At 44.9% G+C, this 144,179-nt stretch overlaps 1 protein-coding gene and 2 long non-coding RNA genes across 8 annotated transcripts; 1 reads left to right on the top strand and 2 right to left on the bottom strand.

Moving 5' to 3' along the window:
• Nucleotides 1–23,305: 23,305 nt before the first annotated feature.
• On the bottom strand, nt 23,306–45,510 carry LOC309342390. The gene is made up of 3 exons (XR_014156765.1): nt 45,392–45,510; nt 29,647–29,786; nt 23,306–24,197 (listed from the first exon to the last, which is right to left on the bottom strand). It is a non-coding gene; the product is annotated as an uncharacterized lncRNA (long non-coding RNA).
• A 15,723-nt stretch (nt 45,511–61,233) lies between these two features.
• On the bottom strand, nt 61,234–83,438 carry LOC309342394. 2 transcript variants are annotated; one of them, XR_014156769.1, is made up of 3 exons: nt 83,320–83,438; nt 67,575–67,714; nt 61,234–62,125 (listed from the first exon to the last, which is right to left on the bottom strand). It is a non-coding gene; the product is annotated as an uncharacterized lncRNA (long non-coding RNA). The 2 variants fall into 2 exon arrangements; XR_014156770.1 differs by lacking the exon at nt 61,234–62,125 and adding an exon at nt 62,890–63,797.
• Nucleotides 83,439–83,799: 361 nt separating this feature from the next.
• On the top strand, nt 83,800–123,595 carry SLITRK3 (SLIT and NTRK like family member 3). Of its 5 annotated transcripts, none has more exons than XM_081862277.1 (4): nt 83,801–84,030; nt 88,799–91,618; nt 121,672–121,785; nt 122,614–123,595. In XM_081862277.1, the coding sequence occupies exons 2-4, from the start codon at nt 88,819–88,821 to the stop codon at nt 122,667–122,669; spliced, it is 2,970 nt and encodes a 989-aa protein (XP_081718403.1). In that variant the 5' UTR covers nt 83,801–84,030; nt 88,799–88,818; the 3' UTR covers nt 122,670–123,595. The 5 variants fall into 5 exon arrangements, 3 of the variants coding, with proteins under 3 accessions (XP_081718405.1, XP_081718403.1, XP_081718404.1); XM_081862278.1 differs by lacking the exon at nt 83,801–84,030 and adding an exon at nt 84,670–86,877; XR_014156700.1 differs by lacking the exon at nt 122,614–123,595 and having other exon boundaries at nt 83,800–84,030; nt 88,799–92,046; nt 121,672–121,777.
• Nucleotides 123,596–144,179: the final 20,584 nt, after the last annotated feature.

Raw genomic sequence — 144,179 nt, 5'->3', positions numbered from 1 at the left:
TTCCGTGCACTGCTCTGGTTTCACCAGAAGCGGCTTAGTCATGCTGGCCACATGACCCGGAAGCTGTATGACGGCTGCCTTGGCCAATAAAGTGAGATGAGCGCTACAACCCCAGAGTCGGTCACGACTGGACCTAATGGTCAGGGGTCCTTTACCTTTATGGGACCCAACATGTTGGAGGGTATGCCATGATACACTATTCCATTTCTCCCCACATCCCTCAGTTTTACCTGCCAACTAGTCAGCCAGCATTCTGTGCCCACCTAGCGTTATTTAGTTTTCAGGGTTCTCCCACCCTGGTTATTTAAAAATACAGTTGTACCTCATGTTACAGACGCTTCAGGTTACAGACGCTTCAGGTTTACAGACTCCGCTAACCCAGAAATAATACCTCAGGTTAAGAACTTTGCTTCAGGGTGAGAACAGAAATCGCGCGGTGGCGGCAGGGCAGCAGCAGGAAGCCCCATTAGCTAAAGTGGTGTCTCAGGTTAAGAACAGTTTCAGGTTAAGAACCTCCAGAACGGATTAAGTTCTTAACCCAAGGTACCACTGTATGTATATTTTTTGGACTTCCTGAGGCTCCCCACAAACCTGCTGACATTCCCCTTTTGTGTGCCCTTTTGCTACATAAGTATAGGAACTTTGAAAAATTAGTTTTCTAACATATAGGATATAGGTTACAATATACCATTCAATTCAAGGGAGAAGTTGTGGAAAGAAGATTTAAAATTTACGGCTTGTAGTGCTTTAAAAGAAAATTACGGTATATGAAAATTATGTATCAATGGTATTTATCTCCGATAAAGTTAGCTAAAATGTATAATAATTCATCTAATGTGTGCTGGAAGTGCAAAGATAAAGTAGGTACATTCTATCATATGTGGTGGTCGTGTAATGAGGCAGTAGGCTTCTGGGAAATGATTTATAACTAATTGGGGGGGAAATGTTTAAGATACGGTAACTTTTGTTAAAAAACCAGAGGCCTTTTTATTAGGAATAACAGGTGAAGACGTACCAAGAAATGTTAAAAGACTATTTATGTATGCAACCACAGCAGCAAGGATGCTAATTGCCCAAAGATGGAAGGAAAAGAAAGTTCCAACGAAGGAAGAATGGATAACAAAGATGATAGACTATGCTAAAATGGCAAAGATGAGAGGGAAGATCCGCGACCAAGGTGAAAAGTTTGTACAAGACTGGAATATTTATTTTTTTATATATAGAATACCTTAAAGTTCATTGTAAAGAGTTAAAAACATTAGCAGGATTGATATAGCATCTATGAAGTCCCATGTCTTAAGGTTATTAATGGATTTGAGGTTGAATGGAAAAGATTAGATGTGTAAGGAAACAAAGGGGCGATATTGGAAACCAGGGTGGGGGGAAGTTCAGAAGGCATAAATAATTACTTAGTTTTAATTTGTGTTGAAAATTTAGAAAGAAAAAAATATTTAAAAAGAAAAAAAAAACAAAAATTAGTTTTCTATTAGTAAGTGTAGCAATATTCTTCAGCAATTGAAATGTTCGGCATCCCCCCCCCCCCCGAAATCCGAGGGTTTTTACTATAGAAATGACAGGATTCAGAAATAAAAGAGTAACTGAATGGATTATACACTGAGGCAGAGAAGCCATATTAAGGGGCAATAGCCTCTGTGTGGTTCAGACAAATCCTAGTGCAGTATAAGCCTCATCAAGGCCTGCCACATTCGGGAAAGGGTCTATTTTTGTCTGTTTCTCTGGGTCTAAATTGGCTCTGTGCACACCCCTACCTGTCAGTAATGAGCAGCTATTTCCAGGTGTCACAAACTCCCATCTCTGGAGGCCAAGCCCTGAATGGATCGCTGTAATTATCTCCACAACCAACACAGAATATAACAATTGTAACTTATCAGCGACAATGGGAAGCAATTGTAGGTAGGCGAAGGGATTTCCAGCTGGTGCATATACACAAATGACCATTTTCATATTGAAAATGGCAGGTTCCAGACAGGCACAAACAGACACACACACACACACACACATGGTTATTACAGGGATGGGAACGAGAATCTTTTTGAAACTCCATTTCCAAGCGTCTCTGAAAATGCAGCACGGTGGAATTCTAGGCTTGTTTCATATAAATCGTCTGCAGTTGAACCTGGAATTTAAGGGCAGAGCCACAGGTCATGGATTGTAGCTACTCAGGAGTGTTAGTCCTACTCAGACTACACCCATTGGAATTAACAGACATGGCTAACTAAGGCCTATTGATTTTGATGCATTGATTTTAATGAAAACAGTATCCTTGATCAATCTGTAACTGCGCACTGCTGTACATCCTGACAGCACTACACTGCATCATCATCATCAACAACATCATCATCATACAGTTGTACCTTGATTCTCAAACTTAATTCATTCCGGAAGTCTGTTCCAAAACCAAAGCGTTCCAAGACCAAGGCACACTTTCCCATAGAAAGTAATGCAAAACGAATTAATCCATTCCAGACTTTTAAAAACAAACCCCAAAACTAGGGTTACCAGATGTCCCTGGTTCCCGGGTGACAGTCCCCGGATTTGCAAATCTGTCCCTGGACAAATTCCAATCCCGGAATGTCCCCGGATTTGCAAATCTGTTCCCAGGAAACGTGGCAGTGGCAGCCTCAGCAGCCTGGAGCCAGCCTGGTAGTGCAATTGGCTCTGGCTGGCTCCAGGAGCTGCTCGCTGCCGTGGCGCCTGCCATTTTTCCTTGCCAGAACTTCCAGCGCTACAGCAGCGAGCAGCTCCTGAAGCCAGCCAGACCCAACTGTGCTACCAGGTTGGCTCCAGGCTGCTGACTGCCATTGCCACTGCCAAAGGGGAACTGGGGACGTCCGGCAGTACAGATCTCCTGCCCCCTTCCCCGTTTGTTTTGACTGAGGGGGCTTTTGGATGGGGGGCTTTTATCCATTTCCACAGTCACACAACCAACCAATCAGTAGCTGACTGAGTTCCACACAGTCACAAAAACAAATTAACCAAAAAAACCTCAAAAACAAAAATGCAAAATAGCAAAAACAAAAGTTCCAAACTTTGGTGCAGGGGCCCCGGAACCAATAGCTGACAGCCTCATTGGATGTTCGGCTTCCAAAAAACGTTCAAAAACTGGAACACTTACTTCTAGGTTTTTGGCATTTGGGAACCAAGGCGTTTGAATACCAAGGTACCACAATAATAATAATAATAATAATAATAATAATAATAATAATAATACCTCAGCAATTCTGGGTGGCTTCCAACATATATAAAAACATAATTAAGCACTAAAAAACTTCCCTATACAGGGCTGACTTCAGATGGTTCGGGGATTGGATAACTCCATACTGTCCAACATTTCTCCGATGAAAACAGGAGCATCCTAAGGAAAAGCAGGACATTCCAGGATCAAATCAGAAACCAGGGCGGCTTCTGTAAATCCAGGACTGTTGCTGGAAAATAGGGACACTTGGAGGGTCTGAATTAGATACAGTATATTTATCTATGATTAAGAGTAAGGATCATGCTTGCTTGCCTGCTTTTATTAACAACTATTAAAGAGGGTGCTTACATAAAGTATTAATGCCATGCTACGGATAGAAGTATTCCTGCATAAAACTAACATGGTATCGCAGTTCCTATAGCAACTAAATGTTTCAGAGTGGACACCACAGTAAATGCCAGTCTGTGAATATCTGGAATATGTTGCAGTACATTTGTGGCCTCATTATTATTATTTTTAATCTTTTGTCATCAGGTTGACTTTAAAGTCCTGTTGTTGAATTATTCAAATTATTCCATTTGAATCATATTTGGGAAAAGATGAAATTATGTCCATTTGAAATCTAAACAGGACTTAAATAATAATTTGCCTTTCTGTGGGAGTAAAATCTCTAGAATAGCTTGCCATCTGCTCCCACTATTTCTGTTTATCCAAAATTTTCCCAGCATCTATCTCTGGTGCATATCTGTCCCTGTTTTGCCTTTGAGAGATGCCTTCTTCAAATTACGTTAATGTGATCTGCTAGCATTTTCATTGCTATGCTTCCCTGGGCCTTAGGGGTGAGAGCCTTTACAGGTAAACCTCTGTTGTTGTTGATGATGATGATGATGTTACTTCTGCTGCTGCTACTTCTACCCATCCTTCACCGATAAGTCCCAGGGAGAGTTTCAAAAGTTTCAAAATCCGGAATTAAAAACAGATAAACCAGTTATAATCAGAGGGACAGGGTAGGCCCTGAAAACACACATCTCAGGTGTCAAAGACTAAGATAAAGAGGTACATCTTCAGCATTTGTGGAAAGTTGCGTAATGAAGGTGCCAAACACATTTCTGTAGGTAGGGAGTTGCACAATTCAGAGGCTACCACAGATAATTTCCTCTCCAGGGCACCACCACTTGGACTTCTGAGGGAGATGGAACAACCAAGAGGGCTGCCTCTGTTGATCTTAATACCTGGGCCTAAGCCCTTTAGGGCTTTAAATTGTGGCATGAATGCCTTAGATTTGGCCCAGAAACTAATTGGAAACCAATGCAGCTGTTTCTGTGACTGAGTGTTGGTAATATACTTTGGGAAAGATCTGACATTACTTTACCCAGATGCAGTTTGTATCAGTTCATGGGTGTAAAAACATGATGTCCTTACCAAATGTCACATGCATGTACAAAATCTAATGTGTGTCTGCAGTGTGGGTCCTCTCTTAAAGAGGGCACATATTGCAGTGAGACCTGGACAACCGACACCCTGTGTTGTGGGTGGGTATGATTGGTCAGCCACAACCCCCGATTGGGAGGTCTCTCAAAGCTGGGTGCAATCTGGGCAATGGGACTCAGTCCAAACGGTTCGCGGGACATATTTATGCCCACGCACGTGACCCAGAGCTTCCTCTTTCGGTGTGTGCATTCGGAACACCCACCCACCTCTCCCTACTTTTAGGACTTGCGCTTGACCTTGCTATGCTGTCATGTGTCGTCTGTTGTTGGGACAGGGGCATGGCAGGAATTTTCCCCACTTGGCTGACTGGCTGTTGCCATTTGGGTTTCGCTTGCCGCATAGCAAATCGTCACAACTTGTAAGGTTGCGGATAGGCCCTGGTTCAGGTGATAGGGATGGGAGAACGCTCTCACCATCCCTATGTGAAGGGTATTCCATTAAAGGAACCCAGGGACTCAATGGTTTGGTCAACCCCTGAGAGGGGGTTGTGCCTGTGCCTGAGTACAGGGGGACATTTGGGTGGCGGACATAGCCCGTTCCCAACTTTCCACTTATCCAGGTGTTCACCCTTGGCTGACCTATGCTGGAACCCTGGGTCAGCGCTACCTGCATGACAGGGAGCTAGTCGAACCAGAGCCTATGCAACTAGTCACTTTCTGTAATCAATAAAGTTGTGGCCTAAATTCTGCCAAATACCAAACTAAAATTTGAGTCATGTGTGAATTTATTTAGGGGGGAGGTTTCTGAGTCTGAACACACAAAAATCACACAGTCAATTTCGACTATAAAAGTTAGAAATCAAACATGCTCCATTTTACACTTATTAGATTCCATATTCCTCTTCAAACCTAATAGTTCCAAGTTGATGCCCAGGAATTTCTGAGGCAGGTCTGGTGCACTCCTTGGGCAGGGAGGGCGAGGGTATATATACAACCTTTCATGCACCTGGAACATATCAGATGTTGCACTGACACATCTATCTCAAAGATTTGCCAATGGGGTTTCTTACAGATTATCAAATTTCTTCCATTTTCAAAGACTAGTGAGAGTTACGTTGCAAGAGAGGGACTGATTCAATGGGCTTCTAATACAAATTGTACAAAACAGTTGGGGAGGGGGAGGAATAAACATGATAGTATTCTTAACTACCTGACTTAGATTCCTTCTCTACCTCATTCATAGACTAAGGCTGCAATACTAACCCCAGTTACCTGGGTGTCAGCCCCACTGAATGCACTATGACTTATTTCTGAACAGACATGGTTAGGATTGCAGTGTAACTTCTGTTCCTGACTTGAAGTGGTTCTTTTGCTGTTCACATAGCAGATCAGCATTAAATGCTACCATTAAAGCATTATGAATGTTACCTTAATTAGAGGCTTCACAACAAATCAATGACTCTTTAAGCACTCAAAACAAGCTACACTTACATCATTATCATATCATTGTTGTTTCCAGGAATTGTAATGTGCATCTACAAGGCAAGTAGATGCAGAGACAGAAAAGCATGCTGGAAACTATTTGCATATGATACTGATATGGAAAGTGATTTGCCCCTTCACTCTCCCTTCATGTTACAGGGGGCAAAGAGGGCATCCTCAGTGATACCAGAGGTGCAATTTAGCTCACCCATAATGGTTGCTGATTAATATCTTTTTGTTTTTTTCTGGTACAGAGAGCATCTGTTTAGGGGAACTTGTGTACACTGCCATTTCAGACGTGTGCCATGAAAGTTTATCTTGCTGTCAGTACCCAGATTACAAATGTCATCTACAAAACAGATGACTTTGGGGGGTGGGTATCCTTTCTTTCCTTTTTCCTTTTTGCTCTCTGCACATAACGCCATACCTTTCCCTTCTTAACTCAGACTGCAACAGGAACTGCAAGGTTTTGATCTGGCAACTTATAGCTCTGTGCATAGTTTGATGGGCCACCAGGACTTCATGCTGAAGCATCTCTCTAGCCAGGTCAGTAAAGCAGTAGTAGCCAGCAGGGACACGGGTGGTGCTGTGGTCTAAACCACTGAGCCTCTTGGGCTTGCCGATCAGAAGGTCGACAGTTCGAATCCCTGCAACAGCATGAGCTCCCATTGCCCTGTCCCAGCTCCTGCCAACCTAGCAGTTCAAAAGCACACCAGTGCAAGTAGATAAATAAGTACCCCTGCGGTGGGAAGGTAAATGGCATTTCCATGTGCTCTGGTTACCGTCACCATGTTCCATTGCACCAGAAGAGGTTTAGCCATGCTGGCCACGTGACCCAGAAAGCTGTCTGTGGACAAATGCAGGCTCCCTCAGCCTGAAGCAAAATGAGTGATGCACCCCACAGTCACCTTTGACAGGACCTAACCATCCAGGAGTAACCGTCCAGGCTACCTTTTTACCTTAGTAGCCAACAATGTGATCTACAGATGATTTGGATTTCAACTCTAACCCCGCTCCTGCCAAACTCAAACCAATATATTTTTCATCCCTACTCCAGAGATTCTACGTATCTGAATAACTCTTGAGTTCTCATTCATTTGCATTGCTCCTTCCTCTCTCTCCCTTCTTTTCTCTTTGCAACATTTCTTCATTTGCATGCTCTCCTCCACCTGCCCCAATTTTCCACATGACCAGAATGGCTGTCTTCCCCACACCGTGCCCCCATCCTATTACTTTCCCCATCTTCTTCTCTGTTTCTCATGCGCACACACACAAACATAAAAATGACTTCATTTGTATTCTGGCGATTGGCAACCCAATTTATCCTGCCTTGCCAGTTTGTTTAAAGTCTCTACATATGAAGTCATATAAGACAGCTGACTCCCTTAAAAGAGCATATTTAAATGCAGCCTGGCAAACACATTCCTGCAGACCGGCAGCATCTACAAGTTCCTAAGTGACCTTTCCCTGTGTTTCCTATGCAACCGTACCAGTAGCAAAATCTTTGTTTTCCCCCACCAGATGTCTTAATTAAAAGGACACCATAACAGCTATCTCCCAGAAATGAATGGAAGGCATCATTTAAATGCTGCACATTCATTTTTCAACTGCTTGGCCAGCAAGAAAATATATAACAAGCAAGCAGCAATTGTGGAAGTTGCTACAACAGTTTCACTGTCTACCAGATAATTTCCAGACACAATTCAAAGTGTTGGTTTGTTGCCTATAAAGCCCTATTCAGCTTAGGTACAAGATATCTGAAATACCATATTCCCTTATATGGACTTGCCCAGGTTCTGAGATCTTTGAAGAAGGCCCTTCTCTCAGTCCAACAACCCATCTCACAGGCACACTTGGTAGGGATGCAGCGAAGGGCCTTCTTGGTGGTTACTCCTCCAAGGACCAATCTACACTAACGGTTTTTAACGTTAAGGAAGGGTTAAGGAATGGTTTTGATAACACAGGGTTCAGCAAACGTTTTCAGCAGGGGGCCGGTCCACTGTCCCGCAGACCTTGTGGGGCCTGGACTATATTTTTTTGGGGGGGGGAAATGAATGAATTACTATGCCCCACAAATAACCCAGAGATGCATTTTAAATACACATTCTACTCATGTAAAAACATGCTGATTCACGGACCGTCCGCGGACCAGATTGAGAAGGTGATTGGGCCAGATCAGGCCCCCTGGCCTCAGTTTGCCTACCCATGACATAGATGGACACATGACGCCCTACTTTTTACATTCACAATGCGTTATTACCTTGTCTTTTTATCACTTTTAAAAATCGTTCTATGCTGCTATATCAGTGAAACACGGCTCATATGTCCCTATGTAGAGTTCCCCTTCCCCCTTTTTTTACCGCATTCAAACTCTGCCCCCCCCCTTCCAGTGGTATTGGAGGGACAATGTTCAGTTCAAATAACAAAGGACACAGAGGGAGGGAGAAAGGACAAATTAAAATGTGACATCAGAGGATGGAGCAGAGAGACCAGCAGCAGCAGGGGAAAAAACAGCGTTTTGGGAAATGGTGTGGCCAGATATTACTTACATTTGACCCCCCAAAAACAAGGTAAAAAACTTTTTGATTAACAAGTATGCCCTGTGATGTTTTGGAATGACATATCTAATATCGTTCTAATAGGGGAAAATAACATTAAACAGTTCAGTGTAGATCCAGCCTCTGACATCTTTGGATTTTCCTGCCAAGAGAAATTAGACTTGGCTTCCTCCTTGCTATCCTTCTGACAGCAGGTGAAAACTTTCTTATTCCAGCAGGCCTCTAGGAAAAGGATGATGCTACGACGTTTTTTATTGTTGCTATTATTTGTATTTTAAATATATCTTTATTATACATTGTTTTAATTCTGTTAGTGTTTAGTTACTTTTTAATGTTTATCTAATGTTTATCTATGCAGCCCTCAAGCTGAAAAATGCCCGAGTTTCCCCTAATATAAAAGTTTCTAGGAATGTGAAATGGATAGATATTTAGGTTATTTCATCTGCTTCTCGATAAGTGCTTGGAAGACCATTGGCAACAAAGTGTAGCCTTGTAAAAAGAAGCTCTCAGGTGAGATCTGGGCAAATTCACTCTTCTGTGTGTGAAATAAATATATATAGAGCTTGGCATTATGACAGTGTGTTATGGAATTAAAATTTGGCCACAACTTTATTAAACTTTCAAATGTAGGAGAACCTTGGCTTAGGCATTGGACATGTATCCCTCCCGGAGCCGGGGGAACTGGGGCTCCTCATGGTAAATGGGATATGGGGGTGCTCTGCAAGACATATGTATACGCAGGCAGCCCATCCCATATTCCCACACGCAGGATAGTTCACTGACAACCTTTCAGTGTATGGCCCTTTAAGAGGGGACCCTGAAATCGCCGCCTTAGGGAGGGGGGTGAGTCACTGCCTGGCTACTGCTGGCTCCTCCCCCTATTTATGCGACTGGCCGCACCTCCCAGCAGTGTAAATTGACTAACTGAGGCTGGGCGTGAGACTCCAAAGAATAAACTGAGAGGCAGGCCAGCCCATACAAACTGGTAAGTTCCCTGAGGTCCGAAGCACCGTTCGCAATCCCGCAAAGGGCTCCCAGAGTGTAAAGTGTGAGTGCTCATTCTAAATCTGTTTTAAAGGAGAGCTTCTTCCGTAGAGACCAATATATTTGAGCTCTGTAGTTTGCTGGCTATAGCCTCTTTTCTATCTTGTTTCCCATGGTGTCATCTTATCTAATCACAGCTTAGTAAATGCTAACGCCATAAGAAGCCTTCAGCAGAAATGAGAGTTCATGCATCTGTCTCTTGCTGAAAATGCTTATGAATAATGGCATATGGCTGTTCTAGTCAGTTAGGAAGAGGTGAGCATCTCTTCCAGTGTCAATCGAATGGAGGGGGGTGTGCAATGGCTGTAGACTTTTACAATGGTGGTGGAAAGATTGACCTTAAAAATTACTGAGATGACACAAGAACTGGAGCTTCTATTTTCTGCCCTGGTAGATGAAGACCATTCCCAACACATGATGCAGCTACCTTGCTGAATCCAAGAATGGGCAAACCAGTCTATTTCTAGTAACATTTTCACATGCATTCAGCCATGTGTCCATTCTGTTTCATCTCTCAACCATGTTCAGCTTGTGACAGGAGCAACATCACAGTCCTAGATCATGGAGACTGAAATATACTCAAGAGTCGCAAAGTGACTTCATGCTCTTTATTCAGCTCATAGTGGTGAGGAGGAATGAATGAAAGTCCCCTCAAAGTATCTGCTTTATATACATTATTTACACAATGGGCTGCACATAATTGGCTAATTCCGGAATTCTACTGTAAGCCAATCAGGTTGTGGATTCACTTCTATCTGGAGCATGATTGGGTGGTTCCTGCCAACCAATCACATGGAGGAGAAAGTATGTAGAAAATTGTGTGTGAAATTGTGGAAATACTTCACAATTAACCTTTGCAGGAACCTTATGGTGAGAAGAGATTTTGACCTTATCAAAGGAGGAAGGGACTCACTCAATGGCATAGCATGAGGGGGGGGGGTCACAGGGTTGGTTACCCTGGGCGCAAAATTCTTAGGGGCACCAAATTTCAACACCGAGTACTGCCTCAGTGCTGTGGGCTTCCATTGCTGGGCTCCATTAAAAACAGCTTCTCCATCTGAACCAGGAAGTGACTTCCCCAGACAATGGTAACCCATGATATGCCACTGGACTCACCAAGCTGCCTCTACAAAGCGTGTTCTCCCTCATAGAGAACGTGTGTTGTGGTGGGCCGGGCCACCCCTCTGTTGCCAGGCAGGGTTACAAAGGAGGCCTGGGGCAACGATTGGATGGCTGTGTTGCTGGGGTAAATTTTATGTTGCAATTTTGGTGGGAGGGATCGGATGTTTTAAATCCTGGGCACACAGCTTGGAGCTTTCACTTTCGCTGTGTGCAACAGATTGCCCTCCCACCCTCCCTAACTTAGGGGTTTTGCATTGACCTTGTTATGCCCTGCAGTTGGGGCAGGGGCCTGGTAGGAATTTTGTCCATCTGGCTGATTGGCTGGCCCATTTGGTTTTTGCCTACTGCGTAGCAAATCATCACAACTTGTAAGGTTGCGGCTAGGCATTGGTTATCAATTGGTTGGAGGAGGGGGTAGGATTGGCTGGGCCTGCCCCTCCAATGCTGCTGCGGAAAGGGAATTCCGTTAAAGAAATCCAGGGTCTTGCCATTTTTTTATCCGAATCCCTGGAATGGGACTAGGACCGGCAAGCCCCGGGGAGCATGCGGGGAAAGGTGAGGGCCTGTGTCTCAGCTCCATTTCTCCCCAATATTGTTTTCCCTTACTGGCTTCCATTGGTATCCAGAAGTCAGTTCTGTCCCCAGGCGGGGGGGACGGGACGGACAGATAGTCTTGACCAATGCCTAAGCAACCACTCACATTTATGTATTTCAATAATGTTGTGGCCAAAATTATACCAAAAACCTTAAACAAAAATTATGTGTGTGTTGTGAGTTATTTGAGGGGTGGCTTGGGGACCTCCACATGCAAATGTGGTTAGATGTGGGAGTCTGAAGGAATACACTGCTGTATCTTTCAAGGGCCGTCTTATTCTTATATTCAGGGGTGCCAACCTGAATAAAATATGTTTGGGCAGGTAAGCTCCGTTCCATATAATCGATCACATGACACAGTGCACAAACACTTTTTGAATGGCAATGCCCATCAACTTTGGGGAAGGCAGGCTCCCTCAAATATTTTATGGGGGGCCCTAGACAAAGACACTACCACTGTAGTGCCTCGAGAGATGCATAGGTGAGACAGCCCAGGTATCAGTACCAAGGGGCCCTGTAAGAGCATTGTTCCCCCAAGGATATCTCGTGGCGTCATTGGCCCTATCTCAGTAAGATGTTAACCTTTTTGTTGTACGGGGGGGGGGGGGCTGAGCTTAAGCATGGAGATGAGACATTTGTCTTTTCGCATGTTCATTCATCTTTAATACTTTTGTCCCCAATCATGTTTCCACTGAAGACCATATCACAGATTGACTTTTGTCTAAAGCAGAATTTCTGTCGCAATTAGAAGACTCCTTCATGAGTGAAACATCCGAAGGACTATAATGGCAGGCAAGGGGGAGATGTTTATTTTTCTGGGACATTGCACGTATCCCAACTGGGGACCCACAGAAAAAAGGATAAAAGTTGTTAGCCACTCCATGCCATCAGCTTCTCTCCAGCTCTGGATTCTGCAACTGTGGAAGATGCATTTCAAGGGGTGAATAAAGGAGCTGTTAGAGGAGATTTTAGAAGAGTCACAAACATTCCTAATTAATCTGACTGCTTTAGGCTTTGGCATGGTTCATTATTTTTTTAAGAACCGGGAGAACATCTGTAATAATTTCATTGATAAGATTTCAAGTTATTAAAATATTGTGCTAGATATTTAATTCCCAGCCAACCAAGTAAAATAAAAAACCCAACCTTTTTCTCTTTTTTTCCAAAGTGAAAATTCCTAGGACAGAATCAATAATTGATCATCTTTCTAACTTTTTTTTTAAGTGTCGTTTTACCTGAAATTAAAGCCAAGCAATTTCACAAGTTCCACTGAATGATTTCTATCAATATCATATAAGAGTTAAAAATCCAACCCAGTAATTTAATACTGTACCTTGTCTACTGCCTATTTAAGCTATTTTGCCTCCCTGTGTATTTTCACCCGCTTCACAGTCCTCTTCACAACTCTGCTTTTTTTTTACAATATGGTTATACACAAACAATCTTATAAATGGAAATGTTTCTTGATGCGAAGAAGTATTTTTCCCCTTGTTTTCATAATTCATGCCCTGCTTCATTCATCATGCTCCACGCTAGGGGTGGGCGAACTACAAGCTTGCAAAATCTACTTTGTGTTTCTTTTTAATAGAACCCCAAGGTCAACCAGCTGGCGCCAAGTGCAAAATAATGGCTTCTAAAGATGGCTGGCATAATCTTAGAATTAAAGAACAGGGCACCACTGAGTGTATCTTAGCCCAGGAATTTGTTTTTCAGTCTCAGAAGTGAGCTCATAGACCTTCCACACAAAAATCCACTCTTGTTTTCTTTCAGTAAAGCAATTGCAAGTCAGATCCTTGTTGATCTACTGCAAATCACCCAGAAACCAGCAGATCCTGATCAAGCTTCTCTTGAGTCCTACTCTACACTGTTGATTGTGGGCAGCCTTCAGACATGTGGAATCTACTTCAAGATCCACCACTTGGAGCCAGGTGTAAAAGACATACACTTAAAGAATGAAAGAACTCTGACTCCAGTACTTCGTTTTCAGTACAAACTAGTCCATTTACCACCAAAGCTGTTTTCATTCTGCTATATAATTGCAGGGGCAGTGGCCTCATTTTGTTGTTGCTATTATTATGATTATTTTTTAAGAGAGTAAAAAATATTTGCTGGTATACTGAGGAAGGTCCTTGCTTCAATCCCTGGAATCTCCAAATAGGATTGGGAGATTTTGTACAGTGATTAAAACTTTATAATTAACCCTAACAGGAACCTTATGTGGAGAAGGGACAGTCTGAAATACTGGAGACCCAATGGTGGTCATTGTAACTACTAGGAACAAGGATCTGGTTCAGTATAAGGCAGTTTTCTATGTCCCTGATCCTGTTTATATATATATATATATATATATATATATATATATATATATATGTGTGTGTGTGTGTGTGTGTGTGTGTGATTCCACTAGATGGACAAGTTACAGGAGTCAGAGCACACCTGGAATACTGTGTCCAATTCTGGGCCCCACAATTTAAGAAGGATGTTGACAAGCTGGAATGTGTGCAGAGGCAGCAACCAAGAAGATCAAGGGTCTTATGAGGAACAGTTGAAGGAGCTGGGTATGTTTAGCCTGGAAAAGAGGAGACTGAGAGGAGATATCTTAAAGGGTGTTACATGGAGGAGGGAGAATGCTTGTTTTCTCCTGTTCTGGAAGGTAGGACTCAAACCAATGGCTTCAAGTTGCAAGAAAGGAGATTCCGACTAAATATTCGGAAAAACTTTCTGACAGTAAGAGCTGTTCAGCAGTGGAACAGACTCCCACTAGAGGTGGTGGACTCTCCTTCCTTGGATGTTTTTAAACAGAGGTTGGATGGCCATCTGCCAGGGATGCTTTAGCTGAGATTCCTTCACTGCAGGGTGTTGGACTAGATGACCCTTGTGGTCCATTCCAGCTCTAAGATTCTGTGATCTGAACCACACAAAGCCGGTTGAGAGAGGGGCAGAAGGGGGATGTGAAGTTGTTCTGGCACAGCAGCCGAGCACTCGAAACACCATTGCATGAAGCTCATGTCAACGGTGCAATCCTGCTTCATTGGCATGTTTCCCACAGAGAATGCATTAGTGAAGCAGCACACAGCTGGACTGAACCCCCTTGCTGGCTGCAGTTTAATCAGAAAGAAAGGATAGGAAGATGCAGATCTCCTTCCTCTGCCCCTATTTTGACTGTATATGCTAAAAAAACACCCTATAAATAAACATTAGCCCCACTCATTCTGGGCTGGCACCTGATCAGCTGATCCCTAGGTCAGGGTGGGGCCCTGGGTCAAGATGGTAGTGGCTGTGCACACTCCTAAAACTAACAAATTACACTATCCATTTAAAAATCTTAGGATTCCTTGCTTTTTTAGGAATCTTAAAATTCCTGGGCAACTTTCAGTTAGTCGTGTATAAACTGGGCATCATTTTTGCTTAGCTCGCAAAGTAAAAGCAGAAATTGACTCGTGTGTTCATGTTGCATCTCCTGTTGGTCTTTTCCCAGCTACTGGAATCACTCTAAAAGGCGGGTTGCCATGACCATAAATTTCATCTGCGTGGTTTAGAAGGCATCTCACAGAGAAGCATGAACAATGAAATGGAAACCCTAGTGATACATGTGTGTGCATAAGAAAGGGCACCTTATGTTCAGCACAAAATGAAAGCAGCAAGACCTTCTAAATACCCAGCCTGAGGCAATTCATTACTTTAACAGGTTTGCTCTTGGAATGCCACTTTGAGGCTCATTTTCTTATCAGTTTGCAAATGTCATAATTATTGAATAGGCATTTAGCGAGTTGGAAGTGTGATGGAACCGAACCTCAAGTGCCACCTCATAAATTAGTGCCTATTGTGTGAAGCCATTTCAGAGCCATTCTTTCTCCTTGATGAACTTTGGGAGCTATGGCAAATGGTACTTTGCAGACAATAATGCATTTGCTGTGACAACAAATGTTTCCCCTTCTCAGTGTTGAAGAACACAAGAAGAGCCTCGCTGGATCCGACCAAAGGCCTATGTAGACCAGTGTCCTGCTGTCACAGTGGCCAGTCAGATACCCATGGGAAGCTGCAAGCAGGGTAAGAGTGAGGTGTTGTTGTTTTTTCTCAAGTTTGCATCTATTTGTGAGCAGAGTAGGAATTTTGTTTTGTAGTGAAGCTGATAGGTGATGCAATTAATAACAATACTTTTAAAAACTAGGAGAGACAAGAAATATTATTTAGTCATCAGTCAGTGGGAGAAGACTGCAATGGGATAAAGAATTCCAGTTCTGGAAAGAAAAAAAGCATATTCAGTTTCAGCCCTTGTAATGGCTGCCTTTAGCCTACCCATACAAGTCCACACAATGTGCTTATAATGGGGAAGGGTCAAAGGAAAACAGATATTGAGCATGAGATGTGTTCACTTTTTATTTCTCTGTTGTGGTGCCTGCCTTTTTAATAGCTGCATAGAAATAGATGTTTGACAGATATCACCTTTCTTGGTATAAAGATGTTATGACAGGGACATTCTTCTAGATAAGTCCTCGCCAGTTGTTCAGTGTTTAATCCAACTATGGAAAACATGGAGTTAAGTGCCATAGCCTGGAATAATTTGTGTTTGGGATCTTAAACCGAGTATGCCCACCTAGTCATCCATCTAGGTGGGTTGGAAAGGATTCGTGGATGAGGACACAATTGTTGGGTGCTGAAAATTGCATACCTGTGCCTGCACAATTTTCAAATGTGTTTGGATAATTACTTGAGTTTGGTGCAAGCTGTATTGTACACATGGCTTACAACAAGCCATGAAACTAGATGATTACTATTTCTAAAACTCCTTGAAAATGGATACTTAGATTACGTACTTAGACGGTTAATGAGTGGGTTTGCCAGCTTCAACTGTTACAAACGCTGCATTTAACATGTGCCTGAGATGGTTTAGAAGTGGTAGGTAAATGATGTAGCATTAAGCGGGGGGAAACAGAAATAACATGAAATGGAGAATAAAAATAGGGGAAGTGGGGAAGTGGCTGAGAGAAACCATCCTGAGAGTCAAAGTTTTGTGAAATTAATAGTCTCTCTAGATCTCATTTTAATGCTGTTCTGTTGATATGATTTATGCAAATTAGCCATGGTACTTGCAAGGCCAGGCTGCATATTTCCCCATCCTCCGCTCAGATAAAATACCAGTAAAGACACAACACAGTTGAATGGGATCTACTGTAATCAAGCCAAAATTTATTGACTACAGATGAGGAGGTTTGGCATAGGCAATGGGTAACCATTTATTTCCGGCCCACCTGCCTGAAATGATGTCAGTGGCAACCCGGCAGAAGGGAATCCTATGACTTACATCAAATAGGGGTATCCCTGTCGGGATTGCCACCTCTAGTAGAGTTGAGGCCCAAGCCCTCATCTGGAAATATGGCCAGAAGCAACTCCATTGTGGATCCCTTTAATGGAATACCCTGTTTCTGAAGGAGAAAGCAAGGGTACAACCCCCCCCTCCAGCCAAGACTAAGGTTAAAAGGTAAAGGGACCCCTGACCATTAGGTCCAGTCATGACCGACTCTGGGGTTGCAGTGCTCATCTCGCTTTACTGGCCGAGGGAGCTGGCATACAGCTTCCGGGTCATGTGGCCAGCATGACTAAGCTGCTTCTGGCAAACCAGAGCAATGCACGGAAATGCCGTTTACCTTCCCGCCAGAGCGGTACCTATTTATCTGCTTGCACTTTTTGGTGTGCTTTCGAACAGGAGCAGGGCCTGAGCAATGGGAGCTCACCCCATCACGGGGATTCGAACCGCCGACCTTCTGATCGGCAAGTCCTACGCTCTGTGGTTTAACCCACAGCACCACCTGCGTCCCCAATGCCTAAACCACCAAAGTTGTGGTGATTGCTATGAGATAGGCAAAAACCCCAAGTCACAGCCAATTTTCAAATTTCTACCCGACCCCCAAAACATGGCGAACACCGCAGCCATGGCAGGGCCAATGCAAAATTAAAGGAGTGGGTGGGTTGATCTGATGAAGAAGAGCTGGGTGCTGGCACAGGCTGTTTAAATTCCCCAGGAGTGGACCTGAGGGGGGGCCTGATTGTTCTTTCAAGCACACCCCCAAAGAGTCTTGCCCTCTGCACCAGTCTGCCATTGGCCAATTCAACAGGCTGGCGTGGAGCTAGATTTCAAGCTGAGAGCACATGTTGAAGCTCATGCTTCGGCAATACAGGGCCCCCAGCATCCCAGCTCTGCATTATCAGTGTGTGTATGGGGGAGGGGAGGCACTAGCTGTCCCATAAAGCCGCCACACCCCCAAAAGGGGTAAGCGGACTCAGTGCCAGATTTACGTATAAGCTAAACAAGCTATAGCTTAGGGCCCCACTCTCTTGGGGGCCCCAAAAAAATTAAAGGGAAAAAAACTGGATGTACACTTCCAAAATATAAGATAAAAAAAACAAATAAAATAAAACCCATGATGTAAGTAATGGGCCCCGCCTGCTAGCCTGCTCCCTAAAACACCACTGGTTTGCTCGTTTCTGCCAAAGTATTGGAGCCTCAGCTTCAGGATCTGTCCTTCCAGTGAGCACTCAGGACTGATTTCCTTAATAATCAAACCTATCCATTCTTAAGGAAATCAGCCCTGAGTGCTCACTGGAAGGACAGATCCTGAAGCTGAGGCTCCAATACTTTGGCCACCTCATGAGAAGAGAAGACTCCCTGGAAAAGACCCTGATGTTGGGAAAGATTGAGGGCACAAGGAGAAGGGGACGACAGAGGATGAGATGGTTGGACAGTGTTCTCGAAGCTACGAACATGAGTTTGACCAAACTGCGGGAGGCAGTGGAAGACAGGAGTGCCTGGTGTTCTCTGGTCCAGGGGGTCACGAAGAGTTGGACACAACTAAATGACTAAACAACAACAAATATATTGGGTACTTACATTCTGCATGTGCAAATGGCTTTAGATACCTATTAGGTCCATAAATTACCATATAGCATATAGTCAATGCAAAAAAGAGTGACAATTTGTTGTTGACAAGGGACAGCTAGACATATAAAGGGCCCCACTACCTGCAGTAGCTTAGGGCCTCATCAAACCTAAATCCAGCCCTGAGAGGACTTTTCCCAGGTAATATAACCCAATAAATATAACATTTCTACCAATTCCTATTGTTAAGTTCATTGTTAAGTTCAGGGCATGGAGCACTGCTCTTTCTAGATGGGCTTTTGGTCTGATCCATCTGTTCTCTCTCTCTCTCTCTCTCTCTCTCTCTCTCTCTCTCTCTCTCTCTCTCTCACACACACACACACACACACACACACACACACACACGGCTTGAAACCTGAATAAAGGTTTTATTCAGAAGCCTTATCTGAGGAAGAAAAAGAATGCGAGGAAATCAAATGACTGACAGAGATGCCTATATTAAAATGTTGACATTTATTCTTGTCCAAAGAAAGCAGATTTTAATAGGATAAACATGTCAAACAATTGACGCTAACTATACTGGCAAGCAGTTAGTATGGCTAACTGACCGGGGAAAACAGACCCAGGTTTTTTTTACGTTTAATTGTAAAATGGCCAGGAGAGAGCAGAAGCCATTCCTCACCTCCATCTAATAAACGAAAACCTCTAAAAGGGTTTTAAAAGGGTTTTAAAAAAGAAAATATCTGTTAAAAAAAACTGATAAAAACCAACCATTAAAAACAAGTTGGCATAACATATGTCAAAATGTAAATAAAATCAGCAGTTTTAAAGCAAATGTGCACAGTACAAATGCACATAAAAAAGAGCCAAAGTTGTTTTGTGCATTGACAGGCCAACATAAAGAAAAGGTTGTTGACTCAGTGGTGCTCATCAAATCTCAGGTGCTGACTTTTCTTGGTGAATCATTGACCCCCTTTCCTCTTGTCTCTATCATCCTTCCCTCAGAGCCCTCTAGCCTTTTGCAGAATAATACACGCTACATGGAATTGAGTCTGAAGGCACTTCAACTGCAAAATGCAGTGCCTGGTATCTTCTGTTTTCAAAACCACTAGGGCCAATTAGCACAGGTCCTAAATGTTTATATTGGTGCAACCACCTCCCTAGCTGGTTTACTGCTTCTATTTTTTATTTTAATATTGCTCGTCTTAATCTTTTTGCATGCTTGCTTGCTTTGCAAGTGTGGTCTCCTCATCTGGAAATTATTTCTGAAGGAAGTCTTCTTGCCTCTAGTTTCCTTGAGTCTGCATGTTAACCATGCCAGCATCCTCTTGGCCTTGGTGGTGCCTTGCCTGATCTGCTGCATACATTCTGGCTGAGCTTCTATTATTATGATTTTGAGCAACCCACAAGCATTCTGGAGAGTTTTGACCATGTTCTCTTTCCCCCCACTTCCCCACCACCACCAAAAAACAACTCCCTCAGTAAAGTCTTGTCACAAACAATCCAGGCATCAGATCAGGAGAAGGGCTATGGCTCAGTGGCAGAGCATCTCCTTTGAATGTAGAAGGTCCCAGGTTCGATCCCAGGTCGGGCTGGGTATTTCCCCTGCCTGAAACCATAGAGAGCTTGTCAATGTAGACAATGGATCAATTATTGTGTTGGCAATAAGGCACTTTCCTATCTTCCAGCTTGTGGGGGAAGAGACAGAGATGGGTGTAGGAAAATGGTTCAACAGGCAAGCATACAAACAAAATGCAGAAAACAAGGGAGAAAGATGGGACAGATGTAGGAAGACATTAATGCCAGCTCAGGTATTGTTCACTCCTTTGTGTAACAGGAGACGATAGAGTGGAGTCGTGCCAAGTAGCTTTGCCTCCATTCTCCTGGGCAATAATGAAATATCCTAAAAGGGCAATGCAACCAGGTGTGTGCAATGTCTCCTTCCTCCCTACAGATGTTTGCACTGTACACATGGTCATCAGAGGCTGAGCTGCACCATGTGACCATGCTCCTTGCTCCTGTGTTGCTGTTTAAGGTACCCAAGAATGCCCAGAGCCTAAAGTTCAGGTTGATATATCTACAGCATGCATCGGAGGCTGCAGGGGCAATGGAGAGAAAGAGAGATTCTTCCATAAGCCACTGATTAAATAGCTACGGCCTGAGAGGGAAAGGGCGGTGTGTATGAGAATTTGCCAGCTGAAACCTTGTCTGCAGGCTCAAGTCTGTTTTTTAGCATATTAGCAATGGCCAAATAATCCTGAGGTGCTGAATGAAGTGCCTCCACAAATCAATTATTTGCACCACTAAAGACGTGGGAACAGTCTGAAAATGCTTTCCTATCAGGTGGTATTATGTTTATATTGCATATGCCACCCTGAATGTACAGGGCTGCATTGAATGTAGTGCCAAAGAGATTGTCCCTCCAGTGCGACCGTTACTGCTTGCCTGATGGAACGATCTGGCCCTGCCACCCCCACTGAGTTTTTTTGGGGGGAGGGGTTCCCCTGACCCTCAGGAACAGATTTAGGGAGGTCACAGGAGTGCACAAGGGGAGGAGAGGGGGGAAGTCCCATTGTAGTAGTGGGCATCACTGCATTGGTTTCCGCTAGTGCAACAGGCTTAATCTACTACTACTACTACTACTAATAATAATAATAATTAATAAATAATAAATAAATAAATAAATAATAAATAATAATATTTATACCCTGCCCATCTGGCTGGGTTTCCCCAGCCACTCTGGGCAGCTTCCAGCAAAATATTAAAACACAATAATTCATCAAATATTAAAAGCTTCCCTAAACAGGGCTGCCTTCAGATGTCTTCTAAAAGTCAATTAGCTGTTTATTTCCCACCTGGTGGGAGTGCATTCCACAGGGCGAGAAGGCCCTCTTCCTGGTTCCCTGTAACTTCGCTTCTTGCAGCGAGGGAACTGCCAGAAGGCCCTCGGCGCTGGACCTCAGTGTCCGGGCAGAACGATGGGGGTGGAGATGCTCCTTCAGGCATACTGGGCTGAGGCCGTTTAGGGCTTTAAAGGTCAGCGCCAACACTTTGAATTGTGCCCAGAAATGTACTGGGAGCCAATGTAGGTCTTTCAGGACCGGTGTTATGTGGTCTCGGCGGCCACCCCCAGTCACCAGTCTTGCTGCTGCATTCTGGATTAGTTGTAGTTTCCAGCTCCCCTCCAAAGGTAGCCCCATGTAGAGTGCATTTACACAGCAGTAAATATAAATTGTGTGAGAGTTTCACATGTACTGGAAGCTTGAAAACGGAGGGCAAAATATTGTCTGAGCTCATATTAACAGCTCCCAGGAACCTGGTGGGATCTGAACAGTTGAAAGAGACTCCATAGGTCACCTTGTCCAAACTTTATTGAAAGTATGATCAAACTAGCAGAGAAGGGAACCTTATCTCTGACTCTGAGATTTACACCTGGGGTAGGGAAGTTCAAGAAGTTGTTGGACCTCTACTACCATCCGGGCTCACCCACACTTTGCTTTTCCCGCACCTACAGACCCTCCAAATGTCCCTATTTTCCAGGGACAGTCCTGGATTTACAGAAGCCAACCCAGTTTCTGATTTGATCCCGGAATGTCCCATTTTTCCGTAGGACGCCCCTAGTTTCATCGAAAAAATGTTGCATGATATGGTAGGACGTCCCTATTTTCGTTGGATAAAGGTTGGAGTGTATGGAGTTATGCGACCCCTGTCAAGGAGATAAGTATCTATACAACCTTCAGAAGACATCTGAAGGCAGTCCTGTATAGCAATTTTTTAATGCTTAATGTTTTATTATGTTTTTATATAAGTTGGAAGCTGCCCAGAGTAGCTGGGGTAACCCAGTCAGATGGGCGGGGTATAAATAGTAAAATAACTACTACTACTACTACTAGATAGGAGATCTGTATTTTTATCAGAGAGTTGTTGGAGGGTATGCAGCTAGGAAGAATGGGTCTGAGCAATTTTCCACATGTCCAATCTTTCTGGGTCTGAGTGGTTTTTCCATTTTCCCAACTACTTTCCCCAGGAAAACCTGCTCTTTACTGCTGAGTCAGAGCAAACGTCAAAACCCACAGGAAACCTGATTGACGTTTGCTCTGATTCAGTAGTAAAGAGCAGGTTTACTCAGGGAGAAGCGGCGGGAGAAGCAGAAGTGTGGACAAGGTACAACAGGAGTAGCACCTCAGCAGCATCTTGAGGGTCACAGGTCCCCCCTACACTCCTGATTTATGCATTCCTTAATAGTCTGTTCTATTGAAAAACTACCGTATTTTTTGCTCTATAAGACGCACTAGACCACAAGACGCACCTAGTTTTTGAAGGAGGAAAACAAAAAAATATATATATTCTGAATCTCAGAAGCCAGAACAGCAAGAGAGATCGCTGTGCAGTGAAAGCAGCAATCCCTCTTGCTGTTCTGGCTTCTGGGATAGCTGCACAGCCTGCATTCGCTCCATAAGACGCACACACATTTCCCCATACTTTTTAGGAGGGGAAAAAGTGAGTCTTATAGAGCAAAAAATATGGTAACTAGGCAACTAGTGATGTATGGAAGTGAGAGCTAGACCATAAAGAAGGCTGATCACCGAAGAATTGATGCTTTTGAATTATGGTGCTGGAGGAGACTCTTGAGAGTCCCATGGACTGCAAGAAGATCAAACCTATCCATTCTTAAGGAAATCAGCCCTGAGTGCTCACTGGAAGGACAGATCGTGAAGCTGAGGCTCCAATACTTTGGCCACCTCATGAGAAGAGAATACTCCCTGGAAAAGACCCTGATGTTGGGAAAGATGGAGGGCACAAGGAGAAGGGGATGAGCGAGGACGAGATGGTTGAACAGTGTTCTCGAAGCTACGAACATGAGTTTGACCAAACTGCGGGAGGCAGTGGAAGAAAAGAGTGCCTGGTGTTCTCTGGTCCATGGGGTCACGAAGAGTCAGACACGACTAAATGACTAAACAACAACAACAACAACAACTAGGCACCGACAGTGCTATTTCTTAATACAGTTCCGAAAGAGGGAAGGGCATTTGGGGAGGCTCTGCCCCACTAGAAATGTTTCCTGAAACACAGTTTTTCTTCCCTCTCGCCTGTTGTATAGCTATAAAACTGCTAGCACATTTGCAAAGCTAAGCAGGATCCCATAGGGTTTCAAACTGGAAGGGGAGCCATGTGTTAAGATTCCTGCATTGCAGGGGGTTGGACTAAATGGCTCACAAGATCCCTCCCAAGTCTACAGTTCTACGATTCTATGCTTCATACTGTACAGTATATCACACAGCTCCTCTCCTGCCTGTACAGTGGTACCTCAGGTTAAGTACTTAATTCGTTCCAGAGGTCCGTTCTTAACCTGAAACTGTTCTTAACCTGAAGCACCACTTTAGCTAATGGGGCCTCCTGCTGCCGCCGCACCGCCAGAGCACGATTTCTGTTCTCATCCTGAAGCAAAGTTCTTAACCTGAAGCACTATTTCTGGGTTAGCGGAGTCTGTAACCTGAAGTGTATGTAACCCGAGGTACCACTGTACTAGCAAAATGTTCTTGCAGAGGTGGGGGGACAATATTATGTAAGGCTAGGAAAAGTTCCTGGAATCAGATGCAGATGAGCGGAAGAAAACAGCAATAACCTTCTCTCGTTGGGGTGCAGGCCAATCATCTAGCTGTTCCCTTGGCTGCAATCCTCTTTTCAAAAGTGAGAAAAAATGTGAGTCATTCTGAGCGGCTGCTGTCACTGCCGCTTTGTTGGGAACAGCCTTCTTTGATCCTCAAAAGCATGAATTCCTCTACTAGCTGTAACCTTTTCCTGGTTGCCGGCCAATCTCTGCACTGAGAGAATAGGACATGAAAGCGCCATCTGGGGGAACCTGCAGGCCTCTGCAGAAAATGAAACCAAGGCCAGTTATTATGACAGAATATGAGATTCATCAGCTTCTTCAGTGGGTGGGAAGCTTGAGTTCTCAGTTTAGATTAAAAATCAACCCATGCAAAGCAGATTCTGTAGTGTGCATGGTGTAACTGAGTGCATTCAGCAGCTCTGTACCTCATCACAGATCTCTGCTGGAGGCCCTCACAAAGATGTTTAATTGGTAAATATTTGGGAAACAAAGATTTTTTGCATCGAGGAGCAAATTTCAGCTGAGCTAAATTAGTGTGTCTTGAATGTTATGAAATCACACTTCTTTCTTCCCTATGTTCTGATCTTCTCTGTGGGGGTCTGCACACAAATGTAAGCGTTACCACTGTTACCACTGTTACCAGTCTCAGTATCTTAAAAAAAAAATCCTCGTGAAAATCGATAGATATTTTAACATGGGTTTCCCAAATATTCCTTTTTTGGTTTGGAAAGGCAACCTTCCCTAATACTATGTAATTTTCCTATGCTGGTTTCACAAAAAAAAAAAATATGCATTTTATGCATAATTACATTGTATATGCATTTTTATACACATTACTTGACTTGAGAAATGCTTTATATTTTGGAGAAGTGTGATTTTTTTAAAAGGATGTTTGTGTTGCAATTTGTGCATTGTATTGGAAAGAGTGAATTTGGTAGTTTTGCCTTTAAATCTGAAATAATAATAATAATAATAATAATAATAATAATAATAATAATAATAATAATAAGCTCTCCCATCCCCAATGGTGGCTGCCATTTTGTTTTTCCCATTTTTGATTTTTGCATGTGAAGCACAACATTGCTTTGGGACTTTATTTTGATGGAAGAACTGGTGGTCACCTCAAAGATCAGCTTACCTGTGGGGTGCAATATTTTTCTTGGGTGTCATTCCTTTCTCCAAATGCCCTGGAATGACACTACACTGGAGCATTATGGGGGGAAATAAATGTCGGCTGCCAGGAGTGACTGCCAGTGTCTGCTCTACCAGTTTCCTTTTGTATCCAATGCTTCTTTCTTAATCATAAATTAGAGGGGAATGGACCAAATGGGCCCCACTTCATTCTGCTATTCATTGCAAAATAAATGTACATCCCTATATCTCTACTTACAGGAAGCTTTACCTTAAATGCATATAACAAACACACCCTGGGACATTGTTCATCCAACTGCATGTTCATAATTGCCTGCTGAAATCATGGAAGTATTTATACCACAAATGTTCTGGAGTGGTGTAGTGCTTCACATTTCTTGTGCTATTGGGGAAAAGTGCTGCTCCAGAGAGAGTGACATTGCAGAACAACTAATGTAGCAGAATGATGAGTGCTTGGTCCAGTATGAACCAACGACTAATGCATGGTGGCGCTGTGGTCTAAACCACTGAGCCTCTTGAGCTTCCTGATCTGAAGGTTGGCAGTTTGAATCCATTCAATGGGGTGAGCTCCTGTTGCTCTGTCGCAGCTCCTGCCAACCTAGCAGTTCAAAAGCACACCAGTGCAAGTAGATAAATAGGTACCACTGCGGCGGGAAGGTAAACAGCATTTCCGTGCGCTCTGGTTTCCATCAAGGTGTTCTGTTGTGCTAGAAGCGGTTTAGTCATGCTGGCCACGTGACCCGGAAAGCTGTCTGTGGACAAACGCCAGCTCCTTTGGCCTGAAAGCAAAATGAGCACCACAATCCCATAGTCGCCTTTGACTGGACTTAACTATCCAGGGGTCCTTTACCTTTTTTACCTTTTACCTGTGCCAATGACATGTTGTAGAATACACTTGCAAAAAAACAACAACCCATCAGTCTGGAAGGATGCTCTCAAATATGAAGTAACAAAGTTTTGGCTTTGCTATATAAAGAAGCCTGAACAGTATAAACTCTATCTATATGTTCTATCTATAAGCCCTATCAGTTTAATCAGAGTTAAATTCATGAGCTGTACCTGTCTACATGGGCACGTAACTGTAGGATGAGAGGATTTCCTTGTCAAACACAACCAATCAATTTTAGAGAGAAGAACAGAACAGATATGTTCAAGGTTGCTGTGTTCTAAAGCAGCCTTCCCCCAACATAGTGCCCTTGAAAACTACATGTCCCACCAGCTTGCACAGGGTGTCAGGCAACATGGGAGTTGTAGTCCAAAATAATCGGGAGAGTACCACATTGAGGAAAGCTGTTCTAGGGCAATGGGATTCTGGTCAAGGTGATCAATCAAAGAGGATTTAAGATAAGAGCAGAAAGGTTGATGGGTCCTTTGGAGGTCATGCAGGCCTAAAAGAAGATCATTAATTTTTGCTTTCCTCCCAGTTGGCCCTTGGTATTATCTCAATCTAGAGTTTAACATGAGTTTTAAGATTGTATTAATCCATGATAAATGTTTATCTGAATGAACCCTTAGGAAAAGAAGGACTGCTGGCAATGACTCTATAGTTCTCCCCCCGCACCAATTCTTTTAGAAACCCTCAGCTTTGAGACAACAGGGAGAAGGCAAATAATTTGCCAACAGTTCTGTTTCTGTGACGGCAAATCCATCATTCCAAATCAACTTAGTATGTTTGAGATACTTGAAGTTTGCGGTTGTATTGTTACAAATCTGCTTCGATTAGGTTTACCATGATATGACTTTGTGGTTTTTTTCTGTATTTCAATGAAAAGTCTCCTGGATTAATGTGCCCTCAAAGCTCTGTAAGCTGCTTTCCCTAAATGTGCTTTATAGGGATAATTCGTAAAACTGCATGAGATAAAACATTAATTATTGCTATGAAAACGGGACTGCATTGTTTTGCACCGATCTGTTTTGATGCGCTCCTCCACTTCTTTACATGCATCCAAGCAATCTGGGTGAAACTGAAAAGAAACTCAAAACATCACAAGGCTGTTTTTAACTGCAAATGAAAACCAGGAAATAAAACAATCCTTTGTTCGTTTTATCAAGCACACCCCAGCGCGCTTCATTCTGCACTGCCTTCCAACTTGCTTAAAACATGTACAAAATGGGTGCTCCAATTTCAATCGGATAATACTTTAAACCTCCTTTGTGCGAAACTCATTGAGCAGGCTCAGAAAGAGTTTGTCAGTTCATCGCCTAATACACTTTGGGCAAGCCAGCATATGCTGATGGTTCAATGGTAAAGGTTGAATATTCGGTTTTGTGCCACAGAATGCCTCAGACCCTTTTCCGGAACGAGGGCCACATTTCCTGGCGGGCCACTTTCCAGGGGCCACTTTGCAAATGGTGGGTGGGGCCAGGCAAAAATGGGCAGAACAAGGGATGTGACTCTTACATCAAGCAATATTCCAGCCACACAGTTGGAGGTTTCAACACACACACTTCTCCATGCTAGCAAACACAAAACTACCAGGTAAAAGCATTCAAGGAGGGTGTGGGCAAAGGATATGCGGTGTCCTGTGGAGAGGTTCAAGGGCTGGACAAAGACACTTGGAGGACCAAATTCAGTCCTCAGGTGCTACACAATGTGCACATCCACATATAAAACAATTTCTCCACTCCAACTGTTTTCAAACAAACTGCACACTTTAAGTCAGGGATGGGGCAGCTGCAGGTCTCTAGAATTTGTTGGACTACAACTCCCATCATCCTTGTCTACAGGCCATGCTGGCTGGCTGTGCTGGGAGATGGGGTCCAACTGCATCTGAAGGGTCACAGGTTCTCCCATCTGTCTTTTGGGTGCATATACAATTGATGCTGCATGTTCTGCCCTGGGACAGACCAGCAGCTTGTGCCAAGGGGCACATATTATTTTATTATTTCATTCCTCATTTATGTCCCACACATTAACAATGATGCAGCGCTTGCTAAGATAATACACTTCGAAAAAAGGAACAGGACACCTTATCTTAGCTCAAGATTTATTTATTTTTTCCGTTTCAGAACCGAGCTCACCGTCCTTTCACACGAAAATACATTTGGGGTTCCCACCCAGCTTTCTTTCAGCAGAGGATAGCAATCTACTGTCTGCCCACCATGACCCAAAGCCACCCATCTCCTTCATTACATGCTGCAGTGTAGGGGTTAGGGTGTCAAACTAGGACCTGGGAGACCAGAGTTTGAATCCCCACTCAGCCATGAAGCTCTCTGGGTCATCTCAGGCAGTCACTGTCTCTCAGCCAGACCTACCTCACAGGGTTGTTGTAAAGATAAAAGTTGAGCTCGTGGGAGAAAGTGGGATATAAGTCACAAATGAATGAAAGTTGTGGTTTTCAGACTCAAAACCAGGAGGAGAGAGCACGTCAGTCACTCACGTAGTTTCTCCGTCTGCACACTGCCTTAGTTTCTGATCATAAAATCAACACTATTCTTTTAGAAGTTCTAATATTTAATACATCACAAGTGTTTGCGAAATGTGGAGATTATTAAAAATTTTATAATACAATATGCTGCTGTGTTTATATATTAATACATTGGAACTCGTTAGCAACAACTGTTGTTAAGTAAGCTGTTAAGATGTCTAATGTTGTGGTGTGAAGAGGTATGCTTGGACTGGTTCCAGTTTCTTTTATAGATCATTATTATTTGAATGACATGAGTGTGTTTACTGAAAGACTGATTAACGACTAGCTTTGACTGACCTCTGCGGAAATGCTCGCTTTGTAAAGAGAAATTAGAGGAGTGTGTTTATTTCAATCCCTAATGCAGAGAGAATAATTGTTGAGGGTGAATAAACACAGGGCCTAATTGATTACTTAGACAGCAAGAAACCCAATTAGGGGAAATGAAAAGAAGAAGGGATTGAGGACAGTTTGATTAATTTATTGGGGAGCAATCTCTCTTAAAGGCTAAATATTGCTTTGCAATGATCAACACTCTTCGGCACATGGAAATGTATACATAGGTGATCCTGACACAAAGTGGGCTGTTTTGGGTGATAGTTTCTGGGGAACAATATATTTTGCATTTGTTTGTATTTTTTATTTTTTTAAAAAAAACAAGTTACTGAAAGAAAGTTGTGAGGAAGCTACATATATTTGATAGCATGGTGTGAGTATCTCTTCCTTATCCCCTGAGGAGTTGGGGCAGGGACTAATCTAGTAGTGGACTGTGGGGTCTCCGATTTCACTGCCACCCTATGTGTTGCCAAAATTCAGCACCCCCTTGACACTCGCACTCCTTCTTAAATCATAGTTGTGGCATCTCCACAGCGTCCCCAGGCTCCACACCCAGTGTGACCAAACCAATTGCACTCCCGTAAATCTGCCTCTGACTAGTCCAAGATTCCTTGTGCATTGTTGGAGTTATAATGCTCTTTTTGTTTTCTGTCTAAAAATACATTTTGTACTTCTGGTGATATCTCCCTCTTGTGTGTGAACGGGACCTGCTATGATTGTGTAGGATTAAGTACTGGAAATGAGGGCTGCTGAATTTGTCGGGAATCCTGAGCAAACATCCAGGTTGCTCTTTGGATGAGGTTTAGAACTTACCTTATCCAAATTCCCCATCCTTTGAATTGTTCACTTTTGGTAAGTTTCTGTTTGAGGTCCGCCAGGCAATTAACTTTCACTGTTGGGTATGGGAAGATTTCCAGTAGTAACTCAAGTGAAGGGACAGCCAAGCTCTGTTCCTGGAAAAGGAAATATGAGTGTGTGTTTGTGTGTGTTTTCTAAACCAGCTCCAACAATACAGGTAGTTTCGTATGTGGTTGTATTTTTTTTTCATGATCTGTTGGTTTTTTTTAGTGACTTTTCCAGAGATCATTTTCTCTCCCAGAAAATTGTGAAATTTGTGCCTTTAGTTCTTGCGGAAAATGATGCCCACTTCACACAGAGGCCTGCACGACGGGTGTGTGGGAGCAGAGGGGTGTGTGTGTGTGTGTGTGTGTATTAGTGGTGGGCGATTCACTGCCCTTCAGCTACCTTGACGGCTGGGAGTACAACAGTATTACATCAAAATGATATGTGTGCTTCTAATCAATCATAAAATCATTAAAGGGCATTAAAAGGAATAACTCATTTGGCTGCAGAGAGCTCATGTGTGTGCCCTTGAATTCAAGAAGAGGGCACAGCCATGAGCCCACTGAGGCCAAACTCGTTACCTCTTTTAACACCCTTTAATGAAGGTAGTTAGAGCATGGATTTTAGTCACACTGAAACAACAGAAACAGTGGGGGGGGGGCAAAGGGGAAAGGGTTTAGCTAGAGGAAAAGCTCCTTTCAGTTTTTGAACTGGGCTCAAGAGCTTCCCATGCTATATGTGTGTGTGTGGGGGGGACTCCTTAAAGGCATTAAAAAGAGGTTGTATCTTTGAGGCCAATGCTGAACACTGCAAGCCAGCTTCAGTAATGTCTGTGAAGGATAACAGCAACGGGAGACTAAATTTGTGCCCTGTAACAGAGGAAGTTTCTGCAGCTCTGATGGGAAGATGCCTGATCATTCCCTGAGGGAATTATTTCTGCCTTTGATCTACACACAAAACTAATTTTCCCATCAAAAAGAGTTGCGCCTGCATAGCCATGGCAATGTATCACCCTTATAAAGGTCAATGAGATGTTCACACAAGGACCAAATGCAGGATATACTTGAACCGTATGAGTAAGGAAATGTGATTGCCCAGGGTGGACAGAAGTGTTATAATCTGGTACTTAAAAAGGTAAAGGGACCCCTGACCATTAGGTCCAGTCATGACCGACTCGCTTTGTTGGCCGAGGGAGCCGGCGTACAGCTTCCGGGTCATGTGGCCAGCATGACTAAGCCTCTTCTGAAGCACACAGAAACACCATTTACCTTCCTGCTGGAGCAGTACCTATTTATCTACATGCACTTGATGTGCTTTCAAACTGCTAGGTTGGCAGGAGCAGGGACCGAGCAACAGGAGCTCACCCCGTCGTGGGGATTCGAACCACCGACGTTCTGATCGGCAAGTCCTAGGCTCTGTGGTTTAACACACAGCGCCACCCGTGTCCCTGATCTGGTACTTAAGTTGTCCCAATAGAAAAGAATGAAAATGTAGGCTGGTTGCCTGTAGCAAGAGTACAGAGCATCTCTACATCAAACCACATTCAGTGCCCAAGGCTGGCTTGACTTTCTTTACTTATGTCTTCCTCTTCCTTATCCTTGTTGGTTTCTGCTCTCTTCACTGTGCAGCGAAATGCTTGTCACAAGACAATGTTTACATTCCACAGTCAATTGCTGTTGGGAGTTTTCCCACGGGAAAGGGAGACTGGATGTGACGTACACTGGTTTCCTGTTTTTCACTGTTCTTTGCAGTTCAGTGTGTGTTTTTTTCTCTCCGTGCTTTAGAGGAGAGAGGATGCTTTTCTCTGCTCCGGCAGAGGCAAGATGTTTTTCTGTAATCTACCAGCTTTGAAGTGTAAATAAAGCAACTTAGAGTATGTGGCACGTACTCCTCATCCTTCCGCTGTGCACGGGACACTGCATATCACCAACAATCCTAACTTCCTTTCATAAAGAAAATCATGGGATTTCCAGGCAGGCTCCAATCCACACAATGACCAGACCTAGACCTGCTTAGCTTCAACGTGGTTGTTCCAATAATTTTGGAGATGGGAGCCTGGTGACTTAAGGATGGTACTTGGCAGTTCCAGCTAGGAGCCTGCCAGGATAAGGGTAGAAGACTATCAGAAGGTTGGTGAGGACCAAGGATGGCAACAAGCAGGCCAGTGAAGAAGCTACTTTCCCTGCATTATAAACACTTATATGGGCCTATGAACTAAGCATGAATGCCAATGTCAGTTTCCTTTTCTTCCAAAAATCACAGGGGCAAGAAGAGATCCTGTGGTGATAACATTTCTATTGAAATTGTGGCATTTTAAAATAGAGCAAGGGATGCGGGTGGCACTGTGGGTTAAACCACAGAGCCTAGGACTTGCTGATCAGAAGGTTGGCGGTTCGAATCCCCGTGACGGGGTGAGCTCCCGTTGCTCAGTCCCTGCTCCTGCCAACCTAGCAGTTCGAAAGCACGTCAAAGTGCAAGTAGATAAATAGGTGCCGCTCTGGTGGGTGCTCTGGTTCGCCAGAAGCTGCTTAGTCATGCTGGCCACATGACCCGGAAGCTGTACGCCGGCTCCCTTGGCCAATAAAGCGAGATGAGCGCTGCAACCCCAGAGTCGTCCACGACTGGACATAATGGTCAAGGGGCCCTTTATCTTTACCTTTAAAATAGAGCAACCACAGTAAAAAAAATATCTAAAATATACTGTGTTTATCTTACAGTTTGGAAATCTCTTATATCAGTACTTTGAGGTTCGCTGAGTCTTGTTCCCTCCACCCCACCATCCAAAATGTGTTGTATCCACACATTTGCTTTAGCTGTTGTTTTTTATGCCCATGAAGCTTTGCTGCCTGAGGCAGAATAGCAAATGGAGGTCCCTCTCCCCCAAAACAAGGTGTTTTGTACACGAAGATACTTACTTCGCCAAAGCTTTATTAGGCATTATGAATATAGGCCATCATAAAACATCCATGTATAAAACTTTAAAATATATACAAAAACAGCCATGTAAAACATGTAATAATGAGGATTTTCATTGGAGTTTCTTCCCGCTAAATAGTGCCATTCACCACTCTAAGAGATACTATTGACAAAAACTCAGCCACCCTTGCAGTTACTTCCAGGTTAATGTCAGACAGATAGAATTTGATACTTTTCTTGTGCCATGATGCTAGATTACCCCCCAAAATGGGATAGCACGTGTTTGCATAGCTACCTTTGTACACTAAGATGTCCGAGGTGTTTTGGCACCTAAGAAAGAAAATCCCACAAGTGCCTCACTCTGGAAGTAAATAATAATACTATGGTAATAATAAATTAAACAACAACCATTTGCTACCCCTATCAGGTCACCCAAAACCAGCTCCCTCCTTCTGCCTAATGGTAGGGCCCTTCCTCCTGGTATCACCACAGGGGCCAGGTAGCTGTTCCTTGCTTTGCTTGAAAGCTCCCACCTTTTCTCCATAGGCCCAAATGTTGCCCATTTACTTTTGTGTGTGTTGAACTGGTGGCAATGAAGCCATCTTTGCTGCTTTCTGAGCTGGGTCTGTTTCAGCTGGAACACAGTGAGTCAGATTCTGAGAGAATGTTACTCGTGGGAGCATTTTGGATAAATTTAAAACCTGCTCCATGTGATAAATGAGCTAATGGAAGAAAAAGAAGTGAGGGGGGGGGACGGGACACCCAACCAACAGATTTATGTTTGTAACAGATTTTTTTCCCTCGGGACTGAGAGACAATATGTAGAACAATGGAAGTGGGTCTCCTTGAAGCAAACGGGCACAGATGTATGTATCCAAGTAAGTAATGATAGGGCTAGTGTTTCAGGGAAAATTTCAATCCATAAACATAACACGACAGAAGAGACACTCAGGGCCAAATTAATCCTTATGGCAAGTATAACATAAGGCATAAGACCAGACATAAGATACTGGTCATTGTGTTTGCCGTTGGCAAGTCAGAAATCGTTTTTTGAAGCAGGCAAATGTCAATACTGTTGCCATCTGAGAAGCCAGTTCAAACATTCCTTGAGTCAGCTGTTCAGAAATAACTGATTCATGTGAGTAGCAACTGATTCATGTGAGTAGACTCATTGGGTGACACGAGAAGGCATTATCAGAACGGAACAGCAGCTTCTTCCATGAAAATCAACACTGAGTTCCCAACACACCCTTCTCACAGAAGAATTAGCTCCTTTGAGAGTTTCTCCTTCAGCATTCTTCGTCTGCACTTACTGACTGACCCAAATAACACACCCTATGTTTTGTGTGTGTGTGTGTGTGTGGTTCTTGTGTTGAGGAAAACTCAACTTGAGTTCCCATCTGGAACTTCTGGCAGCCACATCTGGGCAGGGCCAGAGGCAAAAAGTGGGCAAAGCAATGAATGTCAATTTTGTATACAAAACTAGTTTCCACACGCACTCACACATGGCCCTCTATCCTCTGTCCAGGCAACTAAGAGGTATTACCAGAGTTCAAGAATGCATTTCAGTCTGGGGAAAAGCAGTGTGCAAAGCTGGGCTGGTGAAGGGTGTGACATGAGGGGTGTGGCTAAAGAGCACCTGGGGCCTGAGTACAGTCCAAGGGGCCAGATAGAGGGACCTGGGCGCTACATTTGGGGCCCATGCCTGAGACCCCCTCTCTTTGACTTTTTTCTTTATATATTTCCAAAATAGGCAAATCACTATCTGTGTAAGCAATTGTTTAGAACAGTGGTTCCCAATTGGTGGTCCGCAGACCCCAGGGAGTCTGTGTAACCCACCCAGCGGGTCCATGGCACCATTCACATAACAAAACTAGCAAAACCAAATTTTTGTTTACCTTAGCACAGTATGGGAGTAAAAAAGATCAGGGAGAAGGAAAGCAGCTGTGAGCTTTTCTCTTCAAAACCAGACTTTCATGCATTCCCAGTAAGATGTAGCGTGACAGGGGTAATTTAGTAATTTTAGAGGGTGAACATTACTTTTTGCAAATTTATTCAGTGAAGGGTCTTAAAAAAATGTTTTGGGGTATAAAGAATTCAAATCTGCTATCATTATTTTAGTGACTGAACAACAATTAGGTTGGTAAGTCTACGTTTGATTAAAAAGCACATAAACTGTTCCTGGAAAACCAAAGAATTTTAATTTACCTTCTGAATATGTCAGATCATTCTTAACAATAATAGTAAGTACTTGGCAATCATTTTGACACGATTTCTATGCAATTTTACACATGTTTTACTTACCAAGCAAAACGTAATTATATTAATTTAACCAATATATATTTTGAATTCCCAAGTCACATTACAACTTTTTTTAGCACCCCTCATTTTTTGAATTTGGAAGTTTTAATATTCAACATGCCCCATATGCAGTACAGAGCGGGGGAAGCCTGGTTGTCTGAATGCATCCTGAGAACAAAAGACAGAATGCAAAAGGCCTGATGAAGGGGTAGTGACTCATCATGTGCTCAGTTCTGTGCTACATCATGCCATGTGGCATCACTGTTTCCTCTGACCACTCTTGATTCTGACCAGGAGTGGAAGGAACTGGAGGAGGAGGAGGAGGAGGAGGAGGAGGAGGAGGAGGAGGAGGAGGAGGAAGGATGGATATTACGGAACCAAGCCCTTTTGGTGAAGCCCCATCCCTTCAGTTTCCCAAGCAGGAAACCCTGAGGATGCTTCTTCTCCCAGAGGAGGATCCAGACAGCAAGGAGGATCCAGTGCCGTCTTCCAGGGAGAGGTGGCACATCAAGAGATTCAATCCACTAGACATAGCATCCACCTGCAGGCCAGGAATTCCCACTGGGAAATAACTGGAAATTCTCCACCTCTGCTTAAAGGTTGGGTGGGTAAGCATGGTAACTTGTTGGAACAACATCACAGCTCCTGAGCAGTCTTGGAACTCTACTAATCTCACACCCCTGAACCTTGATCCTTACTCCTGGGCCAGACTTCTTTGTTTTGTAAGACCTCCAGGACTAGATTTTGCTCTTTGCTTGCCACTGAACTTGTACCATTAGATTGCTCCCCCCCCCCTTTTTAACTTTGAGTAAAAATGGCACATATCAGTGGTTTGGATCAGGAGACAAGATACATTGCTTCTTGGCTGACCCACAGTGTCAAGGCAACCACCACAGACCGTGACATTGCACTGTGGCCAGCCAAAATGCTTCTAGGCCTCACCGACATTGGGCTTTCTTTTGAGAATCAGATTGACATTTACAGAACCTCTGATCTTTGCATAAGCGACAGCTCACAATGGACATCACTGATGGACATAATATTGGTTATCCTATACCTGCAGTCCAAGATGCTGCGTTAACCTAGGATTCTACTAGGCTGTGTACTGTATCTTGCTTAAGACTCCTTCTCTCAGACTGGAAGCAGGAGACCCAGCCGTGCAGATTCACCCTGATGTGCCAGCATTGCAGCTTGAAGGATCAGGCCATGAGAGAATGACCTGGACAAAAAAGAAATGCCTTCAGGATAATGTCTAGGTGAGCATTTGTGGAGCATTAAGAGATGATCACCTGTCAGGCAAAGGGATTGACCCAGATCGGGGGAAGAGTGTGGAAGAGAATTTTAATGAATTCCTGCGGCGTTAAGACTATGCGGAGCAGAAAAAGAGCTTTGAGTTATGCATGGTGGCACAATAAAGCACACTGCAGGGAAGTCCAGCGCTAGGCCTCAGTGAGGTGAAGCTTGATGAAAAGATAGAGGGAAATGAGGATAAAGCTGGCAGAAACAGCCCCTCTTCAGAACCGTGACGTTCAAGGCAATGGTTTCACATGTGATGCTAAGAGCACAATTTTCAAGCAATGTGTAAGTTCGCCAACTGCATTCCCTGTGGGCACATAAGGAACTAGGCCAGTTCACACCTTACTGCTGGACCAGAGCTGCTATTGAAAAGCTGCTTCCGTTTGGCCAGGAGGTACCCTGGATCAGTATTCTTCAACTTTTATGACCTTTCCAGATGATGTTGACCTACATCTTCCATCATCCCTGGGGAGGATGAGAGCTATAGCACAACAACTTTTGAGGCCCTAAGGTTAAAAAAAAACCACTGGCCTGGATTGTTCGATTAGTTCCTACACCAGCATCCCCAATAGAGGTTCAGTACCAGTTTGAAAACTCAATGTACCACCCGGGTACTCCATGATAGGATAGATGCTCTTGGGCAGACCCAACTCCTCCTACCAAGTGCATGAAGATCCTGGCAATGGGGTAAGGTAAGGTTACCAGACATCCCTGTTTCCCTGGGACAGTCCCCGGATTTACAAATCAGTCCCCTGACAAAATCCAACCATTTAATAGGAAGTTGAAAAGTGTCCCCAGATTCATTGAAAAAAATCTGGTAACCTTAGGGTAATGGGGAGGTTGGTCCATGGCATGGAATAGGAGCAAGGCGGGAAAACATGGGAAGAGAAGGAGCATGACCTGGAATTTTATAGGTGTGCATTGTGCAATTTCTTATTAACTGTTCAAGACACTTCTCTGCTGCTCTGGCTGGTTATCCTGTAGCTCCATCCTTTTACTAGAGTTGACAGCAGGTGGTAGGCTGGATCCCAGCCTAATATTTCTGGGGTGCTGGATTCATGATCTACTATAAGTTCACATTCTGACCCTTGTGTGCATTACTCCTGTGAAATGGAAGGTGTCATTCCTGCTCTCCTTTCAGAAACAACCAGTAGCAACATATGAATTAAACTCAAGTGACAAGAAGCTGTGTTGTATGAACTTGGACCAATACCTTTTACCTTGGGAAGTCCCTGTAGGCAATTGATGGGAGACCTGCAGCTTGCCAGATCTTGTTGCACTCAGGAGTAGATGTTGTGGTGGAGCACTGATGCTCACCTGACCTTCTAACAGCTGAGCTACTGTTGCTTATTCGGAAGGAGAGAGGGGGACAGCAGGCAGGTCGGTGTGGTGCAAACACTCCAGCAGGGGCATCAGATTGGCTCTGCCAGCCTATTTGCACTGTGCCAACCATTTGCACCACCTCACCCTTCCCCTCCTTCTTCCCAGTAAGTAACAGTGACTCAGTTGTTGGGAAGAGAGTGCCAACCCCACCACTGCACCGTCTGTTACTGGTTGGACTGCAGTTCCCATTGGCCATGTTGCCTGGGGCTGATGGGAGTCGGAGTCCAACTATAACTTGAAGGACAGAGGTTCCCCGCCCCTCCTACAAACAGTTTTTCACACAAAGACTTGAAGCTGGCTAATGCTAGAACCGTTTGGGTGTTACTAGAGGGTAAAGGATGGGCAAGCAGTATTGTACCCACTGGCTCTGCCGTTGTTTTGCACATCCAGCTCGACATGGGCACCAAGGCTCTGTCTGCATGATTGCATGTATACCCTGCAATGCGGAAAGGCATGGAGCCAGTGAGCATATTCCATTTTTCTCCTGATTCACCCAGTTCAGTTTGCACTGGGGCAACGTGATCTGCAGAGTCCATGTAGCCAACTAGATCTGCAGTGGCTGTCCATAGGCAGGGCTCTTTCCTGTGTTTGTTGCCTAAAGTCCTTTCCCTTGAGTTTCATCCTGGGACCTTGGTTCTAGCTGCAAAGGGTTGCCATACATCCGGGAATTCCCAGACACATCCTCTTTTGGAGTCCTACATGCCCATCTGGGGAGAATTTTAAAGCAAGTGTCCTGGATTTTGGATATATATATATATATATATATACCGGTAAATGCACAGGTAGCTCTGGTTTGGACTCTGGCATGGGCAACCTGGGCTCTGGCGATGGTGACAGCAGCCCAAACTCTAGCATGGTTGAACTGGGCTCTGGTTCAGGCTCTGGCTGTGGTGTTGGCGTCCCAGGGTCTGGTTCAGGCATGGGCACGGGTGATCTGGACTGTGGCTGTGGTGTGGGCAGCGGGCTATCAGGCGATTGCCCTAAATTGTGTCCAGATTTTGACCTCTTGAAATATGGCAACCCTAGTAGCACCAGCTATGTTCTACAACTGAGTTATGGGGACAGAGGTTGACTGACTTCCATTGTTGGGATAGGGACAGAATTACCTTCCAGATCTGATTGGCTGTTTACCCAGATTCTATTTATGCTGTGGTTCCTTTCTGTGCTTTGTGAACCAAAGAGCTGGCAGTATGGGGACGGATGAACTTTGGGGTCCCTTGCCAATCCTTGTGATCCTCACAAAACATGGCTAATAGCATCTTTGAAACCATTGCTTCCCTAAAATAAGAATGAGAAATAGATTGAAAGACACATTACCCTGGTTTTAAACATATTTATCAAATAAAGTAGCAATAATGAAGATGGTGATGATGAGTGGTATATTCTATAGAAAATATGAATGGCTCAGTAGACTGGTAATTAGATTTGAAGCCTTTCACCTCTTACTCAGTAGTTTGAAGCTAGCTCAGGTCACTACTGACTCCAAGGCATTATCACATGATTAATGCCCTATGAAAACCACTGGAGGTTTTCATCTAGCGACTGCTTCTGTCCCCATTTAACTCCTGGAGAGCTTTGCCATTATGTGGTACTACCTCTAAGTTATGCCTTTAACTGACAATCTGCTTCCCTCTGCACAGTGAACTTTCTTCCGCCCTGCTCTCTAAGCATATATTCAACTGCCTGTGAACCTTAGAAGTGGGCCTCACTCATTCATCCTTCTCTTATTCTTCTGATTATTCAAAATGCACATTTCTGAAATACAGTGGTACCTTGGGTTACATACGTTTCAGGTTACAGACTCCACTAACCCAGAAATAGTACCTCGGGTTAAGAACTTTGCTTCAGGATGAGAACAGAAATTGTGCGGCGGCGGCGTGGCAGCAGTGGGAGGCCCCATTAACTAAAGTGGTGTCTCAGGTTAAGAACAGTTTCAGGTTAAGAACGGACCTCCGGAACGAATTAAGTACATAACCAGAGGTACCACAGTACAAAGCCCAAGAACTCTGCTATTCTGATTGTTTTGCTGCCACATGCAATTATTCAAAAGTTGGAATGTCAATGTTCCCTCAACGTTTGCATTGGTAATCCTGTATGCTGGATATTATTATTGTTATCATAATCATCATCATCATTATCATTACTGTTAGATTAGAAGCTGAGAAGAGCCCTGTTGGGTCAGAACCCGAATAGCGGTTACACACTGATACAGGATGGCTCAGCACCCCAAAATTCCCCCCAAAGCCAACTTGTGACAAGATTTTCATTTGAACAATGGATTGTTTTCAGGGGAACAAAGCCTCAGGTTGAAGATGCAGTCACTTTTTCAAACTGCTGAACGGAAATCTGGAAGAAACCCGGAATCTGCTAACCACCTTGGAAATGACGCTTTCCGCACTACATAAGGGAATTGGTGTGACCTCCATACCTGTTGGGTCAACAGAGCCCTCAAAGCCCCAGCCCTCAAAGCCCCAGTTGCCTCTGGCAGCTCCCCCAAATTCTTTGTACTTCGCCAAATGAATCAGCTTCACAATTCTCTCATCTTTCACCCTCCCACTTGGAACTGCCACATGCTCCCCTGCTCAGATGAATCTCATCTCACCACTGAACGGAACCCACTCTGTTCTCTCCACACAGAACGTGCCTGCGAAGCTACATACTCATGCTTGTGCTGTGGGTATTATTAGAAATGCAAATAGACCTTGAAATGCTGCATTGGGTGCATGAAGCTTGCTTCTTCCCAAACAGAGACTTTTCTGGCTCTTTCTGAGCTCACCTTTCGACACAATGAACTGATCTGACAACACAGTTGTACCTCACTATGTTTTCTCTTCGCTTTTGATGAGAGATAGTGCTGGAATGGGTAAGAGGGTCTGCCGTGGAATCATTTTGAATGCAAAGATCATCTGCAGTAATACGACGATGACTAGAGAGTGTCTGGCCATGTGCAGAGTACCAGTTCCTCTCTAATAAAGAACTACAAGCTGCCTCTATATATCTGGTGTCAGAGGACAGGGCATCTAGGTCAGAGGCCTACTGTGTTCTTGCAAATTAGAGAGTCAGGACCAAATTAGCTGAGTTGGTGAATGGGTGATGGCCTCTGTGGCTGTATCACGTTTTGCACTCCTATCTCTTAAACATCTAGAAGAACTTGCCTCATGTCATGCCATCACGATAGTCCACCATTTCCCAATGGTGTAGAGCCTTTCCCACTCAGCACCAGTTGTAGAGGATTAACAGTAGGAGAAGCCTATTGCTTTCATGCCCCGTGGGCTTCCTGGAGGCCTCAGGTTGGCTGGTGGGAAGAAGGATGCTAAACTCAATAAACCTTTGATCTGATCCAGCAGCATGGTGCAGTGGCTAGAGTGCTGGACAAGGACCTAAAGATCACAATTACAATCTTTACCCAGCCATGAAGCTCACCGGGTGACCTTGGTCAGCTACTGCCTCTCAGCCTCATGTACCTCACAAGAAGGGGGTTAAATGAGAACCATGGACACCACACCTTGAGAACCTTGGAGAAAGAATAAATAAGAACATTAAGAAGTGGGACATGCACCTTGTGAACTATATTGCGTTGCCACTGGGCTTCTTGTGGAGCCTGCCTGCATTAATAGCAACAGCACCAGTGAGGCAGTCTTCTGCCAGCAGATCTTTGGGTGCTTGCAAATGCCCCAACCTTGTCACTCCCTAGATTCATCCCTGGCATAGTTCCTTCCTCCCTTCAGCTGCTTTATCTTCTCCACTGCTTGGTGGTGAGCTTCCCACTCCTCTCTCCCTCTCTCCTGGCGATCTTCCCCAAAGAAGTGTCAGGGGAGGACCTGTTAGGAAAGGCAACGAGTTGCTTTTACAGAGCAGATTGAATGGAGCATTAAACGACTGCATTAAGGAGGACTGCAGTGAGGCTAATGGTGGCCTCCGGTGGAAATGCAATGCTCTAATAATGCTCTCAGAAAAGGGGCACTTCCCAGGCCAGATCCCTTATCTGGTTCGTGCAAAAGGGTGCCCAAAGGTGATCCTTTTAGAAGGCTGGGCAGGGTCACCTGAACACCATAATTAAGAGGGGAGGTTGCCAAAAGAGGGTTACTATTTCCAGCTGCAACTCAGGGAGATCTGCTGATAATTATGGTTTCCTGCTAATCTAATTTTTACCATGTCAGTATTCTTTTATTTCCTGGAAAGACAAGGCATTTATTCAGATTCATAACCTGCCCTCTCTCTGCTGAGGCTCGTGGCAACTGATAGCAATATAAAAATAGTGGCCATAAAGCAATCAATAGTTTTTAAACATCAGCAACAGATAGATGGATGAACGGGCTGGAAAGGCAGCACAGCATAGATTATTTTTAAAAAGAAGCAGCAGCAGTCATGATTCTATGTTAGCAGCACCATCATCAATAATAATAAATATATATTTCAAGGTCAGTAGGACCCTAAAGGACATACATGCTAGAGTTGTGTGTTTTGTTTCCTAATATCACAAAAAAACCCACACCATTTTATTTCATATAGTCAAGGATCAATTGTTTTATCATGAATATTTTTGATGAGATTATATAAGGAACAAAATACTCTCAGAGGGATGGGGTGACGGTTAGTAATGCAGTACACCAGGGGAAGATTCAGTTCTATGTTTACCTCTGTCAGGGATTTCCTTCTTGCGAGTGTAGCATGTAGGTTCAAGGAATAGACAGCAGCTCTATATGTTTGGGACAGTCAACTGATGGTCTCAGGATCTACCTGGCTCCCAAACTTCTTGCTGGGCTCTGAGCATAGTCCCTCAATGCAAAGACCTCCATCCTTGCTATGCATCTGAGCTGGTTTCTTCCAAATCACACAGGTCCTTCTCTTCACCATCCCTCAGGATGAGCCACAAGAGATTCACTCAGAAATCGCCCCTCATGACCTCAGGTGATAATGAAGGCAAATGGCAATCAGTGTGCCACAGTGGTCAGAGTGTCAGATCGGGACCTGGCAGACCAGGGGTCCAGTTCTCACTTGACCATGAAGCTCACTAAGTGACCTTGGGCCAATTGCTCTCTCAGCCTCGCAGGGATGTTGTGAGGATAAAACAGGGAGGGCAGTGTTTATTACCTGGAGCTCCTTACAGGTAAGGTAGGATATAAATGTCATAATAAACTGATATATAGGGAGAGAGATTTAAAATGTAATGTATATAGAAACTCTTCTCTTATATAAGAGAGTTTGCTTGCTTATTTATTTCCACATTCCTCCAAGGAGCTCAATATAGCATACATGATTCTTTCATCATCACCCACCTTGTCGTGGACAGCTCAGTTGGTTAGAGCATGGTGCTGATAATGCCAAGGTTGCAAGTTCAATCCCTATATGGGACAACTGCATATTCCTGCATTGCAGGGAGTTTGATTAGATGATCCTCAGGGTCCCTTCCAACTTTACAATTCTATCTACCTATCATCTATCTGTCATCTATCATCTCTCAATAAAATTCAAGGTAGGCCAAGCTAAGCAACAGCAACTTGTCCAAGGTTAATCCATTGAACTTCAGGGCTGAGTAGGGATTTGAACCCAAGTCTCCACAATCCTAGCCCACAACAATGACCATGGCACTACAAACAGCCCATGCTGTTCTAAGCTAGTGAGTATGACCAATATCTTCAGACCTAGCTCAATTCAAAGATGGCTCCTGTTAAAACAAAACAACAACAACAACAATCATGTTACTAATCAGGACCAAATATCTACCCTGCACTAAACATTCTGGAATAACAACCTCTGTGTTAGCTTCAGACTGTGCCATTTTGTGATTGCAATGCATAACAAATGGGAATACCATTGCCTCCAAAGGAATATGATTCAAAGGGTGGGGGGAAACACACTGTTCTGGTGCTTCCAGAGATAAACCAGTTTCTTTCTTTCAGGTATTGGGTATCAGGTGTGCTGGTTCAGCAGAACAGGGATCAGAACTGGTGGCATAGTTGCAAAAGAGGACCACACACACACACACACACACACACACACAGTCATTTCCAGCTTCGCCTCAGTACTATCTCAGCAAGCTGATATCTGGACACAGCCCAAGGTAGAATACAGCCCAAAAATGTGGATACTGTTCAGCCAAGAACTGAATGCACATAAACCTGAACTTGGATCAAGGTGAAAGATTCTGCTGAGCGTTATGTTATTGTTACTATTATCACCACCCCACCCACACCATTGATTTAGATTCATCACCCAAGCTTCATCATGAATTCCCAAGATAGGTTGCAACAATGCTAAAGCAAAAAATAGTTAAATTACAGTCAAGAGAATGGGGTGGGTTCTAAAATGATGGGCGAAGCCAAGAATTCATTCTATGCTTTTGAAGAGAGGAATCAGAGCCAGTTCATTCTGCCAACAAGGATGGGCTGCACCTCAGATGGAGAGCACATGCCTTGCATGCCAAGGATGGACAGTACATGCCTAGCATGCAGAAGGTCCCAGGCTCAATCCCTGGCATCTCCAAGTCTGACTGGGAAAGGGCCCTGTCTCAAACCCTGAGGAGCTGCACACTGTAATTTAGATGGACTGGTGAGGCATCTCCTGATGTTCGCTAAGGATGTCCTACAGCATCAGGAAAAAAAGAAGAAATGTTTCAAGTAGAGGTATTCCAGGGCTATGAAAGCCTGTGCAGTAGGGGATCTCTAGTTCACAGATGAGGAACCTAGAACTTTCTAAATTGTGTTGGACTCCCAACTCTCACTAGCCCTGGGCCACCCTCAGAGATGATTGGCGCTGGAGTCCATCAACATCCAGAGGACCTCCAGTTTCCCTGAAGTTGGGATGGGTGGCAAGGAAATCCAAGTTGCTAAACCTTGTTTAGGGAAGCTTTTAATGTTTAATAGACTATTGTATTTAATGTATTTAAATTATGTATTGTATTTAATGTTTAATAGACTATTGTAGTTTAATATTCTGTTGGAAGCCGCCTAGAGTGGCTGAGGAAACTCAGCCAGATGGGTGGGGTATAAATAATAAATTATCATCATCATCATCCTGGAGGAGGAAGTCACATCTCCCTGCCTTAAACTATCTCATTGGGTCATTGTCCCCCCCCCCCCAAAAAAATGGGCTCTTCAGAAGTTCAATCTCTGGTTTATCTCAGCAGGGGGGAGGAGGGGAAAGCTTTGCTTGGAAAAGTGGAGAGCTGCTGGTGGTCAGCGTAGACAACAGAGAGCAAGAGCAGAGTAAGTTGGTGCAAGGCACACCCTATGCAACACAGATAAATGAAGGTTCCCATTTTCTCATCGTCACCAGGGTGTGCATTTTTCATTCCTGATCATCATCAAGTGGCACTTGTGGTGTGCTGCAGGTGACTCCTTTTGGACGCCTCTGAGCTTCACCCTCCCATTCCTGGAAGCCCTCTCCGTCCTCCCATTCCCAGACCACCATAACCCTGAAGCTGTTTTACCTGAAAAACAGCCCATCTCCCCAACTCTGATTCCTGAGGAACTCTGACTTCTCCATACAACTGAACTGCAGCAGATCTCCAAAAACTGCGGGCTTCCTTTGGTTTCCCCACCCCGCCCCGGTCCCCTCTTCAAATACAGCTGTTTAAAAGAGGCATCTCTCCCTCTCCCCTTCCTCCTTAAAGCCATGTTGTTTTCTGCCTGAGGCTGGGACGAGGAGTTGACCTGCTCTATCCTGTGCGCCTCGCACAAGAGATCCACCCACTAGTACCATCTCTCTCTCTCTCTCTCTCTCTCTCTCTCTCTCTCTCTCTCTCTCTCTCGATACATCAGACAAGAAGAGAAGGATACAAGCGAGCAAAGCAAGGAGCTGAAGACTGATGTCCCACCTCCAGAGGACTCCAGGAGGCTCCGGGCAGAGTTTCCCCTCCTCGCCGACAGATGAGAGAGGTGGAGGAAGCCAGGCGCCCAGATGCGTGATCCAAAGATCCGGTACCCGGGATCCGGCTCGCCCAACCCTCCTTTCCCGCGTCTCGGAGGGAGCCACGCGATTGCTCTGGGAAGCTTAAGGCAGCGGCGGCGGCAGCAGCAGCGCCCTACTGGAGCGAGGCGGTGCGCTTTCGCCTCGGAGGCGCCATGCCCAGCTTGGGCGCCGCGCACCCGGCGCTCTTTCCTCTGATGCGCCTTCGCTTTTCCTGGCTCTCTCCTCGCCGTCGATCCCCGACGCTTCTCTCCTCCTGGGCAAAACTTGAGTGGGGGAGAGAAAACCGCCTCGACGAAAAAGGATTACACCGGCGAAGCAGACAGCCGCGTTGGGCTGGGGAGGGGCGCGTGAGGGTGTCTCCGTGCGCGCTCGAGGGCGCGCGCGCGCCTGGGTGCGCGCCTCGCCGCTGAAATGCAGGCGGCGGGTCGGCGAGGCTGACATGGACCCGGGGCATGCTCCGCGGCCTGCCATGGGGGTCAGCGAGCCGCAGCCGCTCCGGAAAGGAGAGGAAGAAGCTCGGCAAGAGTGCCTCCTCCGTCGGCCCGGAAAGCCACGCCGCCCGGGGAGACCCGGGGAGCTCCGCCTCGCAGCCAGCCCGGCGCTCGGATCTCCTTAGGTATTCGCTGTCCTTCCTGGGTTTTTTGCGCCTTCGCTTCTTGATCTGGCGGAGGGATGAGGCGCGATTGCGGGGTTTGGCCACTGTGTGTGTGTGTGTGTGTGTGTGTGAGAGAGAGAGAGAGAGAGAGAGAGAGAGAGAGAGAGATGCGATGTTTTTGTTGCCATTGTCGCTCGCTTGCATTTGCAAGACGCACTCCCCCCCCCCCCCAAGGATCTGGAAGGAAGACCCTTAAAATAATAACCAAGCCAATGTTCTTCCAATGTATACATTATCACCAGCATCTTTTCTGTTATTATTTTAGTGTCTTCCTTTCATCTCCGCCCCCGCCCGCCAACAACTCTATAAACATTTCACGGATCCTTATTCCCCACTCCTCACCCCGCAACACACACGCGTTTTAAAACGCAGGATTCTCGTGCTTTGTAATGATAATAGTAGCTATGCAGCTTTGTAATCGACAGCGATCGCCACTTCTACGTTGCAACAGGACTCGGTTCTGAAAAGGAGCAGCGCTGGCGAGGAAAGCGATTTGAAGGTGGCGGTGGGGAGCAGAGATTTGGCTGCTCCCTTGTAGGGTCCTAAGAGAACCCGCGTTGGGGCAAAGAGGCACGGAAAGGGGTGGGTGTGTGCGTGCTTGCTGTCCCATTGGATCCCAGCTTGCCAGCTCTCCACTCTTTGTAGCAGAATCCCCAAAGAGATGATGGCCTGCAAGGGCGGTGGGGACAGAGGCATCAGAATTCCTCACTGGCGCAAGCGGAGCCTCTTCTGTCTCCGAGGGATGTCTCTAGCTGCCACCTGCCAGCCCCACCTCCTCGCCTTTCCTCAAGGGGGAGATCAGGAGGCGGCCACCCAAATCCAACTCTTCCGGGCGGGGAGGAATCCTGCCCTGCCTTTCCCTGCTCTAAGCGAAATAGATTTGCAAGAGGCATTATTAAAAATAAATCTGGGGGTATTCCGTTCGCAAGTACCTAGCTTCTGACAAGCGAGGGGCGTGTGGGTCTATGAAAGCAATAGAATGATGGGCCCAACCAACCCACCACCTTCAAGGGAACTTGGGCAAATGGGTGCCAACTTAATCTAGGGGAAGCTGACTAAGCATGGGAGCTTATTGTGTTAGGGAATCTTTCCTGCACTCTAGTAACCAGGCATCTTTGTTCTCTATGTTCCCTCCAGCTCCAGATATGCTCCTTTTGGTTGCCTTCTTGCTTTCTACGGAAAGAGAGAGCTGTTCGATTTACCTTTGGAGATTGGCAGCGGGGGGGGGGCGCTCCCCTCCCTTGGATCTAGGCAGAAATCGAGGCATAGGTTCTCCTTCTGTGGGGTCAGACAGCAAGTCCAAGCCAACACAATTAGGGAAGAGGAAGAGAGAGAGAGAGAGAGAAATGAAAAGGAGGCGAAGCAGGTAAAATAAGGAGAGGGAGGCAGCAAGGGAGCGGTTAAATCCTCCGCCGCCGCCCCCCTCTTCCCTCTGGAAGGAAAAGATGCAAAATGGTCCATTGTCACCCAAGTGGCTTCAACACTTGGCTAGGAGCTTTGGAAAAGGAGGAAGGAGGGGGGGATATCTGGGAAGAAATAAGAGCCTGTTGGATGTTGTGGGGTGGACTGAAGCCTTTTCAGCTGCAGGGGGGGTGGGGAGTAGAAAGAGGAGCGGGGAGGACGAGGAAAGCAAGAAGGAAGGGGAAGGTCTCTCCTCCAAGTTTCCCCGGCGCTGCCCTTTCCTTTACCTCTGCTGGGACAGGTTTAGGTTTGATGGAGAACTGCAGGCGAGGGCGGGAGAGAGAGAGCGAGAGAACGCGCGAGCGAGCTCAACTGAGCCTACTACTTTGGAAGCCAGCGGAGAGAGTTCTTGGCTATGTGGAGAGGGGCGGGTATCTCCTCTCCCCTTAATGGCTGCAGCTCTCAAGGATTTGCTGGAATATGCACACTTGGTGGCCCAGGGGACATTCCCCTATTATGATCCTTTTTCCATCCCAGGCTTTCCTCCCCTTCCAGAGGGGGGCGGACGTAGGAGACCACCACCCAGCCACCACCGGGATTGTTCCTCTGCTCCTGGCTGCTTCTTCTTTCTCCATCATCTCGGGTTCCCCCGCTCCTGATCCCCGAATAACTCTTCCTCCTCCTCCTCCTCCTTATTCTCGAATAACTCTTCCTCCTCCTCCTCCTTATTCAGCTCATAGTGGTGAGGAGGAATGAATGAAAGTCCCCTCAAAGTATCTGCTTTATATACATTATTTACACAATGGGCTGCACATAATTGGCTAATTCCGGAATTCTACTGTAAGCCAATCAGGTTGTGGATTCACTTCTATCTGGAGCATGATTGGGTGGTTCCTGCCAACCAATCACATGGAGGAGAAAGTATGTAGAAAATTGTGTGTGAAATTGTGGAAATACTTCACAATTAACCTTTGCAGGAACCTTATGGTGAGAAGAGATTTTGACCTTATCAAAGGAGGAAGGGACTCACTCAATGGCATAGCATGAGGGGGGGGGGTCACAGGGTTGGTTACCCTGGGCGCAAAATTCTTAGGGGCACCAAATTTCAACACCGAGTACTGCCTCAGTGCTGTGGGCTTCCATTGCTGGGCTCCATTAAAAACAGCTTCTCCATCTGAACCAGGAAGTGACTTCCCCAGACAATGGTAACCCATGATATGCCACTGGACTCACCAAGCTGCCTCTACAAAGCGTGTTCTCCCTCATAGAGAACGTGTGTTGTGGTGGGCCGGGCCACCCCTCTGTTGCCAGGCAGGGTTACAAAGGAGGCCTGGGGCAACGATTGGATGGCTGTGTTGCTGGGGTAAATTTTATGTTGCAATTTTGGTGGGAGGGATCGGATGTTTTAAATCCTGGGCACACAGCTTGGAGCTTTCACTTTCGCTGTGTGCAACAGATTGCCCTCCCACCCTCCCTAACTTAGGGGTTTTGCATTGACCTTGTTATGCCCTGCAGTTGGGGCAGGGGCCTGGTAGGAATTTTGTCCATCTGGCTGATTGGCTGGCCCATTTGGTTTTTGCCTACTGCGTAGCAAATCATCACAACTTGTAAGGTTGCGGCTAGGCATTGGTTATCAATTGGTTGGAGGAGGGGGTAGGATTGGCTGGGCCTGCCCCTCCAATGCTGCTGCGGAAAGGGAATTCCGTTAAAGAAATCCAGGGTCTTGCCATTTTTTTATCCGAATCCCTGGAATGGGACTAGGACCGGCAAGCCCCGGGGAGCATGCGGGGAAAGGTGAGGGCCTGTGTCTCAGCTCCATTTCTCCCCAATATTGTTTTCCCTTACTGGCTTCCATTGGTATCCAGAAGTCAGTTCTGTCCCCAGGCGGGGGGGACGGGACGGACAGATAGTCTTGACCAATGCCTAAGCAACCACTCACATTTATGTATTTCAATAATGTTGTGGCCAAAATTATACCAAAAACCTTAAACAAAAATTATGTGTGTGTTGTGAGTTATTTGAGGGGTGGCTTGGGGACCTCCACATGCAAATGTGGTTAGATGTGGGAGTCTGAAGGAATACACTGCTGTATCTTTCAAGGGCCGTCTTATTCTTATATTCAGGGGTGCCAACCTGAATAAAATATGTTTGGGCAGGTAAGCTCCGTTCCATATAATCGATCACATGACACAGTGCACAAACACTTTTTGAATGGCAATGCCCATCAACTTTGGGGAAGGCAGGCTCCCTCAAATATTTTATGGGGGGCCCTAGACAAAGACACTACCACTGTAGTGCCTCGAGAGATGCATAGGTGAGACAGCCCAGGTATCAGTACCAAGGGGCCCTGTAAGAGCATTGTTCCCCCAAGGATATCTCGTGGCGTCATTGGCCCTATCTCAGTAAGATGTTAACCTTTTTGTTGTACGGGGGGGGGGGGGCTGAGCTTAAGCATGGAGATGAGACATTTGTCTTTTCGCATGTTCATTCATCTTTAATACTTTTGTCCCCAATCATGTTTCCACTGAAGACCATATCACAGATTGACTTTTGTCTAAAGCAGAATTTCTGTCGCAATTAGAAGACTCCTTCATGAGTGAAACATCCGAAGGACTATAATGGCAGGCAAGGGGGAGATGTTTATTTTTCTGGGACATTGCACGTATCCCAACTGGGGACCCACAGAAAAAAGGATAAAAGTTGTTAGCCACTCCATGCCATCAGCTTCTCTCCAGCTCTGGATTCTGCAACTGTGGAAGATGCATTTCAAGGGGTGAATAAAGGAGCTGTTAGAGGAGATTTTAGAAGAGTCACAAACATTCCTAATTAATCTGACTGCTTTAGGCTTTGGCATGGTTCATTATTTTTTTAAGAACCGGGAGAACATCTGTAATAATTTCATTGATAAGATTTCAAGTTATTAAAATATTGTGCTAGATATTTAATTCCCAGCCAACCAAGTAAAATAAAAAACCCAACCTTTTTCTCTTTTTTTCCAAAGTGAAAATTCCTAGGACAGAATCAATAATTGATCATCTTTCTAACTTTTTTTTTAAGTGTCGTTTTACCTGAAATTAAAGCCAAGCAATTTCACAAGTTCCACTGAATGATTTCTATCAATATCATATAAGAGTTAAAAATCCAACCCAGTAATTTAATACTGTACCTTGTCTACTGCCTATTTAAGCTATTTTGCCTCCCTGTGTATTTTCACCCGCTTCACAGTCCTCTTCACAACTCTGCTTTTTTTTTACAATATGGTTATACACAAACAATCTTATAAATGGAAATGTTTCTTGATGCGAAGAAGTATTTTTCCCCTTGTTTTCATAATTCATGCCCTGCTTCATTCATCATGCTCCACGCTAGGGGTGGGCGAACTACAAGCTTGCAAAATCTACTTTGTGTTTCTTTTTAATAGAACCCCAAGGTCAACCAGCTGGCGCCAAGTGCAAAATAATGGCTTCTAAAGATGGCTGGCATAATCTTAGAATTAAAGAACAGGGCACCACTGAGTGTATCTTAGCCCAGGAATTTGTTTTTCAGTCTCAGAAGTGAGCTCATAGACCTTCCACACAAAAATCCACTCTTGTTTTCTTTCAGTAAAGCAATTGCAAGTCAGATCCTTGTTGATCTACTGCAAATCACCCAGAAACCAGCAGATCCTGATCAAGCTTCTCTTGAGTCCTACTCTACACTGTTGATTGTGGGCAGCCTTCAGACATGTGGAATCTACTTCAAGATCCACCACTTGGAGCCAGGTGTAAAAGACATACACTTAAAGAATGAAAGAACTCTGACTCCAGTACTTCGTTTTCAGTACAAACTAGTCCATTTACCACCAAAGCTGTTTTCATTCTGCTATATAATTGCAGGGGCAGTGGCCTCATTTTGTTGTTGCTATTATTATGATTATTTTTTAAGAGAGTAAAAAATATTTGCTGGTATACTGAGGAAGGTCCTTGCTTCAATCCCTGGAATCTCCAAATAGGATTGGGAGATTTTGTACAGTGATTAAAACTTTATAATTAACCCTAACAGGAACCTTATGTGGAGAAGGGACAGTCTGAAATACTGGAGACCCAATGGTGGTCATTGTAACTACTAGGAACAAGGATCTGGTTCAGTATAAGGCAGTTTTCTATGTCCCTGATCCTGTTTATATATATATATATATATATATATATATATATATATATATATGTGTGTGTGTGTGTGTGTGTGTGTGTGATTCCACTAGATGGACAAGTTACAGGAGTCAGAGCACACCTGGAATACTGTGTCCAATTCTGGGCCCCACAATTTAAGAAGGATGTTGACAAGCTGGAATGTGTGCAGAGGCAGCAACCAAGAAGATCAAGGGTCTTATGAGGAACAGTTGAAGGAGCTGGGTATGTTTAGCCTGGAAAAGAGGAGACTGAGAGGAGATATCTTAAAGGGTGTTACATGGAGGAGGGAGAATGCTTGTTTTCTCCTGTTCTGGAAGGTAGGACTCAAACCAATGGCTTCAAGTTGCAAGAAAGGAGATTCCGACTAAATATTCGGAAAAACTTTCTGACAGTAAGAGCTGTTCAGCAGTGGAACAGACTCCCACTAGAGGTGGTGGACTCTCCTTCCTTGGATGTTTTTAAACAGAGGTTGGATGGCCATCTGCCAGGGATGCTTTAGCTGAGATTCCTTCACTGCAGGGTGTTGGACTAGATGACCCTTGTGGTCCATTCCAGCTCTAAGATTCTGTGATCTGAACCACACAAAGCCGGTTGAGAGAGGGGCAGAAGGGGGATGTGAAGTTGTTCTGGCACAGCAGCCGAGCACTCGAAACACCATTGCATGAAGCTCATGTCAACGGTGCAATCCTGCTTCATTGGCATGTTTCCCACAGAGAATGCATTAGTGAAGCAGCACACAGCTGGACTGAACCCCCTTGCTGGCTGCAGTTTAATCAGAAAGAAAGGATAGGAAGATGCAGATCTCCTTCCTCTGCCCCTATTTTGACTGTATATGCTAAAAAAACACCCTATAAATAAACATTAGCCCCACTCATTCTGGGCTGGCACCTGATCAGCTGATCCCTAGGTCAGGGTGGGGCCCTGGGTCAAGATGGTAGTGGCTGTGCACACTCCTAAAACTAACAAATTACACTATCCATTTAAAAATCTTAGGATTCCTTGCTTTTTTAGGAATCTTAAAATTCCTGGGCAACTTTCAGTTAGTCGTGTATAAACTGGGCATCATTTTTGCTTAGCTCGCAAAGTAAAAGCAGAAATTGACTCGTGTGTTCATGTTGCATCTCCTGTTGGTCTTTTCCCAGCTACTGGAATCACTCTAAAAGGCGGGTTGCCATGACCATAAATTTCATCTGCGTGGTTTAGAAGGCATCTCACAGAGAAGCATGAACAATGAAATGGAAACCCTAGTGATACATGTGTGTGCATAAGAAAGGGCACCTTATGTTCAGCACAAAATGAAAGCAGCAAGACCTTCTAAATACCCAGCCTGAGGCAATTCATTACTTTAACAGGTTTGCTCTTGGAATGCCACTTTGAGGCTCATTTTCTTATCAGTTTGCAAATGTCATAATTATTGAATAGGCATTTAGCGAGTTGGAAGTGTGATGGAACCGAACCTCAAGTGCCACCTCATAAATTAGTGCCTATTGTGTGAAGCCATTTCAGAGCCATTCTTTCTCCTTGATGAACTTTGGGAGCTATGGCAAATGGTACTTTGCAGACAATAATGCATTTGCTGTGACAACAAATGTTTCCCCTTCTCAGTGTTGAAGAACACAAGAAGAGCCTCGCTGGATCCGACCAAAGGCCTATGTAGACCAGTGTCCTGCTGTCACAGTGGCCAGTCAGATACCCATGGGAAGCTGCAAGCAGGGTAAGAGTGAGGTGTTGTTGTTTTTTCTCAAGTTTGCATCTATTTGTGAGCAGAGTAGGAATTTTGTTTTGTAGTGAAGCTGATAGGTGATGCAATTAATAACAATACTTTTAAAAACTAGGAGAGACAAGAAATATTATTTAGTCATCAGTCAGTGGGAGAAGACTGCAATGGGATAAAGAATTCCAGTTCTGGAAAGAAAAAAAGCATATTCAGTTTCAGCCCTTGTAATGGCTGCCTTTAGCCTACCCATACAAGTCCACACAATGTGCTTATAATGGGGAAGGGTCAAAGGAAAACAGATATTGAGCATGAGATGTGTTCACTTTTTATTTCTCTGTTGTGGTGCCTGCCTTTTTAATAGCTGCATAGAAATAGATGTTTGACAGATATCACCTTTCTTGGTATAAAGATGTTATGACAGGGACATTCTTCTAGATAAGTCCTCGCCAGTTGTTCAGTGTTTAATCCAACTATGGAAAACATGGAGTTAAGTGCCATAGCCTGGAATAATTTGTGTTTGGGATCTTAAACCGAGTATGCCCACCTAGTCATCCATCTAGGTGGGTTGGAAAGGATTCGTGGATGAGGACACAATTGTTGGGTGCTGAAAATTGCATACCTGTGCCTGCACAATTTTCAAATGTGTTTGGATAATTACTTGAGTTTGGTGCAAGCTGTATTGTACACATGGCTTACAACAAGCCATGAAACTAGATGATTACTATTTCTAAAACTCCTTGAAAATGGATACTTAGATTACGTACTTAGACGGTTAATGAGTGGGTTTGCCAGCTTCAACTGTTACAAACGCTGCATTTAACATGTGCCTGAGATGGTTTAGAAGTGGTAGGTAAATGATGTAGCATTAAGCGGGGGGAAACAGAAATAACATGAAATGGAGAATAAAAATAGGGGAAGTGGGGAAGTGGCTGAGAGAAACCATCCTGAGAGTCAAAGTTTTGTGAAATTAATAGTCTCTCTAGATCTCATTTTAATGCTGTTCTGTTGATATGATTTATGCAAATTAGCCATGGTACTTGCAAGGCCAGGCTGCATATTTCCCCATCCTCCGCTCAGATAAAATACCAGTAAAGACACAACACAGTTGAATGGGATCTACTGTAATCAAGCCAAAATTTATTGACTACAGATGAGGAGGTTTGGCATAGGCAATGGGTAACCATTTATTTCCGGCCCACCTGCCTGAAATGATGTCAGTGGCAACCCGGCAGAAGGGAATCCTATGACTTACATCAAATAGGGGTATCCCTGTCGGGATTGCCACCTCTAGTAGAGTTGAGGCCCAAGCCCTCATCTGGAAATATGGCCAGAAGCAACTCCATTGTGGATCCCTTTAATGGAATACCCTGTTTCTGAAGGAGAAAGCAAGGGTACAACCCCCCCCTCCAGCCAAGACTAAGGTTAAAAGGTAAAGGGACCCCTGACCATTAGGTCCAGTCATGACCGACTCTGGGGTTGCAGTGCTCATCTCGCTTTACTGGCCGAGGGAGCTGGCATACAGCTTCCGGGTCATGTGGCCAGCATGACTAAGCTGCTTCTGGCAAACCAGAGCAATGCACGGAAATGCCGTTTACCTTCCCGCCAGAGCGGTACCTATTTATCTGCTTGCACTTTTTGGTGTGCTTTCGAACAGGAGCAGGGCCTGAGCAATGGGAGCTCACCCCATCACGGGGATTCGAACCGCCGACCTTCTGATCGGCAAGTCCTACGCTCTGTGGTTTAACCCACAGCACCACCTGCGTCCCCAATGCCTAAACCACCAAAGTTGTGGTGATTGCTATGAGATAGGCAAAAACCCCAAGTCACAGCCAATTTTCAAATTTCTACCCGACCCCCAAAACATGGCGAACACCGCAGCCATGGCAGGGCCAATGCAAAATTAAAGGAGTGGGTGGGTTGATCTGATGAAGAAGAGCTGGGTGCTGGCACAGGCTGTTTAAATTCCCCAGGAGTGGACCTGAGGGGGGGCCTGATTGTTCTTTCAAGCACACCCCCAAAGAGTCTTGCCCTCTGCACCAGTCTGCCATTGGCCAATTCAACAGGCTGGCGTGGAGCTAGATTTCAAGCTGAGAGCACATGTTGAAGCTCATGCTTCGGCAATACAGGGCCCCCAGCATCCCAGCTCTGCATTATCAGTGTGTGTATGGGGGAGGGGAGGCACTAGCTGTCCCATAAAGCCGCCACACCCCCAAAAGGGGTAAGCGGACTCAGTGCCAGATTTACGTATAAGCTAAACAAGCTATAGCTTAGGGCCCCACTCTCTTGGGGGCCCCAAAAAAATTAAAGGGAAAAAAACTGGATGTACACTTCCAAAATATAAGATAAAAAAAACAAATAAAATAAAACCCATGATGTAAGTAATGGGCCCCGCCTGCTAGCCTGCTCCCTAAAACACCACTGGTTTGCTCGTTTCTGCCAAAGTATTGGAGCCTCAGCTTCAGGATCTGTCCTTCCAGTGAGCACTCAGGACTGATTTCCTTAATAATCAAACCTATCCATTCTTAAGGAAATCAGCCCTGAGTGCTCACTGGAAGGACAGATCCTGAAGCTGAGGCTCCAATACTTTGGCCACCTCATGAGAAGAGAAGACTCCCTGGAAAAGACCCTGATGTTGGGAAAGATTGAGGGCACAAGGAGAAGGGGACGACAGAGGATGAGATGGTTGGACAGTGTTCTCGAAGCTACGAACATGAGTTTGACCAAACTGCGGGAGGCAGTGGAAGACAGGAGTGCCTGGTGTTCTCTGGTCCAGGGGGTCACGAAGAGTTGGACACAACTAAATGACTAAACAACAACAAATATATTGGGTACTTACATTCTGCATGTGCAAATGGCTTTAGATACCTATTAGGTCCATAAATTACCATATAGCATATAGTCAATGCAAAAAAGAGTGACAATTTGTTGTTGACAAGGGACAGCTAGACATATAAAGGGCCCCACTACCTGCAGTAGCTTAGGGCCTCATCAAACCTAAATCCAGCCCTGAGAGGACTTTTCCCAGGTAATATAACCCAATAAATATAACATTTCTACCAATTCCTATTGTTAAGTTCATTGTTAAGTTCAGGGCATGGAGCACTGCTCTTTCTAGATGGGCTTTTGGTCTGATCCATCTGTTCTCTCTCTCTCTCTCTCTCTCTCTCTCTCTCTCTCTCTCTCTCTCTCTCTCACACACACACACACACACACACACACACACACACACGGCTTGAAACCTGAATAAAGGTTTTATTCAGAAGCCTTATCTGAGGAAGAAAAAGAATGCGAGGAAATCAAATGACTGACAGAGATGCCTATATTAAAATGTTGACATTTATTCTTGTCCAAAGAAAGCAGATTTTAATAGGATAAACATGTCAAACAATTGACGCTAACTATACTGGCAAGCAGTTAGTATGGCTAACTGACCGGGGAAAACAGACCCAGGTTTTTTTTACGTTTAATTGTAAAATGGCCAGGAGAGAGCAGAAGCCATTCCTCACCTCCATCTAATAAACGAAAACCTCTAAAAGGGTTTTAAAAGGGTTTTAAAAAAGAAAATATCTGTTAAAAAAAACTGATAAAAACCAACCATTAAAAACAAGTTGGCATAACATATGTCAAAATGTAAATAAAATCAGCAGTTTTAAAGCAAATGTGCACAGTACAAATGCACATAAAAAAGAGCCAAAGTTGTTTTGTGCATTGACAGGCCAACATAAAGAAAAGGTTGTTGACTCAGTGGTGCTCATCAAATCTCAGGTGCTGACTTTTCTTGGTGAATCATTGACCCCCTTTCCTCTTGTCTCTATCATCCTTCCCTCAGAGCCCTCTAGCCTTTTGCAGAATAATACACGCTACATGGAATTGAGTCTGAAGGCACTTCAACTGCAAAATGCAGTGCCTGGTATCTTCTGTTTTCAAAACCACTAGGGCCAATTAGCACAGGTCCTAAATGTTTATATTGGTGCAACCACCTCCCTAGCTGGTTTACTGCTTCTATTTTTTATTTTAATATTGCTCGTCTTAATCTTTTTGCATGCTTGCTTGCTTTGCAAGTGTGGTCTCCTCATCTGGAAATTATTTCTGAAGGAAGTCTTCTTGCCTCTAGTTTCCTTGAGTCTGCATGTTAACCATGCCAGCATCCTCTTGGCCTTGGTGGTGCCTTGCCTGATCTGCTGCATACATTCTGGCTGAGCTTCTATTATTATGATTTTGAGCAACCCACAAGCATTCTGGAGAGTTTTGACCATGTTCTCTTTCCCCCCACTTCCCCACCACCACCAAAAAACAACTCCCTCAGTAAAGTCTTGTCACAAACAATCCAGGCATCAGATCAGGAGAAGGGCTATGGCTCAGTGGCAGAGCATCTCCTTTGAATGTAGAAGGTCCCAGGTTCGATCCCAGGTCGGGCTGGGTATTTCCCCTGCCTGAAACCATAGAGAGCTTGTCAATGTAGACAATGGATCAATTATTGTGTTGGCAATAAGGCACTTTCCTATCTTCCAGCTTGTGGGGGAAGAGACAGAGATGGGTGTAGGAAAATGGTTCAACAGGCAAGCATACAAACAAAATGCAGAAAACAAGGGAGAAAGATGGGACAGATGTAGGAAGACATTAATGCCAGCTCAGGTATTGTTCACTCCTTTGTGTAACAGGAGACGATAGAGTGGAGTCGTGCCAAGTAGCTTTGCCTCCATTCTCCTGGGCAATAATGAAATATCCTAAAAGGGCAATGCAACCAGGTGTGTGCAATGTCTCCTTCCTCCCTACAGATGTTTGCACTGTACACATGGTCATCAGAGGCTGAGCTGCACCATGTGACCATGCTCCTTGCTCCTGTGTTGCTGTTTAAGGTACCCAAGAATGCCCAGAGCCTAAAGTTCAGGTTGATATATCTACAGCATGCATCGGAGGCTGCAGGGGCAATGGAGAGAAAGAGAGATTCTTCCATAAGCCACTGATTAAATAGCTACGGCCTGAGAGGGAAAGGGCGGTGTGTATGAGAATTTGCCAGCTGAAACCTTGTCTGCAGGCTCAAGTCTGTTTTTTAGCATATTAGCAATGGCCAAATAATCCTGAGGTGCTGAATGAAGTGCCTCCACAAATCAATTATTTGCACCACTAAAGACGTGGGAACAGTCTGAAAATGCTTTCCTATCAGGTGGTATTATGTTTATATTGCATATGCCACCCTGAATGTACAGGGCTGCATTGAATGTAGTGCCAAAGAGATTGTCCCTCCAGTGCGACCGTTACTGCTTGCCTGATGGAACGATCTGGCCCTGCCACCCCCACTGAGTTTTTTTGGGGGGAGGGGTTCCCCTGACCCTCAGGAACAGATTTAGGGAGGTCACAGGAGTGCACAAGGGGAGGAGAGGGGGGAAGTCCCATTGTAGTAGTGGGCATCACTGCATTGGTTTCCGCTAGTGCAACAGGCTTAATCTACTACTACTACTACTACTAATAATAATAATAATTAATAAATAATAAATAAATAAATAAATAATAAATAATAATATTTATACCCTGCCCATCTGGCTGGGTTTCCCCAGCCACTCTGGGCAGCTTCCAGCAAAATATTAAAACACAATAATTCATCAAATATTAAAAGCTTCCCTAAACAGGGCTGCCTTCAGATGTCTTCTAAAAGTCAATTAGCTGTTTATTTCCCACCTGGTGGGAGTGCATTCCACAGGGCGAGAAGGCCCTCTTCCTGGTTCCCTGTAACTTCGCTTCTTGCAGCGAGGGAACTGCCAGAAGGCCCTCGGCGCTGGACCTCAGTGTCCGGGCAGAACGATGGGGGTGGAGATGCTCCTTCAGGCATACTGGGCTGAGGCCGTTTAGGGCTTTAAAGGTCAGCGCCAACACTTTGAATTGTGCCCAGAAATGTACTGGGAGCCAATGTAGGTCTTTCAGGACCGGTGTTATGTGGTCTCGGCGGCCACCCCCAGTCACCAGTCTTGCTGCTGCATTCTGGATTAGTTGTAGTTTCCAGCTCCCCTCCAAAGGTAGCCCCATGTAGAGTGCATTTACACAGCAGTAAATATAAATTGTGTGAGAGTTTCACATGTACTGGAAGCTTGAAAACGGAGGGCAAAATATTGTCTGAGCTCATATTAACAGCTCCCAGGAACCTGGTGGGATCTGAACAGTTGAAAGAGACTCCATAGGTCACCTTGTCCAAACTTTATTGAAAGTATGATCAAACTAGCAGAGAAGGGAACCTTATCTCTGACTCTGAGATTTACACCTGGGGTAGGGAAGTTCAAGAAGTTGTTGGACCTCTACTACCATCCGGGCTCACCCACACTTTGCTTTTCCCGCACCTACAGACCCTCCAAATGTCCCTATTTTCCAGGGACAGTCCTGGATTTACAGAAGCCAACCCAGTTTCTGATTTGATCCCGGAATGTCCCATTTTTCCGTAGGACGCCCCTAGTTTCATCGAAAAAATGTTGCATGATATGGTAGGACGTCCCTATTTTCGTTGGATAAAGGTTGGAGTGTATGGAGTTATGCGACCCCTGTCAAGGAGATAAGTATCTATACAACCTTCAGAAGACATCTGAAGGCAGTCCTGTATAGCAATTTTTTAATGCTTAATGTTTTATTATGTTTTTATATAAGTTGGAAGCTGCCCAGAGTAGCTGGGGTAACCCAGTCAGATGGGCGGGGTATAAATAGTAAAATAACTACTACTACTACTACTAGATAGGAGATCTGTATTTTTATCAGAGAGTTGTTGGAGGGTATGCAGCTAGGAAGAATGGGTCTGAGCAATTTTCCACATGTCCAATCTTTCTGGGTCTGAGTGGTTTTTCCATTTTCCCAACTACTTTCCCCAGGAAAACCTGCTCTTTACTGCTGAGTCAGAGCAAACGTCAAAACCCACAGGAAACCTGATTGACGTTTGCTCTGATTCAGTAGTAAAGAGCAGGTTTACTCAGGGAGAAGCGGCGGGAGAAGCAGAAGTGTGGACAAGGTACAACAGGAGTAGCACCTCAGCAGCATCTTGAGGGTCACAGGTCCCCCCTACACTCCTGATTTATGCATTCCTTAATAGTCTGTTCTATTGAAAAACTACCGTATTTTTTGCTCTATAAGACGCACTAGACCACAAGACGCACCTAGTTTTTGAAGGAGGAAAACAAAAAAATATATATATTCTGAATCTCAGAAGCCAGAACAGCAAGAGAGATCGCTGTGCAGTGAAAGCAGCAATCCCTCTTGCTGTTCTGGCTTCTGGGATAGCTGCACAGCCTGCATTCGCTCCATAAGACGCACACACATTTCCCCATACTTTTTAGGAGGGGAAAAAGTGAGTCTTATAGAGCAAAAAATATGGTAACTAGGCAACTAGTGATGTATGGAAGTGAGAGCTAGACCATAAAGAAGGCTGATCACCGAAGAATTGATGCTTTTGAATTATGGTGCTGGAGGAGACTCTTGAGAGTCCCATGGACTGCAAGAAGATCAAACCTATCCATTCTTAAGGAAATCAGCCCTGAGTGCTCACTGGAAGGACAGATCGTGAAGCTGAGGCTCCAATACTTTGGCCACCTCATGAGAAGAGAATACTCCCTGGAAAAGACCCTGATGTTGGGAAAGATGGAGGGCACAAGGAGAAGGGGATGAGCGAGGACGAGATGGTTGAACAGTGTTCTCGAAGCTACGAACATGAGTTTGACCAAACTGCGGGAGGCAGTGGAAGAAAAGAGTGCCTGGTGTTCTCTGGTCCATGGGGTCACGAAGAGTCAGACACGACTAAATGACTAAACAACAACAACAACAACAACTAGGCACCGACAGTGCTATTTCTTAATACAGTTCCGAAAGAGGGAAGGGCATTTGGGGAGGCTCTGCCCCACTAGAAATGTTTCCTGAAACACAGTTTTTCTTCCCTCTCGCCTGTTGTATAGCTATAAAACTGCTAGCACATTTGCAAAGCTAAGCAGGATCCCATAGGGTTTCAAACTGGAAGGGGAGCCATGTGTTAAGATTCCTGCATTGCAGGGGGTTGGACTAAATGGCTCACAAGATCCCTCCCAAGTCTACAGTTCTACGATTCTATGCTTCATACTGTACAGTATATCACACAGCTCCTCTCCTGCCTGTACAGTGGTACCTCAGGTTAAGTACTTAATTCGTTCCAGAGGTCCGTTCTTAACCTGAAACTGTTCTTAACCTGAAGCACCACTTTAGCTAATGGGGCCTCCTGCTGCCGCCGCACCGCCAGAGCACGATTTCTGTTCTCATCCTGAAGCAAAGTTCTTAACCTGAAGCACTATTTCTGGGTTAGCGGAGTCTGTAACCTGAAGTGTATGTAACCCGAGGTACCACTGTACTAGCAAAATGTTCTTGCAGAGGTGGGGGGACAATATTATGTAAGGCTAGGAAAAGTTCCTGGAATCAGATGCAGATGAGCGGAAGAAAACAGCAATAACCTTCTCTCGTTGGGGTGCAGGCCAATCATCTAGCTGTTCCCTTGGCTGCAATCCTCTTTTCAAAAGTGAGAAAAAATGTGAGTCATTCTGAGCGGCTGCTGTCACTGCCGCTTTGTTGGGAACAGCCTTCTTTGATCCTCAAAAGCATGAATTCCTCTACTAGCTGTAACCTTTTCCTGGTTGCCGGCCAATCTCTGCACTGAGAGAATAGGACATGAAAGCGCCATCTGGGGGAACCTGCAGGCCTCTGCAGAAAATGAAACCAAGGCCAGTTATTATGACAGAATATGAGATTCATCAGCTTCTTCAGTGGGTGGGAAGCTTGAGTTCTCAGTTTAGATTAAAAATCAACCCATGCAAAGCAGATTCTGTAGTGTGCATGGTGTAACTGAGTGCATTCAGCAGCTCTGTACCTCATCACAGATCTCTGCTGGAGGCCCTCACAAAGATGTTTAATTGGTAAATATTTGGGAAACAAAGATTTTTTGCATCGAGGAGCAAATTTCAGCTGAGCTAAATTAGTGTGTCTTGAATGTTATGAAATCACACTTCTTTCTTCCCTATGTTCTGATCTTCTCTGTGGGGGTCTGCACACAAATGTAAGCGTTACCACTGTTACCACTGTTACCAGTCTCAGTATCTTAAAAAAAAAATCCTCGTGAAAATCGATAGATATTTTAACATGGGTTTCCCAAATATTCCTTTTTTGGTTTGGAAAGGCAACCTTCCCTAATACTATGTAATTTTCCTATGCTGGTTTCACAAAAAAAAAAAATATGCATTTTATGCATAATTACATTGTATATGCATTTTTATACACATTACTTGACTTGAGAAATGCTTTATATTTTGGAGAAGTGTGATTTTTTTAAAAGGATGTTTGTGTTGCAATTTGTGCATTGTATTGGAAAGAGTGAATTTGGTAGTTTTGCCTTTAAATCTGAAATAATAATAATAATAATAATAATAATAATAATAATAATAATAATAATAATAAGCTCTCCCATCCCCAATGGTGGCTGCCATTTTGTTTTTCCCATTTTTGATTTTTGCATGTGAAGCACAACATTGCTTTGGGACTTTATTTTGATGGAAGAACTGGTGGTCACCTCAAAGATCAGCTTACCTGTGGGGTGCAATATTTTTCTTGGGTGTCATTCCTTTCTCCAAATGCCCTGGAATGACACTACACTGGAGCATTATGGGGGGAAATAAATGTCGGCTGCCAGGAGTGACTGCCAGTGTCTGCTCTACCAGTTTCCTTTTGTATCCAATGCTTCTTTCTTAATCATAAATTAGAGGGGAATGGACCAAATGGGCCCCACTTCATTCTGCTATTCATTGCAAAATAAATGTACATCCCTATATCTCTACTTACAGGAAGCTTTACCTTAAATGCATATAACAAACACACCCTGGGACATTGTTCATCCAACTGCATGTTCATAATTGCCTGCTGAAATCATGGAAGTATTTATACCACAAATGTTCTGGAGTGGTGTAGTGCTTCACATTTCTTGTGCTATTGGGGAAAAGTGCTGCTCCAGAGAGAGTGACATTGCAGAACAACTAATGTAGCAGAATGATGAGTGCTTGGTCCAGTATGAACCAACGACTAATGCATGGTGGCGCTGTGGTCTAAACCACTGAGCCTCTTGAGCTTCCTGATCTGAAGGTTGGCAGTTTGAATCCATTCAATGGGGTGAGCTCCTGTTGCTCTGTCGCAGCTCCTGCCAACCTAGCAGTTCAAAAGCACACCAGTGCAAGTAGATAAATAGGTACCACTGCGGCGGGAAGGTAAACAGCATTTCCGTGCGCTCTGGTTTCCATCAAGGTGTTCTGTTGTGCTAGAAGCGGTTTAGTCATGCTGGCCACGTGACCCGGAAAGCTGTCTGTGGACAAACGCCAGCTCCTTTGGCCTGAAAGCAAAATGAGCACCACAATCCCATAGTCGCCTTTGACTGGACTTAACTATCCAGGGGTCCTTTACCTTTTTTACCTTTTACCTGTGCCAATGACATGTTGTAGAATACACTTGCAAAAAAACAACAACCCATCAGTCTGGAAGGATGCTCTCAAATATGAAGTAACAAAGTTTTGGCTTTGCTATATAAAGAAGCCTGAACAGTATAAACTCTATCTATATGTTCTATCTATAAGCCCTATCAGTTTAATCAGAGTTAAATTCATGAGCTGTACCTGTCTACATGGGCACGTAACTGTAGGATGAGAGGATTTCCTTGTCAAACACAACCAATCAATTTTAGAGAGAAGAACAGAACAGATATGTTCAAGGTTGCTGTGTTCTAAAGCAGCCTTCCCCCAACATAGTGCCCTTGAAAACTACATGTCCCACCAGCTTGCACAGGGTGTCAGGCAACATGGGAGTTGTAGTCCAAAATAATCGGGAGAGTACCACATTGAGGAAAGCTGTTCTAGGGCAATGGGATTCTGGTCAAGGTGATCAATCAAAGAGGATTTAAGATAAGAGCAGAAAGGTTGATGGGTCCTTTGGAGGTCATGCAGGCCTAAAAGAAGATCATTAATTTTTGCTTTCCTCCCAGTTGGCCCTTGGTATTATCTCAATCTAGAGTTTAACATGAGTTTTAAGATTGTATTAATCCATGATAAATGTTTATCTGAATGAACCCTTAGGAAAAGAAGGACTGCTGGCAATGACTCTATAGTTCTCCCCCCGCACCAATTCTTTTAGAAACCCTCAGCTTTGAGACAACAGGGAGAAGGCAAATAATTTGCCAACAGTTCTGTTTCTGTGACGGCAAATCCATCATTCCAAATCAACTTAGTATGTTTGAGATACTTGAAGTTTGCGGTTGTATTGTTACAAATCTGCTTCGATTAGGTTTACCATGATATGACTTTGTGGTTTTTTTCTGTATTTCAATGAAAAGTCTCCTGGATTAATGTGCCCTCAAAGCTCTGTAAGCTGCTTTCCCTAAATGTGCTTTATAGGGATAATTCGTAAAACTGCATGAGATAAAACATTAATTATTGCTATGAAAACGGGACTGCATTGTTTTGCACCGATCTGTTTTGATGCGCTCCTCCACTTCTTTACATGCATCCAAGCAATCTGGGTGAAACTGAAAAGAAACTCAAAACATCACAAGGCTGTTTTTAACTGCAAATGAAAACCAGGAAATAAAACAATCCTTTGTTCGTTTTATCAAGCACACCCCAGCGCGCTTCATTCTGCACTGCCTTCCAACTTGCTTAAAACATGTACAAAATGGGTGCTCCAATTTCAATCGGATAATACTTTAAACCTCCTTTGTGCGAAACTCATTGAGCAGGCTCAGAAAGAGTTTGTCAGTTCATCGCCTAATACACTTTGGGCAAGCCAGCATATGCTGATGGTTCAATGGTAAAGGTTGAATATTCGGTTTTGTGCCACAGAATGCCTCAGACCCTTTTCCGGAACGAGGGCCACATTTCCTGGCGGGCCACTTTCCAGGGGCCACTTTGCAAATGGTGGGTGGGGCCAGGCAAAAATGGGCAGAACAAGGGATGTGACTCTTACATCAAGCAATATTCCAGCCACACAGTTGGAGGTTTCAACACACACACTTCTCCATGCTAGCAAACACAAAACTACCAGGTAAAAGCATTCAAGGAGGGTGTGGGCAAAGGATATGCGGTGTCCTGTGGAGAGGTTCAAGGGCTGGACAAAGACACTTGGAGGACCAAATTCAGTCCTCAGGTGCTACACAATGTGCACATCCACATATAAAACAATTTCTCCACTCCAACTGTTTTCAAACAAACTGCACACTTTAAGTCAGGGATGGGGCAGCTGCAGGTCTCTAGAATTTGTTGGACTACAACTCCCATCATCCTTGTCTACAGGCCATGCTGGCTGGCTGTGCTGGGAGATGGGGTCCAACTGCATCTGAAGGGTCACAGGTTCTCCCATCTGTCTTTTGGGTGCATATACAATTGATGCTGCATGTTCTGCCCTGGGACAGACCAGCAGCTTGTGCCAAGGGGCACATATTATTTTATTATTTCATTCCTCATTTATGTCCCACACATTAACAATGATGCAGCGCTTGCTAAGATAATACACTTCGAAAAAAGGAACAGGACACCTTATCTTAGCTCAAGATTTATTTATTTTTTCCGTTTCAGAACCGAGCTCACCGTCCTTTCACACGAAAATACATTTGGGGTTCCCACCCAGCTTTCTTTCAGCAGAGGATAGCAATCTACTGTCTGCCCACCATGACCCAAAGCCACCCATCTCCTTCATTACATGCTGCAGTGTAGGGGTTAGGGTGTCAAACTAGGACCTGGGAGACCAGAGTTTGAATCCCCACTCAGCCATGAAGCTCTCTGGGTCATCTCAGGCAGTCACTGTCTCTCAGCCAGACCTACCTCACAGGGTTGTTGTAAAGATAAAAGTTGAGCTCGTGGGAGAAAGTGGGATATAAGTCACAAATGAATGAAAGTTGTGGTTTTCAGACTCAAAACCAGGAGGAGAGAGCACGTCAGTCACTCACGTAGTTTCTCCGTCTGCACACTGCCTTAGTTTCTGATCATAAAATCAACACTATTCTTTTAGAAGTTCTAATATTTAATACATCACAAGTGTTTGCGAAATGTGGAGATTATTAAAAATTTTATAATACAATATGCTGCTGTGTTTATATATTAATACATTGGAACTCGTTAGCAACAACTGTTGTTAAGTAAGCTGTTAAGATGTCTAATGTTGTGGTGTGAAGAGGTATGCTTGGACTGGTTCCAGTTTCTTTTATAGATCATTATTATTTGAATGACATGAGTGTGTTTACTGAAAGACTGATTAACGACTAGCTTTGACTGACCTCTGCGGAAATGCTCGCTTTGTAAAGAGAAATTAGAGGAGTGTGTTTATTTCAATCCCTAATGCAGAGAGAATAATTGTTGAGGGTGAATAAACACAGGGCCTAATTGATTACTTAGACAGCAAGAAACCCAATTAGGGGAAATGAAAAGAAGAAGGGATTGAGGACAGTTTGATTAATTTATTGGGGAGCAATCTCTCTTAAAGGCTAAATATTGCTTTGCAATGATCAACACTCTTCGGCACATGGAAATGTATACATAGGTGATCCTGACACAAAGTGGGCTGTTTTGGGTGATAGTTTCTGGGGAACAATATATTTTGCATTTGTTTGTATTTTTTATTTTTTTAAAAAAAACAAGTTACTGAAAGAAAGTTGTGAGGAAGCTACATATATTTGATAGCATGGTGTGAGTATCTCTTCCTTATCCCCTGAGGAGTTGGGGCAGGGACTAATCTAGTAGTGGACTGTGGGGTCTCCGATTTCACTGCCACCCTATGTGTTGCCAAAATTCAGCACCCCCTTGACACTCGCACTCCTTCTTAAATCATAGTTGTGGCATCTCCACAGCGTCCCCAGGCTCCACACCCAGTGTGACCAAACCAATTGCACTCCCGTAAATCTGCCTCTGACTAGTCCAAGATTCCTTGTGCATTGTTGGAGTTATAATGCTCTTTTTGTTTTCTGTCTAAAAATACATTTTGTACTTCTGGTGATATCTCCCTCTTGTGTGTGAACGGGACCTGCTATGATTGTGTAGGATTAAGTACTGGAAATGAGGGCTGCTGAATTTGTCGGGAATCCTGAGCAAACATCCAGGTTGCTCTTTGGATGAGGTTTAGAACTTACCTTATCCAAATTCCCCATCCTTTGAATTGTTCACTTTTGGTAAGTTTCTGTTTGAGGTCCGCCAGGCAATTAACTTTCACTGTTGGGTATGGGAAGATTTCCAGTAGTAACTCAAGTGAAGGGACAGCCAAGCTCTGTTCCTGGAAAAGGAAATATGAGTGTGTGTTTGTGTGTGTTTTCTAAACCAGCTCCAACAATACAGGTAGTTTCGTATGTGGTTGTATTTTTTTTTCATGATCTGTTGGTTTTTTTTAGTGACTTTTCCAGAGATCATTTTCTCTCCCAGAAAATTGTGAAATTTGTGCCTTTAGTTCTTGCGGAAAATGATGCCCACTTCACACAGAGGCCTGCACGACGGGTGTGTGGGAGCAGAGGGGTGTGTGTGTGTGTGTGTGTGTATTAGTGGTGGGCGATTCACTGCCCTTCAGCTACCTTGACGGCTGGGAGTACAACAGTATTACATCAAAATGATATGTGTGCTTCTAATCAATCATAAAATCATTAAAGGGCATTAAAAGGAATAACTCATTTGGCTGCAGAGAGCTCATGTGTGTGCCCTTGAATTCAAGAAGAGGGCACAGCCATGAGCCCACTGAGGCCAAACTCGTTACCTCTTTTAACACCCTTTAATGAAGGTAGTTAGAGCATGGATTTTAGTCACACTGAAACAACAGAAACAGTGGGGGGGGGGCAAAGGGGAAAGGGTTTAGCTAGAGGAAAAGCTCCTTTCAGTTTTTGAACTGGGCTCAAGAGCTTCCCATGCTATATGTGTGTGTGTGGGGGGGACTCCTTAAAGGCATTAAAAAGAGGTTGTATCTTTGAGGCCAATGCTGAACACTGCAAGCCAGCTTCAGTAATGTCTGTGAAGGATAACAGCAACGGGAGACTAAATTTGTGCCCTGTAACAGAGGAAGTTTCTGCAGCTCTGATGGGAAGATGCCTGATCATTCCCTGAGGGAATTATTTCTGCCTTTGATCTACACACAAAACTAATTTTCCCATCAAAAAGAGTTGCGCCTGCATAGCCATGGCAATGTATCACCCTTATAAAGGTCAATGAGATGTTCACACAAGGACCAAATGCAGGATATACTTGAACCGTATGAGTAAGGAAATGTGATTGCCCAGGGTGGACAGAAGTGTTATAATCTGGTACTTAAAAAGGTAAAGGGACCCCTGACCATTAGGTCCAGTCATGACCGACTCGCTTTGTTGGCCGAGGGAGCCGGCGTACAGCTTCCGGGTCATGTGGCCAGCATGACTAAGCCTCTTCTGAAGCACACAGAAACACCATTTACCTTCCTGCTGGAGCAGTACCTATTTATCTACATGCACTTGATGTGCTTTCAAACTGCTAGGTTGGCAGGAGCAGGGACCGAGCAACAGGAGCTCACCCCGTCGTGGGGATTCGAACCACCGACGTTCTGATCGGCAAGTCCTAGGCTCTGTGGTTTAACACACAGCGCCACCCGTGTCCCTGATCTGGTACTTAAGTTGTCCCAATAGAAAAGAATGAAAATGTAGGCTGGTTGCCTGTAGCAAGAGTACAGAGCATCTCTACATCAAACCACATTCAGTGCCCAAGGCTGGCTTGACTTTCTTTACTTATGTCTTCCTCTTCCTTATCCTTGTTGGTTTCTGCTCTCTTCACTGTGCAGCGAAATGCTTGTCACAAGACAATGTTTACATTCCACAGTCAATTGCTGTTGGGAGTTTTCCCACGGGAAAGGGAGACTGGATGTGACGTACACTGGTTTCCTGTTTTTCACTGTTCTTTGCAGTTCAGTGTGTGTTTTTTTCTCTCCGTGCTTTAGAGGAGAGAGGATGCTTTTCTCTGCTCCGGCAGAGGCAAGATGTTTTTCTGTAATCTACCAGCTTTGAAGTGTAAATAAAGCAACTTAGAGTATGTGGCACGTACTCCTCATCCTTCCGCTGTGCACGGGACACTGCATATCACCAACAATCCTAACTTCCTTTCATAAAGAAAATCATGGGATTTCCAGGCAGGCTCCAATCCACACAATGACCAGACCTAGACCTGCTTAGCTTCAACGTGGTTGTTCCAATAATTTTGGAGATGGGAGCCTGGTGACTTAAGGATGGTACTTGGCAGTTCCAGCTAGGAGCCTGCCAGGATAAGGGTAGAAGACTATCAGAAGGTTGGTGAGGACCAAGGATGGCAACAAGCAGGCCAGTGAAGAAGCTACTTTCCCTGCATTATAAACACTTATATGGGCCTATGAACTAAGCATGAATGCCAATGTCAGTTTCCTTTTCTTCCAAAAATCACAGGGGCAAGAAGAGATCCTGTGGTGATAACATTTCTATTGAAATTGTGGCATTTTAAAATAGAGCAAGGGATGCGGGTGGCACTGTGGGTTAAACCACAGAGCCTAGGACTTGCTGATCAGAAGGTTGGCGGTTCGAATCCCCGTGACGGGGTGAGCTCCCGTTGCTCAGTCCCTGCTCCTGCCAACCTAGCAGTTCGAAAGCACGTCAAAGTGCAAGTAGATAAATAGGTGCCGCTCTGGTGGGTGCTCTGGTTCGCCAGAAGCTGCTTAGTCATGCTGGCCACATGACCCGGAAGCTGTACGCCGGCTCCCTTGGCCAATAAAGCGAGATGAGCGCTGCAACCCCAGAGTCGTCCACGACTGGACATAATGGTCAAGGGGCCCTTTATCTTTACCTTTAAAATAGAGCAACCACAGTAAAAAAAATATCTAAAATATACTGTGTTTATCTTACAGTTTGGAAATCTCTTATATCAGTACTTTGAGGTTCGCTGAGTCTTGTTCCCTCCACCCCACCATCCAAAATGTGTTGTATCCACACATTTGCTTTAGCTGTTGTTTTTTATGCCCATGAAGCTTTGCTGCCTGAGGCAGAATAGCAAATGGAGGTCCCTCTCCCCCAAAACAAGGTGTTTTGTACACGAAGATACTTACTTCGCCAAAGCTTTATTAGGCATTATGAATATAGGCCATCATAAAACATCCATGTATAAAACTTTAAAATATATACAAAAACAGCCATGTAAAACATGTAATAATGAGGATTTTCATTGGAGTTTCTTCCCGCTAAATAGTGCCATTCACCACTCTAAGAGATACTATTGACAAAAACTCAGCCACCCTTGCAGTTACTTCCAGGTTAATGTCAGACAGATAGAATTTGATACTTTTCTTGTGCCATGATGCTAGATTACCCCCCAAAATGGGATAGCACGTGTTTGCATAGCTACCTTTGTACACTAAGATGTCCGAGGTGTTTTGGCACCTAAGAAAGAAAATCCCACAAGTGCCTCACTCTGGAAGTAAATAATAATACTATGGTAATAATAAATTAAACAACAACCATTTGCTACCCCTATCAGGTCACCCAAAACCAGCTCCCTCCTTCTGCCTAATGGTAGGGCCCTTCCTCCTGGTATCACCACAGGGGCCAGGTAGCTGTTCCTTGCTTTGCTTGAAAGCTCCCACCTTTTCTCCATAGGCCCAAATGTTGCCCATTTACTTTTGTGTGTGTTGAACTGGTGGCAATGAAGCCATCTTTGCTGCTTTCTGAGCTGGGTCTGTTTCAGCTGGAACACAGTGAGTCAGATTCTGAGAGAATGTTACTCGTGGGAGCATTTTGGATAAATTTAAAACCTGCTCCATGTGATAAATGAGCTAATGGAAGAAAAAGAAGTGAGGGGGGGGGACGGGACACCCAACCAACAGATTTATGTTTGTAACAGATTTTTTTCCCTCGGGACTGAGAGACAATATGTAGAACAATGGAAGTGGGTCTCCTTGAAGCAAACGGGCACAGATGTATGTATCCAAGTAAGTAATGATAGGGCTAGTGTTTCAGGGAAAATTTCAATCCATAAACATAACACGACAGAAGAGACACTCAGGGCCAAATTAATCCTTATGGCAAGTATAACATAAGGCATAAGACCAGACATAAGATACTGGTCATTGTGTTTGCCGTTGGCAAGTCAGAAATCGTTTTTTGAAGCAGGCAAATGTCAATACTGTTGCCATCTGAGAAGCCAGTTCAAACATTCCTTGAGTCAGCTGTTCAGAAATAACTGATTCATGTGAGTAGCAACTGATTCATGTGAGTAGACTCATTGGGTGACACGAGAAGGCATTATCAGAACGGAACAGCAGCTTCTTCCATGAAAATCAACACTGAGTTCCCAACACACCCTTCTCACAGAAGAATTAGCTCCTTTGAGAGTTTCTCCTTCAGCATTCTTCGTCTGCACTTACTGACTGACCCAAATAACACACCCTATGTTTTGTGTGTGTGTGTGTGTGTGGTTCTTGTGTTGAGGAAAACTCAACTTGAGTTCCCATCTGGAACTTCTGGCAGCCACATCTGGGCAGGGCCAGAGGCAAAAAGTGGGCAAAGCAATGAATGTCAATTTTGTATACAAAACTAGTTTCCACACGCACTCACACATGGCCCTCTATCCTCTGTCCAGGCAACTAAGAGGTATTACCAGAGTTCAAGAATGCATTTCAGTCTGGGGAAAAGCAGTGTGCAAAGCTGGGCTGGTGAAGGGTGTGACATGAGGGGTGTGGCTAAAGAGCACCTGGGGCCTGAGTACAGTCCAAGGGGCCAGATAGAGGGACCTGGGCGCTACATTTGGGGCCCATGCCTGAGACCCCCTCTCTTTGACTTTTTTCTTTATATATTTCCAAAATAGGCAAATCACTATCTGTGTAAGCAATTGTTTAGAACAGTGGTTCCCAATTGGTGGTCCGCAGACCCCAGGGAGTCTGTGTAACCCACCCAGCGGGTCCATGGCACCATTCACATAACAAAACTAGCAAAACCAAATTTTTGTTTACCTTAGCACAGTATGGGAGTAAAAAAGATCAGGGAGAAGGAAAGCAGCTGTGAGCTTTTCTCTTCAAAACCAGACTTTCATGCATTCCCAGTAAGATGTAGCGTGACAGGGGTAATTTAGTAATTTTAGAGGGTGAACATTACTTTTTGCAAATTTATTCAGTGAAGGGTCTTAAAAAAATGTTTTGGGGTATAAAGAATTCAAATCTGCTATCATTATTTTAGTGACTGAACAACAATTAGGTTGGTAAGTCTACGTTTGATTAAAAAGCACATAAACTGTTCCTGGAAAACCAAAGAATTTTAATTTACCTTCTGAATATGTCAGATCATTCTTAACAATAATAGTAAGTACTTGGCAATCATTTTGACACGATTTCTATGCAATTTTACACATGTTTTACTTACCAAGCAAAACGTAATTATATTAATTTAACCAATATATATTTTGAATTCCCAAGTCACATTACAACTTTTTTTAGCACCCCTCATTTTTTGAATTTGGAAGTTTTAATATTCAACATGCCCCATATGCAGTACAGAGCGGGGGAAGCCTGGTTGTCTGAATGCATCCTGAGAACAAAAGACAGAATGCAAAAGGCCTGATGAAGGGGTAGTGACTCATCATGTGCTCAGTTCTGTGCTACATCATGCCATGTGGCATCACTGTTTCCTCTGACCACTCTTGATTCTGACCAGGAGTGGAAGGAACTGGAGGAGGAGGAGGAGGAGGAGGAGGAGGAGGAGGAGGAGGAGGAGGAGGAAGGATGGATATTACGGAACCAAGCCCTTTTGGTGAAGCCCCATCCCTTCAGTTTCCCAAGCAGGAAACCCTGAGGATGCTTCTTCTCCCAGAGGAGGATCCAGACAGCAAGGAGGATCCAGTGCCGTCTTCCAGGGAGAGGTGGCACATCAAGAGATTCAATCCACTAGACATAGCATCCACCTGCAGGCCAGGAATTCCCACTGGGAAATAACTGGAAATTCTCCACCTCTGCTTAAAGGTTGGGTGGGTAAGCATGGTAACTTGTTGGAACAACATCACAGCTCCTGAGCAGTCTTGGAACTCTACTAATCTCACACCCCTGAACCTTGATCCTTACTCCTGGGCCAGACTTCTTTGTTTTGTAAGACCTCCAGGACTAGATTTTGCTCTTTGCTTGCCACTGAACTTGTACCATTAGATTGCTCCCCCCCCCCTTTTTAACTTTGAGTAAAAATGGCACATATCAGTGGTTTGGATCAGGAGACAAGATACATTGCTTCTTGGCTGACCCACAGTGTCAAGGCAACCACCACAGACCGTGACATTGCACTGTGGCCAGCCAAAATGCTTCTAGGCCTCACCGACATTGGGCTTTCTTTTGAGAATCAGATTGACATTTACAGAACCTCTGATCTTTGCATAAGCGACAGCTCACAATGGACATCACTGATGGACATAATATTGGTTATCCTATACCTGCAGTCCAAGATGCTGCGTTAACCTAGGATTCTACTAGGCTGTGTACTGTATCTTGCTTAAGACTCCTTCTCTCAGACTGGAAGCAGGAGACCCAGCCGTGCAGATTCACCCTGATGTGCCAGCATTGCAGCTTGAAGGATCAGGCCATGAGAGAATGACCTGGACAAAAAAGAAATGCCTTCAGGATAATGTCTAGGTGAGCATTTGTGGAGCATTAAGAGATGATCACCTGTCAGGCAAAGGGATTGACCCAGATCGGGGGAAGAGTGTGGAAGAGAATTTTAATGAATTCCTGCGGCGTTAAGACTATGCGGAGCAGAAAAAGAGCTTTGAGTTATGCATGGTGGCACAATAAAGCACACTGCAGGGAAGTCCAGCGCTAGGCCTCAGTGAGGTGAAGCTTGATGAAAAGATAGAGGGAAATGAGGATAAAGCTGGCAGAAACAGCCCCTCTTCAGAACCGTGACGTTCAAGGCAATGGTTTCACATGTGATGCTAAGAGCACAATTTTCAAGCAATGTGTAAGTTCGCCAACTGCATTCCCTGTGGGCACATAAGGAACTAGGCCAGTTCACACCTTACTGCTGGACCAGAGCTGCTATTGAAAAGCTGCTTCCGTTTGGCCAGGAGGTACCCTGGATCAGTATTCTTCAACTTTTATGACCTTTCCAGATGATGTTGACCTACATCTTCCATCATCCCTGGGGAGGATGAGAGCTATAGCACAACAACTTTTGAGGCCCTAAGGTTAAAAAAAAACCACTGGCCTGGATTGTTCGATTAGTTCCTACACCAGCATCCCCAATAGAGGTTCAGTACCAGTTTGAAAACTCAATGTACCACCCGGGTACTCCATGATAGGATAGATGCTCTTGGGCAGACCCAACTCCTCCTACCAAGTGCATGAAGATCCTGGCAATGGGGTAAGGTAAGGTTACCAGACATCCCTGTTTCCCTGGGACAGTCCCCGGATTTACAAATCAGTCCCCTGACAAAATCCAACCATTTAATAGGAAGTTGAAAAGTGTCCCCAGATTCATTGAAAAAAATCTGGTAACCTTAGGGTAATGGGGAGGTTGGTCCATGGCATGGAATAGGAGCAAGGCGGGAAAACATGGGAAGAGAAGGAGCATGACCTGGAATTTTATAGGTGTGCATTGTGCAATTTCTTATTAACTGTTCAAGACACTTCTCTGCTGCTCTGGCTGGTTATCCTGTAGCTCCATCCTTTTACTAGAGTTGACAGCAGGTGGTAGGCTGGATCCCAGCCTAATATTTCTGGGGTGCTGGATTCATGATCTACTATAAGTTCACATTCTGACCCTTGTGTGCATTACTCCTGTGAAATGGAAGGTGTCATTCCTGCTCTCCTTTCAGAAACAACCAGTAGCAACATATGAATTAAACTCAAGTGACAAGAAGCTGTGTTGTATGAACTTGGACCAATACCTTTTACCTTGGGAAGTCCCTGTAGGCAATTGATGGGAGACCTGCAGCTTGCCAGATCTTGTTGCACTCAGGAGTAGATGTTGTGGTGGAGCACTGATGCTCACCTGACCTTCTAACAGCTGAGCTACTGTTGCTTATTCGGAAGGAGAGAGGGGGACAGCAGGCAGGTCGGTGTGGTGCAAACACTCCAGCAGGGGCATCAGATTGGCTCTGCCAGCCTATTTGCACTGTGCCAACCATTTGCACCACCTCACCCTTCCCCTCCTTCTTCCCAGTAAGTAACAGTGACTCAGTTGTTGGGAAGAGAGTGCCAACCCCACCACTGCACCGTCTGTTACTGGTTGGACTGCAGTTCCCATTGGCCATGTTGCCTGGGGCTGATGGGAGTCGGAGTCCAACTATAACTTGAAGGACAGAGGTTCCCCGCCCCTCCTACAAACAGTTTTTCACACAAAGACTTGAAGCTGGCTAATGCTAGAACCGTTTGGGTGTTACTAGAGGGTAAAGGATGGGCAAGCAGTATTGTACCCACTGGCTCTGCCGTTGTTTTGCACATCCAGCTCGACATGGGCACCAAGGCTCTGTCTGCATGATTGCATGTATACCCTGCAATGCGGAAAGGCATGGAGCCAGTGAGCATATTCCATTTTTCTCCTGATTCACCCAGTTCAGTTTGCACTGGGGCAACGTGATCTGCAGAGTCCATGTAGCCAACTAGATCTGCAGTGGCTGTCCATAGGCAGGGCTCTTTCCTGTGTTTGTTGCCTAAAGTCCTTTCCCTTGAGTTTCATCCTGGGACCTTGGTTCTAGCTGCAAAGGGTTGCCATACATCCGGGAATTCCCAGACACATCCTCTTTTGGAGTCCTACATGCCCATCTGGGGAGAATTTTAAAGCAAGTGTCCTGGATTTTGGATATATATATATATATATATATACCGGTAAATGCACAGGTAGCTCTGGTTTGGACTCTGGCATGGGCAACCTGGGCTCTGGCGATGGTGACAGCAGCCCAAACTCTAGCATGGTTGAACTGGGCTCTGGTTCAGGCTCTGGCTGTGGTGTTGGCGTCCCAGGGTCTGGTTCAGGCATGGGCACGGGTGATCTGGACTGTGGCTGTGGTGTGGGCAGCGGGCTATCAGGCGATTGCCCTAAATTGTGTCCAGATTTTGACCTCTTGAAATATGGCAACCCTAGTAGCACCAGCTATGTTCTACAACTGAGTTATGGGGACAGAGGTTGACTGACTTCCATTGTTGGGATAGGGACAGAATTACCTTCCAGATCTGATTGGCTGTTTACCCAGATTCTATTTATGCTGTGGTTCCTTTCTGTGCTTTGTGAACCAAAGAGCTGGCAGTATGGGGACGGATGAACTTTGGGGTCCCTTGCCAATCCTTGTGATCCTCACAAAACATGGCTAATAGCATCTTTGAAACCATTGCTTCCCTAAAATAAGAATGAGAAATAGATTGAAAGACACATTACCCTGGTTTTAAACATATTTATCAAATAAAGTAGCAATAATGAAGATGGTGATGATGAGTGGTATATTCTATAGAAAATATGAATGGCTCAGTAGACTGGTAATTAGATTTGAAGCCTTTCACCTCTTACTCAGTAGTTTGAAGCTAGCTCAGGTCACTACTGACTCCAAGGCATTATCACATGATTAATGCCCTATGAAAACCACTGGAGGTTTTCATCTAGCGACTGCTTCTGTCCCCATTTAACTCCTGGAGAGCTTTGCCATTATGTGGTACTACCTCTAAGTTATGCCTTTAACTGACAATCTGCTTCCCTCTGCACAGTGAACTTTCTTCCGCCCTGCTCTCTAAGCATATATTCAACTGCCTGTGAACCTTAGAAGTGGGCCTCACTCATTCATCCTTCTCTTATTCTTCTGATTATTCAAAATGCACATTTCTGAAATACAGTGGTACCTTGGGTTACATACGTTTCAGGTTACAGACTCCACTAACCCAGAAATAGTACCTCGGGTTAAGAACTTTGCTTCAGGATGAGAACAGAAATTGTGCGGCGGCGGCGTGGCAGCAGTGGGAGGCCCCATTAACTAAAGTGGTGTCTCAGGTTAAGAACAGTTTCAGGTTAAGAACGGACCTCCGGAACGAATTAAGTACATAACCAGAGGTACCACAGTACAAAGCCCAAGAACTCTGCTATTCTGATTGTTTTGCTGCCACATGCAATTATTCAAAAGTTGGAATGTCAATGTTCCCTCAACGTTTGCATTGGTAATCCTGTATGCTGGATATTATTATTGTTATCATAATCATCATCATCATTATCATTACTGTTAGATTAGAAGCTGAGAAGAGCCCTGTTGGGTCAGAACCCGAATAGCGGTTACACACTGATACAGGATGGCTCAGCACCCCAAAATTCCCCCCAAAGCCAACTTGTGACAAGATTTTCATTTGAACAATGGATTGTTTTCAGGGGAACAAAGCCTCAGGTTGAAGATGCAGTCACTTTTTCAAACTGCTGAACGGAAATCTGGAAGAAACCCGGAATCTGCTAACCACCTTGGAAATGACGCTTTCCGCACTACATAAGGGAATTGGTGTGACCTCCATACCTGTTGGGTCAACAGAGCCCTCAAAGCCCCAGCCCTCAAAGCCCCAGTTGCCTCTGGCAGCTCCCCCAAATTCTTTGTACTTCGCCAAATGAATCAGCTTCACAATTCTCTCATCTTTCACCCTCCCACTTGGAACTGCCACATGCTCCCCTGCTCAGATGAATCTCATCTCACCACTGAACGGAACCCACTCTGTTCTCTCCACACAGAACGTGCCTGCGAAGCTACATACTCATGCTTGTGCTGTGGGTATTATTAGAAATGCAAATAGACCTTGAAATGCTGCATTGGGTGCATGAAGCTTGCTTCTTCCCAAACAGAGACTTTTCTGGCTCTTTCTGAGCTCACCTTTCGACACAATGAACTGATCTGACAACACAGTTGTACCTCACTATGTTTTCTCTTCGCTTTTGATGAGAGATAGTGCTGGAATGGGTAAGAGGGTCTGCCGTGGAATCATTTTGAATGCAAAGATCATCTGCAGTAATACGACGATGACTAGAGAGTGTCTGGCCATGTGCAGAGTACCAGTTCCTCTCTAATAAAGAACTACAAGCTGCCTCTATATATCTGGTGTCAGAGGACAGGGCATCTAGGTCAGAGGCCTACTGTGTTCTTGCAAATTAGAGAGTCAGGACCAAATTAGCTGAGTTGGTGAATGGGTGATGGCCTCTGTGGCTGTATCACGTTTTGCACTCCTATCTCTTAAACATCTAGAAGAACTTGCCTCATGTCATGCCATCACGATAGTCCACCATTTCCCAATGGTGTAGAGCCTTTCCCACTCAGCACCAGTTGTAGAGGATTAACAGTAGGAGAAGCCTATTGCTTTCATGCCCCGTGGGCTTCCTGGAGGCCTCAGGTTGGCTGGTGGGAAGAAGGATGCTAAACTCAATAAACCTTTGATCTGATCCAGCAGCATGGTGCAGTGGCTAGAGTGCTGGACAAGGACCTAAAGATCACAATTACAATCTTTACCCAGCCATGAAGCTCACCGGGTGACCTTGGTCAGCTACTGCCTCTCAGCCTCATGTACCTCACAAGAAGGGGGTTAAATGAGAACCATGGACACCACACCTTGAGAACCTTGGAGAAAGAATAAATAAGAACATTAAGAAGTGGGACATGCACCTTGTGAACTATATTGCGTTGCCACTGGGCTTCTTGTGGAGCCTGCCTGCATTAATAGCAACAGCACCAGTGAGGCAGTCTTCTGCCAGCAGATCTTTGGGTGCTTGCAAATGCCCCAACCTTGTCACTCCCTAGATTCATCCCTGGCATAGTTCCTTCCTCCCTTCAGCTGCTTTATCTTCTCCACTGCTTGGTGGTGAGCTTCCCACTCCTCTCTCCCTCTCTCCTGGCGATCTTCCCCAAAGAAGTGTCAGGGGAGGACCTGTTAGGAAAGGCAACGAGTTGCTTTTACAGAGCAGATTGAATGGAGCATTAAACGACTGCATTAAGGAGGACTGCAGTGAGGCTAATGGTGGCCTCCGGTGGAAATGCAATGCTCTAATAATGCTCTCAGAAAAGGGGCACTTCCCAGGCCAGATCCCTTATCTGGTTCGTGCAAAAGGGTGCCCAAAGGTGATCCTTTTAGAAGGCTGGGCAGGGTCACCTGAACACCATAATTAAGAGGGGAGGTTGCCAAAAGAGGGTTACTATTTCCAGCTGCAACTCAGGGAGATCTGCTGATAATTATGGTTTCCTGCTAATCTAATTTTTACCATGTCAGTATTCTTTTATTTCCTGGAAAGACAAGGCATTTATTCAGATTCATAACCTGCCCTCTCTCTGCTGAGGCTCGTGGCAACTGATAGCAATATAAAAATAGTGGCCATAAAGCAATCAATAGTTTTTAAACATCAGCAACAGATAGATGGATGAACGGGCTGGAAAGGCAGCACAGCATAGATTATTTTTAAAAAGAAGCAGCAGCAGTCATGATTCTATGTTAGCAGCACCATCATCAATAATAATAAATATATATTTCAAGGTCAGTAGGACCCTAAAGGACATACATGCTAGAGTTGTGTGTTTTGTTTCCTAATATCACAAAAAAACCCACACCATTTTATTTCATATAGTCAAGGATCAATTGTTTTATCATGAATATTTTTGATGAGATTATATAAGGAACAAAATACTCTCAGAGGGATGGGGTGACGGTTAGTAATGCAGTACACCAGGGGAAGATTCAGTTCTATGTTTACCTCTGTCAGGGATTTCCTTCTTGCGAGTGTAGCATGTAGGTTCAAGGAATAGACAGCAGCTCTATATGTTTGGGACAGTCAACTGATGGTCTCAGGATCTACCTGGCTCCCAAACTTCTTGCTGGGCTCTGAGCATAGTCCCTCAATGCAAAGACCTCCATCCTTGCTATGCATCTGAGCTGGTTTCTTCCAAATCACACAGGTCCTTCTCTTCACCATCCCTCAGGATGAGCCACAAGAGATTCACTCAGAAATCGCCCCTCATGACCTCAGGTGATAATGAAGGCAAATGGCAATCAGTGTGCCACAGTGGTCAGAGTGTCAGATCGGGACCTGGCAGACCAGGGGTCCAGTTCTCACTTGACCATGAAGCTCACTAAGTGACCTTGGGCCAATTGCTCTCTCAGCCTCGCAGGGATGTTGTGAGGATAAAACAGGGAGGGCAGTGTTTATTACCTGGAGCTCCTTACAGGTAAGGTAGGATATAAATGTCATAATAAACTGATATATAGGGAGAGAGATTTAAAATGTAATGTATATAGAAACTCTTCTCTTATATAAGAGAGTTTGCTTGCTTATTTATTTCCACATTCCTCCAAGGAGCTCAATATAGCATACATGATTCTTTCATCATCACCCACCTTGTCGTGGACAGCTCAGTTGGTTAGAGCATGGTGCTGATAATGCCAAGGTTGCAAGTTCAATCCCTATATGGGACAACTGCATATTCCTGCATTGCAGGGAGTTTGATTAGATGATCCTCAGGGTCCCTTCCAACTTTACAATTCTATCTACCTATCATCTATCTGTCATCTATCATCTCTCAATAAAATTCAAGGTAGGCCAAGCTAAGCAACAGCAACTTGTCCAAGGTTAATCCATTGAACTTCAGGGCTGAGTAGGGATTTGAACCCAAGTCTCCACAATCCTAGCCCACAACAATGACCATGGCACTACAAACAGCCCATGCTGTTCTAAGCTAGTGAGTATGACCAATATCTTCAGACCTAGCTCAATTCAAAGATGGCTCCTGTTAAAACAAAACAACAACAACAACAATCATGTTACTAATCAGGACCAAATATCTACCCTGCACTAAACATTCTGGAATAACAACCTCTGTGTTAGCTTCAGACTGTGCCATTTTGTGATTGCAATGCATAACAAATGGGAATACCATTGCCTCCAAAGGAATATGATTCAAAGGGTGGGGGGAAACACACTGTTCTGGTGCTTCCAGAGATAAACCAGTTTCTTTCTTTCAGGTATTGGGTATCAGGTGTGCTGGTTCAGCAGAACAGGGATCAGAACTGGTGGCATAGTTGCAAAAGAGGACCACACACACACACACACACACACACACACAGTCATTTCCAGCTTCGCCTCAGTACTATCTCAGCAAGCTGATATCTGGACACAGCCCAAGGTAGAATACAGCCCAAAAATGTGGATACTGTTCAGCCAAGAACTGAATGCACATAAACCTGAACTTGGATCAAGGTGAAAGATTCTGCTGAGCGTTATGTTATTGTTACTATTATCACCACCCCACCCACACCATTGATTTAGATTCATCACCCAAGCTTCATCATGAATTCCCAAGATAGGTTGCAACAATGCTAAAGCAAAAAATAGTTAAATTACAGTCAAGAGAATGGGGTGGGTTCTAAAATGATGGGCGAAGCCAAGAATTCATTCTATGCTTTTGAAGAGAGGAATCAGAGCCAGTTCATTCTGCCAACAAGGATGGGCTGCACCTCAGATGGAGAGCACATGCCTTGCATGCCAAGGATGGACAGTACATGCCTAGCATGCAGAAGGTCCCAGGCTCAATCCCTGGCATCTCCAAGTCTGACTGGGAAAGGGCCCTGTCTCAAACCCTGAGGAGCTGCACACTGTAATTTAGATGGACTGGTGAGGCATCTCCTGATGTTCGCTAAGGATGTCCTACAGCATCAGGAAAAAAAGAAGAAATGTTTCAAGTAGAGGTATTCCAGGGCTATGAAAGCCTGTGCAGTAGGGGATCTCTAGTTCACAGATGAGGAACCTAGAACTTTCTAAATTGTGTTGGACTCCCAACTCTCACTAGCCCTGGGCCACCCTCAGAGATGATTGGCGCTGGAGTCCATCAACATCCAGAGGACCTCCAGTTTCCCTGAAGTTGGGATGGGTGGCAAGGAAATCCAAGTTGCTAAACCTTGTTTAGGGAAGCTTTTAATGTTTAATAGACTATTGTATTTAATGTATTTAAATTATGTATTGTATTTAATGTTTAATAGACTATTGTAGTTTAATATTCTGTTGGAAGCCGCCTAGAGTGGCTGAGGAAACTCAGCCAGATGGGTGGGGTATAAATAATAAATTATCATCATCATCATCCTGGAGGAGGAAGTCACATCTCCCTGCCTTAAACTATCTCATTGGGTCATTGTCCCCCCCCCCCCAAAAAAATGGGCTCTTCAGAAGTTCAATCTCTGGTTTATCTCAGCAGGGGGGAGGAGGGGAAAGCTTTGCTTGGAAAAGTGGAGAGCTGCTGGTGGTCAGCGTAGACAACAGAGAGCAAGAGCAGAGTAAGTTGGTGCAAGGCACACCCTATGCAACACAGATAAATGAAGGTTCCCATTTTCTCATCGTCACCAGGGTGTGCATTTTTCATTCCTGATCATCATCAAGTGGCACTTGTGGTGTGCTGCAGGTGACTCCTTTTGGACGCCTCTGAGCTTCACCCTCCCATTCCTGGAAGCCCTCTCCGTCCTCCCATTCCCAGACCACCATAACCCTGAAGCTGTTTTACCTGAAAAACAGCCCATCTCCCCAACTCTGATTCCTGAGGAACTCTGACTTCTCCATACAACTGAACTGCAGCAGATCTCCAAAAACTGCGGGCTTCCTTTGGTTTCCCCACCCCGCCCCGGTCCCCTCTTCAAATACAGCTGTTTAAAAGAGGCATCTCTCCCTCTCCCCTTCCTCCTTAAAGCCATGTTGTTTTCTGCCTGAGGCTGGGACGAGGAGTTGACCTGCTCTATCCTGTGCGCCTCGCACAAGAGATCCACCCACTAGTACCATCTCTCTCTCTCTCTCTCTCTCTCTCTCTCTCTCTCTCTCTCTCTCTCTCGATACATCAGACAAGAAGAGAAGGATACAAGCGAGCAAAGCAAGGAGCTGAAGACTGATGTCCCACCTCCAGAGGACTCCAGGAGGCTCCGGGCAGAGTTTCCCCTCCTCGCCGACAGATGAGAGAGGTGGAGGAAGCCAGGCGCCCAGATGCGTGATCCAAAGATCCGGTACCCGGGATCCGGCTCGCCCAACCCTCCTTTCCCGCGTCTCGGAGGGAGCCACGCGATTGCTCTGGGAAGCTTAAGGCAGCGGCGGCGGCAGCAGCAGCGCCCTACTGGAGCGAGGCGGTGCGCTTTCGCCTCGGAGGCGCCATGCCCAGCTTGGGCGCCGCGCACCCGGCGCTCTTTCCTCTGATGCGCCTTCGCTTTTCCTGGCTCTCTCCTCGCCGTCGATCCCCGACGCTTCTCTCCTCCTGGGCAAAACTTGAGTGGGGGAGAGAAAACCGCCTCGACGAAAAAGGATTACACCGGCGAAGCAGACAGCCGCGTTGGGCTGGGGAGGGGCGCGTGAGGGTGTCTCCGTGCGCGCTCGAGGGCGCGCGCGCGCCTGGGTGCGCGCCTCGCCGCTGAAATGCAGGCGGCGGGTCGGCGAGGCTGACATGGACCCGGGGCATGCTCCGCGGCCTGCCATGGGGGTCAGCGAGCCGCAGCCGCTCCGGAAAGGAGAGGAAGAAGCTCGGCAAGAGTGCCTCCTCCGTCGGCCCGGAAAGCCACGCCGCCCGGGGAGACCCGGGGAGCTCCGCCTCGCAGCCAGCCCGGCGCTCGGATCTCCTTAGGTATTCGCTGTCCTTCCTGGGTTTTTTGCGCCTTCGCTTCTTGATCTGGCGGAGGGATGAGGCGCGATTGCGGGGTTTGGCCACTGTGTGTGTGTGTGTGTGTGTGAGAGAGAGAGAGAGAGAGAGAGAGAGAGAGAGAGAGAGAGATGCGATGTTTTTGTTGCCATTGTCGCTCGCTTGCATTTGCAAGACGCACTCCCCCCCCCCCCCAAGGATCTGGAAGGAAGACCCTTAAAATAATAACCAAGCCAATGTTCTTCCAATGTATACATTATCACCAGCATCTTTTCTGTTATTATTTTAGTGTCTTCCTTTCATCTCCGCCCCCGCCCGCCAACAACTCTATAAACATTTCACGGATCCTTATTCCCCACTCCTCACCCCGCAACACACACGCGTTTTAAAACGCAGGATTCTCGTGCTTTGTAATGATAATAGTAGCTATGCAGCTTTGTAATCGACAGCGATCGCCACTTCTACGTTGCAACAGGACTCGGTTCTGAAAAGGAGCAGCGCTGGCGAGGAAAGCGATTTGAAGGTGGCGGTGGGGAGCAGAGATTTGGCTGCTCCCTTGTAGGGTCCTAAGAGAACCCGCGTTGGGGCAAAGAGGCACGGAAAGGGGTGGGTGTGTGCGTGCTTGCTGTCCCATTGGATCCCAGCTTGCCAGCTCTCCACTCTTTGTAGCAGAATCCCCAAAGAGATGATGGCCTGCAAGGGCGGTGGGGACAGAGGCATCAGAATTCCTCACTGGCGCAAGCGGAGCCTCTTCTGTCTCCGAGGGATGTCTCTAGCTGCCACCTGCCAGCCCCACCTCCTCGCCTTTCCTCAAGGGGGAGATCAGGAGGCGGCCACCCAAATCCAACTCTTCCGGGCGGGGAGGAATCCTGCCCTGCCTTTCCCTGCTCTAAGCGAAATAGATTTGCAAGAGGCATTATTAAAAATAAATCTGGGGGTATTCCGTTCGCAAGTACCTAGCTTCTGACAAGCGAGGGGCGTGTGGGTCTATGAAAGCAATAGAATGATGGGCCCAACCAACCCACCACCTTCAAGGGAACTTGGGCAAATGGGTGCCAACTTAATCTAGGGGAAGCTGACTAAGCATGGGAGCTTATTGTGTTAGGGAATCTTTCCTGCACTCTAGTAACCAGGCATCTTTGTTCTCTATGTTCCCTCCAGCTCCAGATATGCTCCTTTTGGTTGCCTTCTTGCTTTCTACGGAAAGAGAGAGCTGTTCGATTTACCTTTGGAGATTGGCAGCGGGGGGGGGGCGCTCCCCTCCCTTGGATCTAGGCAGAAATCGAGGCATAGGTTCTCCTTCTGTGGGGTCAGACAGCAAGTCCAAGCCAACACAATTAGGGAAGAGGAAGAGAGAGAGAGAGAGAGAAATGAAAAGGAGGCGAAGCAGGTAAAATAAGGAGAGGGAGGCAGCAAGGGAGCGGTTAAATCCTCCGCCGCCGCCCCCCTCTTCCCTCTGGAAGGAAAAGATGCAAAATGGTCCATTGTCACCCAAGTGGCTTCAACACTTGGCTAGGAGCTTTGGAAAAGGAGGAAGGAGGGGGGGATATCTGGGAAGAAATAAGAGCCTGTTGGATGTTGTGGGGTGGACTGAAGCCTTTTCAGCTGCAGGGGGGGTGGGGAGTAGAAAGAGGAGCGGGGAGGACGAGGAAAGCAAGAAGGAAGGGGAAGGTCTCTCCTCCAAGTTTCCCCGGCGCTGCCCTTTCCTTTACCTCTGCTGGGACAGGTTTAGGTTTGATGGAGAACTGCAGGCGAGGGCGGGAGAGAGAGAGCGAGAGAACGCGCGAGCGAGCTCAACTGAGCCTACTACTTTGGAAGCCAGCGGAGAGAGTTCTTGGCTATGTGGAGAGGGGCGGGTATCTCCTCTCCCCTTAATGGCTGCAGCTCTCAAGGATTTGCTGGAATATGCACACTTGGTGGCCCAGGGGACATTCCCCTATTATGATCCTTTTTCCATCCCAGGCTTTCCTCCCCTTCCAGAGGGGGGCGGACGTAGGAGACCACCACCCAGCCACCACCGGGATTGTTCCTCTGCTCCTGGCTGCTTCTTCTTTCTCCATCATCTCGGGTTCCCCCGCTCCTGATCCCCGAATAACTCTTCCTCCTCCTCCTCCTCCTCCTCCTCCTCCTCCTCCTCCTGGCGGGGAATGGGGGGTGGGGGTAGAAAGCAAGCCCAGTACAGTCAGGGCTTCCCAGACGTGCCCCCCCCCCCACCTGGTGCCAAGTGCGTCCTCCTACATTTGTTCCCCTTTTCTTCAAGCTCAAATCCATGACGTGGTGGTGGGGGAAGCCTGATTCAGGGGCAACAATGCGCTCTCTCTCTCACACACACACACACACACACAAAAGGGAAGAAGGAGTGGAAGAAGGAGCGAAAGGATGAGAAGCCCCAGCCTGAACCTCCTGCCATAGACCTTCCCTCCCTCGTTTCTCAAAGATGAGCTGGTGGTACCCAGAGAAGGCAGCGGCGGCAGCGGCGGCGGCAGATCTAGGAGGCTGCAGCAGCCCCCTTTGCCTCCCTCCTCCATTGACTGTGCCAAACAGCATCTCTGCATCCTAAGGAACCTCATTGCATTCCTAGCACGTCTCATCTTTGCTTGCTTCCCCCCCTTCCTTTTGCTTCAGCCCTCAGCAGGAGTATAGAACCAGAACAGAGAGAAAGAGAGAAACCAGCAATCCTTATTTTATTTTATTTTATTTTATTTTTAAAAGCCGTTGAAAATTCCGTACGTAGATATCTATTTTTCCAAGTGGGTTTGGCTATTTTTTCCTCCCCTCTCTCCTTTCCCGGCTCTCTCCAAATGTGCTAAAAAAATTATCTCCTTCGGACCGGTAAGTACAAGCTCTTTCTGGATCTCTCGATCTCTCTTTCTCCCTTCCCCCTCCCCGCTTTTCTGCTGGGATAGAGCATCTCTTTCTACCCCTTTTTTAATGCAGAAGAGGAAAAGAACTTAAGTAGCTTATCTCTCTGTCCGTCTATCTCTCTCTATTTATCTATCCATCTTTCTACTGAGACAAAGAGCAAAAAATAAGACCTCTCCCCTTCCTCTTTCCTCATTCAGATCGTGCCTGGTAATTTTCCTTCCAACGGGTCCCCCAGTTCCCTTCATTTGCAAATAGATTCTCTGCTTCGATTTATTTCATTTTTCTGTAATGAAATGCTCTTATTCCACCCTGCCCCCACCTGCGCCTCCCATTTCTTTCCCTAACTAGGTCCTTTTGCTATTAAGGGCTTTCTTTTTTCATAACGGGGAGGGAGGAATTCCCTTCGCCTGCATGGGTGTGTTGGGGTGTGGGGGTGGAGTGGAGAGTGCACGATAATCCATATCTGTAAAGCTCCTTTGCTATGAAGAGAACAGAAATAAATACCAGGACTCTGGCAAACCCGTTTGAAAAGGGCAGCAGCAGCAGCAGCAGCAGCAAGTAGGGGCTGTGAAGCCATCCTTGTCAGGAGTCATAGTCTTTAACAGTGATTTATTCTTCTGTGTTGGAATGATCTGGGCAAAAGGAGTCAAGGAGAAAAAGAGATGCCCTCCCTTTGCCGCCCCAAGCAGAGGAGGCTGTAGGTCACGGGGTCCAGTTGTCCCCTCCAAGAGGAATCTTTTGTGAGCTTTTGCTGTAAAGCAAGGGTTATTTCTCCTGGGCTTAGTGTAAAGGTATTTATTCCCCTCTTACTTTTCCTGCCCCTTCTCCTCTTTTGTCCTGCTGGATCATCCCTGGGCACAAAACACCCACGTCCAGAGTCTCCCCCCCCCCCACCCATCCCTATTGCCCCCTTTCATTCCACCATCTCTTTCCATCCGTAGCCCTGCAACTGCCGCTTTCCCCCTTGGGTATGTGGATGGCAGAGGCATGTGCCTCCCGAAGATTAATCATCTCTAAATGATTTAATCAGCTGAAATGACTAATATGGAGTGTGCATTTATCTGATACTATACCAGTTGCGTTAATCCATTTTGTGTGCTTGGGAGAGAAGGGTCTCTCTCTCTCTCTCTCTCTCTCTCTCTCTCTCTCTCTCTCTCTCTCTCTCCTTCTCCCTCTCCCCCAATCCCCGGTATTGAAGCAAGCGTTGCTACTAACCCTTGTATACTGATAAAATCCCAGTTACGGATATTCCTACAGGGATCGGGGCTCTGGGAACTTGTTTGTCCCCATTTCCTTAAATAATGGCTGTATCATAGCATTAGATGGGCATTGCCTGAATAACAAAAAACACAACAACTTCCAACTTAAGTGTTTGTGTGTTCATGAGAATGCAATGTATAGACTGCATGGTTGTGTGTGTGTGTGTGTGTGTGTATACCAGATAAAAATCTCTTTCTGCACCTCATCTCCTTACTCTTGTGATTGATGCAGGTGTCGAGGTAAGACTGAGATGATCTCCCATATGCTTCCTCCTAAACACTCCTCGTCTTTGTGTTGGCAGGGGAAATGTTTCACAACATAGGCCCTATAGGTTCATTTGCTGTTTTTCATGAGGGTGTCATTCACCAAGTAGCCTGGGAGAGGGGTGAGCAGGATGGGGAAACAAGAAGGCTGTTGCATGATGAGATGTTTCAGTATCACTTAAGTCAAAACCCGGGGAGGTTCTAAGAGCAATGCTAGAGTTTTCTTTTCTTTTCTTTTTTGTAATGAACTTCCAAGTAACCTCACGAAACCCTGTTAGATGCTCTAGATGCATGGTTCAATATAAAAATAGCCCGATAAAATGCTAACTGACCGTAATCCATTTGTGTTTTCATTTCTGTTTCAGTTTTGTAATCCGTCGCAACCATGAAGTCTCCGACAGCCGACCCTCCCCGTAAGAGAAGGATGTTGTGGATTATTCTTCTAAGCACAATTGCTGTAGCGTGGACTACCCCCATCCCCTTGATAGAGGACTCGGAGGAGATTGAGGAGTCTTGCTTCGATCCTTGTTACTGTGAAGTCAAAGAAAGCCTTTTTCACATACACTGCGACAACAAGGGATTTATAAATATTAGCCAGATAACGGAGTCCTGGTCGAGACCTTTCAAACTTTACCTGCAGAGGAACTCCATGAGGAGATTATATACTAACAGTTTTCTCCACCTGAACAACGCCGTTTCGATCAACCTGGGGAACAACGCACTACAAGACATTCAGACGGGAGCCTTTAACGGCCTCAGAATCCTGAAGAGGTTGTACCTGCATGAGAACAAATTGGACATCTTCAGAAACGACACTTTCCTGGGTTTGGAGAGTCTGGAATATCTGCAGGCAGATTACAATGTCATTAAGCGGATCGAGAGCGGGGCGTTTCGAAACCTGAGCAAGCTCCGGGTCCTGATCTTGAACGACAACCTTATCCCCATCCTCCCCACCAATTTGTTTAAGTCGGTGTCCTTAACTCACTTGGACTTGCGTGGAAACAGGTTGAAAGTGCTCTCCTACCGAGGGATGCTGGATCACATTGGCAGGAGCCTGATGGAGATCCAGCTGGAGGAGAACCCGTGGAACTGTACCTGTGATATTGTCCAGCTGAAGAGCTGGCTGGAGCGCATCCCTTACACTGCCCTTGTGGGAGACATAACCTGTGAGACCCCTTTCCACTTCCACGGGAAGGACCTGAGGGAAATTAAGAGGAATAAACTCTGCCCAATGCTGTCTGACTCAGAGCTGGTCAGCATCGGTGCCCCTCAGTTGACCTCAAGCAAGGAGAACGCGTGGCCTACTAAGCCTTCTTCCATGCTGTCCTCTTTCCATTTCACTGCTTCCTCTGTCGAATACAAAACTTCCATTAAGCAGCCCAGGCCCACCAAACAGCCCAGGGCGCACAAGCCACCCCCGACACCTCGAGGCCTATACCCTGCACCCAACCAGCCCCCAATAGCTGGTTACCAGACGAGGCCACCCATCCCCATCATCTGCCCTACTGGCTGTTCATGCAGTTTGCACATCAATGACTTGGGCCTGACAGTCAACTGCAAGGAAAGAGGGTTCCACAATATTTCCGAGCTCCTGCCCAGGCCCGTCAACGCCAAGAAGCTGGTCCTGAGCGGTAATTTGATACAGAAAATTTACCGTTCCGATTTCTGGAATTTTTCTTCCCTGGATCTCCTGCATTTGGGGAACAATCGGATCTCCTACGTTCAGGATGGGGCCTTTGTCAACCTGCCCAACCTGAAGAGCTTGTACCTGAACGGCAATGACATTGAGAAGCTGACCCCAGGCATGTTCAGGGGTCTGCAGAGCCTGCACTATCTGTATTTTGAGTACAACCAGATCAGGGAGATCCAGCCCGCTGCCTTCAGTCTCATGCCCAACCTGAAGCTTCTCTTCCTCAACGACAACCTCCTGAGGAACCTGCCTACAGATGCCTTTGCAGGCACCTCTCTGACCAGGCTCAACCTGAGGAACAACAAATTCCTGTACTTGCCCGTGGCTGGCGTGCTGGAGCACCTCAACGCCATTGTGCAGATTGACCTGAAGCTCAACCCGTGGGATTGCACGTGTGACCTGGTGCCTCTCAAGCAATGGATCGAGGCCATCAGCTCCGTCATCATGGTGGGGGATGTCCTTTGTGCCAGCCCAGACAACCTTACCCACAGAGACATCCGCTCTGTGGAGCTGGAGGTACTCTGCCCCGAGATGTTGCATGCTGCTGCTGCCTCGCCAGCCCCTCCAGCGTGGGGCCACCCTAGCCCCACCAGCCCGTCGCCCTATGAGCTCCCCCCGGCTGGGGGAGGCCCGGTGCCCCTCTCCGTGCTCATCCTCAGCCTCCTTGTACTGTTCTTCTCGGCGGTCTTCATTGCTGCGGGCCTTTTCGCCTTCGTCCTGCGCAGGCGTCACAAGAAGCTACCCTTCCGGAACAAGCAGCGGCAGGAGACCCTCGACTTGACGGGCATCCAGATGCAGTGCCACCACCTCTTCGAGGAGGGAGGCGGCGGAGGCGGCGGGGGACTCAGCGCCTCCCCGGAAAAGGCACCCCCGGTGGGCCACGTCTATGACTACATCCCACATCCAGTGACCCAGATGTGCAACAACCCCATCTACAAGCCCCGCGAGGAGGACGAAGTGGTGGCGGGGGAGCCGGGGCAACCTGGGGACATGCTTTTGGGAGGTGGTGGTGGTGCTGGTAGTGGTGGTGGTGGAGGAGGAGGAGTTGGCTGTGCAGGGGAACAGTTTGCCGACCCCACAAAGGACGGTGGGAGCAGCAGCTGCTACAGGACCTTACTGGAGAAGGAGAAGGAGTGGAGCTTGGCCGTGTCCAGCTCACAGCTCAACACCATAGTGACCACCAACCATCACCCGCACCCGCACCCGCCCGGCGGGGGGATTGGAGGGGGGCTGCCTCTCCTGGGGGAGCTAGCGCTGGTGCCGCCTGTCTTCCACCACGAAAAGAACGGTGGGGTGGTGCTCTTCCCCCCTAGTGGTGCCATTCTAGACAGCAGGGACAGGCCGCCTTTGGCGCCACCGTGCACGGTGGGCTTTGTGGACTGCCTCTACGGCACGGTGCCCAAATTAAAGGAACTGCACGTGCACCCCCCTGGCATGCAATATCCAGACCTGCAGCAGGACGCCAGGCTGAAAGAGACCCTCCTCTTCTCGGCTGGTAAGGGCTTCCCAGACCACCACCAACCCCCCCAAAGCGAATACCTCGAGTTAAGGGCCAAACTCCAAACCAAGCCGGATTACCTCGAAGTCCTGGAGAAGACCACTTATAGGTTTTGAAACAAAACAAAACAAAAGTCTAGCTTTTACAGCCAAATCCCAGACCCGCCCCCACAGCCCCTCGGCCCCCCGAGTCCCCACTCCTCGGCTCCCCGCCCTTCCTGCCCCCAAACCACCGCATGCTGATACTAGAGGATACTGCTCTGTGCTTTCCCCCTGCCAGATGATGGTTTGGAGGAAAGGCCCTTCTCAGATGATCATGAATCGATAAAGTGCCTTTTGCAGACTTTTGCCAGCAGATGTTAATCAATCATTATTTTTTTATACTGGAAAAAATATGGAGACTTTGACTGTGCCATGTTGTCTAAGGTATACGAATATTATTATAATTAGTATCATGGGGGGGGGGGTTATTTGCCTCGGTCCTGATGACAGTAAATTCAATGTGTGTTACGCTACTCTCTCTATCTCCTCTCTCTCTTGCAGGCTTTTGGTTTTTTCTGTTGTAGTTTTTTTAAAACAAACAAACAAAACAAAACAGAAACCTTTCCGTTCTATCTTTTTTTTTTTTAATGCTATGGGGAGGGAGGTGGATTTTTTTTTTTAAAAAAAAAAAAGACAACATCGGTTGTGGCTTTGGTTATCCTTTCCCTCATCATGGCACAGAATCTGTACATTACTTTGAAGGGGTGGTGGGTGTCTGGGGTGGGGAAGAGAACCACAAGAACAGCAACAAAAAATTGCAGTTTTCTGCATGTCTGGGAACTGCAGGCAGTGGCGGGGAGAGGGGTCCTTTTCTTCCCCAAATGTTCTCACTCTCTTGGCTTCTCCTCCTCCTCCTCCTCCTCCTCCTCCTCCTCCTCCTTCTTCTTCTTCTTCTCTCTCTCTCTCTCTCTCTCTCTCTCTCTCACACACACACACACATACACAGGTCCAAACGCTTATTCTGCTCCACTCTGTATCCTAAACCCCCTCCAATCAGCCTCCTAGCCATCCCAATTTGCTTGCACCCTCTTCTATTTCTGCATCTCTCCCCCCACCCCCGCAGGGATGGGGTACCACAGTCTATTCCAGAGGGGAGGTCGCTGGCTTGCTTCTTCAGCGAAGGAGCTGTCTATTTGTTCCCTTCTGTGGCTGCCCTACAGGGAAGGAAAGGTCATTGCCGTTTGATTGAGTTCCTTTCTGGAGGACAGCTGCACCTCTAATTAAAAAGAGAACCGGACGTCACAAATGCATTGGAAAGGGGACGTTTGCTTGGTAAGCTGCCACCGGTGTCTCTGTAAAAGAAGCCCTTTTAGGTTGCAGTCCTATGCCCCCTCACCTGGGGGTAATTCCCATGGAAATCAGTGGGGCTTCCTCCTGAGTAGAGGTGCTAACATTCTCCCCCCCTCGCTCACAAATGCAGACAACACACAAACACACACAAATACAATTCTGCATATATTTATTCTGTACTTTCAAGTGAATATAAATTGTAAAGGTAATGTTTAATCATTGTACAGTGATGCATCTGGTATAGCTTTCCTAATAAAACGTTTTGAAAAAAATATATAGATATAGGTATATAGATATATATTAGAAGTTAAAAGAAAAAGCTTGAATCTTAAAACTTCAACTATACCCTTTTCACATCAATGCTTCCCTCCCCCTCCCCCTTTTAAGGCCACATGTTATTTTATTAACAACAATCCACTGTGATGTTAGCAAGGTATAGGACAACAAATAACTCTTGGTGCAATTTTTCTATATATAAAAAAAGATGGTTCTGGACTTTAGAATTCAGATTTCCAGTCTCTTCCTCTCTCTCTCTCTGTTTCTCTCTTTCCCCTCCCTCCATTTCAATTTGTTATGCATCTCTCTTGGTGAGTTTTTCCCCACCCCTCCTAGATGAAAATATGCAATAGATTTATTTTAATTCCTTTTAATTGCTAGGATTATTATGTTCCGCTGCAAGGATATGAGGAAAAGAAATGATAATATGAGATACAATTTCCAGTTGAGATTGGATAAAATATTTAAAAGTACATGGAAGGAAATGCATTTATAGAGGAGTGTGTGTGTGTGTGTGTGTGTGTGTGTGTGCAGGATGGCAAGCATACATTGCTGCATTTTGGGCAACAACAGTTGTTGGGCATGTTTGCGTTTCTCCACCCTTTTTTGATAAAAACTAAAACAATCAAGAAAATTAGGCTTAATAGCATGAGTTCAAGTCTCTGCCTCTCTGATCTCACACTCTTTTTCACTGAAACCGTAGCTGGAGATGTGAGACAATGAAGTGTTGTGTGTGGAATTTTCTTATTTAAGATATTTCTTCTTTTAACTTTTCAGTCGCTATGACATTGCCAAATTGATTTGTGTGGAGCATGTTATTCTTTAAGCCCTTTAGGTTAGAATAAAACCAAAGAGGGAAAGAGAGAGAGGTCGGGGGGGGGAGGGGGAGAAAGTGGAAAAGATGCTTTGTTTATTTCGTTTCTTTCCAAGGTATCTAGCTGGTATCTTGTTTCTTGTAGAACTGGGTTGACACATGAATAAAGCCGAAGGAAAAAGCTTTGTTTGGTGGCGGAAAAACAAAACAAAAAACCTCACACCTTCCAGTATGGCCAGTAGATGGCGACAGAGCTCCAGCAATTGCCTCACAGAGACCCAAGGTTACTTTTGAATTGTGCACAGCCCATCAACGGTGCTTTCCACTTGGACTCTTGAATCTGCCCTTAATAGAAAAATCATCGCATTGAATGTAATTCAGCAGACGTCACTAATGCCTTACATCGAGATAGAGATATAATTAAAGGGAAAGTGTGGATATTAGCTCCTTTGGTGTGTACGGATGTGAAACGGGGAAATCCTCTATTTTGAAGATTTTTATACACACACACACACACACACACACACACACCCTGGTGCGCACGCATACACATACATGCACACACACACACACACACACACATTGCACACCGATGCAGAAAAAGAGGGAAATGTATTTAGAAATGAAATATTGCAAAATATATATTTTATTTGTCTTACTAAAAAAAGAAATGTTATCCAGGGAAAATGAAATGTTTCTGCTGCAAAGGAGAAAAACACTTAAAAGCTGCTTCCAATGCTCATTGGTGTTTCTAACAAATCTTGTTAAGGAATCGTAGCATAAATCATAGCAATTTAGGCCAGGGTCAGACTTTTTTTACGCATGCTATAATGTCATATACGGGCTCATTTTATTTTAAAGAAAAGTATGCTCTTTTGAAAATACTGTTTTAAAAAAGAAAACTGGTATATATAATATTATGTACATGTGGTAGAGCTGCCCAATGAACAACCATGTACAAATCAGTTTTTAAAAACGAGAGCTTTAGAATGTAAATGGATGGTTTACATTTAGAATGGTTTAACTCTGCTGGGCCTTTTATTTTTTAGTCGATAGCCAAAGAACCCAGCACCACTCACTGGGGGATTGTGGCAGAATTTAGGCTTCGGTATGCCAGACTATGGACTGAGACAGGCCCATGTGCACAGTTTAGGCTCTCTTGCCTTTGGGCTTTTTTATATTATGTACTGATTAAATGGCCTACAGGTAGCAAATGTGCGGTTGGAGGTTTTGTGCCTGCTGCATATAATCTTGCTGCCCCAAGATAAGCTTGTGCGCAAGGCTGGCACCTTCTCTACAAAAACAACAACAACAACAGTGTGCTTGGTGGGTTATTGCTGTGATCAGGGCTGGATTAACCCTTACATTAAGTCTGCTACAAGACAGGGAGGCTGCCATGTTGGATGCTTAGCTTCTGAGAATTCCTCGGCGCAGGGGATGGGCCTAGATGGGGGAAGAGGAAGTTGTTGGGTCGCATCTCGCTGCATATTTTACCTTCTGACCCACAGCAATTCTGCAGGCTGCATGAAATCCATGCATGGGAGACATGCAAGGGGGTTGAGCCTTGGAGCTTTCTGTGTGCAAAAGATGGGCTCTGATACTTATGACCCCTTCCCTAAAAGGATGTTTAAAAACCCCTGGATTTAAATTTAGGGACCTTTTCAGCTGTGGGGTGAATGTGAAAACCTCTACACTACAGAAAGCATCCTTACGCTGCCAATGGGGTTAGATTGATCCTGTTAAATTTCTGCGTACTGTATCTGAAAACATGGCTGTGATCCTTTTCCCCTGTAGCAGGGAATCAGCATCCCAAAGGCCCACATGGAGGGAGAGAGCTGAATCCAGGGAGGCCGGCTAGCAGGAGACTCAGAATATGTTTCTATTGGGGTACAGATGGGATGAGCATTATGGCCACCTAGAAGCAGAGGTTTTCTGCTTGAATTCATAGGTCAAGGAGATACAAAAAGCCCACCTATAGGCTCATTGGGTGTGTGACCCATTGGGAATGAACCTATCAGGGTTCCTGAAGTTATTCTTGGTCCTTAAGGTTTCAATACTAACTAGGTCTACCCAGACACTAATGCCAATTAATTCAGTGGGGCTCACACCCAGGTAAGTGGGGTTAGGATTGCAGCCTAAATCTTTGATATTGGAAGCTCTTCAAAAAAACTCTATGATATCCAATTGTGGTGTCTTTTTTGCTCAATTGACTTCCCATGCTTCTCTCTGGAGCCCTCATGCACCTCCAAAATCTACTGTGGAAGGTTCGGGGGGTCCCCTGAGACAGACAGGGGGGCTGCAGAAGAAAGGGGAGAATGGGAATCCCATTTGTTGAGGGATGTTGGATCCGACCCATCTTTCAGTCTTTCCCACCTTATTGAGTTATAACACACAGCTGTCTTTACAATATAGATTTTCTTCCTATCGCATTAAGCACTTTTTTCTCTATCTCTCTCAAAAAAAGTTGTTGGTACAGATAAGCTTGCATGCGCTAAACAAAATTATAAACCAGGTAAAGCAGATCCAGATACTCTGAAAGGCAGTCATTATGCAGCTATTGATAACAACACACGCATGAACACCATTCAGTATTGTACAGAGCAGGTTAAACTGCAGATCTTACCATGACAAGGTGCTGAACACATTTTAAATACTGTACAGTATTGCACACATCAAAGTATAGCGGGAATAAATGGTTATAAATAATGTTTATATTTTATTTATACTCGCATCTCAACTCCAATATAGGGTACAATTTTCACCTGAAAATGGTGAAGCGATCTTATTTATTCAGTGGAAATAAATTTATGAGAATGAAATTTTGTATTAAAAGAGATACTTTTTTTGGCTAAAATCGAGTTATATTTTTTGTTCCCTTGTGCAGGCAATTTCTCTCGTGTGTTAAAAATTACACTAATACCCGCTGTGCATAAGGGGTACGAATATATAGCTATAACATTTCTCCGTATAATAGTCGGATTTTATTAGTTCATAATGCTTTTGGGATTGAGTTGCTAATGAACAAATCTGTTGTCTCGGGTTTCTCAGTAGTGGGTCATTGTATCAGTGGCTATTTTCATTCATTAATCTGAGTGATGGGTAATTAGTGTAGATGATTTATCACTTTCAGCATCATTATTAGAATATTGGAAGGAATGGGATAAAATGAGATTATCTACATCTACAGGAGAGATGCTTTCTTCCCCCCCCCCCCCCGAGAAAATGCTTCAATACTTCTAATTAGTATAATTTTTTTAAGTGCTTCTGAAACAAATGGATGCGATGTTTGGTCAGGGCTTGTGCTAAACCACATTGTAGAGCTCAGTTTCTCCAAACAATATTTTGAATCCTGACCCTCTCTGGGATGTGTGATGTGTAAGCAAGTGAGGAGGATGAGGTGTAGTCTGGTGAACAGATGGGGGCGGTGGAGAAATGTTGGTTGCCTAGCAACCCTGGAACTCCTGCATCACTTCAGCATAGGCGCAGAAGAGATGAGCACAGACATCACAGGGATAGAAAGCAGAGGACCTAAGTAAATCCCATCTTGCTTAGGACTATTAGCCTAGAAAAGATGAGACTGGGAGGAGATATGATAGCCATCTTCAAATCTCTAAAGGGCTGTCACGTAGAAGGCACAGCAAGCTTGTTTTCTCCTCAACCAATGGATTCAAGTTACAAAAAAGGAGATGTTGATTAAGCATCAGGAACAACTTGGATTGTCAGAGCTGTTGAGATACTTGAAGATGGCAGTCATTTCTCCTCCCAGTCTCCTGTTTTCATGGTTAAACACAAAAGAGTTAAATAGTCATAGCAAAACAGTTGAATGATTGGTATAATTTACTAATTAACCTTCTACTAAATGAATGGAACAAAAGGTTTTAAAGTTTCCAACGTGTCAAAGACATTTAAGTATAATATTCCTTCCCCTGCACCTATGTTATAAAAGTATTATTAATGAAAACTGCAATGCTGTGAGCAGGATGAAGGGTTTTCACAACTGGTGATAGAATTGTGTCTTTTGTGGAGATTAAGATTGTTGCTGATGTGATATGGAAAGTGAAATGCTAAATGGTTACCTATTGCGTATTGACAGAAGTTCAGTTTTATGTATTATGCTGAATACAAGAACTCTTTGCATTAAATGGGAAAAGCTAGTTGTTGGGCAGGAGGGAGGGTGAGAGTATGGCAGATTCTCCAGCATTGGGGGGCGTGGTGTTGTGCAAAGCAGTTGATAAGAGGCCACCAAGTTTGTGTGGGTGTTTATTGAGCTATTTTTTTAGATTTATATACCACATTCCTCTGCTTGAAGTTGTTCAGTTTAAAGCAGTAGCCTAAAATGCAATGGGCTCAAAACAAAAAGAAAAGAGAGTGGGTGGGGGGAAGAGACCAAAAGAAAGAAAGAAAAGCAAACACAGGTATAATGACAATTGCACGAGAAAATTACGGGAGGGAAAAGAGGCAAATGGCAATTGTTCAGAGCCCAGCTGAATGCGGGGGCCTTGCTGTCCTTCCTCTCTCTGGAGTTGCTTAGTTTATTTACAGTGGTACCTCGGGTTAAGAACTTAATTCGTTCCAGAGGTCTGTTCTTAACCTGAAACTGTTCTTAACCTGAGACACCACTTTAGCTAATGTGGCCTCCCACTACCGCCGCACGATTTCTGTTCTCCTCCTGAAGCAAAGTTCTTTATCCGAGGTACTATTTCTGGGTTAGCAGAGTCTGTAACCTGAAGCATCTGTAACCTGAAGCGTCTGTAACCCAAGGTACCGCTGTATTTGTTTTGAAATGTCTACTCAGTCGCAGATGGTGTGCTGGGGCTGTGCCATCACCTGACCTTGCTGAGTCACTGCTGCATGCCAGGATGGAGAGGGTGAGGGATGGGGCATAAGTGAGGTTGGCATGGTGCAAATGCATATGCAGAGCCAATATGGTGTGCCTGTTGGCACGTTTACACCGCGCTGCCCCTGCTGCTGCCGCCCCACCCATCATCCTCTTCATGCCACCACACTGTCCACTGCTGTTTATGCTTCGTACCTGCAACATGTTTGTGTTACTCAGAGCCCACAACAGTTGAAATACCACCATCCGTAATGATCAAAAAACCTAAGCAATGTAAAACTGAGCTCAGTAGATTAAAAAAGAATTTGCTATTTCAAATCTGAAGTGCAAAGCATGGGGAAAGCTGGCTGGAACAGGAGCACTTCCCCCAACTAACACAAAGCAGCAAGGCAGGGCATAATAACAGAGTGTCTAGAATAAGCAGCTGGGCAATTGGGCTTTCTAAGTCTTTGCCCAGCCAATTAAAATAATCCTATATTAGCCAGAATCTTCAAAGCATACTAAAGCATGCTAAAAAAAAGGACAGGTGCAAAAATATTTCCGATTGCATTGAAAGTGAGATCTCAAAGCCGAGCAAATGTTGTCACAAATTGCCTGAAATCCCCCAAGAGCTAAGGCTGTCCTATCTATTTAAGGCAGTATTATATACTATTTGGCTTCCTCCAAAGAATTCTGAGAGCTGTAGTTTGTTAAGGGTGTCTGGTGTAGCAGTCCCTTCAAACTTTACAATTCTACGATTCTGTTAGTTGTTAGGAGACTTCCCTCCCCATTCCCCTTACAGAACTGGTTTAATAATCCCTCTTCCCAGGGAATTCTGGGAATTGTAGTTCTGTGAGGGGAAGAGGGGTCTGCTATCAATTCTTAGCATCCTTAAGAAAGGACTGTTCTCAGGAGTCTTTCTTTTCTTTTTTCGGAAAGGGTGGGGAGCTATGACTGCTTAAAGTGATATGATATGATGCACAGTACAAATAGGACCTAAGATCATTCAAATCCCACATTGCCACCCCGCAAAATAAAATCTCCTGAAATAACTCTGCATGTTGCCTGAAAATGTATGACTTTCTGAGGATACAGGTTATGGCTGTATTTTATGACTCAGGGATTTTATAAATCAATATGTTTGATGTAAAACCAACTGATCACCGTAAGCGAGATGGCCAGCAAAAATCTCAGGTGTACAAAGTGTGCTGAGAATCTGAAGTAGTTACTGTGATTATCAGTTTCAAGGTCAAAGTTCAACCACTTGGCAAGCTTGTGAAACCTTGGATGATCCTAATTACTGTTTGCACCAGCAGAGTTCTGTTAATTGTCAACTTTCTCTTGTTATGTAGGGAAAGCAAGGTTTTTGTTGGGGGTAATTATGTTAAAATATGATTTTGCCCATTTCTCCTGTATTCAAGTTTTTATGGGAAGGATCTGGGCTTAGTTAGTCATAAACAAATGTGACTATTTTTTATTGATTTTAATGGATCCACCACTATCCTTTTAGAAGAAAATGGCATTTTTTCAGTCCAATAAGTATGGATTTATTTGATCTAACATTCATTTTATTCACCATTTATTTATGTTGGAAAACAATTCTTTATATTAAGATAGCACTAGTAGGCCCAGCAGCTCTTTTCCTGAAAATCTGAAGTTGAAAGGAAAATATTTCTAGTTTCAAAATAATAATAATAATAAATAAATAAAAATATTGCAACCCTATTCACAATCACCTGGGATTATGTCTACAGTTTAGCTGTAGACATGCACAGCATTGCACTGATAATGATCCAAATGATTTCTGTTTTCCTTGAATTTAATCACTAATTGCTCACCTAGAAAGCCTTGCAGAGATCTGGCATTGTCAGTTGGCATAAAAAATGGCAAAGAAGCAGAAAAAAAATCACTGCGGAAATCTGTGAATTGGCTGTAGCCTAGGTGATTATATGAATTTTTGCCTAACAGGTCATTATGGTATATATATAGATTGAGTACTCAGCTGAATCACAACAGAACACATTGAAAGGAGAGTCCATTGCTTGGTGTGGTAGATCATATATTCTGTCTCCATACGACTCTAGGTTTAATTCCAACTATCTCTTGTCAAAGATGCTCAGTCTGGAAAATATTTTGTCAGAGATCTTAGAAAGCCAATGGCAGCCTTAGCATATTTGCTAAAGCTAAGCAGGGTCCATGGTTTCAAATTGGATGGGAGACCATGTGCTGAGATTCCTGCATTGGTAGGGAGTTGAACTAGATGACCCTGTGTTGGTTCCATGATTCTATGACTATGATAATATTAAGCAAAATAATGGAGAAGCAACCATGCAGAGGCCATACCACTTCAAAACACAGGTCTTGCTTATCCCCTTCTCAAAAACCCCCTGATAACTTGACTGGGGGGAAGATGTGTCTTCTTTTTTTATTAAGCTGCTATTTTTTGTATACAGTGGTACCTCAGGTTAAGTACTTAATTCGTTCCGGAGGTCCGTGCTTAACCTGAAACTGTTCTTAACCTGAAGCACCACTTTAGCTAATTGGGCCTCCTGCTGCTGCCGCGCCACCAGAGCCTGATTTCTGTTCTCATCCTGAAGCAAAGTTCTTAACCTGAAGCACTATTTCTGGGTTAGTGGAGTCTGTACCCTGAAGTGTATGTAACCTGAAGTGTATGTAACCTGAGGTACCACTGTATAGGGATTAATTTTCTCTCTTTTATTTCCTTTTTACTGGGGTGTGGTTGGCAATCTGAACATAAGCTCCAACTGCAGTCTGAAGTGCTAGAGTCCCAAAAAGGTTGTGAAGAGAATGATATTTCTGAATGTGTGTGGTTCGGCTCTCAGCAATATACAGCTATGATGCAGAAACTCAGTATAAGCTCACACTTCAGATGTTCCTATGCGCCTGAATGGGAAACCAATGGGATTTTTGTGTTTGTGTGTGTGTGTTACAGCCTGCGAAGAAATGAGCAGAAACTGATTCTCTTTGGAGATGTGTAGAAGAATATTTCTTTAGAGGCTCTTACCATGGAATCAAAATGTATTAATGGTTTATGGATACATCATATAATTGCCAATAGAGGGACCCAATGGGGGGAAACTTGGTTTGGCGGGCCTTTTAATGTGGGCCTATGTAATGGGAACTTGCTGAAACAATGCTGAACCAAAACACAGATATCCTCCAAAATTCACACTTCTCCAAATGTTGTGATGCAATTCTTCAGTTGGGGGGGGGGGATGTATACAAAAATGTGTATATTAGGAGTGATTTTTTTTTGCATAAAATGCATATTTCCATAGAAATTAGAAACCAAGTGCATTATATCAGGGGAATCTGCTTGCAAAACGTGACTATCAAGCGATGCCAAAAATTGTGTACTGAGAGAAATGCACACGAAAAAACCCATGAATTTTCACGAGGACTTCTTTTAAAAATTGCAAACTGATGAGGAAATGTGGTGAAATGAACCGAAAGCTAAAAAAAAGGAGAAAGTGAAAGTGGTTTGCCTGCCCTAGGCCAAGGCAATGTCTTTGCACCATGAAGTTCAAATATGCTGTTTGAATCCATACAAGGTTCTATGGCATTCATTTGTTTCTTATTTTCAAAACTATTTTCTGGACAGATGCAAAGTGTGATTGGCATTGTAGATGCCCAATGTACATGTTATTTTAAATGAGCTAAATTGTCTTTCTGTGGCATGCTCTTCACGGCGAAACATTCACTTGGAATTTAATTTTATGTGGTCCATATGCTTCCTCAGACAAGTTCAGGAGGCAACCAATATCCAGCCGGCATAGTAGCTTCCACTTCATCTTTCGTTGTTCATTAGCTGTCCAATGTGAGAAAAGATGGTTGTATGTGATCATAGAACTTGGCAGTAGCAACTTTACACTATCAGGCTATAGAGAAAAAACAGCACCTGTGTGTGCAGGAGGAAGGAAGAAGGGGACACCTGGATGCATGGTGGGGAGCTGGGGAGTACAGCAGAAACTCAAGGCCCCGCTCAGCAGATTGGGCAGGTGGCGTCCAATCACAGCAGGGCTGGCTTAGATTTTATTATTATGGCTTAACTGCACCACTGAAGCTGGGGCCATGTGGAGAAGACACCACAATACAAGGTTTAAGGAGTTCCTAACCACACCCAGGTGGGATGCGGGTGGCGCTGTGGGTTAAACCAGAGCCTAGGACTTGCTGATCAGAAGGTCGGCCACAACGGGGTGAGCTCCTGTTGTTCAGTCCCAGCTCCTGCCCACCTAGCAGTTCAAAAGCACGTCAAAGTGCAAGTAGATAAATAGGTACCGCTCTGACGGGAAGGTAAATTGTATTTCCTTGCACTGCTCTGGTTCTCCAGAAGCGGCTTAGTCATGCTGGCCACATGACCCGGAAGCTGTACCCCAGCTCCCTTGGCCAATAAAGCGAGATGAGCACCGCAACCCCAGAGTCGGTCACAACTGGACCTAATGGTCAGGGGTCCCTTTACCTTTACCCACACCCAGTGCACTAGTATAATCTTTTTGCATCAGCACCCCATGGGAAGTAGAAAGGTGCCTTATATATGCAGCCTTTTTGGTCAAACTGGCTCAGTATTGGCTAGATTCATTCATTTTATTACATTTATGTACCACCTTTATCGTACAACGATCTCAAGGTGGTGTCCGTGGTTCTCCTCCTCCCCATTTCATCCCCCAAACAACCCTGTGAAGGTCTATTAGGCTGAGAGTGACCAAGATTGGCCCAGCAAGCTTCATGGCTGAGTGGGGATTCAAACCCTGCTCTCCCAGCTCCCAGTCCAGCACTCTAACCATTACGCCACAATGGCAGGGTGTCAGGCAAGGATCTTTCCCAGCCCTACCAGGAGATGCCAGGGATGGAACCTGGGACCTTCTGCATGCAAAGCAGATGTTCTTCTGCTCAGCTACAATCTTTCTCTGACGTATCCAGTCTGTGTCTTTCCTTTGTCCCAGTTGTGGGGAACCTTTGACCTCCCAGATGCTGCTGACTACAACTCTCATCTTGCCTGGCCACTGGCAATGCTTGCTGGGGCTGATGGGAACTGTAGTTCAGTGACATCTGAAGGGCCTAAGCTTCTCTACACCTGCTCTATCCAGCGGTGCTTTCTGGAAGCCACATATCTCCTCAATGCATCACATTAGCCTCCTCCACTTTTCCTGTTGAAATAATATAATGTCAGATGGTAGTTTCCATAGCAATTGCAGCTTCAATACCGATGCCAAGAAAATCTTCATTGTCTAAGTGAAGCTCACTATGACTAAGAAACCACAAATAAAAGGCTAGGAATAATCCTCTACACCTCGAAGGCTTGGTGTTGCCTGCAGATCTTATGCCTGTGTACTGTGTTGCCAGTGGCCCAAATCTCTTTGTAGCAGCGCTTTCCTTTTTTTGAGCAGGAACTCAGTTCTGGCATCTCTCAGGTGGGTGCCATTGCCATTCTAAGAGAACAAGGGAGGCGTTCATGGTCAGTTCCGGCACCTCTTTTTTTTTTTTTTTTAGAAGAATAGCACTTTTCAGTTTGGCTGATCATGTCATTGTGCTGTGTTGCCTAGATCAGGGAGAGCTAACTTCTTGCCTTGCAGCCAAGTCTGCCAGAGCAATCCCCACACATGGGCAGCAGCAACCGCAGCAGAATTAAGTAGATACAGCACAAGCAAGCTCAGTGTCCTGATGAAGATGGATACAGAAATACCTGTATACCTGAAGGAGTGTCTCCACCCCCATCGTTCTGCCCAGACACTGAGGTCTAGTGCTGAGGGCCTTCTGGTGGTTCCCTTGCTGCGAGAAGCCAAGTTAAAGGGAACCAGGTAGAGGGCCTTCTCAGTAGTGGCACCCACCCTGTGGAACGCCCTCCCACCAGATGTCAAAGAGAAAAACAACTACCAGATTTTTAGAAGACATCTGAAGGCAGCCCTCTTTAGTGAAGCTTTTAATGTTTAATAGGTTATTGTATTTTAATATTCTGTTGGAAGTCGCCAGAGTGGCTGGCGAAACCCAGCCAGATGGGCGGGGTATAAATAATAAAGGAGGATGATGATGATGCAGACTTTACCATACAATATGCTAACTGAAACGTAGCCACCCCTCAAAACTCATGCTTCCCTTAGTGCATATGTTGTGCACATGCTGGGGAAATAAAAAAAAGAAATGCATTATATTAGGGAAAATTGCTTTGCAAAAGATGTGCCCATTAGGCAAAATATACTGGGGAAACATGATAAACAAAGAAAAACCAAAGCTTTGCCTTGGGTGCAAATTACCCCCTCCCCAGTCATCAGATAATTTGATGGGTGGCATGCTCATCTGCCTGGATATCTCTTGTGTGCGTGTGCATGTGTGCATGAGAGAGAATGTGTGCCAGGGTGTGGGGTGGCCATGCCCACTTTTGACCACATTTACTCCTGCCATGTGTCTCGCTGTGCAAACTGTAGCCAGGTCTCATTTCTTAGCCTCACCTACCTCACAGGGTTGCTGTGAATTTAGAATGCATATGGCCAACCATATAGGTCACCTTGAGATCATTGGGTGAAGGACCAGATAAAAACACTGGATAAATCAATAAACTGCCTCTCCCCCCCCCCCCAGTTCATAATTTGACCCAAGTAATCTCAAATGTTTCAAGGCTAAAACCTTTGGTGCGCTGACTGTACAAAGATGGAGAATGCAGTTAAAAAGCAACCAAATGTTCATTCGTTTTCATAATTCTTGGATTCCCCCAAAGTTTTGTGCTTAAAAGGCAGCTGCAGTGTTCTGGTAATCTACTCCTAGTTGTGGATTTTATACATTTATCTCCCATCTGATAAAGGGGTGTAGAGCTGATGCCAGTTCTGGGGAATTGCAAGTGAGGAGAGTGATGTTGTACTTTGGTTCTTCCTATAGTGAGAACAGGGTGCAGGATGAGATCCTTTGGTCTGTGTATAAGGAGTTTTTAGGGCTTATTGTGATAAGGAAGAGTATATGAGCATCATAGTTTGAAGTGAGGACATGATTATGTAGTTGTGGAGACTATTAGAGAAAAGTCTGAAGGACTGGAGAGCTGTTGTCCATCAGCACAAACAATATCAAGCTAGGTGGAACAATAGTCTGACTTGGTATATGGCAATTCTGTGAATTGTTCCTATGATTCTAGGATGTGATGACAATGATGATGATTGTGCTACTAATCTACATGGTGCTGTACAAGAAAATGGGTCCTAACTATGTAGGAGAGCATTTCCCAGGTTGGAAAGTAACACTAGGCATCTTCACATGTTACGCTGAACGCAGGTGCAAGCTGTCTTGATGCACATACAAGTGCTTGCATGGTTTGTTTTGCTCAACTATTACATACATAATGTTGTGTACACACATAGGTGGAGTCCATACTTGCTGAATATTGCATGTGCTAGCTATTAGGCACACAGATTGTACAGTTGTTGAGCGTAATGTGTAAATGGACGAGGAACATGTATAAGGAAAGATGAAAAGTCTTGAGCATATCGAGTCTGGTGACCAAAATGCAAATAGTTCTTTGGAGGGACGGTGACAGTTTTTTGGGAACTACATGCTTTGGCATTGGAGGGAGGAGACAGTTCAAGGGTAGAGAGGAAGACGTGTGTGTCATCTGTGTATAAGTGGTACTGAAGCCATGGGGTTTGATAAGGTCACTTAAGGACAGTGTATATACAGAGAAGAGGGCCAATAACAGATCCAGGAGGAACCACCACAGAGAGGGAGAAACATGAGAGGATGAGCTTCCTCACAGGCATAAAGAGAGCTAAACAAGAGATAACAGCATATATGGTTGAAAGTAGAGACATCTTATAAACAATGACAGTGTCTTCAGCAGAATTGACTTTTTATGTTGACTTACGTTAATGTCATCCATGTTTTGGTTATAGAATACAAAGGATACTAGGTGCCCAGTACTTCCACTTTGTTGATAAGTTCCTTCCTGTTGCTGAGGACCAGGGCCATGATTTGTTGTTGTTGTTTAGTCGTTTAGTCGTGTCTGACTCTTCGTGACCCCATGGACCAGAGCACGCCAGGCACTCCTGTCTTCCACTGCCTCCCACAGTTTGGTCAAACTCATGTTGATAGGTTCGAGAACACTGTCCAACCATCTTGTCCTTTGTCGTCCCCTTCTCCTTGTGTTCTCAATCTTTCCCAACATCAGGGTCTTTTCCAGGGAGTCTTCTCTTCTCATGAGGTGGCCAAAGTATTGTTGCTTATTCCGCCTTCTGGGAAATGAAATTGTCATTGAGGCAAGTGAGGAATTGGTTGGACCTTATATTCTTGGCAGAGTTGGAGTTCCAACAGATGTTGGGGTACTTGAAGTCTCCCATGACTGCTATATCTCTCCTTTTTGAATGTTTGGTAATCTAAATTCACTTTGACCATGCAGTAAACAGTATAATGTCACAATGCTAAGTAGCCAATAAGTCTTGGATATGTGATGATGTCACTGAGGGCTAATGAGGACACTAGGTAAATCACTATGTAAATCAGGGACTGCTACCTGTGGACCTCCAGATGTTTTTTGACACCAGTTCCTACCAGGTTCAGGCAACAAGGCTAACAGTTAGGCATTATCAGGGTGATCACTCAGTAACACCTGGAGGACCAAAGGTCAGTGTAAATGAATAAGTCAACTAGAGTTGAAATGTTCACCAGAAATCATGAATCCATTTCGCTTAGCTCAGTTTGTCATGTTTATAAAGGTACAACACAAGTAATATAACTGGCTGGTGTTGATTTGCATGCCTATGGATTGGACGTGGATTGCATAAAAAAAAACTCCATAGCTTACCAATTCTTCTCATCAAAAAGAGATGCCTATGTAGGTCAAGTCATATATTTCATCCTCACCACCTCCAATTCTGATCACTGGTAGCAGCCTGGAAGGACCTCTGCCCAAGACATAGGTGGGGAATCTTTTTCATCCTGGGAGCCATCTTCCCTGCTGGGCAGACTTCCAGGGTCCATATACCAGTAGTGGACAGAACCAAAGGCAAAAGTGAACCTAGTCATAGGCAAAAGTGGACAGGGCAATGAATGCAAATGTTACCTTTACACTTTAGGCTAGCTTCTACACACACTTGCACACCCTACTCCAGGCAAGCAGGAAGCATGATCATACTTCAAGGCACATTTCAGCCAAGGAAGATGAGGAGGGATGAGGCAAAGCAAGGATAGAAAGGGGTATGGCCTGGGGATGAGTGTGTGATGGGGAGGTGGTGTGCCCTAAGGGCCAGACAGAGAGGTCTGGAGGGCCACAATTATAATTAGGGTCTGAGGTTCCCCATTTCTGGTTTCAGACCTTGGAGAAGTACTGCCAGCCAAAATTAACAGTTGTGCAATGACATGATATACTGCAAACTCATACTGGACACAGGCAAGCCCTCCAGGAGTGTTCTCAGAGTGGCACTATCGTTTTCTGGAGGAAAATTCCAGAGCCAGTCCTAGTGCTCAGGAAGGAATGGAGAAGTCAGCGAGGACAGACAGAGGCTGGTAGATCAATAATTCTTTCCCCATTCACATTCTGATCCAAGTGGAGCAAGTACCGGTAGTTTGTAATTTTGAAAGCTCACATTTCCAATAGCCAGATTCCAATTCTGGACTTCTCCAGTATCTCTAATTCCTATGTAAGGGAGCAGCTCTCATTTAAGCAGACCTGCCTCATTCAACATAGCAAGCATGCTAGCATATTTAAGGACTTCTTATGATTTGTAGCAAACAGCAAAAAAGTTGGGGGGGGGAATCATCATCACAGGAAGCTACATTGCCCCACACTTGTGTTAACAGCAATCAGGATGGAGGTATTGAGGGACATGCATACATTCTGGCCAACCCCAAAATTCTATTTGCAACCAGCTAAAACTAGGGCAAGTTCACCTTAGTTCAGGAGAGGGAGGCGGGGAGGGTATTTTGTCAGAAAAGCAGTGTTCTGTAATGCTTTCCAAATGTCAAATGCAGGGAGCCTTGATGTAATCTGGATGTTGCTCGCACCAGAGCTGTGCGTCAACAGCCTCTCAAAATTCTCCACCCTGTTTGTGGGCAGAGAAATTGGAGGGACCGGTTCACTTCATTTCTCCAGGGAGAGAGGATGAGTGGAAATGATGAGACATTACATCTTGCATCATAGAAGGATAAATGGCCCCTTGGAGGGGTATGATCCAACTTCAAATATCTAGTTCAGATGGAGCCAGTGTTTGCTTGGATGGTAAATGGTCCTAGTTCCATTTCTGGAATTATCACACTGGGCTGCAAAAGATTCTTGGCCAAAACCAGTCAGAGTAGAGCAGCTATCTCCAACCCAGTGCCCTCCAGATGTTATTAGACTGTTACTCCTACCGTCATTTACCATTGTCCATGCTGGCTGTGTTTGATGGACACTGGATTCCAAACACCTGGTAGGCACCAGGTCAGGGGAGACTACAATAAATAATACTGGGCTAGATGGACGGATAGTTTCAACGCCTTTAAGGCAGCTTCCTATAATCCCATGACCCAGTAATGTAGAATTTCCAGTGAGAATTTTAGATGGGTATTTTGCTTTTGACTTAAATGGCAGGCAATAGTTGAACGTAAATGCCTACTATGTATGGGCTGTGGTGAAACAGCTCCTAAACACTGTCATATCTTAATCATGCAATGAATCTGGGGCAGCTGTGCCTCTCCAGATGTTTTTGGACTACAACATCCATCATATCTAATGACTAATGGTCTGGGCTGATAGAAGTTATAGTCCAACAACATCTGGGATAGAGCTAGTCAATATGGTGCCTGCCCCCCATTTGTTGCTGTACTATAAGTCCATGATGTCAGGAGTTGTGGTCCAAAAACATCTGGCAGGCATAAAATTGGCTCTGGTCTGGAGGGTCACAAGTTAGCCACCCCTGGAATGACTGAAAAGAAAGCACTGAAGGTGTTTAAAGCAAAGGTATGTCACTGGTATTTTTTTTTTTTTAAAAAAAAACCCCACAAAATACTATGGATCCAATGAGCCCTATGGGACAGCTCAGAGGAAGGAACGGGGATTTTAGAATAAGCAATGGTTCAAAGGAAACGGCTGCAGACTTGTATCTTCTGTAAGCGGCTCCCTAAGCTGCATACTTGAAATTATTCCTGCTCGCTAAATTTCCACATGCTTTGTGTCAGATTAAAAGTAGGTCATTGCAATGTGGATCAGGTACCTAAGCTCGTCTCTCCCTGAACTGAGAATCAGTGTCATAATCTGACCACATGCTGTAGCATGAAAACGTTTTCTCTAGGCAGGTGCCACCAGGACAAAATAAGCTCTTCCACGATTCTTTAAAAAATAAAGTAAAGCAGGCCTTCATTTCATGGTTGCCAGAGCATCATGAAACTGTCATGCTGGAGCCAATCTATCATCATTTGCAAACTCTAATGTTATTAAGGAGAGACAGGGAGGGAAATCACAGAGGGAGAAGAGGATTATATTCTCCCCCAAACTTTTACAGGCTTCCAGATGAAAAACAAATAATCAATTGGAATGAATCAGTGAGATGAGAAATATTTACACAGGATTAAAAATAAAAGGTTATTAAACCATCACTTTCTTTCTTGATTTTGCACTGCTACCTTTCCTTATAAGAAGCACATCACAATTTATTTCTGAGCCTAACGAGACTGAGCCCTTCGTTTTTGCATTCTGTTTGCCGAAATTTCATTTGCATTAAGAGTGGTACTTCTTTCCAGGTACTTCTTTCCAGGATTTGGACCATTGGTCCACATGGTACTTCTTTCCAGGATTTGGACCATTCGATCAATTGGCAGTTAAACTCCCCGCCCCCTGAAAAAGAAGTAATACAGCACCAAGAGAAAAAGGGGCATTGTTTGCATAAAATTGGCATTTCTATGTAGATGCACAAATTTAAAATAGTGACTACATTTATTTCAAAAAATGTACATACCACTTGATTGTTTAAAAAGGCACTCTCAAAGCGGTTTACAAAACTGCTCACTGCTGGTAGTTGTATCAAACTAAGTCCTACTCAGAGTAGACCCATTGAATTGATGGGCCTAAGTTAATCACATCACTTCATTGGGTCTGTTCTGAGTAGGAATAGTATTGGATACCTTATCTATTTTGGAAAGTTGCTTGATCACTATGCATTTCTACATCTCTTAAGATATTGTCACCACATTTTCCTTGATGGCTCCTGAGACCAAGGAGTATGTTTGGATACTAATGGATGCTGTTTTCAATCAAGAACCTTTCAAAACTGTGATGCTTTCAACCACCAGTATCTCAAAACTGCACTGGTGTGGTGTGGTTTTTGTTTGTTTCTTTGTTTCTTGGAGTTTCTGAGCAATGTTGGGTACAAAGCTGGCCTTGATTTAAATAGAACTGTAATACATATCACCATAGTGGGAAATAGAGTTACTAGCTCAGTCTGTTTACCTGCTCAGTCTGCTGTCCAGGTGCAAATTGCTGATGGGCAACTTCACAGATCCTGCTTCATTTTGTGGGATATATCATCTTTCTCATGGTTTTATTTTGAAACTAGACTTGGACGAGGCACCCCTTAGCCTTCAAATAGAGGGCTGTCTTTCCTAAAGTAGGACACATGGCCACTCTAAACGAATCCCATCTCTACATCCCTGGGGCCTTCAAGCATGTACGGGGACCTGCATGGCTCATACAGGTAACAAATGTTGACTTGGCTCAAGCATCTTGGTCCATCAGCTCCTTTTAATTACACATCAGATGCTGCTGCATCAGGATAAGAAAGCATATCCACACCAAAGCTCTATGATTCTACACACAGCACTCACTCTCTTTAACAGACTCATAAGCGCAATGGGAGCCTGCCATCTATTGCTGTGGTTAGGACAGGGGCAATTTGGCAGAGTGAGGCAGCCACCTCAAGGCATCAGATGCTGAGTGGCAAATAGTGGGCAGAGCTCTCTGTGCCCTGCTTCCTCTAAGCTAGCCTGAGGCCCTTAAGTGTAGCCAAGGATGCTGTTCCATCACAAACAACGAAGTTTGAGTGACACATTTGGCTTGTGTACATGGAATGGGCAAGTCGATCTCTTGACCTTCACCCAAGGCAGCAAAATGTATTGGGCCATCTCTTTTTGGGGAGCCCACCCTGACCAGCTTTTTTCACCCTTCCCTCTGAAGAAGAAGAAGAAGAAGAAGAGTAATTTTATTATTTATATGCCACCCATCTTGACTGGGTTGCCCCAGCCACCCTGGGTAGCTTCCAGAAAAATGTTACCTGCTGTAAATAGGGACCATCACTCATTCATATAATCAGAAATATCCTGACCATCTTTATCTGTGCCCTGGCGATCTCCAGATTGGCTTACTGCACTATCCTGTGTGTGGACTGCTTTTGAAAATTGTTCTGACATTGCTACCATCTTTGCCCCCATTCAAAATTCTTGTGAAAGATGATACCTCATCATGTATCCTTCCTCACGAGGACATTCTCAGTCCCATTTCAGAGCTCACCTAAGTAGTGAAATCTTGTTTTAAAAGTGTAAGTTCCCATGCAGCCCTTTGGACCATCTCAGAGAAGAATCCACCAAGAAGGTAGATCTCGGGCAGCACACATTATTTCAGGTGCTGCAGAACAAGCACATTCGCTCCAGAATGTGGGCTCCACCCCTATCCCAGATCTTCCTTTGTGTGCCCTCAGCAGATGAAGTGAAGAAGGTGGAGACAGCAGAAAAGGTCTTCTCAGTTTTGACACTCTGCCTACAGAATGCTCTCCCTAGGGAGACTTGTCTATGCCTACTTCAATATCTTTCTGCAAACAGGCCTTTTTTATTCTCCCAGCATTTTAATGTTTAGTGCATTATTTCATGCTGCTTTGGAGTTTTATTATTGATGTGTGTTGTGTTTTTATTTTCAAGCCAATACTGTATAGAAAGATGCATGCTGAAAAAAGGTGGACAGAGCCCTTTTCTGTTTCAGTCATAAGTCTGCTCCATCTCATTTTGGATGGATTTTTCCCCCAAAGAACAGATGGGAAATCTGCCTTTAAACCATATGCATTTTGCATGCTCTTCTTTATGAAAAATAGGCACTTTCCAACACTTTTCAGTTCGTTACATCCATAAAACATGCATTTTGTATGCACCTCTTACATCAAACGGGTGTTTTGCATGTACCAAAAACAGCATTTAAAAATCTTCAGAAGTGCTCAGACCAACTGGGAGCTGTGTTCTGACCTGCAAGCAAGTTCAGGAGTGTTGGATCAGCTTGGTCTGCTGTGAAAAGTGGACAAAATAAATAAATAAATCCTCCCATATCCCTAGCTGAAGCAGCAGCATATAATTCTTAAATCAAATATCCTGAGTGGGGAAAGACAGGAGAGTTCTGCAACTGAAGGTGTAGTGGTTAGGAGCAGTGGACTTGTAATCTGGTGAACCAGGTTTGCTTCCCTGCTCCTCCACATGCTGGGTGACCTTGGGCTAATCACACTTCTCTGAAGTCTCTCGGCCTCACTCACCTCACAGAGTGTTTGTTGTGCGGGAGGAAGGGAAAGGAGAATGTTAGCCACTTTGAGACTCCCCGTGATGGAGTGAGCTCCTGTTGCTTGGTCCCTGCTCCTGCCAACCTAGCAGTTCGAAAGCACATCAAGGTGAAAGCAGATAAATAGGTACCGCTCCAGCGGGAAGGTAAACGGTGTTTCCATGCACTGCTCTGGTTCACCAGAAGCGGCTTAGTCATGCTGGCCACATGACCTGGAAGCTGTACACCGGCTCCCTCAGCCAGTAAAGCAAGATGAGCGCCGCAACCCCAGAGTCGGCCACGACTGGACCTAATGCTCAGGGGTCCCTTTACCTTTACCTTACTCTTTGCATGGGTCTTTTTTTGCGGCATCCAAAAATGACCTTTTAGGGATATATGAAGCTACCTTATCCTGAATTGATGCAGTTAACTCAGTCTTGTCTACACTGACTAGCAGTGACTCTCCAACATTTCAAACTGGGAACATTCCCAGCCTTACCTGGAGATGCCCAGAGTTGAAACAGAGACCTTCTGCATGTAAAGCATGTGCTGTACTACCAGGCTGCAGCCCATTGGATGGTCATCTGTCATGGATGCTGTAATGGTTATAAGGGGTTGCTCGTGCGTAAGTTACCGCCACTCCTGGCTAGGTAGCCTGGTTAAACCTGTTCTGGCTGTACAGCCCTTCACTTCGTGGCTGTTCAGTCGCTAGCAGAATCCGTCAGTGGGTGTTTCTTGAACTTCTTCCAGCAAAGAACTTCTTTGACGCCAAGTCTATGCCTACTTTCCCTGCATGGAAGTCTTCTGCGCAGGGTGGGTGTGGGTAGCGGAGGACCTGTGCTCTCCCCGCTGGTCTCCAGCGAAGAGTCTTGGAGCCCCCTCGCCGATTCTCCCATCTGCCCTCCTCTATCCCTGGTGTTACGCTGATTTCCTTCCCCAGCCGATGAGCTCCCTCTCTCCCTGCTGGGCCCCTCTCCAGCATCGCTTGAGAGCCTTGCCTCCACCTCTGGCTCCGATGTCAGTTCCCTGACAGATGCTTTAGTTGAGATTCTTGCATTGCAGGGGGTTGGACTAGATGACTCTTGAGGTCCCTTCCAACTTTACATTTCTGTGATTCTATGATTTGATGAACAAGAGATGAGCAACAAATCCCATTCTGTGACATTTTCTCAGGGCAGTATCTTAGGCTTCGGATTCACTTAGATAAACTGAATCCCCCCCCCCTCTCCTTGTAAATTATAAATGGCAAGTGTAAAGCAAGTATCAAACTGTGAAAGGGGTTGAGGGTTGAATGAGCAAAAAAGACTTCGGTGTTAACAGAAGCACCTAAGGTCTCTTCCGATTTCTCTGTTCGCAAACAGCTGCCTTTTGCTTTGTGCTTAAATGTGATATTTAGCACATGTGGTATTTTCAAGAAAAATATAGGCCATTTTCCTATAAATGTCAGACTTCTTATGTGGAGAATATGCTGAAAGCAGATAGCGTACACAGTGCCAAGCAAACCTTTCACTGAGTTTTGGGTTTATTTTTTATAACACGCCCACACATGCACACATGCTCACGAACACAATTAATCTGGGAAATGTTGTATTTATCCAGTATCTCATATTTTCAGTACATTATTAAGGCATTTTATTATCAGCTACATCATGATTATGTAAGGTGAGTAGATAAAGCTCAGTGAGGGGTGGAAAACATTTTCAATGTGTGTGTTTTTTATTAAAAAAATGAAATGAAAATGAAAACAGCCAGATTAAAATGCCACCATAGCTTCCTTTTTAAAATAGGTTAAAGCAGAGGTGTACCTTCAAGGGCGATTTCCCTGAGCACAAAATTTTTGAGGGGCACACCTCTGCAGCTGCCACCCCAACCAGAGGTGCTCTCCATTCCGCACCTGAGCAACATGCCAAACCGGAGCAGGGAGAGGATGGGCTCCTGTATCTCTCAGCAGCACAGCATCCCTTGATGGCAGGGGAGGTGGGCAGATGGCGAGATTCACAGCAGTGGCGCCTTAACCTGAGGAGGCGCACATGTATGTCCTGCCGGTGCTCTGCAGCTCCTTCTGGCACCATCAGCAGCACCGCATGGAGGTGCCGGTTAGGGTGCGCAACACTTGCCTTAATGGGTGCAATACTTACGCTGCCCTGGGCGCTAGCAACCCACGCTTTGTCATTGATTTAAAGCAAAACCTAAACTTACCTCTTCAGACGGAATCCATGTTCCAGTAGGAACACGGGAAGCTGCTTTTTACAGAGTAAAACCATTGGTCCATCTAGCTGAATATTGTCAATACCAGAGGTGGATATTTCAGATCTCCAACCCCCACCAGCCCTAGCTGTTGTTGTTGTTTAGTCGTTTAGTTGTGTCCGACTCTTTGTGACCCCATGCACCAGAGCACGCCAGGCACTTCTGTCTTCCACTGCCTCCCGCAGTTTGGTCAAACTCATGCTGGTAGCTTCAAAGACACTATCCAACCATCTCACCCTCTGTCGTCCCCTTCTCCTTGTGCCCTCCATCTTTCCCAACATCAGGGTCTTTTCCAGGGAGTCTTCTCTTCTCATGAAGTGGCCAAAGTATTGGAGCCTCAGCTTCAGGATCTGTCCTTCCAGTGAACACTCAGGGCTGATTTCCTTAAGAATGGATAGGTTTGATCTTCTTCCAGCCCTAGCTAGCATAGTCAATTATCAGTGGTGATGAGAACTGTAGTCTAGTACCCTGTCTACATTCAATAGCAGTGCCTTTCTGGAATTTCAGAGAAGAGCCTCACCCTCACCCTGGAGATACCATGGGCTGAACCTGGGATTTCTTGGGTACATAGCTACTGAGACATAGCCCTTCCCCAAAAGGCGGTGGGGTGGGGAGGAGGTTATGAAGCTAACTGTCATCCAGTTTTGTTTTCTCCAGAATATGCTATTCAAAAATATACTGCCTCAGAACTATGGGCGCTCAGTTCATTTATCGTGGCCAGAAATAGACCTGTCTGCAATTAATTTGTCCATTCCTTTTTAAAGAAGCCATTTAGGCTAATGGCCATCACTAGAGAATTCTGAGCATTAATATTCCCTTGTGAAAAGAAGGATTTTATATTGTCAGAAACGGAAAGAAATTAACTTCCAGCTTGACAACCGTTACAATTAGAGGCCAGATTCTAGCAGGTTATTCACCCAACCAATTCTGTTTTTCATACTGCGTGTGAACACATTTCTATGCCCAAGTTTTATACATAATAAATTTAAAATTGAATGGAACTTATGATTTTGAAATGCAATGGTTTTGTGGACATCTTTTTAGGCTGAAATTCTATATATGCATACCTGGGAATAAGGCTAAATACAAACCATGCCTTTAAATCACATTTAAAGCACGCACGCACGCACACAAAGTCTCCTGGGAAATGGAATTTCTTAAGGGTGCTGTAGCTATGAAAGAGGTAAACTGCAGTTCCCACAATTCTTTGGGGGTGATTTAAAGTTACGATGTCCCATTGAATTCAATAGGACTTACTTCTGAGAGGATGTCCATAGGAATGACTGTTAATCTTGAATATATCCATTAAGAGGTATTGGGACCCTGCTACCTTCTCAGCTATTTAGAAACCAACTGAAGAGGGCTTGACAACTGAATACACACAACTGAATGGCTTGATTTACTCACATGCTCATTGAAAAAAGGAAATTGTAGCCATTGTGTAAACAATACATTTGTTCATCCACAGCTGGACAATGTCTTGAACAGGATCAAACAATATGTTGCAAAAGTTTTGGATGTCCACATCCAGCACAACCACATGATCTATCATGCCAGCTTCCATTATGTTTCCATTGTGTTGCAGATAAATTGCCTCTACCTCACTTGGTCCCTGTGACCAGATGAACAATTGCCCCATCTCTCCCTTTGGAGAATTTACTCCTGTGTGCAGATCAATAACCCTCCAGCCTCACTGACTCATTAAACCAGTAAAAAAACAAAACCCTACAAAAATATTGCATGCCTCTGCAAAACTATAATGTTACAAAGCGGACACTTCCCTCGTTTTGCATGTAGAACTGTCTGCCTACACAAAATGCATAGCAGAACAATTATGAAAAAAGAATGGATGTTTGTAGTAGACAGAAATGGGCAATTTGCTGGGTTAATGTCACGTGGCCCTTGGCCCAATTTGAAAAGCCAGTTCTGATCTCTTGCGAAAGTGATTTGTTCCTTGCCTAGCAGCCCTGTGGGAAAGAGCAGAAAGAAAGGTCTTAGAAAGAAGGAGTTAAATGTGGTAGCCCCACCCACTTTTGTATCTGGCCCCACCTACTACTAGCATGTGGCCCCTGACAGATTACTTCCAAGGGAATGAAGGCCTTAAGAGGGGGAGGGGAGGGATTGCCTGCACCTGGTCTAAGAAAAAAGGAACACATCTTTTGCTTAAATTATTAAGACCACTCCACAAACCTTCCCAGTGCCAATAGACCTATTGCTTTATATGCATGCTGGTAACATTTAAACATAGCATTTAATATTTAAGAGCTTCTTAGAAGCCATTTCTACAAATCCTTTTCCACTGCTGGCCACATTTCTTTTAATTTGTTCTCTCCTCGATGCATCACTCAACTTGGAGGGGGATTGAAATTCATGTACCTAATGAGCTCAAGTTGTAGTTTATCTTGAGAATAATCCAATAGAGGAGCAAATTCAATAGTGGTGTTGACATTATTCCAGTTGGATTATTCACTCAGAAACCATCTGCTGATTATTCTTAAACCTGTTGGCAACAAGGGAGCAAAGCGTATTCTTCACCTTCCTCACTTTGGGGCGGGGAATCTTGCCAAAGAAGAAAGGAAGGAAGAAAAGCGGTTTTTTAAGGGCACTGTCACACAGCCAGGAACAATCCATATCGACATGGCCTATGTTATCCTATGATGCGAGGACACCGTAACTGCAAGTTGATGCACAGGTCTCTATTTTATGATGTCACAGCACTAACTCTGAGCTGGCTGACCTGCATTTTGAAAAGTGAATCATGGGGGATGAGCAGACTGAAGGCCAACCAGTATGAATCCAATAGATACATAGGTAGATGTAATGTGGAAACTACCTCTACCGTGTAAAACTGCTGGTTGTTTGGAAGCACTGCCATCAATCCCATAATCAACACATTTCTGGGCTGTGGGCTGCAATGTCTCACAAGATAACTTTCTGAAGACATTTCTTTAAAAGCTCTTTCTTGTCCCCCTACACTTACAAAACCTAATATTAAAAGCAAGTGTAAAAACAAGAGTTAATAACATCTGAAACCACTCACTGAAAATATGGATAAAAGACAGGTCCACAGCACTGGTGGAGGAAGAGGAGTGCAGGGGAGCGCACCGCCCCCAGAAGCGCGATCCCAGTGGGGTGCCATCGCGGCTGCCTCCCCGCCCGCACTGGGTGCCACACCCTTGTAGGTGGTGTGCCACGCCCCCAGGACGCATGCCACGCCCCTGTGGGCAGCATGTCATGCCCCCAGGATGGGTCCCCACCTGCTCTCCGCCCCCCAGTGCCTGAGCATGAAGCTCCACCACTGGTCCACATCCCACTAAAATCCCACCCCACTAAAAGATAACAAGAAAATTAAGGTCCAAAGGCCTGCTGAAGAAAAATGATTTTGATTGTTGCCTAAAAACAAATAGTGATAGGGCCAGGTATGCTGCCGCCCCCCTCCACCCACCCTCTGAGGAGACACATGGAGAAGGACCCAGGTTGGTTCATGTAGGGTAAGGCAGTCCTTGAGGCATTGAATATTCACTGAATATTCTCCACCATTGTTTGTGGGGGCTGACATTGCTACTTGCCCCACCATTCATAAAATGGCTGAGAATTGGTGTAGGTCTTGGGCATGGCCTGGGGTATCAAAGAAAGAAGGAAAGAAAGAAGGAAGGAAGTTAGTGATAAGGCCAGGCATACCTCTGCTAATGATGAGATCCACCCCTGAGAAACTGCTGGAGAATTTCTCTCCTGTCCTCTACACTGGAGAAAGTCAGTGGAAAAGCTATTTCCAATTTCTTTGCCCACAAACAGGGGGGAGAATTTTGAGAGGCCATTTCTGCACACCTGTATTAGGGCCATCAAAAGGACAAGAAGCAAAAAGGCAGTGTGTGTTTGTTGCATGATGTGCAATTTTGGTTTCTGTTGTATGGAAATAACTTTACACTAAAATCCCACACTACCATCTACTCAGAAGCAAGTTAAGTAAGCATAGGATTGTCAGTTTTAAGTTCTATCAGTTTCTCAATCTTAAGCTTGCTTTGTCGCATTTTCACATTGCATTTTTTTCTTTAAAAACAGCATGAAATATTGCACACATTCTTCCTAACATATGCAATTTTGTTTGCAACATGGCCTACTATACACCTTTTTTGCAAGCAATTTTCGCTGATATAATGTTTTATATGCTATTTTCACTCATATACGCATTTTGGTGCACACTTGTGGGTTAGAGAACTGCATCACAAAATTTGGAGAAGTGCGAATTTTTCAGGAGAGCTGTGTTTTGGTTGGCTTATTGGTTCAGGAATTGCAAATCGGGGAAGATCACATTCCAATGCCAAGCGAACCAATTTCTTCCCTGTCTCCACCCTCCAGAATTCTAAAGAAATTCTAAAGAACCCTGAGAAAGAGGCAGAAAAATGGAAACTTCTTTCCTAGGAGACAAATACTTCCAAAAAGTTGGAGGACAGATGTTGGTACAACACTGGGATTTATAGTCTTCTTGTGGAGAACAGTCAATGGCCAGCCTGGGAGAGACAATTCACCACAGTATCTAAAGATCTTTTACTGCCAAGGGCAGGGGTCACCAAGCTTTTTTGAGCCAGTGGGCACATGTGGAACTTTCTCAGAATGCCATGATTGCCAGCCACAGTGTGCCTGCTGTGGGGGCATGGCACAACATCAAATGGTTACCAAGGAGGGTTGGCATGTCAGAAAATAGCTACTGTGACATAATGTGTGTGGCATCATGGCTGATGCAAATAAAAGAGAAGAAATAGATATAATAGCACAAAATGGTTTGGGAATGCCCTCTCCCCATAAGCCATCTCATAAATATGGGGAAAACAGACCTACATAAACCATCCCTATACTCACCTACAGAGAGACCCTCTTGGTATCTCTCTTCTGTTCAGAACAGATGGGAAGGTGGGTGTCCATTCCTGGCATCCAGTGATATGTGCCATGTTGTCATGGAATGGTTGGATGCAGAAGAACGGTGGGAGGAACCAGCTGGAGAATCACCAAGGGAAGAATCCTCAGAGCCCGGGGAGTGGTGGTGGGACAATGATGAATGGTCAGAGGGAGAAGAGGAGACCAGGAAGAGGAGGTGTCAGAAGCTGAAGAAGTAACAGGGTGAGCTGGGAAAGCTGGTGGCAGAGAGAAGTCTAGAATCAGAGGCAGAAGCTGAAGCTGAAGCAGGAGAGTGGGATGAGGGAGCCCAAGAGGCAGAGATAAGTCAGGCTGGTGAAGAGTCACAGGTGTTTCCCTCTTCTGCTGCAACAAGCTCCCCTCCAGGCACAGTCTCTGACTGCTTGGAAAAAGCCCTGGAGAGGAGGGAACTTAGATGGCTGTGAGGACGTGGAGGCTTTCAGTCTCAGAAACTGATTTTCATAGAGTAAGACCACCAGGAGTGAGCTCATTAGGCCTGGCGCTCAACCAAGTCTGTGCAGACTGTGTTTTTGCTAATACAGTAGTACATCAGGATGTGAATGGGATCCGTTCCGGAGCCCCGTTCGCATCCTGAATAGAACCTAACACATGTTTTGCCACTTCCGCACATGCGCACAACATCATTTTGAGCGTCTGTGCATGCGCGAGCAGGAAAACTCAGAAGTAATGCGCTCCATTACTTCCGGGTTGCCACGAAGCACAACCCAAAAGCAATCAACCTGAAGCACATTCAACCCGAGGTATGACTGTGGAGTCAACTAACTCCAATTTTGGACTATGTGATTATTGATCAGCATGCTCCTGTGATATGCATTCAGTGTAAGAGATGCTGAGCTGGTGCAAATTAGAAGAGTAAGCAGTTCCTCATCTATTGTATAATTTTGAGGGAATATTTCCTGAGACCTTTTGCAAACACATTAGGAGTCACTGGCAGGTAGGTCCCATGCCAGTGATCCCTCGTCTAGGGATCTGCTCCAACATTTTGCCTTCTTGGCTCAGCACCTGAGGCATAGCCATGAATTCCTGATTCCAGCCCCAGCAGTTGCATTACATCTATGCATAGTTGGCAATGAACTTTGGTAGCGGGATGCACCCACAGGGAAAATGTTGCCTATCACTGCTGTAAAGCAATAATAATTCCTGTTTTTACAGATAACGCACCTGAGGTTGAGAGACAGCAACTTGTCCAAGGATACCCCATGACCTTTTGGCTGAAGACGGATTTGAATCTGACGCAAGCTTTCTATGCACTGGACCAGACTGCCTGTCAGTTCAAGAATTAATATGTACTCATTCACATGTAGTATTTTGTGTGTGACTTTTCTACAAAATGTAATCAAAGCAACTTTCAGTTAAAAATGATGACATTGTTAAATTTGCATAGACCAACATCCCAGCAATGGTGTCAACTGTTTAAGGAAGGGCACCAACATGAATCTTGCAGACCACAGAATTAATGTTGCATTTCATTGCCATGAATCAAAACAACTCAGAACAGAGTCAGAAGTGGGAAAAGTCTGAAGGATGGTACTCAGATGGTGAAAAGAAACGGCATCCTAACTGACCCTATGTGGAGATTAAGGGCCTATCCATACCTCAGCTTAATATGGGTTGTGAACCCGTTCTGTCTCCTTAAATTCCCCTCATCCACGTGTTCTTCTCTTCCAATTATTGCTGTTCCACAATTTCTCCTCCCTAAATCCAGAGGTTTGCATGCTTTGAAAATACAAATTGGAGATCTATATCAATAGCACAGGGAATCCCTTAATTTAGAAGAAAGTGTGGGACAGCAGTAGTTGGAGAAACCCATGCGGACAAAAAGGCACAAGGATTCACCATCCACATTAAGCCAAAGTGTGGAGAGGCACAGATTCCTTGAGAACTGAAGATAGCTTGATGCAAGGTTATTTTCTTAATTTAGTGGACATATTCAAGGTCTCAGTATGAGTGGATGCAACCACTGCATCATTCGGAAGCACTAAGGCCTGGGAGGGGTGCTGAATTCTAGAACTGTAATATCATCCTTAAAAAAACAAAAACAAAAAGTTTGGTTATTTATTATTATTCATTTAAATATTTCCTCTCTCTCTTCAGCCAGAAAAAGCTGCCCAAAGCAGTTTACAGACCAATCAAGGCAAGGCAGAAGATAAGGAATGGATCAAGGAGATAATTCTGGGACCTACCATTTCATCATGAAGATGGGAATCTTCATTTCAGAGGTGGATGCACTATCCTGCAGCGAAATACCTGCTCCCATCAGTGGAGCAACAATACCAAGAAGAATTCTGGCTCTACAACGATTCCCGATGGTGAATCAACCCAACAGGGAAGCAACCCAACAGAACAGTTGCAGAAGTTCCAGGGCAATGAATGGCAGCTGCAGAAACTCATGGTTTGCTCAGGTTATGCTCCCTGTGGACTGTGCCTATTATTATATTATTTTATTTAAGTTTCAAAAGCACAGGGGATTTGTCTTATGAAGATCTTGATTTTTGTTTCCAGGTTGCAGCTACTACCAGGACCATTATCAACATGGCACATTTAATTTCCAGATTTTTTTTTTTTTTAAAAAAAGATTGCTGTTGCATTCTCCTGAGTAACAACTGGATTTTGTATTTTCATATATGGGGCCTAAACCACTGTATTTTCATGGGAAGCTGCCCTCTCCTGAGTCAGACCATTGGCCCAGCTAACTCAGTATGTTCTACTCTGTTGGGCAGTAGCTCTTCAGGACTTCCCCAGAGCTCCTGGGGATTGAACCTGGGACCTTCTGCATGAAAAGCAGATGCTCTACCATGGAGCGATGGCTCTCAGAAGCAGTTTTGTCTTCCTAGCAGCTCTGGGTGCAACCCAAAACCTGCAGAGCACCTAAAGAACCCCATTTCCATGTCTGCTACCTCCTCCCTCATTCCATCTTAAAGATGTGACCAGATGCACATTTCACTGTTTCACTTTTTTTTGTGCCCCCTCTCCATTGCCAGCCTTGCCCCATTTATCATGTAGCCTGATGAAGAGTTCTGCAGAACTCAAAAGTTTGCACACATTTTTGGTTGGTCTAATAAAGGTCTTACAATAAGATGGATTTTGGTGTTTTCCTTATGAGCCACCATGGCTTCCTTTACTCTTTGCATTCTTCTAACCATTATCCAATAACCATAAGGCAGCTCGGCTGAGCAAAAGAGACAAATCTGGTAACTGATTAAAATTGAGAATGGTATTAGAACTGAAATGGCACCCTATGCAGAGAGGAAAACAAACTTCCCAACAGATGGTTTCTTACCTGAGTTGAAGAGTTCTAGGTCTGTGCATGAGTGGATGGAATCACTTCAATGTTTTCAAGCACAAAAGGGGTTTCAGTGCAAGCTAGTTTTCATAGAATCATAGAATCATAGAATCATAGAGTTGGAAGAGACCACAAGGGCAATCGAGTCCAACCCCCTGCCAAGCAGGAAACACCATCAGAGCACTCCTGACATATGGTTGTCAAGCCTCTGCTTAAAGACCTCCAAAGAAGGAGACTCCACCACACTCCTTGGCAGCAAATTCCACTGTCAAACAGCTCTTACTGTCAGGAAGTTCTTCCTAATGTTTAGGTGGAATCTTTTTTCTTGTAGTTTGGAACCATTGCTCCGTGTCCGCTTCTCTGGAGCAGCAGAAAACAACCTTTCTCCCTCCTCTATGTGACATCCTTTTATATATTTGAACATGGCTATCATATCACCCCTTAACCTCCTCTTCTCCAGGCTAAAGATGCCCAGTGTGATGGGATTATGAGCTACTTGTGCGTAAAAGTTCAATCCCTCAGATCTTGGGCATGTTTCTCAAGACTCTGTGTACAGCGGAGCCCCTTAAGCATGACTCCCTTAATCGCTGGCAGAATCTGACAGTGGGCGTTTACGGAAACGACTCCAGCATAGAAGCTCCTTAACGGAAACGCGTCGTCTGGATTCTCGGCACGACAGTTTCCGGCGCGGAGTGGGTGTACCTATAGGAGGTCCTGCGACTTCTCCACTGTTTTCGCTGGAAGATTCCCTGAGCAATTCCTGCGCCTCACTCTCTCTCTGATCTCCCGCACTCCCCCTGCTGGTACCTTCCCCCGCTGCTAATTCTCTCCTAACTTCTGAGAGCCCCTCCACCACCTGCCTTTCCGATGGCAGTTCCCTGACATCCACCTCCCCCCCCAGGGCCCCCTTCACCCCCTCCCACCCCCTCCTTTACTGGCGGTGAGGATGGAAAACCCCGGAAAGAACACTCCTCATCGTCAGAGGATTCAAACACTTCTGTCCACTGACTCCCGTCTCTTCTCCCTGAGTCCCCTTCCTCGTCAGAGTCTATTCCCTCCTCCAGCCCTGATTCTGGGATCACCCCCAAACTTTTGCACCAACCCTGGCACCTTCCTGGCAAGTGGGGTGGTTTTGCCCTTGTCTGCATCCTGAGCCCACCTCTCTTCGAGCCTCGCTGTTTGCAGCACTAGCTGGAGTTCCAACACCCTGTACCTTTCTTCCAGGCTTGGACCCGCCCCAGCTCCTCCTGCGTCTCCAGCTCCGGTTGGGTTGCTCATGATGCCTTTTTGCACAAGCGCTTACGGAGACTGTCGGATTGCTGTGATGGGATTATGAGCTACTTGTGCGTAAAAGTTCAGTCCCTCAGATCTTGGGCATGTTTCTCAAGACTCTGTGTACAGCGGAGCCCCTTAAGCATGACTCCCTTAATCGCTGGCAGAATCCGACAGTGGGCGTTTACGGAAACGACTCCAGCATAGAAGCTCCTTAACGGAAATGCGTCGTCTGGATTCTCGGTGCGACAGTTTCCGGCGCGGAGTGGGTGTACCTATAGGAGGTCCTGCGACTTCTCCACTGTTTTCGCTGGAAGATTCCCTGAGCAATTCCTGCGCCTCACTCTCTCTCTGATCTCCCGCACTCCCCCTGCTGGTACCTTCCCCCGCTGCTAATTCTCTCCTAACTTCTGAGAGCCCCTCCACCACCTGCCTTTCCGATGGCAGTTCCCTGACACCCAGCTCCCTTAGCCGTTCCTCATAAGGCATCGTTTCCAGGCCTTTGACCATTTTGGTTGCCTTCCTCTGAACACGTTCCAGTTTGTCCGTGTCCTTCTTGAACTGTGGTGCCCAGAACTGGACACAGTACTCCAGGTGAGGTCTGACCAGAGCAGAATACAGTGGCACTATTAGTGGCACTATTAGTTTCAGTGCAAGCTAGTTTTAATTTCACCATATTTTCAAGTTCTTTTCTGAGCACAGTTCAAAGTGTTGGTGGTGACCTTTAAAGCCCTAAACAGCCTCAGCCCACTATACCTAAAGGAGAGTCTCCACCCCCATTATTCAGCCCAGACACTGAGGTCCACTTTTGAGGGTCTTCTGATGAATCCCTCACTGTAAGAAGTTACAGGGAACCAGGAGCAGGGTCTTCTTGGCAGTGGCACCCACCCTGTGAACCACCCTCCCATCAGATGCCAAGGAGATAAAAAACTACACAATTTTTAGAAGATGCCTGGAGGCAGTTTTTAAGGTATGGCAGTTTATTATGTTTTTATATGTGCTGGAAGCTGCCCAAAGTGGCTGGGGAGACCCAGCCAGATGGGCGGGATATAAATAATAAAATTATTATTATCATTATTATTTTGTGAGAGCGTATAAGCATTGGATAGGACACGGGTGGTGCTGTGGTCTTATCCACAGAGCCTAGAGCTTGCTGATCAGAAGGTTGGCGGTTTGAATCCCCGTGACGGGGTGAGCTCCCGTTGCTCAGTCCCTGCTCCTGCCAACCCAGCAGTTCGAAAGCACGTCAACGTGCAAGTAGATAAATAGATCTAGCAGGCAGGTAAACGGCGTTTCCATGCGCTGCTCTGGTTTGCCAAAAGTGGCTTAGTCATGCTGGCCACATGAACTGGAAACTGTCTGCGGACAAACGCCGGCTCCCTTGGCCAACAAAGTGAGATGAGCGCCGCAACCCCAGAGTCATCCATGACTAGACTTAACAGTCAGGGGTCCCTTTACCTTTATAAGCATTGGACAAACTCTGAAACCACAGCCACTTGGTTGTACCGAACAAAGTTATTGCTGGCTGAGCATAGCTGAGCCAGGAATCAGTCAGCTGAGCCAAAGATCAGCTGCATCCTAAGCTGCTCATCCCAGCAGATCTTGCCTTAGGAGATCCCCCTAATTCTATTAGATCCCATTCTTCCATTGCTACCTAAAAAATGGATGCCTCACCGGAAAGTGATGCCACATATTCAGGATCATGGATATGTACATGTCGTAAGGTTAAGATTTTCTAAATTATTAATCTGCTAGCTCCATGTAACCACCCCATTTAGTACTTAGCGTGGATTCCATTTAAAGCCGCAGATCCCATGGAACATTTGCATAAATCCATTTAAAGTAATGCACATCATAATTCTCCTTACTACTGCTGACCAATTTACTAATCCACACAGTGCCAAGCAACTACTCATCATAGTGTCACCTGCAATTGCCGATAAATTGCAATAAACTACTAGAATGCGCACAATGAGGTAGAAATTGGTCTAATCCTTCTGAGGGGTGCTGCTATGCTGCTCAGCTGTACTGACACTTGTCTTTAGATGCTTAGGGGATGCAGAGGAGGAGAATATGTAAAGCAGACTTCAGCAAGCACTACTTTGATTATTTCCTGTGAATTATTCAACATAAATAGAAGAAAAATAATCCTAAATAATTTGCTTAAATGGGGACTAAATTGATGAACCCCTGTTGGTCGCATAATAGGCTGAACAACTTTACCAACAAGGCAATATTTATTTTTTGCTTCCGCAAGGTTTGTGGCCTGAATGACACTATAATTACAGCAAAATGCACAAGTCATTTAAATTACCATAGCAATTAAAGCAGGCTAAGGCACTGCAATTAGTTTCTTGCAAGATACACAATAAGTGTTTCAGGATCCCTTATTCTTTGCCGAAACAAAAGCTTTGCTTTGTTGCATCAGGGTTTCAGACTCAGAGCAGAACAATCACAGTACACAGTGGATGGTATTCAATTTAGTTTTACTGAGAGTAGATCAACTGAAATTAATGAACATCTCTATTTCGTTGAATACCATCCAGTTTGTCTGCACCTTGGTACATGCATGCAAGTGTCCATAAACTACAAAATGAGTGCCAATATATGTTACCCAGAAGAGGACAGGGATATCTACCCAAACACCTGATCCAAATAGGTTCAAGCAAGGCCAAAGAGATAGAGCAATTAGTGCCAGCTGGACAATGAGTCATTGAGATAGCTGGTCACAATGGCAGGGCTGTTACAGTTGTCCAGCTGGCACTAATTGCTATTTTTCTGTAGGTAAACATTAGAATTCCAAGGCATTCTGCAGCACCCTCAGGCAGTATTCCCCCAGTTCTCCAATACAGTCATACCTCTGGTTGTGAACGTGGTCCATGCGGGAGGCACATTTGCAATCCACAGCGTTCGCAGCCTGAAGTGACACAATTCAGCACTTCTGCGCATGTGTGTGACGCCATTTTGTGCTTCTGCGCATGCATGAGTGCCGAAACCTGGAAGTAACCAGTTCCAGTACTTCCAGGTTCGGCGCAGTCCACAACCCAAAAACACGCAACCCGCAGTGTTCGTAACCCAAGGTATGACTGTACTGTTGCACAGAATTACACAACCTTAAATCTGGGCCTGTTTTATTTTTTCATTAAATTATTATGTTTTCAATAGATCTTCCACACCTTCTCGAATGTCAAAAAACACATGCTCAAAACGGTAATAACGATCTTAGCAATTTCCTCACTACAGAAGAAGTCTCTCTTTTGAAAACAAGAAAAGTATTTCAGTCGTTTTTGTTTTACTGTTCTTTCTCAGCATCAAAGAGAACATTATCCGCAGCACTAAATTATGGTATGCTGACAATACCCAGATCATACTTTGATTTGGTTGTCAGGAGGAGAATGTGAAATTCTTTCTTGTCCCGTCAGCAGATTTGAGAGTGTCTTGAGTGACAGCGTAAGGCTGGATCACTGCCAGATGTAACATTTACAGCACGCATAGGCAAACTCCGGCCCTCCAGATGTTTGAGACTACATGTTGTGACGTGGGGTTTGTGATTTCAGCTCTCTTGACATAATATGCTGGAGACAGTTCTCTAATAACACTTCTTTATTAAAGCAACAAGACTGAGACCTGAGGAGGGGAGAGCTACATTTATAGGGACAGGGAACTAGCTAGAAAGGATACATTTTGGAGGGAACAATATCAGGCAATCACAGTCCTGTCTTTTGGAGGAAACCAATAAGACAGAGGATCCAAATACAGCAGCTTAAATGAACCAATAGTAGCTGTACCCTCTGGAACCAAAAGGCAGTTACTTTACCCTAATGCAAATACAGACAATAATAATACAGATATAAAATCCTTTGACTCAATACACAACACCCCTCCCCCCCCCTAGTGAGCACAGCAGACGTAATCTCTCAGGTACTGTGGGGTCCTACAACTTCTACTTGATCTCCTGACAACAGGTGTTGCCGGTTCTGGATTGGGTGTCAACTGTGGTAGGGGGGCTGCTATAGGGGTTTCGTCAGGAACAGATGGAGTCCCAGACATCTCAGGGTCCCCTACCTGTACCTCGTCATCCTGAGGACGAGCAGACCCTGGTTCATTTGCTGAAGCCCCTGGTGATTGCACCTCTGGCCATTTTCACTCTGGTCTTGCAGCTCTGCGTCTTTAGCCAGGGATGAATTATCAGACTCCTCCCTACTGAGCGCCCGGCGCCTCAGCTGATCTATATGTCTCTTCCAAACTTGCACATTTTCCAAGGTCACATAATAGGACACAGGTCCACTAGTCCGGGTGACCACACCAGCCACCCACCGCGAACCTCGTGAATAGTTCCTCACCCAGACCAGATCTTCAGGGGCGAAATACCTTGTTGTGTCAGTCTCAGCCTGGGGGTTTGCTCTTGAATTACGGTTTGGCATTTTATCCGGGTGGACATAATCCAGCACCGTTACCAATCTTCTACCCAAGAGCAGCTCAGCTGGCGACTTGCCCGTCGCAGTACACGGTGTCGCATGCTGCAAACATAACATTCGTGCGATGCGAGCTGACCAGTTACCCTCCATTAAGCGTGCAATGGATTCTTTGGCTGTTCTTACCATGCGCTCCGCCTGCCCATTGGAGGATGGGTGAAAGGGCGCGGATGTGACCCCTTTTATGAAGTTATCAGCCAAGAATGCCCTGAATTCTTGGGATACAAAAGCTGCCCCATTATCTGATACAATGGTCTCAGGTAACCCGTGGGTTGCAAACAGCTGCCTCAACACCTTGATTATGGCAGCTGATGCCATGCTAGGGACCATCGCCACTTCTAACCATTTGGAATATGCATCGACGATAACCAAAAAGACCTTCCCCTGGAATGGCCCAGCAAAATCTAAGTGCAGCCGGCTCCAGGGAGCTCTGGACTGCTCCCACCAGTGAACTGGTGCTCTGGCCACTTCTGGCCGCACCTCTTGGCATGCCTTGCATGTTCGTACCCATTGTTCTATGTTCTGTCCATTCCAGGCCACCACACATAACATCGGGCTAGCGACTTCATCCTGACCATTCCCGGGTGTCCCATGTGAAGCGTCTCAAGAACCCTGTTTCTCAGTGGTGCTGGGATGATCACCCTATCTCCCCACAGGAGACAACCCTTATGCATGGATAACTCGTGCTGCCTTGTCGCATAAGGCCTGAATTTGTCTTCATGCGGACCACCTGGCCACCCCCTCCCCACCCAAGTGAGCACACAGGAGAGAACAGCATCTTTCCTCGTTTTCTCAGCAATATCAGTAGCCGTTACAGGAGCCCCCGGAAGTGTTTCCAGCATCATTATGTGCTCCGCTGGAGCAGGATCCTCATTGCTCCCGCCAGGAAGGGGCAATCGACTCAGCGCATCAGCGTGGCACAACCATTTCCCCGGCACATGGGTCAAGGTGTACTGGAACCCGTTCAGGAATATAGACCAACGCAACATTCTGGGGGAGAGAATTTGTGGCGTTTGTTTGTTCGGGTTGAACAACCCCAACAGTGGTTTGTGGTCCATTTCAATGGAGAAATGACGACCGTACACATAATCATGGAACTTTTTGATTCCTGCCACAATTGCAAGCGCCTCTTTGTCAATTTGAGCATAGTTGCGCTCCGTGGGCGACAACATACGGGAATAGAAAGAGATGGGCTTTTCTGACCCATCCGGTTCCCTATGACTCAGCACCGCCCCCAGGCCGTATTGAGAGGCATCACATGCCAGGACCAGTGGCTTCGATTCATCATAATGAGCAAGGACGTTCTTGCTACTCAGCATTCCTCACAAGGAGTCAAAAGCCTTCTGCTGCTCCTGCCCCCATCGCCACACATTCTTTTTCTGCAACAGTCTATGTAATGGTTCAGCTACCGAAGCTTTCTGGGGTAAGAACGAATGATAAAAGTTCATAAGTCCCAGGAATGACTGCAACTCCATCTTGTTCTGTGGTCGTGGTGCCTCGATGATGGCCTTAACCTTAGCATCTGTGGGGTGGATGCCTGATGCATCAATTTTAAACCCCAAGAATTCCACAGTTGGCACCCCAAAACTGCATTTTTCCTTTTTTAGTTGCAACCCCACCTCCTTGAACTTGAGCAACACTGCACGGACACGCGCAACCAGTTCCTGTGGGTCTTTTCCAGCAATCAAAACGTCATCAAAAAATGGCAAGACCCCCTGGCAGACCTCTTAACAGGCGTTCCATGAGCCCTTGAAAAATCCCTGGGGCCACACAAACTCCAAATTGTAATCTGTTAACTCTGAACGCCCCTTTATGTGTGACAATAGTCTGTGCTTCCGCTGATTGTGGGGTTACTGGCAGCTGTTGGTAAGCTTGCGCCAGGTCAATTTTGGCGAACACCTTGCCCCCAGCCAGTTTAGCCAACAGATGTGATACGACTGGAATGGGGTATGAGTTTCCCCTGAGTGCCTTATTGATAGTACATTTGTAATCAGCACAGATCCTGACTTCCCCATTTGCTTTAAGGGGCGTGACGATTGGAGTCTCCCACTTAGCAGAGTCCACGGGGGAGAGAACTCCCTGATTGACCAATTTATCCAGCTCTGCTTCGATCTTGGGTTGCAGTGCAAATGGCACTCGCCTTGGTTTGAGTCGGATTGGGGCCACCCCAGGGTCCAATTCAAAGTCAACTGGGGGCCCTTTATAACAACCCAGTTTTCCATTAAAGAGACCAGCAAATTCTTTGCATAATGCCTCGCTCATCTCAGGGCAGGTTTGGATTGAATTAAGCCCTGATATACTCAGTCCCAGGGCGGGGAACCAGTCAGTGCCCAGGAGACTGGGGCGACTGCCCTTCGCAATCGCCAGTTTGAGTACCGCCTGTTTGTCCCGGAACTGTACTTTCACGGCACACATTCCCATGACATGGATGCGGCCCGCTGAGTATGACTGCAAAGTTGCCGGGAAGGGCTCCAGAGGGGGCAACTTACCCCTGGGAAAGAATGTCCTCGCGGTCTGGTCCGACACGATAGTGAATCCAGATCCGGAGTCCACCTCCATGTCGCACAGCTGACCCTCAATCTTTACCTTGACGTTTGCCTTGCCTTGCGCTGGAAACTGCACGACCCTCCCGTTGATCTCCGTTACGTAGTGGCAGTCCTTTAGAACATGGTTTGCTGTGGGCGATCTGCGATGCTCCAGTCTAGGTGCTCCTGTCGCTCCCTACGCCGCCGATCTACAGATCCTGGCGATGTGACCTGTCTTTCCGCACGTCCGGCACATAGCATCCTGGAAACAACAACTCTTCCGCTCATGGTTTCCGCCACAACCAGGGCACCTGCCTCGGTGATCTTTGTGCACTGTGCAGGCCTGATGCACTGACTCGACCCCACGGACTGGGCTCTGGCTCGGAGTAGCCTCTAGCTCGTCCATGGCATGCACAACTTCTATCTGTGGCTTAGGGGCCCTGCGACTGGCATCAAGCTCCTCTCTTTCACAATTCTCCGTGGCGGTGGCCTCCTTCAAGGCTGAAGCAAGGGTAACCTCTTCTTTGGCCACGATGCATCTTCTGGCTTTCTTGCTGCTCAGACCACCGATAAACCGATCCAGGAGAGTCTCTTCCAGATCTTGGAAGTCGCAGTGCTGAGCGAGCTTCCGCAGTTCAGCTAGAAATGCAGATACAGACTCCCCAGCACGCTGCTGCCTTTTATGAAATTCCATCCGCCGGGCCATCTTGGTCTCAGTAGGCGCTAAATGGCTTGTTAGGCAGGCAAGAATATCTTTGAGAGATGTCTCACTTAGCTTCGCTGGGGCAAGCAATGCCTTGGCCAGCTTGAAGATCTCAGGCCCACAGTAGCTCAGGAATGTGGCCCTTCTTTTGCTGGCATCGGTGATCCCTTGAGCCACTGCGAAGAACTCGAAGCGTTCGACGTAGTCTTCCCACGTGTGGGGCTCTTATGGCTGGAAGGGCTCCAATACCCTTGGACTCTCCATTGTCCTGTGGGCAGGGTCGTCTTCTCAGCTGGCCAGTGAGTTTTGTTCTTAGCTACAATCTGGACTCTGAGGCAGGGCTGCGTTTAACCGCTCCTCAGCATTCCGGATCCCATCCTCGTCGCCAGTTGTTGTGAAGTGGGGTTTGTGATTTCAGCTCTCTTGACATAATATGCTGGAGACAGTTCTCTAGTAACACTTCTTTATTAAAGCAACAAGACTGAGACCTGAGGAGGGGAGAGCTACATTTATAGGGACAGGGAACTAGCTAGAAAGGATACATTTTGGAGGGAACAATATCAGGCAATCACAGTCCTGCCTTTTGGAGGAAACCAATAAGACAGAGGATCCAAATACAGCAGCTTAAATGAACCAATAGTAGCTGTACCCTCTGGAACCAAAAGGCAGTTACTTTACCCTAATGCAAATACAGACAATAATAATACAGATATAAAATCCTTTGACTCAATACACAACACTACAATTCCCATCATCCCTGACCACTGGTCCTGTTAGTTAGGGATGATGGGAACTGTAGTCCCAAACATCTGGAGGGCCAGAGTTTGCCTATGCCTGATTTACAGTGATAAATATAATAAAACAAGTAGTCTTGGGATATTTCTCTCTGCATGGTAATTCTAAACTTACCAAGGGCTTTAAGGTCATTACAACCCATGGGTGGGGCGAATGGCTACTCTTTGCTTGTCCATTGGATTGGAAAGGGGAAAGCTTATCCACAGGCTATCTAAAAGAGGTTATAATTCAATAACGAATTAGCATGTAATTAAGTTGGCTTGGAGCTGGGGGGAAATGGTTAAAGGAGAAGTCTTGTCCATTTTCTTTATGTAACATGCATCCTCTTGTTCCTCTTTAACATTTACCTTTTTTGAAATGAAGGGCTAAGCTTATTAATTTAAGAGCGGGTATACAGAACACTTAATTTGAAACAATCATTCTGCATAACCTGTGTGGAATCCTGGCCAAACAAGGCATGCTTTTTAAAATTAAAATAGTCCATCATAAACCAAACATGGAGCAAAGGGTAATTTCCCTTTAATTTCCTTCAGGTCATTACAGTCTGATAGCCTATCAAAAAGCTGAAAACTGCTGCCAGTCATCAATGTATGGCAGAGCATTCTCCAATGAACAGTAGAATGTTTGGCAACTGAGAGAACTCACCCAAGTTGGCTTTGGGAGATGTCTCATCACAAAGGTGTCTCAACATGAGTGCAAGACAGCATTTAGCAGAATGTAATTAAACATCCGTATTAAAATATATTAAAACCACCAACCTGCCCAGCAATTAACTCTGACACAATATAAAATCAAACAGACGAGGCCATTAGAACATGTGTATGCACACAAAAAGTGCTCCCAGGCAGGTGAGGAATTAACTGTTCAACTATATGTTACACTATAAAAGGCTGCATGTTTCTTTTACCTGCTTATGTTTTTCTTAACTGAAAAGGAAACTCAGAGACTGTTATCAGGAGATGAACAATGATGGGACTGTGAATGAGTTGTTTAATCGCTTCTCTTCCTTCTATTTGTTCAAAATCACTTGTCCAAAACTGCTTCTCCACACTTGGGGGAGAGATGCAGGGCCCCCCCCTGTGTCTATGCATGTGGGTGGAACAGCAGCTTGGAATAGGGACATCCAGCAAGCATCATGGCTCAGTAGATTTGAATGTTCCATTTTGCTGTAATCCATCCACTAAGCTACATTAACTTCTAATAATAATAATAATAATAATAATAATAATAATAATAATAATAGCAATTTATTATTTATACCCCACCCATCTGACTGGGTTTCTCCAGCCACTCTGTGTGGCTTCCAACAGAATATTAAAATACAATAACCTATTAAACATTAAAAGCTTCCTTAAACAGGCCTGCCTTCAGATGTCTTCTAAAACTCTGGAAGTTGTTTTTCTCTTTAACTTATATTTCTTCTCCTTCTCTCTGTCATTGCACCATATTTATATCTCAACTTTCTTTAAAACCCTTGACCCAAGGTGGATTACCAAATTAGGTAATAAAGCATTTTGAACTTAGAATCATAGAATTGTAGATTTGGAAGGGACCTCCTACTTGTCTAGTCCAACCCGCTGCATTGTATGAATCTCAAATAGATCATCCATGACAGGTGGCCATCCAAACTCTGCTTAAAACTCTGCCAAACTCTCCTGGAAGGAAGGAGAGTCCAAATTCATTTCCTTTCTATCAATATGCCAGCCATCGCTCAGATATTACCAGTTGGTATCACAGGGTGGCACTGTGGGACATGGGTGGCACTGTGGGTTAAACTACAGAGCCTAGGACTTGCTGATCAGAAGGTTGGTGGAAAACAGGATGCCACAACACATTCTATTTTTTCCACCTTTTGATCCTGCAGCTTTTTAGCTTCTGGAATGTATCCATAACCTTGGCATTTATACATAGTGTAGCCACTTGAAGCAGTTTTAAGGTCAAAGCAGCTGTGACACTAAACTAAGCTTGAAGTGTCATGGTTGGGTAAAGACATGTGGGCCATTGAATGGGAGCCCCTGTGCCAGAAGAGGGTGTTTTAGTGTATTTTGCTATACTGTTCGTTCCATCTTTGTATGTGTGACAAACTTTGGAGATTTGTCCTGTGTTTTGCTAAGGCTTGGATATGAAATATTTGGAGACAAAATCTGAGACCCTCATATATTGAGTTATATTCACTTTAAAGATTTAATTAATGAGCTAAAACTAAGAGGAAAATCCCTCAAGGAAGCAATACCCATAAGAGATTTTTCACTTGAAAATTGTACCCAAGTGTTGCAGTCCATCTCCCACAAGGATTCTCTGTACTCTGTTTCCCCAAATCTGTACACACACCGTCTGAACATCCGCCTTCCTCCTCTTCAAATGAAATGAAAAGCACACTTTTTAAAAAATATATATCCAGACACACAGTATTTCATTCCCACCATCAGTGCCCCCGTTGAAATGACTCCTTCTCTGAGAGTATAATAGCAATTTAAATTCCACCATCAGGGATAATCCAAGTGAATTTAAACAACCCACACTCAGAAACTAGGTGATACAGGCAATAATCCCTCAGGAGGGAAGCCTGATTCCACCCCCACTCCCCGATTCTCAATTAAATTTCAAGAATGAACTTGATGTATTGCTAGGAATCGATCAAATTCGAAGTGCAAATGAATTCCTACAGAGGCTCATGAGGAGATACCCCACAGGGGATTCAAATGGCCTCCCTGGAATATCAGGCCTCTGTGACAGTCAGTGAATTTCTGAAAAGACTCACTTTTTTATAATAGAGGATGCTGCTTCAACACATGACAAGAAGAAGAAGAAGCTGGTCCATATCTATGTCAGCTTGCACTGTGTATTCATTTAGTGAAGCATAACAGAAAGGCCCGAATTCCAAATCTGACTGTACAAGCACCTAGGAGTCTGTATTTTGGGGATAAACAATGAAAGAAAGAAAGAAAGTAAAAAGCTGGGATGGTTCCCAGCCATTCCTCCTGAACCTACTAACCTCTCCATTCTGTTAGAATACAGAGTACAGCATGCCACACAACACCACCATGATCCTAAATGAGGCAACTGCCTTATGTAGCAAATTCTGGGAGGCAGCAGTGGCAGGCAGCCCTACCCACTTCTGCCTTTTCTCCTTAGCCACCCTTGAATAGCAGAGTTATGTGGGTCATGCCCTCCACCCTGAAGTAGCCTATTGCCCTCAGGGGCATTGGAGGAAACCATCATATTGCTGGTGTCAAACAAAGAGTCAACAGTCCAATCATCTTCTACATATAGAATATGGTGGGTGTGGACGCCATCTTGCCCTTTCCATCAGGCAGCAAAATGCCTTGGGCTGGCCATCCATATGGTATGCCCTGAACCTCGTAAACTAACTTGCTTTCCTTGAGTGTAGTGGGGAACTCTGTCAGTGTTGAAGTAAAGTCAAAAGGACAGTACATTTAACTTCTCCACATGGATTTGGGGTTGGGCGGGGCTGGAAGGAGTATCCAAAGCTACTGGTTCCTGTATTGTACTGCGAAGTGCAAATTAGGTAGGTTCCCATTAAAATAAGAACTGAACCAAATGTGTTCCTACCCACAAGTTCAGTCTGCTTTTGACAGCAGGTGACTGGTAAGCAAGGTTTTCCTTGCTGCAGTGGGATGCAAGAAGGTGACCGAATGGGGGCAAATGGCTGACAGCATGTGATACCTTGACTAAAACATCTGCACTGGCTGCCAATAGATTACTGGATCAGGTTCAAGGTTCTTCTGTTGATATACAAAGTCTTGAACTACTTGGGAACATGATATCTTAAATCCTTATATCCCAGATGGATTTCTGAACTCATCCATCTCCAAGATGGAGGCAATATATTTCCCTTGCAATTGCATATTGATGAGAGAAGTTTTAATGCTCTACAGACTGCTTCTCCTTATCAGCTTGTTATCTGAGCCCCAGACAACATTGTATGCCTTGACCGATGGAGAGTATTCAGTCCTTGTGATACGGAAATGAGATCTGACTAAGTAACAACTTGAATAAACATAGTCTTCCACAAGGCAGCCTTTTCTTGATATGGTTACTTATAATGCTTACAAAGGACAATGATTGTTCTTTATCACATTTTGCTCTGATAATGTCTGCTGATTTATTTGGGAGTCTATCAACAGTTTGGAAATGCTTGAATTTCAGTGGTGTGGTAGATAAGAGCTGCCTAGTTCATCTCTAGGAGCTGGGAAAGCTTTGAAAGTTTCCTTGCAGGACCAAACTAGACATGACATCTGTCACGAAGGTTGCCCTTGCATAGTTGCATAGTTGACATTTCTTTAACCAGTAAAGAAAAGTGGGGGTTAGCTAACCTGCATCATGGAGGGCCAAAGGGAAACCTGAATCATAGTTCCATGATTCCAATGAAAATCGCCTCCACACTTGCTGTTTGCAATGGGAGGGTTATTTGCATATCCAAGCAAAATATGCTTCTGAGTAATTAAAACAAATTGGGTTTGATAGCCATAGCTGCAACCTGCAGGAGCCAGGAAGATGTTGTCCCCTAAGAAGCAGGGATCCGGGATTCACAAGAATGGAGGAACTTGATAAAGACTACAGATAAACAAGCTTCCCAACACAGGACAAAATCTACCTCATTTTTCCTGATTTGCTATGAAGGCAATTTGGAGCTGTGTCTGTTGAAGCTTTTCAAAGCTCTGTTTCTAACACACCTTTGAGATCTACTATGGCCAAGATTGTCAGGGAAGGCATTAAATGCAAAGTAATCATTAAAGCATGTTAATGCAATATTGGGATAGGAATGCACAACTTTAAGTGCCACACAGGCAAAATGGGATAAAAAAATAAAGTTAATTACAACATTAACCTTGCTGGCTGATCTTCTCCATTTGCATCTCAGGTCTCAGTCTTTGTAAGGCAGTAGCAGGGAATCTGTTGCCCTCCAAACACTGATGGACCACAAGTCCCATCATCCTTGGTCATTGGCCATGCTGGCTGGAACTCATAGGAAGTGCAGTCCAGCAACATCAGGAGAGCCTCAGATTCCCCAAGGGGGAAAGAGTCTAAAGGGGTGGAAACCATAGCTGTCAACTTTTCCCTTTTCTTGCGAGGAATCCTATTCGGAATAAGGGGATTTCCCTTTAAAAAAGGGAAAGGTTGACAGCTATGGTGGAAACAAAGTTCTCCCTTCATATGTGAGAAGCATGGAGAGTGTTACTTCTGTGACATCAGATACAAAGTTTCCAGAAGCAAAAATTACTTGGTATCTGAAGACAAACTGAAAGCAAAGCAACAGTGTGTAGGGCGTGGACCAGTTAAAACACCCAGAATAATATAAATTGGGCATTTATATTTGCAACCTTTACAAGCCTTCAGAGATTGGATTACAATTCCCATCATCCTTTACCTTTGGCCAAGCTGGTTGTGGCTGATAGGAATGGGAGTCCATCAACATCTGGAGGACCATGGCAGGTTTCTCTCTGCTTATATAAATGAACCGTAGAAAAAGAGGGATTGAAACCATGGACTCAAAATTGAGGTTGCCCTCCTCAGTCAATTAACTGTCCAGGCTCTGCATGCACTGAGCACAGCACCGCTCTGAAAAAGAGGAAAATAAATGTAAAGTGTAGGCTGAATAATTTGCAATTTACTCTGACATATTAATATCCTGAGCTTCCATGAGGAAGTCACTGCACTTGTGACATTTCACACCCACTCTCATGCTTTCAGACTTCAAAATTTCAAAACAACACGGTGTTGTTGAGAAGGGAAGTTTAATAAATTGTATGTCTGTCAAAGGCATATAGGCTTGTTTGCTTGGAGGACCCTACAGGCATTCAGCTTAATGTGCATCAGCTGTCTCTTCCACCAAACGCATGGACAGTCGATCCAATTGGACGGCAATACTCCAGGTATGGTCAATGGACAGTGCTCTGCACTTCTCTCTGTGAATTCATACACGCCTGAAGAGGAATTGTGGAAGGGGCTAGTGCATTCTTAGATATAATAATAATAATAATAATAATAATAATAATAATAATAATTTATTTGTACCCCGCCCATCTGGCTGGGTTTCCCCAGCCACTCTGGGCGGCTTCCATAGAAACCAAAAATACACTAAAATATCACACATTAAAAACTTCCCTGAACAGGGCTGCCTTAAGATGTCTTCTGAATGTCAGGTAGTTGTTTACCGCTTTGACATCTGATGAGAGGGCGTTCCACAGGGCAGGCACCACTACCGAGAAGGCCCTCTGCCTGGTTCCCTGCTTCTCGCAATGAGGGAACTGCCAGAAGGCCCTCAGTGCTGGACCTCAGCCTCCGGGCAGAACGATGCGGGTGGAGACGCTCCTTCAGGTATACTGGGCCGAGGCCGTTTAGGGCTTTAAAGGTCAATACCAGCACTTTGAACTGTGCTCAGAAACGTACTGGGAGCCAATGTAGGTCTTTCAAGACCGGTGTTATGTGGTCTCAGCGGCCGCCCCCAGTCACCAGTCTAGCTGCCGCATTCTGGATTAGTTGTAGTTTCCGAGTCACCTTCAAACGTAGAGCGCATTGCAGTAGTCCAAGTAGGAGATAACTAGATACAGTACAGTACAGTATATGGATACAGTACAGAAAAATGACTGGCCCAAATTAACATTTGTAAGATAAACAGGAATCATCTCTCCTGGAGGTTTCCCAGCTGTTCCTTTTGTAACAGGATTCTTGACCTTTGGTCCCATTCATCATAATGTCAGCTGATAGATGTAATGAAACAAACAGTTCGAGTAAAAGAGATGTTTTATTAAGGGCAGATCTCTTTTTATTAAAAGAGATGTTTTATTAAGTGGTGATGATTTTTTGGGGGGGCGGGGATTATTAAGTAATGAGTTCTTGGGTATATCTGATATGATAAAAGTGTGGTATAACTAGCGTCATAGAACCAACATGCTTAAGTTACTTCCCTTACCTTGATTGGGTTGCCATATTTCAAAGAGTAAAAACCAGGTCCCCCCCAAAGTTGTTGAGCTTTTTTTTAAGGAAACCTTCAGATCAGTGTGTAAAGAAAGAGGTTTCACCTAGTTGTTCAAGCTCACCCACATGACTCTCACCAGCCATTATTAAGTTCCTATACCAATGATCTAGGAACTTTTGCCACTTTGGAACTAAACTAAGTTTTATTGCCTGTGCAACGTTTATGACTGATGTATGGAAAAGCACATGAATCCGACATTTGGAGAGTTTGTAAGTAAACCATTTTTTAACTTACCAAACGTGTGGTCTTTTTCCTATGCTGGCAGAAGGAAACTTTGGAAAAGAACTTTTTAAAGGAAAAAAATTGGAACACATTTTGAGGGGCACATTCTAAAGGGTTTACAGCATATATTTTCATGCTGCAGGTTTGGTGATTTTAAATCTCTGTCTGAGTTCTTTCTCCAAATAGTATTAGTCCCTAATTGGATCTTTGCATCCAGGAATTCTCCTTTCTTTCACACACTCTCTCTCTATGTATATTGCACCAACAAAAATCCTGTCAGCTTGGCATATGACAGGCACACATGGCAAGCAATGCAATGCATGCAGCCCTAGTGGAGTCAAATCTGGTTCCTGAAGCAATTTTATCAGGCCCTAACAAATATGCTGACCTTGCTGACAAAAATCCGTATAGTTAAAGCTATGGTTTTCCCAGTAGTGATGTATGGAAGTGAGAGCTGGACCATAAAAAAGGCTGATCGCCAAAGAATTGATGCTTTTGAATTATGGTGCTGGAGGAGACTCTTGAGAGTCCCATGGACTGCAAGAAGGAAAAAACCTATCCATTCTTAAGGAAATCAGCCCTGAGTGCTCACTGGAAGGACAGATCCTGAAGCTGAGGTTCCAATACTTTGGCCACCTAATGAGAAGAGAAGACTCCCTGGAAAAGACCCTGATGCTGGGAAAGATTGAGGGTACAAGGAGAAGGGGACGACAGAGGATGAGATAGTTGGATAGTGTTCTTGAAGCTACCAGCATGAGTTTGACCAAGCTGTGGGAGTGGAAGACAGGAGTGCCTGGCATTCTCTGGTCCATGGGGTCATGAAGAATTGGACACGACTAAACGACTAAACGACAACAACAAAACAAGTGTGTGTGTGTGTGTGTGTGTGTGTGTTGAAAGATCTGTCCATTCTTTCACTTGTAAGTAAAATGGAGAGAAATCGATGACAAATTTGTAAGAAGAAAAACACAACAATTGAATTGTTCCAGAATTCTTAAAGTTCAAAGATTTCAGAAACAATTTAATTGCTGTAGTTTTGACAACAACAACAACAACAACAACAACAATTTATTTATACCCTGCCCATCTGGCTGTGGCTCCCTACAGAAGAAGAAGAAGTAGAAGAAGAAACATCAACCATTTAAAACTTCCCTAAACAGATTGAATGTTGCTTCCTTACGTACGGCAGGCAATAAGAATCTTTCAAAATTCCAAGTTTAAAGGTAAATGCTAAAAATTGGCTTCGGGGTGGTCACTGGCACAATTCTTTTTTTTATTATTATCAAACCTTTATTAGGCATTATGCAAATAAAACCATAAAAGAGAAAATAACATATAAAAACCTTGAAATGTATATAAAAAGGCAGCAGATGGTTACATACATATATATATATATACATATAAAATCAGTGGTTTTCCTTGTTAACCTGCTCCTTGGAGGACTGCTGCCAAAAACTCAGCTACCCCCGCCGTTACCCTTTGGTCAGCGTCGGATAGGTAAAGGCACAATTCTAACCCTAGATCCAATTGGATGAGCAAGTTAGGATGTGGTGGATCTGTGGTTCAGCTGGATGGTTTCCAACTCAACTGTTTGGCACTATCATAAGTCCCTAACTCCAGCTCAGCTGGAGATAACACCAGTGTAACTCCCCCCATCCTGGCTCAACTGGGGCTGAGCCAAGACTGGAGGAATTTACGCTGGCATAAGCCCAGAAAAAAGCGTTCCAGAATAGTGGTGGGGCTCAGACTAAGAAGTGGGAGCCTACGCTAGATCCTACCTCTGCTCAGCTCAGTCACTTCATTTGGCAACCTGGAGGAATTTAGTGCAAGCAAAGGAGGGCGGTCTAACTCAAACACTGTTTTAAAGGCTTGTTTTGCCTCTGCCAGGCTTAGGCCAGCTCAGTTGGCAGGAGTCCTGCTCCTGAACAGAGTTTGGATCTGGTGTTTTTTGCACCAGCTTAAGTTAAACCAGTGTAACTTAAGCTTCCTATATTTACAATCGCTCCCTAAGAGAGCAAAAGAAAATCTTGAAAAACAGGAAGAAAATTTACTAGTCCTAAGCTACAAACACTTCAGACTGTGAACATTTTAAGAGAATATTTTTGGAAAACAATAACATTTTATGGGGGTTTTTTCCCCTTCAAAATTAGCACAATAAAACACTGGCTATTTTAGTTCTTGAAAAAGGATCAAGCCTGTTCACATTGTGGCATGTGCAGCCACTGCTCAAGGCATCCAATATTTATTGCCGCAATTATCAGCCAAATCATTGCTCTTTTGCTCCCCTCCCCCCGAAGAAAGTCTAGGCTTTTATGAGATTTAAATGACTATAGATGGCCTAAAAGGTTATGTACAACACAATGCTGGTATTTTTTGATGGAAAAAGAGGAACTGCATTTCAGAGGCAAGATGAGTAACTGTTATTATGCAAAGCTTTAAAAACTATTACCAAACAGCTGGCAAAAGAAGAAGTTTGTGATAGTGCCATTCAGACTTCTACAAGTATATCCTTCAGGAAGAATTTCCATGGCCTGGTTGGGGTCCACTTCTGGAAAGAAATGTGAGATTTGCAGGCATTTTAAGTAAGTTCATTGATTGGTAGCATTTGCTGAGCAGTAACTGAAAAAGAAAGGAATTTGGTAACTAAGGAGCAGCAGAAGTCCAATGTGGGCACATCTATCATGCACCTAAGGGCCAGACAATTTGGGAAAGCTGTGGCTAAATGATAGAGCATGTGCTTGGCATGGAGAATGTATCAGGTTCAATCCCCATCATCTCCAGGTAAGGGATGGAGAACTGCTGCCAGCCAGTGTAAACAATACTGAGCTGGATGGACCACAGATGTGACTGAGTATAAGGCAGCATCCTATGGCTACCATCAGAAATTATTAATCCATGCTCGGCTTCACGATTCCACCACCATTTTCTCAATATAAGTCTTCTAAGCAGGAATCACACCACCCCTGATTACTGGGCAAAACAATCTCCCATTGTTAAGTTGTGGGTGAACATATCAGACGACACAGCGATGTTTCAAACAGCTCTTGTTTATTCACAGGCCAGAACAGAACTGAACTGAAGGGTTCAGTCAGCCTGCTTATATAGAGCTCCAGTACAATGTAACTGTAACAATTTTCTAAAACTATCCAATCACTGAACGTCACTTTCAATCCCTTATTTGCATATGTGGACCTGAGTGAAAACTATCTACAGTATCCCCCTGCTGGCCCAGGGTGAGAACTTCAGTACATAACACCCATAGATGTCAATTTGCAGCTGGGTAGATACAGGGGTAATGCCAGTGTTAGAGGAGGCCTCCCAGGCACCTGGGGCAGTGTGCCCAGGAGCAGGGTGAACCACCCATAGGGGTGGAGCACACCGT

Source organism: Podarcis erhardii, assembly GCF_964252035.2.
Source record: "Podarcis erhardii genome assembly, chromosome: 5".
NCBI classification, from domain to species: domain Eukaryota; kingdom Metazoa; phylum Chordata; class Lepidosauria; order Squamata; family Lacertidae; genus Podarcis; species Podarcis erhardii.
The sequence above is the reverse complement of the archived record's forward strand: the minus strand, read 5'-3'. Positions and strand labels throughout refer to the sequence as shown.

Bases quoted from the DNA above. Each gene is read 5' to 3' on its own strand.
- SLITRK3 (XM_081862277.1), top strand. From the start codon at position 88,819: ATGAAGTCTCCGACAGCCGACCCTCCCCGTAAGAGAAGGATGTTGTGG. The intron at 91,619-121,671 runs GTAAGGGCTTCC...CTGTTTTTACAG, and splicing joins GACCCTCCTCTTCTCGGCTG to ATAACGCACCTGAGGTTGAG. The intron at 121,786-122,613 runs GTCAGTTCAAGA...CTCTCTCTTCAG, and splicing joins TGCACTGGACCAGACTGCCT to CCAGAAAAAGCTGCCCAAAG.